Here is a 115102-nt window from a genome sequence, read left to right on the forward strand (position 1 = left end):
AGTATGTTGTCTAACCCCAATGTGTCACTGCATCAGGCGCAAACAAATCAGTCAACTCCATATATGGAGCTCCATAGAAATATACCTACCTGGAGTCTGGGTGGAAGTATGACCAAATATGGTAGAAATATACCTACCATGTATGGAGTCTGACCAAATATGGTAGAAATATACCTACCATGTATGGAGTCTGACCAAATATGGTTGAAATATACCTACCATTTATGGAGTCTGGGGATGTATGACCAAATATGGTAGCAGCCGGCCGGCCCGATATGGAACTCCAGGGTCAAGAAGTGACACACTTAGACCGGACATCATGCACACCATATTTGGGCGTAACTACTGTGGAACCACCATATATGGTCATGCCTGGACATAGTGACATCAGAATGATGACATAGTCATCTTACCAGATGGGAGATATAAGACCATGCAGAGGAACTTTACAGACAGTGGAGTCTAGCAACCAATCAGTTTACAGACAGTGGAGTCTAGCAACCAATCAGGCCACAGACAGTGGAGTCTAGCAACCAATCAGGTCACAGACAGTGGAGTCTACCAGCCAATCAGGTCACAGACAGTGGAGTCTAGCAACCAATCAGGTCACAGACAGTGGAGTCTAGCAACCAATCAGGTCACAGACAGTGGAGTCTAGCAACCAATCAGGTCACAGACAGTGGAGTCTACCAGCCAATCAGGTCACAGACAGTGGAGTCTAGCAACCAATCAGGTCACAGACAGTGGAGTCTACCAGCCAATCAGGTCTCAGACAGTGGAGTCTACCAGCCAATCAGGTTACAGACAGTGGAGTCTACCAGCCAATCAGGTTACAGACAGTGGAGTCTACCAACTGAAGCTCAGAACATCCGTCCATTCTCACTCAGTGTCTCTGAAGATCTCTCGAACCACAGACCTCTAATCCTGCCTCTGATTGACCAGAACCACAGACCTCTCCTGCCTCTGATTGGCCAGAACCACAGACCGATCCTGCCCTCTGATTGGCTCATTCAGAGTCCCTCTGCGAGCGTCAGTGACGTCACCTCTGCCTTCTCAGCGACAAACCTCATCTCGTCACTGATTGGACGTAACCAGTTCTAACAGAGGACACTGATTGGACGAAACCAGTTCTAACAGGACACTGATTGGACGAAACCAGTTCTAACAGAACTGGTGCAGAGGACACTGGTTGGACGTAACCAGATATCTTGAGTTTAGCACCGAAAGATTTTCAGTCGTTGAATTCATTCCCAGAGTTTCAAACTTCCACTTTTTATTCTCAGCGGTGTAGAAATGGCGTCCGCCAGAAGTCTCCTGTCTGATGATCACTTCCTGTGTTCCATCTGTATGGATGTGTTCACTGATCCAATCAGCACTCCGTGTGGACACAACTACTGCAAAGCCTGCATCACACGTTACTGGGACACTAGTGATGTGTGCAAGTGTCCACTGTGTCAAGAAACCTTCTACACGAGACCAAAAGTATCCGTCAATACTTTGTTGTCTGAGATGGTTCAACAGTTCAGGAGCAACAAGTTGAAAGAAGAATATGAAGCAAAGACAGAGGATGAAGTTCAGCAGATGATCCAGGAGAGACAAGTCAAGATTCAGGAGGTCAAACGCTCAGTAGAGCTCAGCAGGAAAGATGCAGATGCAGTCATAGCCGTCAGTGTGCAGGTCTTCACTGCTCTGATCAGCTGTATTGAGAGAAGCCAGGCTGAGCTCATTGATGTGGTTGAAGAGAAGCAGAAAACAACAGAGAAACAGGCTGAAGGCTTCATTGAAGATCTGCAACAGGAAGTCACTCAGTTAGAGAAGAGAATATCTGAATTGAAACAGCTCTCTCACACTGAAGACCACCTCCACCTGTGGAGACCCACCAAGGACTGGAGACCCACCAAGGACTGGACAAAGGTCATTGTCCATCAGTCTTCACATGTGGGGACAGTGAGGACAGCTGTGTCTCAGCTGGAGAAGACACTCAGTCAAGAGATGAAGAAGCAGCTGTGTGATGCTGAGCTGAGGAGGATCCAGAAATATGAGGTGGATGTAACTCTGGACCCTGATACAGCAAATGACTGTCTCACCCTGTCTGAGGATGGAAAACAAGTGTGTGATGTAAACGTAAAGAAGAATCTCCCTGAAAACACAAAGAGATTCTCTAAATACCTTGTTGTCTTAGGAAAACAAAGCTTCTCCTCAGGAAGGTTTTACTATGAGGTTCAGGTTGGAGGGAAGACAGCATGGGGTTTAGGAGTGGCCAGAGAGTCCATCGACAGGAAGAGACTTGTCACACTGAGTCCCAACAATGGTTGCTGGACTATATGGTTGATTAATGGAAATGTGTACAAGGCTGCTGACCATGCTGTCCTCCTCCCTGTAAGAGAGGAGCTCCAGAAAGTGGGAGTGTTTGTGGATTATGAGGAGGGTCTGGTCTCCTTTTATGATGTGGGGACCAGAGTCCACCTCTACTGTTTCACTGGCTGCTCCTTCAATGAGAAACTCTTTCCATTCTTCAGTCCATATGATAATGCTGGTGGAAACTCTGCTCCTCTGATCATCTCTCCTGTCTCCATCAAATAGATCAGCATGGAGTTTAAATTAAGCAGTAAATTGGACACTAAAGCTTTATTTATTTAGCACCTTTCAAGAACAAGGTCACTAAGTGCTGAACAACAAGAGCATATAGAACATATCATACATCCAAAGGCAACAACAAAAACACACAATAATGGCACATTGGTGAAACACATAAAAAGGTGAAAAAATAAATCAGAAAATACAAAGAAATCACAACGATAAAGGATTAAAAGCAGCTTTGTAGAAATGGGTCTTCAGGAGTGATTTAAAACGAGGAACCGAGTCGGAAAGCCTGATCTCCAGTGGCAGGGCGTTCCATAACGATCGCCAATAGTCTGTTTGCAGCCTGTTTTTATGGTGAGAAGGACTTTGTAGGAAGAAGAGTTTAAAAACATGTAGAAAGTAAAAAGTTAAAATACCGTTCCAGCTCACAACGTGTTGCATTTCACCTATTTAGTGTGTAATGTATACATTCATTCATGTTAAGTCATGTATACTTCATGTATAATATATTCATGTTATGGTGAGACATGGTAGGTGAATAGGGAAAAAAAGTTAACTAATAGCTATTACAATGAAACTTCTCCAGTGGATTGCAAATTAGGCATTATATGCGCTAATTTGCATACATTTCGGGACGATAAATCTGAAGATCGGATAAAGTCAGGTTCAAAATGATTGTTTCATTTTGTTGACATATTAGAGACAAAGAAAATTACAGAAGGGATTTTAGATATCTCTAATTATCACTCCACAAATCAGAAAATAGTGTCAACAGGCATAAAAAACCCAATTTTCGGCATGTTTTTAGGTATAAAATGTGATGTAAATCAGGCTGTGAATGATATATCAACAAACCCATCTGTAAATATCTGCAGAATATAGTTATGAATAAGACTGGAAAGTTTGGTGTATGTGAGTGCAACTGTGGAGATTCTTTGTCCCAGGTATGAGGAAAACTCATTTTGAGTAAAGGGCCTTTAAAGAATTGTATTGTAAAATTCCAAAACGTTTTATTTGAAGCCACTATTTTGAGACAAAATATCTCATCCAAATCTTGGCAACAACATATAATGCCATATATCATTGGAAAGGTCTGGACCTCGAGCTGACTGTGGTTTGATCCAAATATGGTCACTTCCTTTGTACCAACAACCAATCATGAAAATTGAGAGGGTGGATTTTCACCCAGCAAAACGAGCTGTCATTGGCTAAAATAAACTACTAAAATAAACATCTAAATCTGTGTCTTGAATGTTTATTTTGCTTTAGTTTGGAAGATTTCACCTACCATGTCTCGCTTAAATAATGATTAGTTAATGTTAAGTAGGGTGCCGATGAGACATTTTGGCCGATATAGATTATGGCCGATATTACCGATGTCGATATGATCTCATTCTGTCTTGAAAAATTATAATAATTGTGTCCATTCTGAAACAATACATTATACATGTAACAGGGTGTCTGCACTGCAGGCTTACTTAGGCGAGTCAGATTTAACTTAAATACCTTTATATTTAATATTGTGAGCTTGTAGATCTGTTCAAGCTGTTACTTTGGGCTTGTTTATCTGTAAAGACAAACAGGGGCGACTGTGGCTCAAGAGGTAGAGCAGGTCGTCCAACGATCCATGGGTCGGCGGTTCGAATCCCGGCTCCTCCTGTCTACATGTCGAAGTGTCCGTGGGCAAGACACTGAACCCCAAATTGCTCCCGATGTGCTGGTTGGTACCTTGCATGGCTTCCGCCGCCATCGGTGTATGAATGTGTGTGTGAATGGGTGAATGTAATGCACAATCTATGTAAAGCGCCTTGGATAAAGGCGCTATATAAATGCACCATTTACCATTTTATTTACCATTTAAAGACAGACCGATTAATCGCACCGATTAATCAATTAATCTACAGTCCAGACTAAAATTGGCTTTGAAAGTTCCCTTGAGTAAGGATCATCTTTGATGTACAGTCAAACACCTGCACATGTTTGGATATGTACTAACTAGCCTATGTTCAGGCCTAGATATTTATTATGTCGGTTCAGATCGTGTAGATTGTGTACATGGTGTATTTTGCCCTGCTACTAAAAGATAGGACTGGGGACTTTTTGTATTTATTCATAGGTATTTTAAGGTGTATTATGGATGTTGTATTTGCTGGTCCAAAATGTAACATTGACGATGTGGTATTGAAGTGTAATTTTATTTCTGCCTCTTTGCCAGTTCCCACTTGTAAAAGAGACGCAGTCTCAATGTGTTTTTACTGGTTAAATAAAGGTAAAAAAAATAAATAATCTAAAAACGACTAGAATCGGCCTCAGGTCTAAATGTGTTAAGTAATGATGAATGAACGTTAAACACATTTTGTGCCCAAGACGTCCACAGACGTCCTGAGAATTACCTCTATGTGGTGCCCAGGACGTCTGTGGACGTCTTTGAAAAACACAAAGCGTTAAGTAATTAACGTTAAGTAATGTGTAATTAACGAGCAGCAGTGTTGTTGTTGATGTGTTCCAGGAGAAGGAGGACAAGGCGGTGCTCCAGGCGGAGGTTCAGTGTCTGCGTCAGAACAACCAGCGCCTCCAGGAGGAGAGCCAGAGTACTGTGGCGCGCCTCATCAAGGTCACAGAGCTGCTCTGTAACGTCAACAAGCCCTGCTAACTGTTAGCCTCAAAGCTAACGCCTCATCAAGGTCACGGAGCTGCTGTTTAACGTCAACAAGCCCTGCTAACTAACTGTTAGCCTCAATGCTAACATCAACAAGCCCTGCTAACTGTTAGCCTCAATGCTAACACCTCATCAAGGTCACGGAGCTGCTGTTTAACGTCAACAAGCCCTGCTAACTAACTGTTAGCCTCAATGCTAACATCAACAAGCCCTGCTAACTGTTAGCCTCAATGCTAACTCCTCATCAAGGTCACGGAGCTGCTCTGTAACGTGAACAAGCCCTGCTAACTGTTAGCCTCAGCTCTAACGTCAACAAGCCCTGCTAACTTCAGGGCTAACATCAACAAGCCCTGCTAGCTTCAGGGCTAACATCAACAAGCCCTGCTAGCTTCAGGGCTAACATCAACAAGCCCTGCTAGCTTCAGGGCTAACATCAACAATCTCTGCTAGCTTCCTGCACGCATCAGGCATGCGAAATGCCATGCTCACACGTGTGTGTGTGTGTGTGTGTGTGTGTGCGTGTGTGTAAACACCATGCTCACATGTGTGTGCGTGTGTTTAAACGCCATGCTCACATGTGTGCGCGTGCGTGTGTGTAAACGCCATGCTCACATGTGTGTGCGTGCGAGTGTTTACACAAACACGCACGCGTGCACGCTGTGAACGAACTCGCAAAAGATTCCCTCAAAGATTCCCTCATTCTATGATGGAATAAATTATTCTATAAGTAAAACATAATAATGATAATCCTCGTGCACGCCATCAGCAACCTTCCAATCACGTGCACATGTCCATATGTTGTTGTTATTGTTAAAGTACCACTTCACCACTTTTCAACCTATCCGCATTAAATTGGTCCTCACTAATGTTCAGGATAAAATAGCACCATTTTTTCTACTCCGTCTGTGTCTCATAGGAGGGCTGTGGGCAGTTCAGAAACCAGTCTGTGTCTCATAGGAGTGTGCAGTTCAGAAACCAGTCTGTGTGTCATAAGAGGGCTGTGGGCAGTTCAGAAACCAGTCTGTGTCTCATAGGAGGGCTGTGGGCGGTTCAGAAACCAGTCTGTGTCTCATAGGAGGGCTGTGGGCAGTTCAGAAACCAGTCTGTGTCTCATAAGAGGGCTGTGGGCAGTTCAGAAACCAGTCTGTGTCTCATAGGAGGGCTGTGGGCAGTTCAGAAACCAGTCTGAGTCTCATAGGAGGGCTGTGGTCAGTTCAGAAACCAGTCTGTCTCATAGGAGGGCTGTGGGCAGTTCAGAAACCAGTCTGTGTCTCATAGTAGGGCTGTGGGCAGTTCAGAAACCAGTCTGTGTCTAATAGGAGGGCTGTGGGCAGTTCAGAAACCAGTCTGTGTCTCATAGGAGGGATGTGGGCAGTTCAGAAACCAGTCTGTGTCTCATAGGAGGCCTGTGGGCAGTTCAGAAACCAGTCTCTGTCTCATAGGAGGGCTGTGGGCAGTTCAGAAACCAGTCTGTGTCTCATGGGCTGTGGGTTACTGAACTGCCCACAGCCCTCCTATGAGACACAGAATGGTTTCTGAACTGCCCACAGCCCTCCTATGAGACACAGACTGAGTAGAAAAAAATTGTGACATTTTATCATGAACCGATAAGGACCAATTATATGAAGTAGTTCGGGAGTGGTTTGTTGTTGGTATCATCGTCTGTCCCTGTTTCAATGCCCCATAGACCCCTGGGAGATGGAGTCTATCCCTGTTTCAATGCCCCATAGACCCCTGGGAGATGGAGTCTATAACTGTTTCAATGCCCCATAGACCCCTGGGAGATGGAGTCTATAACTGTTTCAATGCCCCATAGACCCCTGGGAGATGGAGTCTATAACTGTTTCAATGCCCCATAGACCCCTGGGAGATGGAGTCTGTCCTCGTTACAATGCCCTATAGACCCCTGGGAGATGGAGTCTATCCCTGTTACATTGCCCTATAGACCCCTGGGTGATGGAGTCTATCCCCGTTACAATGCCCTATAGACCCCTGGGAGATGGAGTCTATCCCCCTGGGAGATGGATTGCTGAGCCACCTACCATCAGCTCCCAGAACTTCCGGCACGACTTGCCTTACCAAGCCGTGCTACTCATACGCTGTGTGGGCGGTTCCCGGGATCGAACCCACGACCTCGTGGTCCAAAGGCGAGAGCTCTACCGACTGAGCTATACCCGGACACACATGAAGATTGGTTGAAAAGTGACGAAGTGGTCCTTTAATGTTAGTATTAAGGCCGGTCTGGAGCAGTTATGCAAATCGACTTCACACCACATCCAATCGCGCGGACTCTTTTCAAGAGCGGGCAGTTGACGCCCCGCCCCCCTCCCTTCATGCATAGACTGACCAATGGGCAGCTCCGGTTGCTGCTGCGTTGGCGCCGCTATTACCGCTTTAGAGAGCCTGCTAGCGCGTGTGCGCTAACACGTGTGTGCGCTAACGCGCGCGTGTGCGCTAACACGCGCGTGTGCGCTAACACGCGCGCTAGCACGCATTTTAACCTCGCTTTGAATACTTGACCGGTCGGGCTATAAATAATATATTAATATAATATATTATTATAAATAAAATAGCAACTTGCATCGAAACAAAGGAGAAAATAAAGGAACACAAACAAAAAAAAGAAAGTGGCAATTTAAGATTGAGAGACATTGTATCGCATGTTGGTGACATTACCAAGAGTTGTATATTCTTAGTATTATTATTATTGTTATTATTATTGTTATTATTTCCTGTAATGTATGTGAAGGGTAGATATCTCTGTCGTAGCGCCCTCTAGAGGAGAGAGTTGGGGCATCAAAGGGGGCTTCAGCCCCTGCCCTTTTACCCGTCTGTAAAACAACTGCCCTTTTACGCGTCTGTAAAACAACAGCCCTCTCCAGACCACGAATGCAGTATTTACTACATGGTGAATGAAATGCTAAATGCCCTCCTCTCCTCTCCATGCCATGCCGGAAGGAAGGCAACGTTCAGGAGAATAGCTTTTTTTCCCCCCGAAGTCTCCTGAACTTGAACACAGTAATTTGCGTTGAACAAATTTGTTTATAAATCCAGGTCGTTACGCCTGCATCGCCACTATAGCTAAAGAGTGCTGGCGTTGCGCCGCGGAAATAGCTGATCTACAAGCTTGTAGATCTTCTATTTTCCTTCGTATGAGGGGCGACCAAATGGACCCTGACAGGTCTAAGTGCAACACATGGAACCAAATGGACCCTGCAGACTACACATGTTCTGTGTTCTGTCTGTGTTTTGATTGGCCGCCTCGATGCTTTTCCAATTATTATTTTTTTACATCACATCTGCATCTTCCAAACCTGAACGGTGACACGCCCACTTTAGCTCCTCCCATTTCAGGCCAAAGAGTAGTATTTATTCTGGGGTGACCTGCAGATCCACTCTGGTCATTTTAGGGACAGAGTATTTGTTCTGGGGTGACCTGCAGATCCACTCTGGTCATTTTAGGGACAGAGTATTTGTTCTGGGGTGACCTGCAGATCCACTCTGGTCATTTTAGGGGCAGAACTTGAAGTACGGCTTGTGTAGGACATTGTTAACACCCTGAACGCCCGGGGTTATTTAATCCATTAAATCAGAGGTTATTTAATCCATTAAATCCCAGCGATTTATAGCAGCGGAGCACTTTTACAGACGGACCGGATGTTATCCCGGATGTGGCTGAAGCAGCTAGATGTAGCCAAAACACCCCAGAGGCGATCGACAACAACGGGAGGTATGATTAAATCTACCGCGACTAGCGACGGGACACATAATCTTTGCTTAAAATTGGACGGGATGATTTAGATCAAGAGTTATTAATTTTTTAAGATTTTCGGTCTCGTCGGCTAAACGGGGGAACATTTTCGATGACGTCCCACTGTTGTGCAACTGTTTCCAGGCTGTGGAGCGACGCGATCGGTTTTTAAATCAATAGCCTCCGTCTTTTTGATAAATCTTCGTCCTGGGTGTTAAATGGGGTCCAGGTCAAACTGGGGGTCTTCGCAATTAAACGGGTTGAGAATCACTGCTAGAGCCGTAAACATCTTCTCTTATGGGGGTTCCTGGCATGTCTTTTAAAATGGGGTTCCGCGGGCTAATTAGTGTCAATTTGGGGGTCCTTGACATGAAAGAGTTTGGGAACCTCTGACATAAACAATACGTTGAAAGCGTATAAAATGTATTGCGTGTTCAACTCGTTGTATAATTTATATTATTTCAGACCATTTTCCACAAAACATACTTTTATTTTATTGTATTATTTCCTTATTGTTTTTTTGTACGTTTTGGAATAAATAATGAACCACTCTCCTCTGTAGCAGCCACACTGTGGAAATGCTGCCATCTGCTGGCTGGGAGCAGAACATGCAGCTTTTTGTCTGGAAACTGGAAGGAATAGCTTTGTTTTGATCTCATTATTATTATTATTATTATTATTATTATTATTATTATTATTATTATTATTATTAGGATGCCTTTAAGCAATAACAGAGAAATAACAGATTTTATTTGTTGTTAAACAATGACTGGTGATTAATTCCTACTATGGGCTTAAAGCTGTGGTTCTGGGACCCCCGTGGGGTCCTCGAGGAGGCCCTGGGGGGTCCTCAAGGGAGGCCCCGGGGGGTCCTCGAGGGAGGCCCCGGGGGGTCCTCGAGGGAGGCCCCGGGGGGTCCTCGAGGAGGCCCTGGGGGGGTCCTCGAGGAGGCCCTGGGGGGGGTCCCCGTGCAGCTTAACAGTTATAATAGGAACCAAATGGACCCCTTGTTAGTTCTGTTGAGATCTCTGTAACTCTGAGGCCTCGTTTCCCATCACGTTTATATTTCGCTCCCGATCCGATTCCGATCGTTTGATTTTGAGAATCTGCCATTTTTCCCGATCCGATATTTATAATTTTATAGAACACGTTTATTCCAACATATCACAACAGTACTATATCCAACATCAGACTATATCCAGTCTGATATCATATGGATATAATATTGATACTACGGATGTCACGATCACGATGTTTGGCCCCGATCCTTTTCGATCATTGGAAAATGACGTGATCGCCCCCGATTTCTGATCACGTGATCGTATCTGTACAACCCTGGTTCTATGCAGTGGACAATTATTTCATTTTCTTAATGAATGATTTTATTTTATTTTTTGCATCATCTGAATCTTTGGTTCCTGGTTTATGGTAAGAAAAAAACCTTTTTATTTATTTTTTGTTCTGATTTGGTTCCAATTCATGTTCAGTGTAAACGCTCTGAGCTGGTTCAAAATAAGACGAGAAGAAAGAAGACCCGAACTGGATCAACCCTCTGGTGGAGCCTGAGAGAGAGAGAGAGGGTACAAACGGAACCCTTATGTGAGCGTCCGTGACTCTGAGAGTGTAGCAACAAAGTCCCTAGTAGTCACACACGTCACCACAGTGAAATTTGTTCTCCGCATTTGACCCATCTCTTGGAGTGGTGAGCTGCAGCCAAGGAGCGGTGAGCTGCAGCCGTGTCGGGAATCATTTGATTAGTAGATTTGACCCCCCAATCCTTAACCCTTGATGCTGAGTGCCAAGAAGGGAGGCATCGGGTCCCATTTTTACAGTCTTTGGTCTGACCCGGCCCGGGGATCGAACCCTGACCTCCCAGTTTCATGGCGGACACTCTAACCACAAGGCCACTGTCTGGTGAATAATAAAAACAACACATGGAACTATGATATTAGCTCTGTGACTCTGAGAGTAACACCACATGGAACTATTAGCTCTGTGACGTAACAACAAATGGAACTAATGTTATTATGTTGGCGTCGACAGACAGACAGAGGACAGACAGACAGAGGGACGAAAAACGAATCACCTCAAACTGTTTGTTGGAACGCTTAACGGACTGAAGAGTAGATGACACACACACACACACACACACACACACACACGCACCCCGTGCAGTGCCAACGAAAGCAAAGGCAGCTCTCTTGACCCCCCCCCCCCCCCCCCCCCCACACACACACACACACACACACATGACACACACACACACACACACCTTGGGAAATGGATGCCAAATCCTGTTGAGTGGAACTCCTTCCTGTGGTGATAATGATAATAATAATAATAATAATAATATTAAAAATGTGTTGTTTTTTTCTGTTACACTGTGAATAACCTTAAAGTGGTACCAGCATAATGTTAACATTATTATAATGATTCAGATTAAATTATGTACCAGCATAATGTTAACATTATTACGACTATGATAATATTCTGAATAAATTATGATGACGAGTGAATCTTTTATTGTCATTTGATGTACCTTAACAGGACGTGTTGCGTCACTTTTCACCGGGTTTGTGTTTTAGGATAGATTTGTGTGACTGTAAAGTGGGGAGGAGGCTTAACTTCCGCTTTATACTGTGACTCAAGAGGTAGAGCAGGTCGTCCAATGATCCATGGGTCGGCGGTTCGAATCCCGGCTCCTCCTGTCTACATGTCGAAGTGTCCTTGGGCAAGACACTGAACCCCAAATTGCTCCCGATGTGCTGGTTGGTACCTTGCATGGCTTCCGCCGCAATCGGTGTATGAATGTGTGTGTGAATGGGTGAATGTAATGCACAATCTATGTAAAGCGCCTTGGATAAAGGCGCTATATAAATGCACCATTTACCATTTACCATTTACTCATGATCAGAGCTTCCGTTGCTCCAGACTGTACGACGGAAGCATTTATATTTTACTCGTGATCAGAGCTTCCGTCGCTCCAGACTGTATGATGGAAGCATTTATATTTTACTCGTGATCAGAGCTTCCGTTGCTCCAGACTGTATGACGGAAGCATTTATATTTTACTCGTGATCAGAGCTTCCGTCGCTCCAGACTGTATGACGGAAGCATTTATATTTGACTCAAGAATTGTGGTCCAAACATAAACAAACTGTCTTGCCGATATTGTCAAGGAGGTGTGTCTGTATCGTTTACGACAGTCAGTCACTCCTATTTGATCCAGTCTGTGCATTACATTCACACACACACACACACACACACACACACACACACACACACACACACACACACACACACACACACACACACACACCTTTACATAGATTATGCATTACATTCACCCATTCACACTCCGATGGTGGAGGAAACCATGCAAGGCACCAACCAGCACATCGGGAGCAATAAGGGGTTCAGGGTTTTGCTCAAGGACACTTCCACACTAACTCTGGGGGAGCCCACAGGGATCGAACCGGGAACCTCACGGTTGCCATCCGGCCGCTCTACCGCTGAGCCACCACTGCCCCTGAAGTGAGTAATGATAGAAAATGTCATTGTGTGGGTGAGCACTGTTCCTTTAAATCGGGTCATTTGGGTGAAATGTTCCTTTAAATCGAGTCATTTGGGTGAAATGTTCCTTTAAATCGAGTCATTTGGGTGAAATGTTCCTTTAAATCGGGTCATTTGGGTGAAATGTTCCTTTAAATCGAGTCATTTGGGTGAAATGTTCCTTTAAATCGAGTCATTTGGGTGAAATGTTCCTTTAAATCGAGTCATTTGGGTGAAATGTTCCTTTAAATCGGGTAATTTGGGTGAAATGTTCCTTTAAATCGGGTAATTTGGGTGAAATGTTCCTTTAAATCGAGTCATTTGGGTGAAATGTTCCTTTAAATCTTGTCATTTGGGTGAAATGTTCCTTTAAATCGGGTCATTTGGGTGAAATGTTCCTTTAAATCAGGTCATTTGGGTGAAATGACCCCCAGGCACACACATTGACCCCCAGGCACACACACTCACAGCCAGGCACACACACTCACAGCCAGGCACACACACTCACAGCCAGGCGGGGACCAGGGGCCTTCCCCTGGGTCCTCTGCCCGGCCCAGAGCGCGTCTGCCCGGCCACGGGCCACCGGGAGTCTCCGGGGGGGACCAGTCGGTCCCCGAGTGCCCACCCTTAAACATCCTATATATAAATGTCAACATTTCATTATGCTTTAAGTAGCAACATGTGACTTGTCGTCATTGTGAATCCATTCCAAGCATTAGTTTTGCACAAAAAAACACTCCTTGGGCTGGGACATTTTGGGCACATTGGGGCATGTGGCTATGGCAGAGTGTTCTTTTTTTGTGCTAAACTAATGTTTGGAATGGATTCAGAATTATGAAAACCCCCTAGTTTGACACGTCACATGCTGAAATTATTAAATTTTTGTCATTTTTGCCTTACATATGATGTTAATGGTAATATTGTCACATACCCCTATAAAACGAATTGGTCAATACCGACAGCCGGTCAGCAAGTGGATTCATTAATGTATATAGATATAGGCTACAATATTTTAGGCCAATGAAAAAGACTACAGTCCCCCCCCCCCTACACACACACACACCGGCTGTAAATTGTAGATCTTGTATCTCGGCCGTGTTTGACATGCTTTACACACACACACACACACACACACACACTCACACACACACACACACACACACACACACACACAGTGTTTGACATGCACTCAGAGTGATAAACGGAGAGGTTTAATTTTCCAGACCGTGTATGCATGTGTGAGCAGGACAACATCACCCTGCCGTCCCCAGGCAGGGGGGCGCACGCACGCACGCACGCACGCACGCACGCACGCACGCACACACACACACACAGGGAGTCTCTCTCTCTATTTACAGAACAGAATGAGTCATTAAAGTGTGTGACACAACTTCTACTCAACCCCAAATAAAGACATGGGATCCTCTCTCTCTGTGTGTGTGTGTGTGTGTGTGTGTGTGTGTGTGTGTGTGTGTGTGTGTGTGTGTGTGTGTGTGTGTGTGTGTGTGTGTGTGTGTGTGTGTGTGTGTGTTTGAGCAACTAGCTGTAGTGCTGAAGTGGTTAATGTATGTATGTTTTCTAGTAATCTAAATCTACAAAGTAACTAAAGTTTTCAAATAAATTGTCCTAGTGTAGACATGTTAATATTAATATTAGTAATTAGTAGCCTATATTATTGTCATAGTCTATATAGATATAGTATTGTCATAGTGTAGAACAATGTTCAAAAATGTACTTATGAGTAAAAGTACAAAGGTATTAGCATCAAAATATACCCAAAGTAAATGTACAGATCCTACAGTTGTTCAGATACCGATACTGGTACCGGTTACTCAGGCGATAGTTACCACCCTGGGTACTAACTACCACCCTGGGTACTAACTACCACCCTGGGCCTCCAGTACTCGTACTCAGTTCTCGATACTCCAGTACCAATGCATCGTATTGACACTAGACTGAACGATCAATGCATCGTATTGACACTAGACTGAACGATCAATGCATCGTATTGACACTAGACTGAACGATCAATGCATCGTATTGACACTAGACTGAACGATCAATGCATCGTATTGACACTAGACTGAACAATCAATGCATCGTATTGACACTAGACTGAACGATCAATGCATCGTATTGACACTAGACTGAACGATCAATGCATCGTATTGACACTAGACTGAACAATCAATGCATCGTATTGACACTAGACTGAACGATCAATGCATCGTATTGACACTAGACTGAACAATCAATGCATCGTATTGACACTAGACTGAACGATCAATGCATCGTATTGACACTAGACTGAACGATCAATGCATCGATGCACGATCAATGCATCGTATTGACACTATACCGATCAATGCATCGTATTGACACTATAATGACTAGACTGACCGATCAATGCATCGTATTGACACTATAATGACTAGACTGACCGATCAATGCATCGTATTGACACTATAATGACTAGACTGACCGATCAATGCATCGTATTGACACTATAATGACTAGACTGACCGATCAATGCATCGTATTGACACTATAATGACTAGATTGACCGATCAATGCATCGTATTGACACTATAATGATCAATGCATCGTATTGACACTATAATGATCAATGCATCGTATTGACACTATAATGATCAATGCATCGTATTGACACTATAACGATCAATGCATCGTATTGACACTATAACGATCAATGCATCGTATTGACACCAGACTGAACAAATGCAACAGGAGCAACACTGCAGCACAAAAACAGCCGATCTACAAGAATAAATGACAACTGACAGTGTAGAGAGTGTAGATCAGTAGATCCATCTATAGTAGAGTGTAGATCAGTAGATCAGTAGATCAGTAGATCCACCTGCATCTGTGAGAAAAAGGGGGTAAAATAAGTCGTTAGGCAACAAAAATAAAGTACTCGTATCGGTACTCGATATCGGTGAGTACTAAAGATTAAGTACTTGTACTCGGTCTGAAAACAATTGTTTTGAAACACAACAGATTGATGTATAGCTGATGCATGAGACTTATTGACTGATGCAAGCTCACAATTCATTTCCAATGGGAGTCACATGGTTTGACACAACATTTGTGTTGTATGAGGGGGTGGGGGGCAGTCGAAACACAGCCGGAAGCCGTACAACACAAATGTTGTGTCAAACCATGTGACTCCCATTGGAAATGCATTGCGAGCTTGCATCAGTAAACAAGTCTCATGCATCTAGCATCCAACAATGTTGTATGCTAGATGCGAAGGTGTGAGTCAGGCCTAAGACCTTACTGTAGTTGTAAGACCTTATAGTTTTTTTTTCTTTAATGAAATCTATGTCTGACTACATTCTCTGATTAGTGTAATTTGAGTTATGTTCAAAAAGGGTAGGCGCAATAAGCCTCGGCTTCTGCCTTCACCTTTTCGGAACCACTATAGTTATTAGTGGATATTAATGTATGTACGTCTGTATGTAATCCTTTTTCCTGTACGGACCGAATTAAAATATCTATCTATCTATCTATCTACCTTACTGTAGTTGGCAAAGAATCTGAATTAAGTTTTATGTGCATTTTTTGTATGCCTGTACCTGTCCCTTTCATCTTTAAATGAAATAAAAATGTATTTAAAAAAAATAAGAAAATAGCAGATCTACAAGCTCTCTGCTGAGAGATGTGTAACAGATAGTAATAAAATATAGCCTACAAACAAGACCTATAGAACAGTGGTTCTATGGATCAGTGGTTCCCAAACTTTTTCATGTCAAGGACCCCCAAATTGACACTAATTAGCCCACGGACCCCCATTTGAAAACATATTCCAGGGACCCCCATAAGAGAAGATCTTTACGGCTCTAGCAGTGATTCTCAACCCGTTTCATTTCAAGGACCCCCAGTTTGACATGCATTAGTCTACGGACTCCCATTTAATGGCATTTCTATCTCTGGGACCCCCAATTTATATTGTAAAATCAATGTTAATTTAACTCTGAGAGTGTACAAATGGAACCAAATTGGACCCGTTAGGGTCCATTTGGTTCCATTTGTACACTCTCTGAGTTACAGACACGTAAGGGTCCATTTGGTTCCTAACTATCATTTAGCTGGGGACCCCCTGGAACTCCCTCAGGGACCCCCAGGAGTCTAGACTACAGGGTATGTCCCTCGGTTTGGTTTTGATTGATTGAAGTATTTAACAGTTTGCAGAATGAGTTCATTTCACATGAAAGCACAACTCAACTCAAAGACTGTTACTGTAGACGACACACTGATACAGCATTACACTGGTTTACTACACGGTCCACCATGTTCAATTCATCACAACTCAATACAGAGACTGTTACTGTAGACGACACACTGATACAGCATTACACTGGTTTACTACACGGTCCACCGCATGTTCAATTCATCATGACATTTAGAGACGAACAGATATACACTTCTATAAAACCAAAAACAGAAAATCATCACAAAATGAGCTAAAGAGGATGAGCATGGAAATAATAAAAAAAAACCTTTTTATTCTCTTTTCTGTCCATGAAAGTATCGAAGCTTTCAAAATACACTTGAATAAAACCCAAACAATCATAATAATATGAAACATATACACAGTCTTATAATTACCGGGATGTCTATTTTGTCGCCGCCTGGTGGTCCGTTGTGGAACAGCAGGAGGTGTAGCTACACACATGGCGACACACCACACACGCACACACACAGCTGCGGAGTGATTGTTTCACAGAGAGAGAGAGAGTCATTGGACTGTGGACTCTTCTCCACATGGACTTCAGCACATGATCTACAGATCTACTTTATTCAACAGCTGACCGTGCACAACTGATTAGATCTGCAAGACCTGCTGTTGTTGTTTTAGCAACTACTGGACAAGTCGCTCGGTGTGTGTGTGTGTGTGTGTGTGTGTGTCCCCGCGGGGCTCCGGAGGTGATGGTCGTTCGGCGGTGATGATGGCTCCTCTCGGCCGGCGCAGAGTGCTCTCCAGGCGGCTGCGCTGCTGCGGAGCGTCGCTGCTGGCTCTGAGTCTCTGGACGTCCGTTACACTGCACTACGGTACGTGCACACGCACACGCGCGCACGCACGCACGCACAGGTGAGGTGAGATTAATGATTGACAACCCAACAGGTGAAACACCTGAGAGCTGCCTGTCTGTCTGCCTGTCTGCCTGCCTGTCTGTCTGCTTGTCTGTCTGTCTGTCTGGATGTATAGACCCTTTTGCCCACTGTCTGAGGGTGCTAGCCCCTCCTATATTCACTGTTTGAGGGTGCTAGCCCCTCCTATATTCACTGTTTGAGGGTGCTAGCCCCTCCTATTCACTGTTTGAGGGTGCTAGCCCCTCCTATATTCAGCTGTTTGAGGGTGCTAGCCCCTAGCCTGGTTAATAAACCAGACCGAATCAGCCGTTGGCAAAAAAAAGTTGCCTAACCAGCTGATTACGGTCTGGCGAGGCTCAGTAGCACGCCTCTTTCCTACAGCAGAGAACAGGTCGGACCAATCGGGACACGGTATGCAATATAGGCGGGCTTTGGTACAGTGACGTTCAATGCTTGAGACTTTTGACTGACAGTAGCTCTGACCAATTGCGTCAAAGAGAAAATGTTCCCCGGGAAATGAAATCCAAGTGGAGCCAGCCCAGACTGATATACCGCGACAGTGTTGTGTGATATTAGTCTGGCTTATTAGCCAGGCTAGCTAGCCCCTCCTATATTCAGCTGTTTGAGGGTGCTAGCCCCTCCTATATTCACTGTCTGAGGGCACTAGCCCCTCCTATATTCACTGTTTGAGGGTTCTAGCCCCTCCTATTCACTGTTTGAGGGTGCTATCCCCTCCTATTCACTGTTTGAGGGTGCTAGCCCCTCCTATATTCACTGTCTGAGGGTGCTAGCCCCTCCTATATTCACTGTTTGAGGGGTGCTAGCCCCTCCTATATTCACTGTTTGAGGGTGCTAGTCCTCCTATATTCAGCTATTGCCAATTTGCAGACCGCGGCCATGTTTCCTAGAGTTTGGAAGCGCTCGTTTTTAGTAAAGCAACGTCCTGCTGCCCTGCCCTCCTGCATTATGTGCTAATTCAAAGCAGGTGGTACGCATGGGAAGTTGAGTGATATCTAACGAGCACTTCCAAACTCCAACACTTAGAAAAAGAATCACCTGCAAGGACACAAAGTAACTCATACTAACATGTCTTGTCTACGGTGGATTTTTATGAAACAAACACTTTGAGGATAGAAAGAGGATAATTCAAGCTTTCCGTAACAGCTGCAATGTTGATAAATGATAAATGGTAAATGGTGCATTTATATAGCGCCTTTATCCAAGGCGCTTTAAATAGATTGTGCATTACATTCACCCATTCACACACACATTCATACACCGATGGCGGCGGAAACCATGCAAGGCACCAACTAGCACATCGGGAGCAATTAGGGGTTCAGTGTCTTGCTCAAGGACACTTCGACACTAACTCTGGGGGAGCCCGGGTTTGAACTGGCGACCTTGCGGTTACCATCCAGCCACTCTACCCCTGAGCCACCGCCGCCCCGCCGTTGGTGAGTTTGACGTTGTTTAATACAATCAGAGCTGGGCAGGGCTGCCAATGGAAGTATCACCTAGGTAGCACCTTGCCATTAACTTATAATGGCCGCGGTCTGCATATGGAGAATTGAGACACACGGAGATTAATGATTGACAACCCAACAGGTGACACACCTGAGAGCTGCCTGCCTGCCTGCTTTGTACAAAATGCTGTCCTGCTCATCCAGAATTCCATCCTCAGAGATGCTATGAGTGATCTGGCTCTGCATTTCCTCAACAAAACGAAGAAAATTGTTGCATGAAACAAACAAACAAAAAAACATGTTTATATTACTCCTAAACATTTTGCCAAACATCACACACACTCCTATCCTCCTGGTGGTGACCTGTGCCCAGAAGGGCACTTTTTCTATTTTGGTATTATTTTTAAAAGTAGGCTAAACTCTAACGGACCAGAAGTGGGGGCGCTGTCTCATTTGGAGGCGTGCAATTTGTAGTCCCTGTGTCTCTATGGGCTGTCAATCAGATAGGACTTTTCTGATTGGATGTATGGGCTGTCAATCAGACAGGACTTTTCTGATTGGATGTATGGGCTGTCAATCAGACAGGACTTTTCTGATTGGATGTATGGGCTGTCAATCAGACAGGACTTTTCTGATTGGATGTAGGGGCTGTCAATCAAGGCCAGAAAGTATTTTTGTTGCCACTCAGTACGTGTGTGCGTGCGTGCGTGCGTGCGGTTTACAAATAAAAAGCTGAGACAAATTTCAAAAGGATCTAAAAACAGTTACATATTGTGGGAGTCTGTTTGATCACCAAGGGTTTAAAACCACTCAGGGGTTCCAATGTGGTCATTCAACCAGTTTACAACCAGTGGTCCTTCAGGGAGTTCAGGGAGAACAAAATGGACCCTTACGGGTCTGTAACTCTGAGAGTGTAACACATGTAACCAAATGGACCCTTACGGGTCTGTGACTCTGAGAGTGTAACACATGTAACCAAATGGACCCTTACGGGTCTGTAACTCTGAGAGTGTAACACATGGAACCAAATGGACCCTTACAGGTCTGTGACTCTGAGAGTGTAACACATGGAACCAAATGGACCCTTACGGGTCTGTAACTCTGAGAGTGTAACACATGTAACCAAATGGACCCTTACGGGTCTGTGACTCTGAGAGTGTAACACATGTAACCAAATGGACCCTTACGGGTCTGTAACTCTGAGAGTGTAACACATGGAACCAAATGGACCCTTACAGGTCTGTGACTCTGAGAGTGTAACACATGGAACCAAATGGATCCTTACGGGTCTGTAACTCTGAGAGTGTAACACATGGAACCAAATGGACCCTTACGGGTCTGTAACTCTGAGAGTGTAACACAGGAACCAAATGGACCCTTACGGGTCTGTGACTCTGAGAGTGTAACACATGGAACCAAATGGACCCTTACGGGCCTGTAACTCTGAGAGTGTAACACATTTGTACACTCTCAGAGTTAAATTAACATTGATTTTACAATATAAATTGGGGGTCCCAGAGATAGAAATGCCATTAAATGGGGGTCCGTAGACTAATGCAAACTGGGAGGTCCTTGAAATTAAACGGGTTGAGAATCACTGTTAGAGCCGTAAAAATATTCCTCTTATGGGGGTCCCTGGCGCTATTATCTTTTCAAATGGGGGTCCTTGACATGAAATAGTTTGAGAACCATTGATGTAATTCTCGTCTACACATAATCATTTGTCATTCAGAGCTGCTGTTGATAATCTGACATGAAAGACCCCCCACCCCCCACCCTCTGATGAGACCCCCCCCCCATCCACCCTCTGATAAATAAATTAGCTTTTTATTCGACTGTGAGGGACAAAGACACACGCGCGCACGCACACACGGTGTGTGTGTGTGGCGTCCTCCAACACATGCAGTGGGTCACGGACCAATTTTTATGTGTCACGACTCGAGTAAAAATCTCATTACATTTTCCTACATTTAAAAAATATATAAAACTCAGCAACAACAGTTTGTAAACTTAACTTTGGTCCATTATTACTAGTGTTGTATTTTATATTGTTTTAATCGTTGATTAGTCGTCTTCACAACGAGGTATAGATTGTAAGAATCGGGCGTTCGTGGAATGAGCAACACAGCTAAACGTGTGGGTAGCGCCACCCTGTGGAATGAATGATCAACACAGCTGAACGTGTGGGCAGCGCCACCATGTGGAATGAATGAGCAACACAGCTAAACGTGTGGTAAGCGCCTCCCAAAACAAATTGCCAAAATGTTGGTACAATCCACCCTTTGAGTTGCTTAGTGGATTGGATGATTGCACTCTCACACAGTATTGACCCATTCTGGGCGGGAACCCCTTTTGGTGTTTTAAGCATTACTAGTCCTTACCCGTTCTGAATATATGAACAGCAAATGATGTTCAGTGTGGGTAATGCAATGTAATAGATCACATTACTGATAGGGGGGAATTGTTTACAGATGGTCTAACAACAACAGGGTTTAAGTCCACCCGGACGGGGAATTGCCTTGGCAACAGTTACAATCCTGTTGGCGAATTGTGGCGTGGCCGTGGGGGTCAGCCATACAGCCAAAAGGGGAGGTGCGGTCACAGTGGATGTTGCACGGAGAACTGTGTCCTAGTATTAATCTGTGTCCGGCCCAACATGCATTTCACTGGTGACACTGGTGACACGTGATTTGCGGGGAGATGAGCTGTTTCTGCTGTTTCTGACGCAAATTAATTTAATTAAGATGAATGTTAGAATGTTTGGCGTGTGTAATGCAGGGCAGATTGAGGTTGGAGGACAGGGCTGTGCGGCGCTAGGTTCCGTGAGGCGGTCCGTGCGTCGTGGCGTTGTGAGGAGGCGCAGAAAGCGAGCAGCTGTCTTGCTCTATGCTAAGGAAGTATTCTGACTGACTGAAAGACAGCGGACTGAAAGACAGCGGACTGAAAGACAGCGGACTGAAAGACAGCGACCAAGCGAATTAGACAGCGAGCGAGCGAGCGTCCGCTCAAATTATTAGATCGATGTTATACTTTAGCCATTGAAAAATAGCAGATCTACAAGCTCATAGCGCGGCACTCGGTGGCCTTGAGCTTGTAGGTCTGCTATTTTTTTTTAATCATGAAAATGTGGCGTAAATCTTTGAATAGGCCTATATATATTCTTTCAGCGTGAACGTTTTTTACTAAAATCTTTGCTTCTGAGGGGGTCCCTGGAACTACATATTTTCAGATGGTGGTCGGTGGCCGATTACATATAGTTTCTGGGGTCCTTGACATGAAATATTGAGCACCACTGATATAGAAACATAGTAGGTATTTCAGAATACTGTCCGGATTTGTGAGGTCAAAATGGGTTAACCCATTTAGACCTGAGACCAGATTCTACAAATGTCTTCTAAATCCTGACCCCCCCCCCCCCCCCCCCCTGTCAAGGACCCCCAAAAGTATATATAATTGGCCGCCGACCCCCATCTGAAAATATGTAGTTCCAGGAACCCCTCAGAAGCAGAGATTTGAGTTGAAAACGTTCTGCTCTGCCACATTTTCATGATTTTTCAACAGCTAAAGTATAACATATTGCTTAAATGCTACAGTTCATTGAAGGTACAGGTCATGGAGGTACAGTTCATTGAAGGTACAGGTCATGGAGGTACAGGTCATGGAGGTACAGGTAATGGAGGTACAGGTCATGGAGGTACAGGTCATGGAGGTACAGGTAATGGAGGTACAGGTCATTGAAGGTACAGGTCATTAAAGGTACAGGTCATTGAAGGTACAGGTCATGGAGGTACAGGTCATGGAGGTACAGGTCATGGAGGTACAGATCATGGAGGTACAGGTCATGGAGGTACAGGTCATGGAGGTACAGGTCATTGAAGGTACAGGTCATGGAGGTCATTGAAGGTACAGGTCATGGAGGTACAGGTCATTGGAGGTACAGGTCATTGGAGGTACAGGTCATTGGAGGTATAAATGCTACAGTTCATTGAAGGTACAGGTCATGGAGGTCATTGGAGGTCATGGATATAAAACCAGAAAAAACATTGAGACTTGTTTACATCAGGGTCCTCACGTTCAATTCATCACAACATTTAAAGACTTCTATGAAACAACAATATGTTAATGAGTCATTTATTAACCCTGTAAACACCACATGACAGTAAGTTAACGTCACTGTCATTTAACCCACGCAGGCTCAGATGGCATGCCGACGGAGGAAAACCCGGACCGGAGCGGCGGAGCGCTGCTGCTGCTGGAGGAAAACCCGGACCGGAGCGGCGGAGCGCTGCGCTCCACGCGGAGACTGATGGAGGAAAACACAGACAATCTGACCCTGGATCAGCCCAGAGAAGGTAGGTAGGAGGAGGAGGAGGAGGAGGAGGATGATGATGATGATGATGATAACTAGATAAAGTTCCCCTCGGGGCGCAGGTCTCCACCAGGGCAGCTCCACGCTATAACAGGCCAATGTAAAAAGGGTGGGATATATTCCTCAGCCTAGTAGGAACATCTGTGAAAGATTTCAGGTAAATTGCACGCTGCGTTCATGATTTGAGGCTTTTTGTTCAAAACGGGCCAATCCTGTAAACTTTGAAAGCCAATGACAGATCCGTCTTGAACACATGACTATAGAGATGCTGTGTAACGATTTGCAGGATCTTTGGACAAAATATGGAGGAGTAATATAAAAAGATTTGTGTTTCAAAAGTCGGCTTCCTGGTGGCGCTATAACAGGCCGTTCTGGAAAATGTGGGGCATCTAGGGAGTGTGTGTGCAAAATTTGGCATCGACCGGGTTAACTGTGCCGGACGGAGATTAGCTGTTCACGGACGGACGGACGGACGGACGGACGGACGGACGGACGGACGGACGGACGGAGTGCAAAACTCTCTCCCTGTGCCTTCGGCCTGGTGGAGACAATGATGACTAGAAATGCACTCTATGCACTCGAGGTGCCAACTTGCTCACAAGTAGGCCATGAATGACCTGAACGAATCCGGACTGACAGCCATATATGGTGGTGTGACGTGTCACGAGGCGTGACGGACTGACAGCCATATATGGTGGTGTGACGTGTCACGAGGCGTGAGGGACTGGTCAGTTGGTCAGTCTGGCTCCCTACGAGAGCATTGTAAAAGATATATGGCTCTATCTTCGTCCTCATGCTAAACCCTTTATCCCTAAATGTCTTTTTGTCTTTTTTTACAGTTTTGAAAAACATTTTTGAATAGTTCAACTAGCCGATCTACTGTGAGCTTGTAGATCTACAAGGACACGTTGTGAGCTTGTAGATCTACATGGACACGTTGTGAGCTTGTAGATCAGCTATTTTAACTGTTCAAAATGGAATGTATGGAATATATGCATGTATGGAATATATGGGATGTTTGGAATATATGGGATGCACCTGATAAAAAGTATTTAAAATATTGCTTTGATGCTCATATTAACCTTAGGAAGCATAAAGTTGTTTTTTATTAGCATATGCACTCCATACATTCCATAGGGCTAGACCACATGGACATATGACATCATCAACTCAATAGGAACTGCTATTGAGTGAAAGATTCTTTATTTATTTATGAAAGAAATAAAACATTTACTTTATTTATTTAGTTTATTTATGTAGTTTAGTTATAAAGGGGTGTGTGTGTGTGTGTGTGTGTGTGTGTGTGTGTGTGTGTGTGTGTGTGTGTGTGTGTGTGTGTGTGTGTGTGTGTGTGTGTGTGTGTGTGTGTGTGTGTGTGTGTGTGTGTGTGTGTGTGTGTGTGTGCGCACGTGCAGAGATGAAAGCTGATAGTGGTTGAGACACACTCCAGTCCTCCTTCTCTATGAACACACACACACACACACACACACACACACACACACTCGCACTCGCACACACACACACACACACACACACACACACAGAGGCAGCACTCCAACAGGGATTAACTCTAGTTTATCCGGTGCGTGCGTGCGTGCGTGCGTGCGTGCGTGCGTGCGCTGTCAGTTCTTCCACTCTCCTTTTAGAGTGGAAATATTCCTCCGTCTGTGTCTCTTTATGCACATATGAGACGTTTCTGACCGTTTCTGAGTCTTTGAATGATTTTTTAATTTTAGTTATTATTAGTTATTAATTGTCTGGTGACCACCCGATAGATGGTTGGCAGCCGGAATGTAGACGGCACCCGGGTGAGCAGTGTGGGTTAGCGCCCCAGCCTGTGTCCTCCGTGAGGAGGACGCCCAAAAAACCCACGTGAGGCATTTAGGAGGGCCATTCAAGTCGCAAGTGGAGCCTGCGGCACCACCGTTGCCTTGCCGGTGGAGCCTGCAGAATCCACCACTCCCGAATGAAGTGTCTGGTGCTGGAATCTGGTGCGACGCACAGGTCCTGGTCGTACTCCTGGTGAGAGCAGGAGAGGACCTGGTGAGACGTAGGAAGTGCCCGGTCAGGAGTCAACCCACAGTGCCTAGTCCCTCCACGCGCCGTATGGCCCGCCCAGGACCGGCAGAGTAGTTCTGGAGCAGTGGAATGTGTGTCCCTGGTTTTTCCCTAAGGGACTGATCGAGGGTAGCTACTGGGACGTAAGTCGGGACTTGATCAACCCCGGCTGGGTCACCCGAGTGAGGGGTATGATGTTGGAAGGCCCGAAACCCTGATGACCTTGGGATACATCACTGAGGATACGCCTTTCTCGGCCCCACCCCTATCCCATTTGTTTATATTGTGTTGAGGATCCAAGATGGCCGCATCACCAGGAGGGGGTGGGGCAGAGCGACGCGTTGTGAGCTTGTAGATCTGCTATTTTCAGCATGTAACCAAGTGTAAAATGACTTATACTGGATCTCTTGTCCACTAGTCCCTTTATAACATTTTAGTCTAGTTTTTATTTGTTGACGAAATTATCTGTATATTTAGTCAGTTAGTTAGTTTATTTAGTTTTTATGTTTTTTTTGTCAGTGAAAAAAGGTAGTCGACGGACATTTTTCGTCATAGTATTAGTCGACGAAAACAACACTGCCACCCACTCTCAAAACAAACATGGGTAAATTCTCCTTCTACAGACGGCACTGCCACCCAGGTGTGGAATGCCTCGATCCCCTCCCTCAGAACATGCAAATCCCTGGTGTCCTTTAAAACAGGCCTGAAAATCCACCTTTCAGCATGCCAAAGGGAGAGGAAATGAGTCAAGGGATTCACATGTCTTAATGACTGTTGGTAGGGCGTTCCACATTATTATTATTATCATTATTATTGTTGTTGTTGTTATTTGTTATTATTTATTATTATTATTATTATTATTATTATTATTATTATTATTATTATTATTATTATTATTATTATTATTATTATTATTATTATTATTATTATTATTATTATTATTATTATTATATGTGTCTATGTGTGTAACCTGTATGCCCATATATGGAGATTCCATCTCATAGACTTCCCTAAGAGATCAGTTTGTTGACGTTGGGTTGCTATGGCTACCTATCATTACGTTGACGTTGGGTTGCTATGGCTACCTATCATTACATTGACGTTGGGTTGCTATGGCTACCTATCATTACGTTGACGTTGGGTTGCTATGGCTACCTATCATTACGTTGACGTTGGGTTGCTATGGCTACCTATCATTACGTTGACGTTGGGTTGCTATGGCTACCTATCATTACGTTGACGTTGGGTTGCAGTGATGTCACAGTGATGTCACAGTGCCTGGTATAAAAGCAGAGCCCACAGTGAGAGAAGGACATTCAGCACCTCGGTTGCGTTCTCTCTCTTACGAAGGAACTTATTCAGTTTGTAGCTTTTATTCTCAGCGGTGTAGAAATGGCGTCCGCCAGCGTTCTGTCTGAAGATCACTTGATGTGTTCACTGATCCAATCAGCACTCCGTGTGGACACAACTACTGCAAAGCCTGTATCACACGTTACTGGGACACTAGTGATGTGTGCAAGTGTCCACTTTGTAACAAAACCTTCTACACGAGACCAGAAGTCTCCGTCAATACTTTTGTTTCTGCGATGGTTCAACAGTTCAGGAGCCACAATTTGAAAGAAGAATATGAAGCAAAGACAGAGGATGAAGTTCAGCAGATGATCCAGGAGAGACGAGAGAAGATTCAGGAGGTCAAACGCTCAGTAGAGCTCAGCAGGAAAGATGCAGATGCAGTCATAGCCGTCAGTGTGCAGGTCTTCACTGCTCTGATCAGCTGTATTCAGAGAAGCCAGGCTGAGCTCATTGATGTGTTTGAAGAGAAGCAGAAAACAACAGAGAAACAGGCTGAAGGCTTCATCGAAGATCTGCAACAGGAAGTCACTCAGTTGGAGAAGAGAAGCTCTGAGCTGAAACAGATCTCACACACAGACGACCACCTCCTCCAGAACTTCACCTCCATCAACACAGGGTGGAGACCCACCAAGGACTGGACAAAGGTCAAAGTCCATCAGTCTTCACATGTGGGGACATTGAGGACAGCTGTGTCTCAGCTGGAGAAGACACTCAGTCAGGAGATGAAGAAGCAGCTGTGTGATGCTGAGCTGAGGAGGATCCAGCAATATGAGGTGGATGTAACTCTGGACCCTGATACAGCAAATCACTGGCTCACCCTGTCTCTAAGTGTGGATTGTCAAGCATGTCCTAGACCTAGAGGCCGTACAGGGATTTCATTCGGTGATTATATACCTAATAGGCATACTGGTATCGATCTCACAAAACCTGAGGGAGCAACATTATTCTCAATGCCTGATGACAGCCTGGAAAATGACACACCAACACCAAAATGATGCAACTACTACGCCCACCCGTCCTACACTATAGGTAAAAAGGCTCACTCCGCAACCTCTACCTTATACTCTGTGTATAATTGTGATATCACCATTCACCATGGAGGACTCTACTTTTTCAGTGGGAGAATCCAGCTCAAGTGGAGGAGACAAAGCTTGGTGGATGGACCCTCGGCGGGTTGTGTATGAGACACCATCATGGTGGAATCCCACCAGTACTGGGGATACGGACGAAGACGCTGAATATGATGATACGGTTATTGTTGTGTTACACTGTATGTATTGTTTCACTTGTTTGTTGTGGACCCCAGGGAGAGTAGCTGCTACTTCGGTGGCTGCTAATCCATGATCATCATGACAATGATACATATGAATAATAATAATGGATGCTGTGTTCATTCTTGAATATGTAATCAAAATAAATATGTAATCATAAAAATGTATATTTTGTTATCATTTTTACTACATAGGCCTACATGGTGTGCATACATAGAGTAGATGTCTAGATGTAGATAATATATGCCTGTTTTTCTGTTCGTGTACATGCACAATAGTCATATTAGTCATAGCACAAATTTTGCATTTTGCGTTTTTAGGTCCACTCCCACAGTGACATAGCCTTACCAAGTTAGTACCTGCATTACATTGTCAGAATCTAACTAGAATTTAACATGGGTAACAACACGTAATAAAAAAGAGGAAGAATATGTATTTGATATTTTTTATTTAGCAAGAAACATTTAATAGACATAGATATCCATATTAAATCATGTAGTACACAGTTCAATATTACCTCATTATTTTACAAATCAATGACTTTTAATAGTTTTTACACTAAGTCTATTACATTAATATCTATGTCCCTTCATGTGAATCTCTATTTTTCTGCTCATTTTCGATATCCCATAACTTTAATGCAATCTTTATATCTTTAACATTCATGCGACCCATTCCGTATGTGGGGACCTGAAGAATGTCCTCCATTCTGTTCATCCAGTTAGTTTTGGGTTTCATCCAGCTAGATTTGGGTTTCAACCAGTTATTTTTGACTGTAGGTAAAGCAGACTCCGAGATCCAGGCCTTGGATGCAGCTAGAGTCGATGTTGCATCCTCATCACCAGAGTTTGCAGGGGATGGCAGTGATTTGGAATAGTTCTGTGTTTCAAAGTTCGGTGCTGGGGATGATGGGATTGTGATGGGTAGTTGTACATTTTCGGAAAGTCCAGGAGTTTTCTTGCTTGTAGTCAAATCTAACGGCTCTCTCTGGTCATAGTACTCGTCATCCGTATCGATTATTAAGTCCACCAGATCAGAGTCCACCAGGTCCTCCTCATCATCTCTTGGCCTGTATACAGGTATGTTCATGTAGCATGGGTCCGCTGTCATAACATCGTCCTCCGCTCTCTCTTCATATATTTCGAAATCAGGGGTATAGGCAAAGCTGTCCTCTGGCGGATTATACCCCCATACTTTGAGAGGGTTGTATGATCTGTACCTAGGTACTGTAATTGTCTCCACCAGGCCGAAGGCATGGGGAGAGAGTATGTTTTGCACTCCGTCCGTGTGTGTGTCCGTGTGTCCTTCCGTCCGTCCGTTACCAGCTAATCTCCGGCACCGTTAACCCGGTCGATGCCAAACTTTGCACACACACTCCCTGGATGCCAACGATGAACCTCTGCCCCACATTTTCCAGAACGGCCTGTTATAGCGCCACCATGAGGCAGCTTTTCACCTGTTTTACCTAAAACTGCACCGATCTGCGTGAAACGTTGCATGCACACTCCCTAGAGGCCAAGGACAAACCGTTGACCTGCATTTTCCGCATCTGCCTTTTATAGCGCCACCAGGAGGCCGACTTTTGTAAAACACATTTTTTGATATTACTCCTCCAGATTCTGTCCAAAAATCTCACAAATCGTTACACACTATCTCTATGGTCATGTGCTCAAGTCGGATCTGTCCGATATTTCATATTCCATCCTAATTGGCTATAATTAGCTTTCACAGTTTGCAAGATTGCCCCGTTTTGAACAAAAGCCTCAAATCATGAACGCAGCATGCAATTTACGTGAAATCTTTCACACATTTTCTTACTAGGCTGAGGAATATATCCCACCCTTTTCACATTGGCCTGTTATAGCGCCACCAACAGGTTGATTTTTGCAAAACACATTTTTGGAATGCCTCAAAAACATGTTTATGTTAATCCTAAACATTTTGCCAAACATCTCACACAGTCCTATCCTCCTGGTGGAGACCTGTGCCCAGAAGGGCACTTTTTCTAGTTGTATCTGCATCGGTTGTTTCAGTCTGCAATAACGGTTGGTGTTCCACTGATTCATTAGGGGTACGTGCTTTACCCATAGGCTCCATGACAAAATTGAGAGGAAATAATTGATGAGGAAGTATCTCCTAATTTATCTGGTGCAAATAAGGCTAGCTGTCTTTTCTCTGCAGGCCTACAGCTCTGTGACCACCCTTTTAAATAGGGACCTGACTCCAAACACCACACCCTCTCATTGATTATTCAATTCATTGTTTACATGTACATTTACAATGTCACAATTCAAGATGCAACAGCATTTTCAAACAAATGTATCGCAAAATAGTGCAGGTTTCTATATGTACATGTATCAATATTTGTTCATTATTAGACATATATGATTTTGAACAATATTGTGTACAATTTATAATTTAAGCATGTAGCATACACTGGACATGAAACTACTTTAAGAAGGCCTAACATTTAGAATCATTTATGGGGTCATAGAATAGCGCAGACATAGAGTAGATGTCTAGATGTAGATAATATATGCCTAGGGATTGTACGGTAGTGTACGGATTTGAAATATCTATGTTTTTCAATATTATGGTATAGTACTACATACAGTACTACTTGTACAGTACAGTATATCAGATAAGTAATTTATCATTATACACAGTTTTTGTCATGACAATGATCATAACTTTTTACCGTTACATGGAATTTGACTAAATACCATTCTGAAACTCATGAAACTAAGAATTGATATATTCTGTAACTAACAACCACCATTGGTGGATAATTGTAACATTCAGTCGTTATGCATAGCATATCTGCGTAAACTAAATGATCATGTACATACTTGCTTGTCAAACAACAATATCATACACTCATAGTAGTTTTAAGTGTCTAGAAGAATGTACGAACAACATATAACATATAATCCCTAAACATGAGTGTAAACATGAGTGTAAAAATTAGTCTAGTTTTTACTAAATGGGCCATTACATGGTTTCTTACAGAAAATGTAGAGACAGTAGCCTACCCTACAGGACAGGTTATTTATATAATACATAATAATAATAATAATAATAATAATAATAATTGAAGTGGACAGCTTTTGCCCAAGTAATCCTTTAGCCTAAGTTTATTATCCATATGATTATTTTATTATCCATATGGTTTTAAAGTTACAATTGCAGTTACAGCACCACTCTTCTCTGACACTTTAACGCTATTCTTTAACTAATAAGTCAACATAACTAGTACATGATTATATCTGAACATGCATCAATATTTGTTCATTATTATACATATAGTATTTTGAACAATCTTGAACAATATGGTGTACTCATAGTTAGCAAGTTAGCAAGGAACCCCGAGGTAATGCATCAAATGCATGGAATATCAATAATCTGAACGTTGAAACAATAAACACTATAGGATGTCACTCATACCATATCGTTTTTGTGCAGGTTTAGGTGTACACGTTTTTCTAAACTGTAGTTTCTGAATTCTTGGAAAACCATATTACCATATATAAGCATAGTGTACATAACCTGTTATAATGGTCTTTGTTACATTTACACACTGCACCATCAGACATACTGATGTTAATGTGTTTTGTATGCCCCATACAGTTTTTTTCTAGGAGGTTATAAAAATATATATATATTAGCACGTAGTTGAACCGTTCAAGCATATCTTATTATTCTACACATACACAGTATAGAGTATTTTATTTAAAAAAAAAATATATATATATATGCTTGATACTATTGCATATATACTAGTATGTTGGGTTGTTGTTGTCAATAGTTATTGTCAACACAAAAACAGTGTGTTTTGTGTGCAGACCCTATCTACAGTTTTTTGGATTGAAAATATACTGTAATATACTGCAAATACATCCTTGTATGCCTATAGCAGCATAGCTTATACCCCTGTAGTCTAGACTATAGTCTATCTAACAATCAAATGTCAATCAATCAAATATCATGCAATCAATCTACCCTATAGTCATCGTTACCTATTACTTACTTACTCCTCTTCGTCCCCTATTGGACATAAGGCTTCATCATTACCTATAACCAACAATATCTACTTAACTTCAGCACCACAATGTGTTCACCATAATGTGTTCACCTAAAATTAAATAGTCCGGTCAATTCGTTTCAAATGAGTTTTATATGAGAAATCATATACTTTGTTATTAAGCTGTGTTGAACTAGTATATTGAGCACTTCATTAGTCATAATGATGTGTAGATGTACAGCTATTATTGATTGGTGTTGTACAGTGTTTATGCTGTTGGGTAGTGGTGTGTATTGGTTCTGAATAATATGCAATAGTTGTTTTTGTGTTGTGCATTCGTGTTGATGTTGTGATATGATTATATGATTGTAGTATGGACCTCTATGCTATAATACATATATATATTCATACATATTGCTGCCTTTGCAGCCTATATCATACTATTCAAAATATTACGTTTTGATAACGATGCCTTTTGCTAATGGATGTGTATTGGAGGCATTGGCTTAAGAGTTGTTGTTGAACTATAGAGCAGTCAGTCAGATGGCACTTTTTATTTTTGCATGTTACGTTTGATTTTGCGGTGTTGTGATGTTTTGTATGGTGTTGATGCTAGTGTCTTATTGATTTGATGATACTGTAGGTGTCACTATACATTTGTGATGAATTTATGTTTCGGTGATCTGGTATTGGTCCATTGTATTGATTGCAGGTATAGTTTTGTTTTTTCTTGGATCTGTATAGGATCTGTATCAATTTCTTTTGATATTACACTGGCTGTAACAGAACATTCTGTTCTGTATTTGCATTCTCGTAATGTAGGGTGTATGGTATAGATGTTTTTAATGGTTTTGTAGGTATTGTGAGTACATTTTTTGCAGAGGTTCATGGATGTGGACTAGGATCCATCTAAAAACACTATAGTTAGAGGAAAAAATAGGTTGCATTGAATAACTGGTAGTCATGCTAGACTTGCAGGTATAATACCTCTGTTCAACGATACAGACAACCGGTAATATTCACCATGCCTGCCTACTGTATAACACAATATCATAATAAGATTGTCTCTTGAGCATAAACTGTCTAAATGTAACTTGTTGAGTCATATGCCTTGCCATGGCCATAATGAGGCCTTATTTCAAAATATTGCCTGTTCTTTAGTAAAAGGCTATAGGCTTATTCTTCATGAATTTCTACAAGTGAAATTAGTTAGGTCTACTGTAATGTCCTAGAAAAAAACACTAGTTTAGTAATTAACCATCTTATGCAAGAGCATTCACATGCTGATATTCTACCATAGCATGTGTGCGTATCACAGTTTCTTTACAATGGGTATAACTTTTACCAGGAGGCATAAAACTTGTCTCGCTACCGATCTACCTACAAGGATTGGATCATTAGACCTAATCATAACACTAATTACTAAAAATACAATTAGGCTATACCAATCATTGTGAGAACATTTCTAGCATATGGCTTTTCTAGCAGTAGTTGCCTAATTACTGTAGGCCCTGTTGCACAGCGTTCACATATAATGCTTGGGTTAATCCATCCCTGACCACTGACAGATCATACAATAGCCTAAATATATATATATACTAATGGTTTGTCATAATGGATATAGATTTTTCAAATTAATTTAATTTGAAATGAACATTGTCAGATATTAAGACATGGAATAATGTTACAGCTAAGTTTGTATGGTGTATGGAGTATGAGTATGGACTACGGGGGACATGTAAGAAGAAAATATGTATGATACTGTAGATTTGCATGTATGCATAGGCTTACAACATGTGTTAAAAACACACCTGATGTTATAAAGCTTGTATAAGGATTCTAGTTGTATGATTCAACTTGTTTACGTGAGCATATTTATATCATAAACTTATCATAAACACTACAGTTTTAAAAACTTGACTCAGTGACTTTTGCAAGTCGCTGAGAAACTAGAGTACTAGAGAAAACAAAAACGGTCTCTGCTCAGCTTATTGCTGTAGAATACAGCATAATGCAGAATGACATAGGTGTTGCAATTGTATGGTGTGTATTATAATTTGTCATCGCATTCTATAAAACAATGGCAGTGAATAGTGATGCATTGGTAGATTGTAGATCTGATACTTTCGTATAATTTTTAAAAGTGTGTCTAACACATTTTCTTCATACTTCTACATACTTTAGTAACTTTAAAACATAAGAAAAAAATGGTATCAGTGATTAATGGTTAGACTTATGTACTGGATAAATGTAACAAACATCATGTTGGTGCTTGTTATAGAATATAGTCATGTCCAGTCATATAAAATCATGCAAAAAGCATAATAATAATAGCATACACGTGTATGCATGTATGCATGTATGTATGTACGTATGCACGTATGTATGTACGTACGCATGTACGCATGTATTTGGTTAAAATGTGTAAATGTATGTACGCATGTACGCATGTATTTGGTTAAAATGTGTAAATGTTAGCAGACCATCAGTTACTGTAATTATTTGCAGTCTGTCAAAGCATGAATGTTTGACAGTTCTGTTTAACTAAATCTAGTGATCTAAAAGACATGCCCATAATCATGTCAATTATACTTTTAAACATGCATGCCCTATATGTATTTTACGAAATGTTTTACTTTTAGTACTTTAGTTACAGCTGTTATGTCACAGGATGTCTCAGAGTTATGGGGTGCACACCGTTTTAACACTGTTGCCTAACCATGGAATAAATATATAATATTATATTATATATATTATATTTCTAAAGTTATTGGATAAACCATGCATCCAGAATAACGCACGCACGCAACACATGCTCACACAGAGAGAGAGAGAGAGATCTAATTAAGTAATTAGTCCATTAGTTCTAAGCAGTCACCTATCCATAACAAAAGGCTTTTGTTCATGAATTACAATGAAAGCCCCCTTTTTCTATAGATTGGCCTTTACATCTCTCACACACACACACACACACACACACACACACACACACACACACACACACACACACACACACACACACACACACACACACACACACACACACACACACACACACACACACAGGTTTTATGAGTGAGACACAGGCAGACAGACTGAGCCCCTAAAGTGGGGAACAGTCCTTACAATGCACGCACGCACGCACACTCAGCCAGACAGACCTATCCATTACAATTAAATGGCTTTGCGTCGTCACAAGTCCAAATGAGTGGCTTTTTTGTCAATAGAGACAAAAAGGCACGGGACTGTTAAAGTGTAACAGAAAGTGAACACAAAAACCTGCTAATAACCTGCTAATAACACAAAAGAAAGACCCTACTTCCAAAGGCTTATGGCTCCTTTACATCTCTCACACACAGACAGAAAGACTGAATCCATGGGGAACAGTCCATGCAATTAATGCACGCACGCACGCACACTCACTCACTCACTCACTCAGCCAGACAGACATTACAATTCAATGGCTTTGAGTCGTCACAAGTCCAAATGAGTTGCTTTTGTCAATAGAGACAAAAAAGGCATGCCATGGTTACACTTTAACAGAAAGTGTACACAATAATAACACAAAAGAAAGCCCCTCTTTCCAAAGGATCACTCACTAACGCACACACTCACTCAGCCAGACAGACATTACAATTCAATGACATCCTAATGAGTGGCTTTTGTCAATAGAGACAAAAAGGCATGAGACGGTTCTAGCATCCCACTCTCTGCAGGACACGGTCACACATTAACAGAAAGTGTACACCATAAACACATGCACAGTGAACAGTGCACAAAAACCACACAAATACACACAAAAGAAAGCCCCTGTTCTAAAGAGTCTTGTTTATACATGAGTCTGAATAGAATCTATTGTACATACTATAGACAACAGCACACAAAGCATGTATAGAAATCTATAGAAATTATGTCCATTATGTCTAATAATTACACACAATAGAACAAAAGATATATAGAACAAAAGAATATGTTACTTCTTCCCTCAACTACTACTTGTGTGTGTGTAACCTGTATCCCCATATATGGAGATTCCATCTCATTTCCATCTAATTTCCCTAAGAAATCAGTTTGTTGACGTCGGGTTGCTATGGCTACCTATCATTACCGATCAGTGTACTTATAGGAGGCCAGCGTGACATCACGGAAGGAACTCCTTATTTGTTCATGGCTGACACGGAACTCTGTGTAGGGGGGGGGGGGGGGGGGGGGGGCATGGCTTGTGGTCACAGTGACATCACAGTGATGTCACAGTGCCTGGTATAAAAGCAGAGCCCACAGTGAGAGAAGGACATTCAACACCTCGGTTGCGTTCTCTCTCTTACGAAGGAACTTATTCAGCTAAAAGCTTTTATTCTCAGCGGTGTAGAAATGGCGTCCGCCAGCATTCTGTCTGAAGATCACTTCCTGTGTTCCATCTGTATGGATGTGTTCACTGATCCAATCAGCACTCCGTGTGGACACAACTACTGCAAAGCCTGCATCACACGTTACTGGGACACTAGTGATGTGTGCAAGTGTCCACTGTGTCAAGAAACCTTCTACACAAGACCAAAAGTATCCGTCAATGCTTTGTTGTCTGAGATGGTTCAACAGTTCAGGAGCCACAAGTTGAAAGAAGAAGAAATTATTGGGGATGAAGAAGAATATGAAGCAAAGACAGAGGATGAAGTTCAGCAGATGATCCAGGAGAGACAAGAGAAGATTCAGGAGGTCAAACACTCAGTAGAGATCAGCAGGAAAGATGCAGATGCAGTCATAGCCGTCAGTGTGCAGGTCTTCACTGCTCTGATCAGCTGTATTCAGAGAAGCCAGGCTGAGCTCATTGATGTGGTTGAAGAGAAGCAGAAAACAACAGAGAAACAGGCTGAAGGCTTCATCGAAGATCTGCAACAGGAAATCACTCAGTTAGAGAAGAGAAGCTCTGAGCTGAAACAGCTCTCTCACACTGAAGACCACCTCCACCTCCTCCAGAACTTCACATCCATCAACACAGAGTGGAGACCCACCAAGGACTGGACAAAGGTCAATGTCCATCAGTCTTCACATGTGGGGACATTGAGGACAGCTGTGTCTCATCTGGAGAAGACACTCAGTCAAGAGATGAAGAAGCAGCTGTGTGATGCTGAGATTAGGAGGATCCAGCAATATGAGGTGGTTGTAACTCTGGACCCTGATACAGCAAATGACTGGCTCGCCCTGTCTCACGATGGAAAACAAGTGTGTGATGGAAACGTAAAGAAGAATCTCCCTGAAAACACAAAGAGATTCTCTAAATGTGTCAATGTCTTAGGAAAACAAAGCTTCTCACCAGGAAGGTTTTACTACGAGGTTCAGGTTAGAGGGAAGACAGCATGGAGATTAGGAGTGGCCAGAGAGTCCATCGACAGGAAGAGATTAAACAAATGTAGACCCAACAATGGATGCTGGACTATAGTGTTGAGGAATGGAAATGAGTACTGGGCCAACGCTGACCCATACGATGTCCGCATCCGTGTAGGAGAGAAGGTCCAGAAAGTGGGAGTGTTTGTGGATTATGAGGAGGGTCTGGTCTCCTTTTATGACGTGCAGGCCAGAGTCCACCTCTACTCTTTCACTGGCTGCTACTTCACTGAGAAACTCTTTCCGTTCTTCAGTCCATGTCTTAATGCTGGTGGTAGAAACTCTGCTCCTCTGATCATCTCTCCTGTCACCACTGGCGGATTTAACAATCTGGGGTGCCGGTGGGGGAACGGCGGGTGGGCGAACGGCGGGTGGGCGGTGAGGCGGCGGATGGCGCTCAATACCTGATTCCCGAAAAAACCCGATAACAAGCTTATCGAGTACCCGGTATCGATAAGCTTTGTGCTTATCGATTACCCTGTATCGATAAGCTTTGGGCTTATCGGATACCCGGTATCGATAAGCTTTGTGCTTATTGATTACCCTGTATCGATAAGCTTTGTGCTTATCGATTACCCTGTATCAAATCAAATCAAATCAAAGTGTATTTGTATAGCACATTTACATTGACCGAAGACAAACCAAAGTGCTGAACAAGAGCATGTAAAACAAGAACAGAGCAACAACAAGAGCATGTAAAGAAAAGAAAAGAAAAACAAAACAAAACAAAACAAAACAAAAACAAAGCAACAAGTGAGACCGGAAGTATAAACAGACATGGTATAAGAAGGGTACGCGTTTTCAGGCAACATTAAAAGCCAGGGAGAAAAAGTGGGTCTTTAGGAGAGATTTAAAAACACCCAGGGACTGGGCAGAACGAATGGGAAGGGGCAGGGCATTCCACAGTGTGGGACCGGCCACAGAGAAGGCTCGGTCACCTCTAGTGACACATGAGGTTCCAGGCACAATCAAACGCAGTTGGTCAGCTGACCTCAAAGGTCTGGCTGGGACGTATGGTTTGATGAGCTCGCAGAGGTAAGGGGGGGCATGCCCATTTTGGGCTTTGAAGACAAACAATAATAATTTAAAATCTATTCTAAAGCGAACTGGGAGCCAGTGTAGGGAAGCAAGGACAGGTGTAATATGATCGCGCTTTTTCTTTCCGGTAAGGAGGCGGGCAGCAGCATTTTGGACGAGTTGTAGGCGTCTGATAGCAGATTGATCGATTCCAAAGTACAGGGCATTGCAGTAGTCAATCCGCGAGGAAATGAAGGCATGGACAACTTTCTCTAGGTCTGAGGGAGGTAGATAGGCCTTGATCTTGGCCAGCAGCCTTAGTTGGAAAAAGCTAGCTTTGACAACGGCACTAATCTGCTTATCAAATTTAAATTTGTTGTCAAAGAGCACTCCTAGATTTTTAACAAAGGGGCGAGTGTTGATGCTGAGTGGGCCAAGGTCAGCGTTGGGATAGCTTGGGGCATGATCAAAAACCAGCACCTCAGTCTTTCCCTCGTTGAGTGTTAAAAAATTTGAGGCCATCCAAGCCTTAATATCTGAGAGACAGTCCAACAATGGTTTAGTTGAATCACTGGTTTTTGTGTTTAAGGGTAAATAAAGCTGTACATCGTCGGCATAGCAATGGGAAGTCATATTATGTTTTTTAATGATTGACCCTAATGGCAGAATATACAATAAAAACAGAAGAGGGCCGAGAATGGAGCCCTGGGGGACGCCACAGTTAAGGGGGGCAGGACTAGAGGAAAGTTCACCAAGCTTGACTGTAAAGCTCCTGTCGGTGAGGTAGGACTTGAACCACTGCAGAGCAATGTCAGTGATGCCGATGTAATGTTCTAGTCTGGATAGCAGGGTTGGGTGGTCAACAGTGTCAAATGCCGCTGTCAGGTCCAGGAGCACCAAGGCAGCGGGGGAACCAGTGTCAGCAGTTAAAAGTAAATCATTGAAAACTCTGAGGAGGGCTGTTTCAGTGCTGTGGCCTGTCCTAAAGCCTGACTGAAAGGTTTCATGGATGCCGTGGGTAGTTAGAAATGATTGCAACTGGGTATAAACTAACTTTTCGAGAACCTTGGATAGAAATGGGAGTTGTGAAATGGGTCTAAAATTTGAAAGAACGGAAGGGTCAAGATTCTTTTTTTTTTAAAGAGGCTGAACCTCCGCATGTTTAAAAGCAGCAGGGACATGACCAGAACTGAGACTGGCATTCATACATATTAATACACTGTTACCAACAGAGTGAAAAACATCTTTGAGAAGATGAGACGGGATGACATCAGAGGCACATTTAGTAGGACGCAACTGCATTACAATGTCTGTAAGCAGGGTAAGAGAAACAGGCTCGAAATGACTAAAGGTGGCACTTAAGGTTGATGAGATGGGGACAACAGCAGCGGGTGAGTGAGCTGCCCTGAGGGCAGTTATCTTATCAGTAAAAAATGTTAAGAAATCTTGGCATAGGGTGAGGGAAGGTACGATGGGGGAGACATCTCTAGGATTAATAATTGAATTGAGGATACTGAAAAGAACCTGGGGTTTCTTGCTGTTTTTGGAGACCAGGTCTGATATAAATCTGGTTTTAGCGGCTTTGACCGCTTCCTGGTATTCTGACAGGCACCCGCGAAGGATATCAAGAGAGACATGGAGTCCATCTTTTTTCCATTTCCGCTCAGCGCGTCTGCAGACGCATCTGAGGGCACGTGTAGAGCTGTTTAGCCAGGGCTCTGAGAGTGCCTTGGCGCTTTTAGTTTGCAGTCTAAAGGGGGCCACTGAGTTCAGGATCATGGTGCATGTGGAGTTAAACATATCAAAAAGTTCATCAGCACTGGAGGTGCAGTGATCAATTGGGGAATGTAAAATGGAGTTGTTGAACTGAAGTGAAAACCGGGAGGCAGTCTCAGGCGTGAGTGAGCGCTGGCGACGAGCAGGGGCCTGGTGTTTGACAGATGAGCAGGGAATTGAAACGTTGAACAGAACAGGGAAATGGTCGGAGATGCGGAAAGATGAGCGGATCTCACTAACAGAGACAGAAAGACCATGTGATAAAATTAAATCTAAGGTGTGCCCCTTTTCGTGTGTCGGGCCACTTACCGATTGGACTAAATTAAAAGAATCGAGAAGATTACTAAAGCTCTTGACTAATGGGCGGGACTCACAACAAAGATGGACGTTAAAATCACCCGTAATCAGACAGTGATCATATTTAACCATTATGCCTGATAAAAAAATCACCAAAGTCATGGATGAAGCTAGCATTATATTTGGGCGGACGATAAACTATTGCACAAAACACAGGAGATGACAAATTCAACTGAAATTGCTGAAGCTCAAAGCTAGGATAGCTGACCTCACATTGGGTCAGTTGACACTGTAGGTTGGACCGGAACACAGAGGCTAGGCCACCTCCAGTGCTGGTCGTTCGGGGGGAGCTAAAAAACGAACAGTCAGGGGGGAGGAGGTCGGAGAACGGTGTACAATCACCAACCTGCAACCAGGTCTCGGTCAGGAACATAATGTCCAAATTATTGGATTTAAAAAAGTCATTAAGAATAAAGCCTTTATGCACTAAGGACCTGACATTTAATAAAGCCATAGAAAAATCAATTGGCATAGGTAAAGATGAAAGAGGCATGGGGCATGGGGGGATTGATGTTAGATGTGATGGTACTGCAGGACCCTTGAGATAATTATTGTTCAACCTGGGAGTAATTCTAACAGGGATAGAATGTGCGTGTAAATATAAATGAATTGGGCTCATAACTGGAATATGAAAGGTACGAGGGCCAGTTGAACAGCAGGGGGGGCTAGCGGTACATGATGTGGGGAGTGAGAGGGCTGTAGAAGAAGACAGAGGCTGACCGGAAGTGACGAGTGTTGTTGTTGTGGGCTTACAGCCATGTGGATCGACAGGTGAAGAAGAAGTAGAAGGTCCGTGCCCAGTGGAAGAAGGGCTAGGAAAACGAAACTGAGTGGAACTAATATGCTGGGACTGGGGGCCAGGACCGGGGGGATGTCAATAACTGACGGACGAGGTGTCTGACAGATGCGCAACGTGATGTAGAATGTGATGATCTATGTTGGCCGCTAGTGCTTGGCAGCCCCATCTATTTGGATGGAGCCCGTCACGACTGAAAAAGGAGGAGCGCTGCCAGAACAAATTAAAATTATCGATGAAATTAAAATCGTGAGTGTGACACAGGCGCTTAAGCCATGTGTTAAAGCTGTCGATCCTGCTAAAGCGCTCGTAGCCACCGCGGCTGTGGCGAAAAGTAGGAATTGGTCCGGAAAGAAAGAAAGGTAGACCAGTAGCTTGTAGAAAATCAATGAGGCGCAAATAATCCAGTTTAAGGAGTTCGGATGCACGCCGCGACGTGTCATTAGTCCCAATGTGGACCAGGACCCGTGAAATGGACTGTGGAAGTGAGTTAAAGAGAGTGGGTAATTTTTCCAAAAGGGCTGGAATGGTGGTGCCTGGGAAACTATGCGTAATTGAATCTGGAGGACTGACATGCTTTAAAATGGAATCAGCAACAATCAGCAATTTCGGGGAATTTGGAGGCTGGCGAGGAGAAGGACGACTAGTATGAGCTTTATTATTGGCTGCGGCGGGGCGGACCATATCAGCAATCGGGGCTGACGAACTAGTTGAGGGGGCACCTGGAGAGGCAGGTGGCTGAAGGCAACCCATGGAGGGTTGTAGAGGAGGTACCGTGGTGGCTGTTATAGTGGCACCGTTCGCAGGTGGTTCAAGCTGAGTGGGACCCACAGACTGGCGCCGGACAGCCGCTTTCAGCAGGCGCTGGCGGTCATTATTTGGACCGGAGGACTTCAGCGAGGACGCGGGAGGCAGCGATGAGCCATCAGCTGGCCCTGAGGACGGACGGGGGGTGGTGTGGGCAGATAGTGGGGGGAACTCAATTTCATCTAGGGGGGAGAACTTGTTTTGGGTGACAAGCGGGGGAACCTGCGATAACTGGGTGGCGGGGGGGGAGGGGCCTCCATGTTTGCCCCGAGTGACAGCTTTCCATGGGACCGGAGTGGAGCTAATCAAGGTCGGTTTCGAGACCCTTGGTGGACCGGTGCAGGGGACGGTATCGTCAAGCAGGGACGATGGACTGGGACGTCTGTAGGACCAGCCGACGGGGCATGGGACGGTGTCATCGAGAAGAGCAACACAGGAGCCCATGACCGCAGGAAGACCCGTTGAGACCTCGGAGACTGATAATACAGCATCAGCGGTAGGGAGGGGGTCATCCGGACATCTATTTCCTGGGCAGAGGGAGTCGAGGAGGGTCTCGTCGTCCTTAATTTGGTGGAGCCTGGACACTCTCATCTTTAGATCGGACACCTCCCGGGACAGCAGGAGGCATCCATGGCAGCTGGGCGAGGTAGGTGATACCACCATGTCTTGAGCTGAGGATACAGAGATAGCTTTGGCCAGTAAAAGGTGATACAGAGTAAATAGAGTAGGCTAGGAGAGAGACGTCAGGTGGGCAGACAGCAATGCAGAATGGCACGTACTGGCAAGGGCCACACAAGTGGTGGCCCGATGCGGAGAGTAGTCACAAACTGGTAAAAGCAGATGATGGCATGTAGGCAAAACAGCAGTGCAGAAAGGCACCTACCAGCGAGGGCCACACATGGTGGCCCGGAGCGGAGAGTAGTCGCAAAGAGGAGAAAATGCTGGTTAGATGGCCGGTCCTGTGTAGTTAGCCTCCTGGCTATAGCTGTCAAGTTGGCTAGCAGTATAGGGCGCTGGCTGCTGGAGCCGTGCGGGTGAGATTTCAGAACGCTAAAACAAATGATCAGTGCATCTGATCATAAAAAGCACTAAACCGGATAAGAATAAACTGCTAAAACTACCCGTGGGTAGAAGGCAGGGCAGGAATTTCACGGCGGCCACGGCGGCCATGGCCGTCGTTGCCCCTCTCTTTGGCCTTGTGCCCCTCGAAAAAGTATATGCCCAGACGGCCACAGTGGCCGCGGTGCCCATGTGCCCCGACCGGCGCCCACAGCAGTTCATTTTACCGTTTGTCCTCTGCGCAATTTTCCAGTCATTACGGTAACCTTCCCCAAACGTCTCGCGCAGACTTGTATTGTCTGTATGCTATTGTAGTTGTGTTGCCATTTGCCAAGTGGTTTGATTCTTTCGCGTTACTTTGCCTCCTCCCTCCTCCTCTCCATGCACGCATACACGCACTGACAGCTCTCACTCACACTGACACTCAGCGCTTCAGGATTATTATCACACAGAGCCCGTGTGTTAAGACCAACGTGACTCGTCTTCATGGACATATAAACTCACAAAACAACACCACGCAACAGCATAGACTGCAGGACTCCTCCACCATTTACCACGCTATCGTCTGCTACGTTAGTTGACAGTAACGCTGGCCACTACACGGCTAATATCGCTAGCCAAACGCTAGTAGCCAAGCACCAGAGCGCGCTCACTGTACACCACGCGTCGCTCGCTTAATAATCATTCATTTCTGTATCAATGCGGACATAACGTGGTAAATGTTCATAAGCACACAATTGTACAAAATGCTTTTTACACTTGACTTATCTCCAGAGTCCTCAGTCCTGCAGCCCCACAATGCCATATGCCAGTCTAGCCTTAAAATCTACATTTATATGTTATTCAATATATTACTTTAGCACAAAATATAGGCTTTTCTAAACCAAGCCCTCATTCAAAAGTTATGTAAGTAATTAAGTAAATGTTATTTATAAAGCACCTTTTGAAACAAAGTTAGAAGGTGCTGAACAATTTGCACAGTATAAACAATAGAAGAAAATTAAAAACAAGGAACATATCACACAGTTGTGACTATAGCAGAAGAAAAACAAACAAGGCAGAACAGAAACATAGGGCTATAAAAATGAATGTAGCCTATTTAAGAAGAACTATTCTGAACCAATGTTCGCCTTTAAATAAAAAAAAATGTAATCATCCTTAACCTTTAAGCTAAAATAATGATGACCGGGGACTTAAAATCATTGTTTTAATTGATGGCCTTCATGCCCTGGCACTTGGCCTTGTGCCCTCAAAAAGTTGACCACACTAAAGGCCAAGTGGCCTTGCCCCTAAAAGGATGAAATTCCAGGCCTGGTAGAAGGTGGTATGAAAATATGAATTAGAAATAAGTAAAATAAGCCGAAATTAAAAGACGCGACTGACAGGTAGCACAGAATGCCGACGCATGCGCTATGGATACATATGTGACAGTTTCTGGAAGCTTTGGGCTTATCGGATACCCGGTATCGATAAGCTTTGGGCTTATTGATACCTGCCAACCAGCGCTGCCCGGGGAAACAATATTACACTTTTGAAGTGACGGTACACATTATATTTTTGATGGGCGCTAGCCCCTCCTATATACAGGTTTAATGTTTGTTTTTAGTTCAATGTTTGTTTTAAAAACCCATTGACACCGTTTGTTTTACATCATCATTACATCACTGGCAGATGATAAGCTGATGAGCGCCCCTCACTTCACACGGGTGTGATTTTTATTTCTTATAATTTTTATCCCACGATTTTGCAACCCATTTTTTCACCCAGTGTCACTTATCTTATATAATGTAATCCTCGGTGCTACACTTCCTCTGCCAACCTGGGGAGAGCAGCAGACTGACCTCATGGTTCCTTCTATCCATGAGCAGTCTTAAATTGATTGATTGAAGTATTTATTAACAGTTTGCAGAATTACAGTGAATTACAGTACATTTCAAGCACAACTCAATACAAACATTGTTAACTGTGAGTGGACGATACTTGTGTACAAGAGGGTTCAATTCATCATAACATTAGAGACGTACAAATACACTTCTAGTCAAAAACAGGAAATCATCATAGGAGGTAAAAAGGGGAAAAAAAACATTACAGTGAGGGTGAAAAGGGGTGAGGGGGATTCAGATTTTACGGAGGCCAGTTTTGAATTGCAGCCGTCCGTAGGTGCCCTTTGAGAGCGGTTTTGAAGGAGTCAAGGGATTCGCATGTCTTAATGACTGTTGGTAGGGCGTTCCACATTTTGGTGGCATAGGAGCGAGAAGAATTTAGTCCCTTGTTTGTGCCAAATCTGGGTTGCACATGGTTTGTTGAACTCCCTCTGGTGTTATGGGTGTGGACTTCGTCGACATTAAGGAAGTATTTAGACAGGTACATGGGTATCTTAGTGAAGTATTTGGACAGGTACATGGGTATCTTAGTGAAGTATTTAGACAGGTACATGGGTATCTTAGTGAAGTATTTAGACAGATACATGGGTATCTTAGTGAAGTATTTGGACAGGTACATGGGTATCTTAGTGAAGTATTTAGACAGGTACATGGGTATCTTAGTGAAGTATTTAGACAGGTACATGGGTATCTTAGTGAAGTATTTGGACAGGTACATGGGTATCTTAGTGAAGTATTTAGACAGGTACATGGGTATCTTAGTGAAGTATTTAGACAGGTACATGGGTATCTTAGTGAAGTATTTGGACAGGTACATGGGTATCTTAGTGAAGTATTTAGACAGGTACATGGGTATCTTAGTGAAGTATTTAGACAGGTACATGGGTATCTTAGTGAAGTATTTAGACAGGTACATGGGTATCTTAGTGAAGTATTTGGACAGGTACATGGGTATCTTAGTGAAGTATTTAGACAGGTACATGGGTATCTTAGTGAAGTATTTAGACAGGTACATGGGTATCTTAGTGAAGTATTTAGACAGGTACATGGTGAAGTATTTAGACAGGTACATGGGTATCTTAGTGAAGTATTTAGACAGGTACATGGGTATCTTGGTGGTGTAGTGAATCTTGTGGACCAGACCCATTGCAAGATGCTGTACTCTGTCGTCAAACCTAACCATTCCAGCCTGTCAAAATGGGCAGGGGTGAGGTGGGTTCGGGGAGTGAGGCCAAGTAGGCCACGTTATTCCAAACAGTTCCTTTCCCCTCCATCAGGCTCCCCGGCTGGCCAGGGGGAGGCAGTATAGAGACCAGTTCCTTTCTCCTCCATCAGGCGCCCCGGCTGGCCACACCCATAACACCCTCTGGTGTTATGGGTGTGGACTGCGTCGACATTAAGGAAGTATTTAGACAGGTACATGGGTATCTTAGTGAAGTATTTAGACAGGTACATGGGTATCTTAGTGAAGTATTTGGACAGGTACATGGGTATCTTAGTGAAGTATTTAGACAGGTACATGGGTATCTTAGTGAAGTATTTGGACAGGTACATGGGTATCTTAGTGAAGTATTTAGACAGGTACATGGGTATCTTAGTGAAGCATTTGGACAGGTACATGGGTATCTTAGTGAAGTATTTAGACAGGTACATGGGTATCTTAGTGAAGTATTTAGACAGGTACATGGGTATCTTAGTGAAGTATTTGGACAGGTACATGGGTATCTTAGTGAAGTATTTAGACAGGTACATGGGTATCTTAGTGAAGTATTTAGACAGGTGCATGGGTATCTTAGTGAAGTATTTAGACAGGTACATGGTGAAGTATTTAGACAGGTACATGGGTATCTTAGTGAAGTATTTAGACAGGTACATGGGTATCTTGGTGGTGTAGTGAATCTTGTGGACCAGACCCATTGCAAGATGCTGTACTGTCGTCAAACCTAACCATTCCAGCCTGTCAAAATGGGCAGGGGTGAGGTGGGTTCGGGGAGTGAGGCCAAGTAGGCCACGTTATTCCAAACAGTTCATTTCCCCTCCATCAGGCTCCCCGGCTGGCCAGGGGGAGGCAGTATAGAGACCAGTTCCTTTCTCCTCCATCAGGCGCCTTGGCTGGCCAGGGGGAGGCAGTATAGAGACCAGTTCCTTTCCCCTCCATCAGGTGCCCCTGCTGGCCAGGGAGAGGCAGTATAGAGACCAGTATTACTGCATGCTTTTTGTGAGGGTACCTACCCTAGTGGACACGGGAGAACATGTGAGGGTACCTACCCTAGGGGACACGGGGAGAACATGTGAGGGTACCTACCCTAGAGGACACAGGGAGAACATGTGAGGGTACCTACCCTAGGGGACACGGGGAGAACATGTAAGGGTACCTACCCTAGGGGACATGGGAAGAACACGTGAGGGTACCTACCCTAGGGGACACGGGGAGAAAGTGTGAGGGTACCTACCCTAGGGGACACGGGGAGAACATGTGAGGGTACCTACCCTAGGGGACACGGGGAGAACATGTGAGGGTACCTACCCTAGGGGACACGGGGAGAACATGTGAGGGTACCTACCCTAGGGGACACGGGGAGAACACGTGAGGGTACCTACCCTAGGGTTTACAGTAAGCAAGAACAAAAATCATGGCAATACATCACATACATAACAAGTAGTTATCATGAAATATGCGTAAGCTAAGAACAGTGGAATATATATAATGAAACTATACATGTATACTATACATATATACTATACTATACATATATACTATAAAGTGCTATGACTACATAAAAATGCAATTCTAGTGCTGTCTACATAACATATATATATAAAATGCTATCTAAGTCTACATAAAGTGCTATCTAAGGGGCAAGGGCAAGTGCTACGGGCCATGATGGAGTCTGAAGAGGTGGGTTTTCAGACTACGGCGGAAGATAGGGAGTGAGTCTGTAGTTCTGACTGTAATGGGAAGTTCATTCCATAGTTTAGATTGGGAGTGAGTCTGTAGTTCTGACTGCAATGGGAAGTTCATTCCATAGTTTAGATTGGGAGTGAGTCTGTAGTTCTGACTGCAATGGGAAGTTCATTCCATAGTTTAGATTGGGAGTGAGTCTGTAGTTCTGACTGCAATGGGAAGTTCATTCCATAGTTTAGATTGGGAGTGAGTCTGTAGTTCTGACTAATGGGAAGTTCATTCCATAGTTTAGATTGGGAGTGAGTCTGTAGTTCTGACTGCAATGGGAAGTTCATTCCATAGTTTAGATTGGGAGTGAGTCTGTAGTTCTGACTGCAATGGGAAGTTCATTCCATAGTTTACATTGGGAGTGAGTCTGTAGTTCTGACTGCAATGGGAAGTTCATTCCATAGTTTAGATTGGGAGTGAGTCTGTAGTTCTGACTAATGGGAAGTTCATTCCATAGTTTAGATTGGGAGTGAGTCTGTAGTTCTGACTGCAATGGGAAGTTCATTCTATAGTTTAGATTGGGAGTGAGTCTGTAGTTCTGACTGCAATGGGAAGTTCATTCCATAGTTTACATTGGGAGTGAGTCTGTAGTTCTGACTGCAATGGGAAGTTCATTCCATAGTTTCTATAATGTGATGTATCACCATGTGTTGTTGTTGCTTACTGTAAATCACTCAGTCTGATAAATGCCTACATTTTGTTTACTTCATGGCTGCTACTCGGCTTACAGCTGACAGCCAGGCGCTCTCTCTCTCTCTGTCTCTCTCCCTCTCTCTCTCTCCCTCTCTCTCTCTCTCTCTCTCTCTCTCTCTCTCTCTCTCTCTCTCTCTCTCTCTCTCTCTCTCTCTCTCTCAGTCTCACCAAGACGCTGGTTGCTAGGAAACTGAATGCTACATTCTGAAAAGCCAGACAATTTGCCGTCTCTTTGCGGCGCTAGAAAACTGCAGGGGTTGGGGGAGTTGAGGGGGGGGGGGGGGGGGGGGGGGGGGTAGTGTGTGGTTGGAAGGGGGGGTGGTCTTAAAATAGCCGGGGTGTGTGTGTGTGGGGGGGGGGGGGGGGGGGGAGCAGCGAGACGCTTGTTTATATTGTCCTTGTCTTACTGTGTGTCTGCAGTGATGGAAACTAAGTACATCTACTAAAGTACAATTAAGTACAATTGTGAGGTATTTGGTCATTTTGAGTATTTCCAGTGTCCAATACGTTCACTTATACTGTTTGCATCTCAGAGGCAAACACTACATGAATCCATCCGGCAGTGGATCAGCGGTAGAGTGGCCGGATGGGAACCGTGAGGTTCCGGGTTCGATCCCTGTGGGCTCCCTCAGAGTTAGGGTGGAAGTGTCCTTGAGCAAGACTCTGAACCCCTGATTGCTCCTGATGTGCTGGTTGGTGCCTTGCATGGTTTCCTCCGCCATCGGTGTGTGAATGTGTGTGAATGGGTGAATGTAATGCACAATCTATGTAAAGGTGTGTGAATGTGTGTGTGACTGGGTGAATGTAATGCACAATCTATGTAAAGGTGTGTGAATGTGTGTGTGAATGGGTGAATGTAATGCACAATCTATGTAAAGATGTGTGAATATGTGTGTGAATGGGTGAATGTAATGCACAATCTATGTAAAGGTGTGTGAATATGTGTGTGAATGGGTGAATGTAATGCACAATCTATGTAAAGGTGTGTGAATGTGTGTGTGAATGGGTGAATGTAATGCACAATCTATGTAAAGGTGTGTGTGTGTGTGTGTGTGTGTGTGTGTGTGAATTACATCTCCAGCCACCCGTCGAAGAAAATCATTTCGGCCGTTTGTATTCGCAAACTTATTCTTTGAGTCATGACCCACACTTCATGACCAATAGAGCGTCACAGTCCCGCCCCCTTTCATGACGACGCCAGGCCCAGGAAATAATTCCCAATGCATTTTTCCCATAGACATTTCAAAAAGTATTAATTTAAAGACGGTTACGCCGCGGACATAGCCAACTCGAGTCGTGACAACTCATGACAACAAACACAATATTTTGGACCAAACAAATAATTGTGTGTGTTGTAACCTGCCGTTTTTTTCTTCTTTCTAATTATTTGTTCGGCCCAAAACATTGTGTTTGTTGTCATGATTTGTCACGACAAGAGTCTTTAAATAAATACTTTTTGAAATGTCTATGAGGAAAATGAACGGGGAATCATTTCATCTCTCCCTCTGCCTCTCTCTCTCTCTCTCTGAATCTCTCCCTCTGCCTCTCTCTGCCTCTCTCTCTCTCTGAATCTCTCCCTCTGCCTCTCTCTGCCTCTCTCTCTCTCTGAATCTCTCCCTCTGCCACTCTCTCTCTCTCTCTCTCTCTCTCTCTCTCTCTCTCTCTCTCTCTCTCTCTCTCTCTCTCTCTATGTCTCTCTCTCTCTCTCTCTCTCTCTCTCTCTCTCTCTCTCTCTCTCTCTCTCTCTCTCTCTCTCTATGTCTCTCTCCCCAGGGTGTTGTCAAGGGGAACATGTATATATATAGACTGTGTTGCTCCAGAGTCGATCAGCCTGTCCTTTTATTATTTATTTATTTATTCCATTTCTCATAAAGCCTGGGAACCCCCCAACCCCCCCCCCCCCACCTCACTGTGTTATCCTGCTCTGTCATTGGCTGGCTGCTGGAGGGGGGGGGGGGGGGGGGGGGGGCACCATGGCAACAAGCTGCACCAGAGCAACCCCAGAAGTGCCTTTAGAACATTTAGCTTCACTAACACACTAGCTGAGCTCCATCGGAGCTCTCCCCGGGTCCCAAACTAGTGGAATATGGCCATTCTACAAACCTCCATCAGGTGCCCTGGCTGGCCAGGGGGGGCGGGGCAGTATAGAGACCAGGATTAAAGCTTATCGATACCGGGTACTCGATAATCGATACCGGGTACTCGATAAGCCCAAAGCTTATCGATACCGGGTACTCGATAAGCCCAAAGCTTATTGATAACGGGTGCTCGATAAGCCCAAAGCTTATTGATACCGGGTACTCGATAAGCCCAAATCTTATTTTGGGTTTACAGGGCGACTGTGGCTCAGGAGGTAGAGCAGGTCGTCCAATGATCCATGGGTCGGCGGTTCGAATCCCGGCTCCTCCTGTCTACATGTCGAAGTGTCCTTGGGCAAGACACTGAACCCCAAATTGCTCCCGATGTGCTGGTTGGTACCTTGCATGGCTTCTGCCGCAATCGGTGTATGAATGTGTGTGTGTGAATGGGTGAATGTAATGCACAATCTATGTAAAGCGCCTTGGATAAAGGCGCTATATAAATGCACCATTTACCATTTATTGATACCGGGTACTCGATAAGCCCAAAGCTTATTGATACCGAGTACTCGATAAGCCCAAAGCTTATTGATACCGAGTACTCGATAAGGTTGTTATCGGATTTCTTCTGGTATCGGTTATCGAGCTCGGCTTGGCCCAGTGGATGATGGGACATTTCTCTGTATTCATTGAAAAAAATGCTTCTCAGGTCAAATATTGACATGCAATTCCTTTTTTTTAAATGAATTAATTTAAATCTCTCAAATTAATTTGATTGTTTTGAATCGAGTCCCAGCCATAATATCTGTATCTCTGTGTTGTACTGACCGGTACAACCACAGTCTGATACTGTTGTACTGACCGGTACAACCACAGTCTGATACTGTTGTACTGACCGGTACAACCACAGTCTGATACTGTTGTACTGACCATTACAACCACAGTCTGATACTGTTGTACTGACCATTACAACCACAGTCTGATACTGTTGTACTGACCACTAGTACAACCACAGTCTGATACTGTTGTACTGACCATTACAACCACAGTCTGATACTGTTGTACTGACCACTAGTACAACCACAGTCTGATACTGTTGTACTGACCATTACAACCACAGTCTGATACTGTTGTACTGACCGATACAACCTCAGTCTGATACTGTTGTACTGACCGGTACAACCACAGTCTGATACTGTTGTACTGACCGGTACAACCACAGTCTGATACTGTTGTACTGACCATTACAACCACAGTCTGATACTGTTGTACTGACCACTAGTACAACTACAGTCTGATACTGTTTTACTGACCATTACAACCACAGTCTGATACTGTTGTACTGACCAGGACAACCACAGTCTGATACTGTTGTACTGATCGGTACAACCACAGTCTGATACTGTTGTACTGCCCATTACAACCACAGTCTGATACTGTTGTACTGACCGGTACAACCACAGTCTGATACTGTTGTACTGACCATTACAACCACAGTCTGGTACTGTTGTACTGACCGGTACAACCACAGTCTGATACTGTTGTACTGACCATTACAACCACAGTCTGATACTGTTGTACTGACCGGTACAACCACAGTCTGATACTGTTGTACTGACCATTACAACCACAGTCTGATACTGTTGTACTGACCGGTACAACCACAGTCTGATACTGTTGTACTGACCGGTACAACCACAGTCTGATACTGTTGTACTGACCGGTACAACCACAGTCTGATACTGTTGTACTGACCGGTACAACCACAGTCTGATACTGTTGTACTGACCGGTACAATCACAGTCTGATACTTTTGTACTGACCGGTACAACCACAGTCTGATACTGTTGTACTGACCGGTACAACCACAGTTTGATACTGTTCTACTGACCGGTCCAACCACAGTCTGATACTGTTGTACTGACCGGTACAACCACAGTCTGATACTGTTGTACTGACCGGTACAACCACAGTCTGATACTGTTGTACTGACCGGTACAACCTCAGTCTGATACTGTTGTACTGACCAGTACAACCTCAGTCTGATACTGTTGTACTGACCAATACAACCACAGTCTGATACTGTTGTACTGACCAGTACAACCTCAGTCTGATACTGTTGTACTGACCAATACAACCACAGTCTGATACTGTTGTACTGACCGGTACAACCACAGTCTGATACTGTTGTACTGACCAGTACAACATCAGTCTGATACTGTTGTACTGACCAGTACAACCACAGTCTGATACTGTTGTACTGACCGGTACAACCACAGTCTGATACTGTTGTACTGACCGGTACAAACTTAGTCTGATACTGTTGTACTGACCGGTACAACCACAGTCTGATACTGTTGTACTGACCGGTACAACCACAGTCTGATACTGTTGTACTGACCGGTACAACCTCAGTCTGATACTGTTGTACTGACCAGTACAACCACAGTCTGATACTGTTGTACTGATCGGTACAAACTCAGTCTGATACTGTTGTACTAATACACATACTCTGTGTACTCTGTGTATTCACAGCCATCCACGAGTTTCCTGCAGACATCTTCACCAAGGAGCAGAGAGAGAATGGAGCTGTACTTCTACATGTACTCTGTGTGAGTATAAATACTTTCCCTTCTCTAAAACACCCTGGACAACGCTCTACACGTCCCAGACTCTTCTCCCTTCTCTAAAACACCCTGGACAACGCTCCACACGTCCCAGACTCTTCTCCCTTCTCTAAAACACCCCGGACAACGCTCCACACGTCCCAGACTCTTCTCCCTTCTCTAAAACACCCTGGACAATGCTCCACGCATCTCAGACTCTTCTCTCTTCTCTAAAACACCCTGGACAACGCTCCACGCGTCCCAGACTCAGATCCCTTCTCTAAAACACCCTGGACAACGCTCCACACGTCCCAAACTCTTCTCCCTTCTCTAAAACACCCTGGACAACGCTCCACGCGTCCCAGACTCAGATCCCTTCTCTAAAACACCCTGGACAACGCTCCACGCATCCCAGACTCTTCTCCCTTCTCTAAAACACCCTGGACAACGCTCCACGCGTCCCAGACTCAGATCCCTTCTCTAAAACACCCTGGACAACGCTCCACGCATCCCAGACTCTTCTCCCTTCTCTAAAACACCCTGGACAACGCTCCACGCGTCCCAGACTCTTCTGCCTTCTCTAAAACACCCTGGACAACGCTCCACACGTCCCAGACTCTTCTCCCTTCTCTAAAACACCCTGGACAACGCTCCACGCATCCCAGACTCAGATCCCTTCTCTAAAACACCCTGGACACCGCTCCACGCGTCCCAGACTCTTCTCCCTTCTCTAAAACACCCTGGACAACGGTCCACACGTCCCAAACTCTTCTCCCTTTTCTAAAACACCCTGGACAACGCTCCACGCGTCCCAGACTCTTCTCCCTTCTCTAAAACACCCTGGACAACGCTCCACACGTCCCAGACTCTTCTCCCTTCTCTAAAACACCCTGGACAATGCTCCACACGTCCCAGACTCTTCTCCCTTCTCTAAAACACCCTGGACAACGCTCCACACGTCCCAGACTCTTCTCCCTTCTCTAAAACACCCTGGACAACGCTCCACGCATCCCAGACTCTTCTCCCTTCTCTAAAACACCCTGGACAACGCTCCACGCGTCCCAGACTCAGATCCCTTCTCTAAAACACCCTGGACAACGCTCCACGCGTCCCAGACTCAGATCCCTTCTCTAAAACACCCTGGACAACGCTCCACGCATCCCAGACTCTTCTCCCTTCTCTAAAACACCCTGGACAACGCTCCACGCATCCCAGACTCAGATCCCTTCTCTAAAACACCCTGGACAACGCTCCACGCGTCCCAGACTCTTCTCCCTTCTCTAAAACACCCTGGACAACGCTCCACGCGTCCCAGACTCTTCTGCCTTCTCTAAAACACCCTGGACAACGCTCCACGCGTCCTAGACTCTTCTCCCTTCTCTAAAACACCCTGGACAATGCTCCACACGTACTAGACTCTTCTCCCTTCTCCAAAACACCCTGGACAACGCTCCACGCGTCCCAGTCTTCTCTGCCTTCTCTAAAACACCCTGGACAACGCTCCACGCGTCCTAGACTCTTCTCCCTTCTCTAAAACACCCTGGACAACGCTCCACACGTACTAGACTCTTCTCCCTTCTCTATAACACCCTGGACAACGCTCCACGCATCCCAGACTCTTCTCCCTTCCCTAAAACACCCTGGACACCGCTCCACACGTCCCAAACTCTTCTCCCTTTTCTAAAACACCCTGGACAACACTCCACGCGTCCCAGACTCTTCTCCCTTCTCCAAAACACCCTGGACAACGCTCCACACGTCCCAGACTCTTCTCCCTTCTCCAAAACACCCTGGACAACGCTCCACATGTCCCAAACTCTACTCCCTTATCCAAAACACCCTGGACAACACTCCACACGTCCCAGACTCTTCTCCCTTCTCCAAAACACCCTGGACAACACTCCACACGTCCCAGACTCTTCTCTGATATTAACTCTCTACTGCCCTCTACAGGCTGTCTACATGTTCTACGCTCTGGCCATCGTGTGTGACGTCTACTTCGTTCCTTCCTTGGAGAAGATTTCAGAGGTGAGATTACACACTGTGGCCACTAGGGGTCACTGTGGTCTATTAATATTATAACACACTGTGGCCACTAGGGGTCACTGTGGTCTATTAATATTATAACACACTGTGGCCACTAGGGGTCACTGTGGTCTATTAATATTATAACACACTGTGACCACTAGGGTTCACTGTGGTCTATTAATAATATAACACAGCATGGCACTAGGGGGCACTGTGCTCTATTTATATTATAACACACTGTGGCCACTAGGGGTCACTGTGGTCTATTAATATTACAACTGCATGGCACTAGGGGGCACTGTATTCTCTTTTATAATGATATGCTAATGTATTCCAGAACCTGTCACTCAGCGAGGACATTGTTATAATGATATGCCAATTTATTCCAGAACCTGTCACTCAGCGAGGACGTTGTTATAATGATATTATAATGATATGCTAATGATATGCTAATCTATTCCAGAACCTGTCACTCAGCGAGGACGTTGCCGGGGCAACCTTCATGGCTGCAGGAAGCTCCGCCCCCGAGCTCTTCACCTCTCTGATTGGTCAGTACGGCTCAGCCAATCAGGAGCTTAGTTTAAAAGAATCATCATGTGACCTCACATCTATTTTTACCCTTTCATTGAATGAATGTTTGATTGATTGATTGATTGATTGATTGATTGATTGGCATTGGTCCAGTTCAAACCAGTGTTGATTTCATCGACTAAAACTTGGACGAAAAATGTTCGTCGACTACCTTCTTTAAGTGGTGCAACCACTTCCTTAAGTGACTATGTGTGTGGGTGTGTGGGTGGGTGCGTCTGAGCACGAAAACAGCATGGTTGTTTTTCACCACCTGTGTGCAACCTAACACACACACAAACACACGCACATATTAACTGTATATATGGTGATTTCGGGTGTGCCAGTACAGTACAGTTTACAGTACAGTACAGTAGAGCAGAGGTTCCCAACCACCGGACATGTGCCACTGGTACGCGAGAAGTGAATCACAAGTTTTCCCGTCGTATTTTCAAAATCCATTTGACGACGACGAGAAAAAAAGAAAGGACAAACACAGGCAGCGGATTGGCAGTGGACTGGCCGTTGCGCGTAGTAGAGTGCGACTGCGACCCTCAATCACCCATTGGAATGCAAATGCATGCCTTTCAGGCAGCCTTTGTATCCTACTCGTCTGGCAGGTATATCTCTTTGAAAACCTTTTGTGTTACTGATTGTGCGGCGGGGGTCGACGACGACCCATCTTGCCTGCCCAAAATGTAATTCCTAGAAACTGGGAAACTGTTTGGAAAATCAGCATGAAAAGTTGACTCTTTCTCTTCACCTCCTCCTATGATCTTCACCTGTTCATATGTGTGCACAGCCACGGAACAACAGCTGCAGCCTATTTCATCACGATCGCGCTAATGAAACAAAACGCTACGCGGTGACGGTACAGGATTATCATTTCATGTCAAGTATATGTATCAGAAGTTGATGTTACCCAGGTAAAGTAGGCTAATGCGTCAATCGTGCATGTTTAACGTTTTCCAGATGTTTTCCAGACATGAGCCTAACCTTTTTTTCATTGTTGATATAACGCCATTTAGGTCAATGATATTTGATATAGGCTAACATTATGTTGTGATATAATAATATAGCAGCGGGTATTTAAGGGCCAGTCAACTGTCATCCGTGAGAACGTGTTTTGGTACGATGATGCGCGACCCAAACCGCCACCGCCCAGCGTTGTGAGCTTGTAGATCTGCTATTTTCAGCAAGTGTAAAATCAGCCATTATGACGACATCAAGGCCCGCCAAAACACATTTTAGTCGGGGGCGGGCAAACTTCTTCTCTTAAAGTGAACGCTGGTGGCATTGAGAACTTAATTTATGAAATGAAATGAAATGAAATGAAATGATTACTATATTTACCCAGGGTATCTGGGCTAAACTCAAGAACTTGTTTCCAGCCAGGCCCTGCTCATAGAACATTTCATCGTAGTGGTTCAATGCCTTGTTCAAGGGCACTTCAGCGGTGGTAATTTTAACGTGTCGGACCGCTGATTCGAACTGGCGACCTTCCAGTATCAAGACCGCTCCGCAATCCGTTCGGCTGCCGCTGCCGCTGCCGCTGCTAACAGCTAGCTGACAGAGAAAGAATTAAGGAATTATTTAGACAGGTACATGAGTATCTTAGTGTATTCATAATTAAAACACCTTAGAAGCCCGGAACTATTTAATCCATTTCATCCAGGGTGCCCATCATTTGTAGCGCACGGACCACTTTTACCGGCGCACCGGAAGCTGGTGTGCATGTCTGTGTAGCAGCTAACAATAGCCACACCACTCTAGAGTCGATCGACAACAACGGGAGGTAATAATAAATCTATCGCGACTAGCAACTGGACCGCTGAGCGCCGTCTAACACAGGATCTTTTTTCAGAATTAGACGGGATGATTTAGATCGGGAGTTGATCGTTTTAAGATTTTCGTTTTCGTCAGCTAAACAGACAGGGGAGATTTTCGATGACGTGTCACTTTTTGACACGTCATCGGATCGGGCAACAAGCGCTCCAAGGCTCTAGAGCGATGCGAACGGTTTTGTTTTCATTAATCTCCGTCCTGTTTATCAATCTCCGTGTTGGGCACTTGACCATGACCTTGAACTTGGACGGAGAACTCCGGCTTGGACATCCAAGGTGTTAAAGGGGGCATGGGGGTCTCTCTCTCTCTCTCTCCCCCCTGTATCAACCCTATGTCTCTCGCCCAGGTGTCTTCATAACCAAAGGGGACGTGGGCGTGGGAACCATCGTAGGATCCGCCGTCTTCAACATCCTCGTCATCATCGGCCTGTGTGGAATCTGTGCAGGACAGGTACTCTATTACTTTATTTATTACTTTATTTATTACTCTATTTACTGTATCGGCCTGAGTGGAATCTGTGCAGGACAGGTACTCGATTTACTCTATTACTTGATTTATTACTCTATTTACTGTATTTATTAATGTACTAATTAATGTATTTATTACTTTTTTTATTACTCTATTTACTGTGTTTTTTTAATGCACTAATTAATGTAAGTATTACTTTATTTATTACTCTATTTGCCCTCCACCACCTCCACCTCCACCTTTACTACAGCTGTAGTCAATTAAGACTCTTCAGCTCAGGATTGACCATAAACATTTATTGCAAAGCTATTGCATTTAGTATGGCGGTGTAGCTCTGCTCATGTGATATCTCAGATTATCTGTGCACTGAGACACAGCTTAGAACCGCTGCTCCTTCGCCTGGTTCGGGCATCTAGCTCGGCATGCAGAGTGAATGCAGACCAGTGACTGTAACCAGACCAGTGACTGAAACCAGACCAGTAGCTGTAACCAGACCAGTGACTGTAACCAGACCAGTAACTGTAACCAGACCAGTGACTGCAACCAGACCAGTAGCTGTAACCAGACCAGTGACTGTAACCAGACCAGTAACTGTAACCAGACCAGTGACTGTAACCAGACCAGTGACTGTAACCAGACCAGTAGCTGTAACCAGACCAGTGACTGTAACCAGACCAGTAGCTGTAACCAGACCAGTGACTGTAACCAGACCAGTAACTGCATATTAAGTCGGTGTTCTCCCCTCCTCTCCAGGTGGTGGAGCTAACCTGGTGGTCGTTGTTCAGAGACTCCTCCTACTACATCCTGTCTGTGCTGGCGCTCATCGCGGTGAGATCACCGTTAACTATGTTATCATCTACGTTAGTACAGTTAGATCACCGTTAACTCTGTTATCATCTACGTTAGTACAGTTAGATCACCGTTAACTCTGTTATCATCCTATTAGCACAGTGACATCACTGTTATGTTACGTTGCTTTATCTCTGCTATCTATGTTAGCACAAATACATTTCCGTACTTCATTTAACTCTATTCTAACAATGAAATATCTTAAATGTGTCTGTACTGTACACAGACACAAACTGTACTGTACACAAAGGTATTAAATAATGTGTTAATTCAATCTGTATTAAATAATGTTAAATCTCTGTCTTCAGGTCATCTATGACGACGAGGTTTTTTGGTGAGTCTGAATTAAATGATTTCATTTAAGATTAATTACATTTTTATTTATACAACTAAGACGACATCACGGCCCGTCAAAAGATATTTTATCGACTAAATTAAGGACTGACTAAAACTGTATACAAATTAGCTGTCAAAAGGAAAGTAAGCGGCAGAAAATCGTGACAAATTGAAAAGTTTTCAACATACATATCTTTCATAATAAAAGTACGGTAATGTTTTCAACATACATATCTTTCATAATATAAGTACGGTAATGTTTTCAACATACATATCTTTCATAATAAAAGTGCGGTAATGTTTTCAACATACATATCTTTCATAATAAAAGTATGGTAATGTTTTCTACATAATAAAAGTACGGTAATGTTTTTAACATATATATTTTTCATAATAAAAGTACGGTAATGTTTTTCAGGTGGGAGTCGCTGCTCCTCATGATCATGTATGGAGTTTACATCCTCATCATGAAGTGAGTATGATATTATACATGTTCCAGTAACACTCCATATATGGAGTTTACATCCCGTTACAGTAACACTCCATATATGGAGTTTACATCCTCATTAAGTGACATCTAGTGTCCCTCAAAGTGCCAGCTTTGAGGGACACTAGTTCACATTGTTCTTCTACCGTTTGCTATGACTAGTTGTGAGTGTTTTTGCACATTAGTCCAGTGTGAACACAAACATATTGATGTCAAAAGTGACGCAAACTGTGATTTTTCCAGAATGGGGTTCAACTCCCAGATCCTGGCGAACGTGAATCCACAGCTCGGCTAGCTAACCCTGATGATAAGAGCGCCAACCCTCACTTCACACAGGTGTGATTTTTTTAAAGGAACACTCCACAGACTTCATAGTGTTCTCTGCGTTGTGTGGGTTGCAGGTTCAACTCCCAGATCCGGGCGTACGTGAACCGCCAGCTGGCCAGCGGAGGGCGTCTGGCGTGCTGCCCTGGCTCAGAGGCACGCCGGCTCCACAAAAACCCGCCCAGCAACACCTCCATGATGCTGCTCAGTAACGGTACGTTTGGGTTTTTATACTCCCCCCCCCAATCTTCCACCGTAGTCTGAAAACCCACCTCTTCAGACTCCATCTCAGCCCGTAGCCCCTCCCCTAGCCCGTAGCCCCTCCCCTGGCCTCGACCACCTTACAGGCGAATGCAAAGGCTCAACTTATGTAACTTAGATATCATTTTATGTAGACATAACACTCTATAGTGTAGACTCATAGTTTCATTATATTATGTAGATATAGCACTCTATATTGAATACTGTATAGTAGTTTAATTGTATAGTGTGGCGCCTGATACACAACTCAGGAGCGGAGAGTCAGGTTTGCCCATTCACTACTTCCCCTCCCCTATAAAAAGGAGGGGTCTCTAAACATTATAATTGTCTCCAGGTAAAGAGGAGGGGTCTCTAAACATTATAACTGTCTCTATAAAGAGGAGGGGTCTCTAAGCATTATAACTGTCTCTATAAAGAGGAGGGGTCTCTAAACATTATAACTGTCTCTATAAAGAGGAGGGGTCTCTAAACATTATAACTGTCTCTATAAAGAGGAGGGGTCTCTAAACATTATAACTGTCTCTATAAAGAGGAGGGGTCTCTAAACATTATAATTGTCTCTATCAGGAGGAGGGGTCTCTAAACATTATAACTGTCTCTATAAAGAGGAGGGGTCTCTAAACATCATAACTGTCTCTATAAAGAGGAGGGGTCTCTAAACATCATAACTGTCTCTATAAAGAGGAGGGGTCTCTAAACATTATAACTGTCTCTATAAAGAGGAGGGGTCTCTAAACATTATAACTGTCTCTATAAAGAGGAGGGGTCTCTAAACATTATAATTGTCTCTATCAGGAGGAGGGGTCTCTAAACATTATAACTGTCTCTATAAAGAGGAGGGGTCTCTAAACATCATAACTGTCTCTATAAAGAGGAGGGGTCTCTAAACATCATAACTGTCTCTATAAAGAGGAGGGGTCTCTAAACATCATAACTGTCTCTATAAAGAGGAGGGGTCTCTAAACATTATAACTGTCTCTATAAAGAGGAGGGGTCTCTAAACATCATAACTGTCTCTATAAAGAGGAGGGGTCTCTAAACATCATAACTGTCTCTATAAAGAGGAGGGGTCTCTAAACATTATAATTGTCTCTATCAGGAGGAGGGGTCTCTAAACATTATAACTGTCTCTATAAAGAGGAGGGGTCTCTAAACATCATAACTGTCTCTATAAAGAGGAGGGGTCTCTAAACATCATAACTGTCTCTATAAAGAGGAGGGGTCTCTAAACATCATAACTGTCTCTATAAAGAGGAGGGGTCTCTAAACATCATAACTGTCTCTATAAAGAGGAGGGGTCTCTAAACATCATAACTGTCTCTATAAAGAGGAGGGGTCTCTAAACATTATAATTGTCTCTATCAGGAGGAGGGGTCTCTAAACATTATAACTGTCTCTATAAAGAGGAGGGGTCTCTAAACATCATAACTGTCTCTATAAAGAGGAGGGGTCTCTAAACATTATAATTGTCTCTATAAAGAGGAGGGGTCTCTAAACATTATAATCGTCTCTATAAAGAGGAGGGGTCTCTAAACATTATAATTGTCTCTATAAAGAGGAGGGGTCTCTAAACATTATAACTGTCTCTATAAAGAGGAAGGGTCTCTAAACATTATAATTGTCTCTATAAAGAGGAAGGGTCTCTAAACATTATAATTGTCTCCAGGTAAAGAGGAAGGGTCTCTAAACATTATAATTGTCTCTATCAAGAGGAGGGGTCTCTAAACATTATAATTGTCTCTATAAAGAGGAGGGGTCTCTAAACATTATAATTGTCTCTATCAAGAGGAGGGGTCTCTAAACATCATAACTGTCTCTATAAAGAGGAGGGGTCTCTAAACATCATAACTGTCTCTATAAAGAGGAGGGGTCTCTAAACATCATAACTGTCTCTATAAAGAGGAGGGGTCTCTAAACATCATAACTGTCTCTATAAAGAGGAGGGGTCTCTAAACATTATAACTGTCTCTATAAAGAGGAGGGGTCTCTAAACATTATAATTGTCTCTATAAAGAGGAGGGGTCTCTAAACATTATAATTGTCTCTATAAAGAGGAGGGGTCTCTAAACATCATAACTGTCTCTATAAAGAGGAGGGGTCTCTAAACATCATAACTGTCTCTATAAAGATGAGGGGTCTCTAAACATCATAACTGTCTCTATAAAGTGGAGGGGTCTCTAAACATTATAACTGTCTCTATAAAGAGGAAGGGTCTCTAAACATTATAATTGTCTCTATAAAGAGGAGGGGTCTCTAAACATTATAATTGTCTCTATAAAGAGGAGGGGTCTCTAAACATTATAATTGTCTCCAGGTAAACAGGAAGGGTCTCTAAACATTCTAATTGTCTCTATAAAGAGGAGGGGTCTCTAAACATTATAATTGTCTCCAGGTAAACAGGAAGGGTCTCCTGTGCTGATGGTAGATGAGCTTCTCATCCTGAACCCTCCCAAGCTGTCGTTCAGTGAGGCTGGGCTCCGCATCATGATCTCCCCACACTTCTCTCCTCGCACCAGGCTGACCATGGCTTCCCGCGTCATCATCAGCGAGGTACAGACAGACAGACAGACAGACAGACAGACAGACAGACAGGCAGACAGACAGACAGACAGACAGACAGACAGACAGACAGGCAACGTATGCACTCCTCTTTAATCATTGTTTCTCTACATGGCATTCAGAGACTGAGGTTGATCGGGGACCCCCAGGACCACCTGGAGACCGGAGCTCTCCCCAGGTCCAGGCTGGAGTCCGCCAGCAACGGGCTGAAGGCTGCGGCGGTCTGGAGGGGCTCGGGCAGTCTGGAGAACAGCAACGGAAACATAACGGTAAAGTACACATCTGATCAAAACGTTGAGTGATTATCCAACTAGCGCTTATATATGACACGCCCACACCTGCGGCCCATCCACCATCAGTCCACAGTCAACGTCAGGTGACATTGACACTAGTGATTAGTGAACGTCTCAGTCAAAAGACTAAACAAAGTGACCTTTAACCCATTTTGGGGCAGGAACCCCTTGGTGTTGTGTCATGCTTTAGCTATTGAAAAATAGCAGATCTAGAAGCTCATAGCGCACCACCACTTGTAGGTCTGCTATTTTTGAAAAATCAAAGAACGACTGCCATAGAAACATAGCTTTTTTCAGAAAACTGTCAAGATGTAGAAGACATTTTTAGAATCTGATCTCAGGTCAAAATGGGTTAACCTTGCAGGCTGCGCCAGGAGGCTCCTGGAGTCTGGAGAACGGAGGAGGAGGAGGAGGAGGAGGGGTGGAGAAACCATCTCCTCTGGACGAAGCTTCCTGTGGAGATAGAGACAGTCCTCCTACACAGAAGAAGAAGCCTGGAGGAGATAGAGACAGTCCTCCTACACAGAAGAAGAAGCCTGGAGGAGATAGAGACAGTCCTCCTACACAGAAGAAGAAGCCTGGAGGAGACAGAGAAAGTCCTCCTACACAGAAGAAGAAGCCCGGAGGAGACAGAGAAAGTCCTCCTGCAGAGAAGAAGAAGAGGTTGGAGGAGGATGCGGAGGTGTGTCACACTGAGGAAGAGGAGGACGATGAAGACTCTTCATTCAGTCCTCTACGGCTGCCAGGTGAGCAGCATGTCGTTGTCTGCAGCGTTCATTAATTTCAGGATATTTAGACGTAGTCTTCGGTCACATTCATTCATTCATTCATTCATTCATTCATTCACACCAGAATGCTGTACTGCGATTAAAACTAATCCCGCTGCGTATTGTCGGAGAGTGCGCATCGTTTGGCAGGTGTGAAGCCTCAATCGAAGTCTGATGCGGATAAAACGTGTGTAATTGCTATCAGGTTTCAGATCAGAAAAACATCGGGTAGTGTATTGACCACCCTTTAGTCAACAACATGAACAGTGTTTTAACTGGGTTTTCATAGAAAAAAAACTTTATATTTTTGAAAGATCGTGAAAATGTGCCTCAAATCTTTGAATATATATTCTTTCAGAGTTTCAGTTTTTAACTCAAATCTTTACTCCTGGGGCAGTGGGGGGGTCCCTGGAACAACATATTTTCAGATGGGGGTCGGTGGCCAATTACAGATCATGTTTGGGGTCCTTGACATGAAATATTGAGCACCACTGATATAGAAACAGGTTTTTCAGAAAAAAATACATTTTAAAAAAACATCTTTTTAAAATTTCGACGTCAGGCCTAAATGGGTTAATTCAACCAGACGTTTTAGTGTGTCATACAAAATGGTTCTGTGTTTTAGGAGAGCAGGTTTAATGTGGGATACCTTAATGGTTGTAGAAGGAGAGAGTTTTAACTTTGAATGTCATTATGTTTCTGGGTTTCTGTTGAGAGCGCGAGAACAGTTCCCAGTAAATTACACGCTGGTATGTGATGAAACTGTCCCTTTCGTCGTGTCAATGTGTGTGTGTGCGTGTGCGTGCGTGCATGCGTGCGTGCGTGCCCCCCCCCCCCCCAGACGGAGCCTGTGCGCGGGTCAAGTGGCTGATCTCCTGGCCTCTCCTCCTGCTGCTCTACTGCACCGTTCCAAACTGCGTCCTGCCTCGCTGGCATCGATGGTTCATGGTCACCTTCATCGCCTCCACGCTCTGGATCGCCATCTTCTCCTACCACATGGTCTGGATGGTAGGTCTCTAGACATCTCCTACCACATGGTCTGGATGGTAGGTCTCTAGACGTCTCCTACCACATGGTCTGGATGGTAGGTCTCTAGACATCTTCTCCTACCACATGGTCTGGATGGTAGGTCTCTAGACATCTTCTCCTACCACATGGTCTGGATGGTAGGTCTCTAGACATCTCCTACCACATGGTCTGGATGGTAGGTCTCTAGACGTCTCCTACCACATGGTCTGGATGGTAGGTCTCTAGACGTCTTCTCCTACCACATGGTCTGGATGGTAGGTCTCTAGACATCTTCTGCTACCACATGGTCTGGATGGTAGGTCTCTAGACGTCTCCTACCACATGGTCTGGATGGTAGGTCTCTAGACGTCTCCTACCACATGGTCTGGATGGTAGGTCTCTAGACGTCTCCTACCACATGGTCTGGATGGTAGGTCTCTAGACGTCTCCTACCACATGGTCTGGATGGTAGGTCTCTATCTACCACATGGTCTGGATGGTAGGTCTCTAGACGTCTCCTACCACATGGTCTGGATGGTAGGTCTCAGTGGTTCCCAAACTCTTCTCCCTTCTGGCTCCAAAACTATGGAATGAACTTCCCATTGCAGTCAGAACTACAGACTCACTCCCAATCTAAACTATGGAATTAACTTCACATTGCAGTCAGAACTACAGACTCACTCCCAATCTAAACTATGGAATGAACTTCCCATTGCAGTCAGAACTACAGACTCACTCCCAATCTAAACTATGGAATTAACTTCACATTGCAGTCAGAACTACAGACTCACTCCCAATCTAAACTATGGAATGAACTTCCCATTGCAGTCAGAACTACAGACTCACTCCCAATCTTCCACGTAGTCTGAAAACCCACCTCTTCAGACTCCATCTTAGCCCGTAGCACTTGCCCTAGCCTCGACGACCTTACAGGCGAATGCAAAGGCTCAAGTTATCATTTTATGTAGACTTATAGCGTTCTATGTAGACATATCACTATAATAGCATTTTATGTAGACATAGCACTAAATAATAAAGTATGCATAGTTTCATTATATTGATATTCCACTGTTACGTATGATTCATGATAACTACTTTTTTTGTATGTCATGTATTGCCATGCTTTTTGTTCTTGCTTAATGTAAGTCGCACTTGATTAAGGGCGTCTGATAAATGCCTAAATTGTTTTAACCCGTGACCCAAAGCAGAAATTTGACGTATGCCGGAGACCCAAACTAGTGAAATGAGCAAGATCGACAGGCTCACATCGCATCAGGCGTCTATATCTCCACAGACACAGAAAGGTAGACTCCTCCTTCGGCTCTGGGTCGTCTGTATCTCCACAGACACAGAAAGGTAGACTCCTCCTTCAGCTCTGGGCCGTCTGTATCTCCACAGACACAGAAAGGTAGACTCCTCTTTCGGCTCTGGGGCGTCTGTATCTCCACAGACACAGAAAGGTAGACTCCTCTTTCGGCTCTGGGGCGTCTGTATCTCCACAGACACAGAAAGGTAGACTCCTCCTTCGGCTCTGGGGTGTCTGTATCTCCATAGACATAGAATGCAGCGGCCAATGATTGTCTAGAATCAAATGGTATCTCTATCTTTTATTTGGTCCATCTCTAAATTTGAACGTGCCAGTCTCTGAGAGACAGTCTCTGAAAGACAGTCTCTGAGAGACAGTCTCGCCGGTGTTACAGCCAGCAATTCTGCAGGTCTCATATCCAATCTAGAAAATAAATAAATAAGGGTGCTATAGTGTAGCAGAGTGGCTCACAGCCTGATGGTGGCACTATAGTGTAGCAGAGTGGCTCACAGCCTGATGGTGGCACTATAGTGTAGCAGAGTGGCTCACAGCCTGATGGTGGCACTATAGTGTAGCAGAGTGGCTCACAGCCTGATGGTGGCTCTATAGTGTAGCAGAGTGGCTCACAGCCTGATGGTGGCGCTATAGTGTAGCAGAGTGGCTCTCAGCCTGATGGTGGCGCTATAGTGTAGCAGAGTGGCTCAGAGCCTGATGGTGGCGCTATAGTGTAGCAGAGTGGCTCTCAGCCTGATGGTGGTGCTATAGTGTAGCAGAGTGGCTCAGAGCCTCGAGTTCGAATCCCGGGTTACACTAGTCATGGCTGCCAGTTCCCACCACACTCCTGTGGGAGTTCAGACTCATCCAGACCATACTGAATAACTGCCAGCTTACATAATGTCTTCAGGCTTGGACTGAAGTCTAAGACATACACGTCATCAGAGGGTAAGTGATGATATCCTCCAGATCCATTTGCTGGAACCAATTTGTATCCTCCAAAGAGGATCATACGATCTCCCAGCATGCAACAGCATTTGGGAAACATCCCTGAAGTCGGGCCGTTTCCCCTGGGCTCAACCTTCTTCCAGGAGAGCTGTTTTGAAGGAGTCAAGGGATTCGCATGTCTTAATGACTGTTGGTAGGGCGTTCCACATTTTGGTGGCAGATGGCCAACTCAGTGTCATGTAGCCACGCCCCCGTCTCTGGTCCTAAGTCAGTGTCATGTAGCCACGCCCCCGACTCTGGAACTAAGTCAGTGTCATGTAGCCACGCCCCCGACTCTGGAACTAAGTCAGTGTCATGTAGCCACGCCCCCGACTCTGGTCCTAAGTCAGTGTCATGTAGCCACGCCCCCGACTCTGGTCCTAAGTCAGTGTCATGTAGCCACGCCCCCGACTCTGGTCCTAAGTCAGTGTCATGTAGCCACGCCCCCGACTCTGGTCCTAAGTCAGTGTCATGTTGCCACGCCCCCGACTCTGGAACTAAGTCGAAAAGGCCAGCTTCTGAGGGGAGGCTGTAGAGGGAGGGGGGGGGGGGGGGGGGGGTGGTGGTGGGCAGCATGTGGTTATGTTCTCCTGATGGGGGGCTGTAGAGGGAGGAGGGGGGGCAGCATGTCGTTATGTTCTCCTGAGGGGGGGCTGTAGAGGGGCAGCCTGTGATGATGCGCTCGACAGTCTGTTCAGGCTTGCCACACTCGCATGCGGCGCTGTCCGACAGGCCACACTTCTTCATGGATGACTTGAAGCGTCCGACGCCACAGCGCAGGCAGTTCAGCGAGGCAGGTCTTCTCCTTTTACACCACCTGCTGGTCCCGGATGTATCTTTCAGGATCCGGGAGGGCCCGGCCGTCTCCCACCACTGTTTCCAGGATGCTGCCGGCCAGACGACAAGTCCTCAGGAATGGACTGTAGCATCTCCTGTTGCTGCCTCGTTGTAGGGATGGCGAGACTTGAGCCTTTGCATACTCCTATAAGTTCACGGGGCAAGATGGAGTCTGAAGAGGTGGGTTTTCAGACTACGGCGGAAGATTGGGAGTGAGTCTGTAGTTCGGACTGCAATGGGAAGTTCATTCCATAGTTTAGATTGGGAGTGAGTCTGTAGTTCTGACTGCAATGGGAAGTTCATTCCATAGTTTAGATTGGGAGTGAGTCTGTAGTTCTGATTTTAATGGGAAGTTCATTCCATAGTTTAGATTGGGAGTGAGTCTGTAGTTCTGACTGCAATGGGAAGTTCATTCCATAGTTTAGATTGGGAGTGAGTCTGTAGTTCTGACGGCAATGGGAAGTTCATGCTGGGTGATCATTATGTTATTGTTTCCAGGTTAGCATCATTAGTTTCACGCTGGGCATCCCAGACTACATCATGGGCATCACCTTCCTGGCAGCGGGCACCAGCGTTCCAGACTGCATGGCCAGCCTCATCGTAGCCAGACAAGGTAACAATACACCAGACTGCTTATCCTTCACTGCAGACTCCGAGCTAGAAACATAATGGTTGAATTCCACGTCAACTGCCACCAGTCAGCGTCCTTATGGATGCTGGAGTTATGAAAGTGTCTGACACACATACCACTAATTACACAAGTTGGGCTTCACAGAATGAAACTCTGAATATAACAGGAAATGCTATCATTCGACAGATAAGGGACACAATTTAGAGTATATATGAATAGAGACGACACCCGGAGGAAACCCTGAGGAGAAATGGACATAGTGGTCGAATTTGGTATTGCAGCGTGGGCCCAAACACATGAACACGCTGGTCCGTTGACTATCATTGTGCACGTTCACGATGACACGTGAACGCTGTTTCATACGTGAACGCACGTGAACGCGTGCAATGATAGTAAACGGCAGCGCGTTCATGTGTTTTGGGCAAATCCATCCCAGAATGCACTCTGTTCCTGCCCGGAAGGAGGAGTGAAATCGCCTCATGCGCTTTTGAGCAACTTAATGCAAGTGGATGGGAGGAGAACTCGGGCGCCGTCTCTATTCATATATACTCTAAGGGACACAATCAAGGGTCTTCCTGTTCTGCAGTTTTCTGTGATAGTTCAAGGTTCAAGGTTATTTATTAGTGACCCCGGGGGGCAAATGGTTTTCAGCAGATCATAAAGGTTTGAAACACATATGGACATAACATTATGGACATAACAGAACAGACATCAAACCAAAACGTTTTGCTGTTGGTCACAAGCGTGCGCTGCGCCCTGACTACTTGCATCTCCAGTAGAAAGCGACCACCTTCGTGAAGAGCAAGCAGAGAAGATCTGATAGATCTTAGATAGATGGTACACAATATGTTTCTGGTGCAGAGCAGGAGTCTATCCACCTGTGTTATGTAGACAAACACTCGGTTCATCATGATTCATGAAGCATTCCTTGGACTTCACACGGTGTCTGACACACTAACATGATTACTGATGTCCTGCTAAGGCTCAATCTACACATGACTGGTTTATTCTTTTAATTTTTATCCCATGATTTTGTAACCCATTTTTCACCCCTGTGTCAATTATCTAATGTGATCCTGGGCTCTACACACCCTCCGCCAACCTAGTCCCCATATATGGGGGACATGGGGAGAGCAACGGACTTGAACTCATGCTTCCTTCATGCCTGAGTGTCCAAGTTGCTCCTTTACACCTGACAGGGGGGAGTTTCCCTGGTTGGGCGTAGCGCGTGGAAGGAACACGTTATTCCAACCAGTTCCTTTCCCCTCCATCAGGCGCCCCGGCTGGCCAGGGGGAGGCAGTTTAGAGACCGGGATTACTGCATGTTTTTTTGTGAGGGGACCTACCCTAGGGGACACGGGGAGAACATGTGAGGGTACCTACCCTAGGGGACACGGGGAAAACATGTGAGGGTACCTACCCTAGGGGACACGGGGAGAACATGTGAGGGTACCTACCCTAGGGGACACGGGGAGAACATGTGAGGGTACCTACCCTAGGGGACACGGGGAGAACATGTGAGGGTACCTACCCTAGGGGACATGGGGAGAACATGCAAACTCCACACAGAAAGGCCCTTTCTGTGGCGAAAGGGCACATGATTGGTTTACGTGGCCAGAGTAATGATGGGGCTTCCAACATGGATGGGAAATACAATGGTACACGACGCACCCCGTGGGGTCAAGTTCAAGCTACGCCCATGGGTACACAGGTCATGTTGAAGACTCAGAGGCAGCAGCTTTGAAGATGGAGTGCCACAACTTTTGTATTTTTCCAGTTTTTCATGTGTCTATGAGGTGAAAGTACTTTGTATTTAGGGTTTCTTCCTGGAGGCTGAACCCTTGACAGTCAAACGGGCCAATGAAATAAACAGTAATATAGTGACATCACACTATCAGCCCCTCCCCAAACGTTATCATACAACTACAGCTGTGGGTGCGGCTTCAGTTCAGGTGGATCACCACCCACCAGGCAAACCAGGGGCGGCGGTGGCCTTGGATAAAGGCGCTATATAAATGCACCATTTACCATTTACCAAACCAACATTTTAACAAATACTGTACACTTTTTTGAAAAGATTATACCTCCTTATATAACAATAAGACCTGATGATCATGTTTTAGGGTGGAAAAAAATCACAGCACTCCATCTTTAAGCTCTCTGTGTTCGTTGTGGTTAAATAAAATACACTACCTCTTTTGGGCTTGGTTTACCATGCCATGGTTTACAGCCCTTCACGCCGTCACTACTGTATGTGTCTTAAATGTCAGTAAAAGCAGCTGACGACAGCCTGGAGATCAGAGACGCAAAGTTTACTGACTTCATTAAAGTCCATTCATTGTTTTGCCAGTGATTAAATTATCACTGACAGTATGACCACGCTTTACAACAACACAGCACGGGACCTTTTATTGTGTGTGTGTGTGTGTGTGTGTGTGTGTGTGTGTGTGTGTGTGTGTGTGTGTGTGTGTGTGTGTGTGTGTGTGTGTGTGTGTGTGTGTGTGTGTGTGTGTGTGTGTGTGTGTGTGTGTGTGTGTGTGTGTGTGTGTGTTCCAGGCCTCGGCGACATGGCCGTTTCCAACTCCATCGGCAGCAACATCTTCGACATCCTCCTGGGTCTGGGATTCCCCTGGGCACTACGCACCCTGGTGGTGGACCCCGGTACTACGGTAGGTTCTAATACACTACGCACCCTGGTGGTGGACCCTGATACTACGGTAGGTTCTAAGGCACTACGCACCCTGGTGGTGGACCCTGGTACTACGGTAGGTTCTAATACACTACGCACCCTGGTGGTGGACCCTGGTACTACGGTAGGTTCTAATACACTACGCACCCTGGTGGTGGACCCTGGTACTATGGTAGGTTCTAATACACTACGCACCCTGGTGGTGGACCCCGGTACTACGGTAGGTTCTAAGGCACTACGCACCCTGGTGGTGGACCCTGGTACTACGGTAGGTTCTACAGGCAGACAGCTTGTCTGCCTGTCATATTGACAATATGACTATATGAAATATGACAATATGAAACCTACTACGGCTGTCTGCCTGTCATATTGACAATATGACAATATGAAACATGACAATGTGACAATATGAAACATGACAATATGACAATATGAAACAGACAGACAGACAGAGAGACAGAATGTGGTCATAATGTTATTATTTTTCATCTCCAGATCTCCATCAACAACAAAGGACTGGTGTATTCTGTCATCCTCCTGCTGGCCTCGGTCTTCCTCACGGTACGTCTTCCTCACGGTGTGTCTTCCTCACTGTCACTAATTCACTGTGTCATCACGGTGTGTCTTCCTCACGGTACGTCTTCCTCACGGTGTGTCTTCCTCATGGCCACTACTTCACTGTGTCCTCACGGTGTGTCTTCCTCACTGTCACTACTTCACTGTGGCCTCACGGTATGTCTTCCTCACTGTCACTACTTAACTGTGTCCTCACAGTGTGTCTTCCTCACTGTCACTACTTCACTGTGTCCTCATCATGTGTGTTCCTCACCATCACTACTTCACTGTCTTCCTCACGGTGTGTCTTCCTCACTGTCACTACTTCACTGTCTTCCTCACGGTATGTCTTCCTCATGGTGTGTCTTCCTCACTGTCACTAATTCACTGTCTTCCTCACGGTATATCTTCCTCACGGTGTGTCTTCCTTGCCATCACTACTTCACTGTGTCCTCACGGTGTGTCTTCCTCACGGTGTGTCTTCCTCACGGTATGTCTTCCTCACGGTGTGTCTTCCTCACGGTGTGTCTTCCTCACGGCCACTACTTCACTGTGTCCTCACGGTGTGTCTTCCTCACTGTCACTACTTCACTGTGTCCTCACGGTATGTCTTCCTCACCATCACTACTTCACTGTGTCCTCACCGTGTCTTCCTCACGGTGCGTCTTCCTCACTGTCACTACTTCACTGTGTCCTCATCGTGTGTCTTCCTCACTGTCACTACTTCACTGTGTCCTCATCGTGTGTCTTCCTCACTGTCACTACTTCACTGTGTCCTCACGGTGTGTCTTCCTCACTGTCACTACGTCACTGTCCTCACGGTGTGTCTTCCTCACCATCACTACTTCACTGTCATCCTCACGGTACGTCTTCCTCATGGTGTGTCTTCCTCACAGTATGTCTTCCTCACGGTGTGTCTTCCTCACTGTCACTACTTCACTGTCTTCCTCACGGTATGTCTTCCTCACGGTGTGTCTTCCTCACTGTCACTAATGAACTGTCTTCCTCACGGTATGTCTTCCTCACGGTGTCTTCCTCACTGTCACTACTTCACTGTCTTCCTCACGGTATGTCTTCCTCACGGTGTGTCTTCCTCACTGTCACTACTTCACTGTCTTCCTCACGGTATGTCTTCCTCACTGTCACTACTTCACTGTCTTCCTCACGGTATGTCTTCCTCACTGTCACAACTTCACTGTCTTTATCACGGTATGTCTTCCTCACGGTGTGGCTTCATCACTGTCACTACTTCACTGTCTTCATCACGGTATGTCTTCCTCACTGTCACTACTTCACTGTCTTCCTCACGGTATGTCTTCCTCACTGTCACAACTTCACTGTCTTCCTCATGGTATGTCTTCCTCACTGTCACAACTTCACTGTCTTCCTCACGGTATGTCTTCCTCACGGTGTGTCTTCCTCACTGTCACTACTTCACTGTCTTCCTCACGGTGTGTCTTCCTCACTGTCACTACTTCACTGTCTTCCTCACGGTATGTCTTCCTCACTGTCACAACTTCACTGTCTTCCTCACGGTATGTCTTCCTCACTGTTACTACTTCACTGTCTTCCTCACGGTATGTCTTCCTCACGGTATTACAATTTAGGCATTTAGCAGACGCTCTTGATCCAGAGCGACTTACAATAAGCAACAAAACATGGCAATACATCACATACATAAAAAGTAGTTCTCATGAAACATGCGTAAGCTAAGGGCGTAATCGTGGAATATCTATGTAATGAAACTATACATATAAACTATACATACTATCTATATATACAAGTGAGAAGTTGTACCCAACCCAGGAAAAGGGACCCAAAGTCACACACTGCATACATCACTGACACGTCACTGACACACTGCAACACACTACACTCACACGGCAGTCACGTCACACACTTACCCTCCGCGTCGTTCGGCCGCTATCTCCTCATATCGCGCCGAACGCCGCCCCTCAACACCAACCGCGGAACATCACTCATTGCACTGACACCAACGTTGCCTCCCTTCCACACCCACGCCGGCATTGTATCTCTTCACAACAAACAATATCTCCCCAAGCACCCACACCCCCGCACGCACACACTCACATGTTGCCAGGTCTATGAAAACAAGCCCAGAAAAAATGCCATTCAACACGCTACTTACAACTCGCTTACAATTCGCGGACCTGGCAACACTGCATCCCGTGAATCCCCTCTTTTCATTGGCTGCACCGCCAACATTCATGCCACTATGTAAACAACACCGCAAACCCTGACTTCCTACAGCCTACAGCCTATACTTACACACACTACCACTCGCTTACAATACGTGGACCTGGCAACACTACATCACCCCTTCCCAATGGCTCACAACCCCACCACGTGACCCAGTGGCGGCCGGTCCATAGGGGGCGCTGGTGCGCCGCACCACCATGCACAACCCCTGAATACAACGTGAATAAGAATGACGGAGAAACGACATCTGCAGCCTGTAATTTATTTACAATTAGCAATCCAGAAACGTCAATATTATATAATATAAGGAACCACTAACCAAAGGCAGTGATTACAAGTTGTATTATGCTGCCACGTTGTATTCTGCTGCCATGAAATGTCACATGTTGTTTACGTTGTGTGACGTTTCTGATTGGTTACTGAGTGTCACATGTTGCTGCGCGTTCATCTGGAGCATAGATATATACAAACACTAGATGGCTCAAGGCGGAGTTTCTGACGTCGTTCACCCGGCAGCCATCTTACTTCGGGCCTACAGTACAGTATGTTCAATGGCAGCTCAAACATAAACAGTCATAACTCGCTCAAATCTTGACGGATTTACAAACGGGTTGGTTTATTACAAACGTTGTCAACGTGGCTATGATTCAGACTTCAATACAAACGATAGAAAGCCACTGGGTCGAAAAATGTGTGCGATCAATGTTATTCACACCACAAACCACTTGGGGGCAGCATAAACATCACAACACAGTTTGACATATAGTTTAACACACAGTCAACACAGACGCTAGAAAAACATGAATGATGAGCCACATGGAGCCAGGTAAAGATAATAATTCATTTTCATAATGGAACAACAAGACAATGACCAAAAAAAAACTGTAGCCTCAATCTACATGGAAAATGCAGTGAAATTAGCCATGTTTGGCAATGCCATGTTTATTTTGTATTTTTAAAAGCCTTCCATTGAATGTGATGATACCTATAGTGCATGTTTTCTTGATATTTTCATAGCGCCCTCTCTACGACAACAGTCACCAGCCGCCACTGACGTGACCCACGTGTTTTTCGTGATACCTTTCACACTTCCGGAAACACTACCGGAAGTTACACAGTACACACACACACACACGCGTGCACACACACACAGTGTACAGCCTGCCGGAAACCAAACGTAGAAGAAGAACAACAACAACACAGGTTCTACACTGATTCTAACTTGGACGGAGAGCACCGCGATTACATACACAGTTACAATAATGCAAACACGACCGTGTCGACACCTGACGTCGTACAATCACGACGAACCGAGGCGCATATATGGATAAGAACAACAACACTACACGCGCGCGCGCGCAAGCGCTGCAGCACAAAACAGCTACATACAACGCGTGTCACTGTGGACTTCTGTATCTGGGGACTTCTGTATCGCAACGCGGGGCAACGCAACTCTGGGATGAGCGGGCCGAAGGCCCGCGAAATTCTAGTACTATACATACTATAAAGTGCTATGACTACATAAAAAGCAAGTCTGTATAAGTCTCACTCTGTATAAAATGCTATCTAAGTCTACATAAAGTTCCATCTAAGGGGGTAGGGTAAGTGCTACAGGCCATGATGGAGTCTGAAGAGGTGGGTTTTCAGACTACGGCGGAAGATTGGGAGTGATGCTACAGTTCTGGACAGTGCATTCCATAGTTTTGGAGCCAGAAAGGAAAAGAGTTTGGGACGTTTTTAGTGAGGGTACTTCCAGCTTCCCCGTGTTGGCTGATCTGAGTGAGCGGGAGGGTTTGTAGGGTTCGATCATACTTGCAAGATATGGGGGAGACATACCTTTGGTTGCTTTGAATGCCAGCATCAGAGTTTTGTATTCTGTGCGGGCAGCGACCGGGAGCCAATGGAGGGAGCGGAGAAGGGGGGAGACGTGTGAGAATTGTGGCTGGTTGAAGACCAAGCGAGCTGCGGCATTTTGGATTAGTTGGAGGGGCTTAAGTGCACAAGGAGGGAGTTACAATAGTCAAGTTTTTTTTTGTGACCAACTTTTTATTTTTGTTTTTTTAAAAGAACCCCGGGTTAGCACAGACATTACAGGAGAGGGAAACAACAACGATGCATACGTACAACATAACACATGCCTCTTTTTCTAACAAAACAAATAAGATGGAAACCAAAACAAAACGTGGCAATGATGTTGAAACAGACAAACATGGATGGATCAGACTTTGTTTACAGGAGTACAAGTATTCAACCTAACGGAGTCCTGATTTAACCTTCTGTGCTGCTGTAAGTAGGGCTTGGATGGAATCTGTCCTTGCTCTCTTTGCTCGAGCACTGGAAGCCTCTAAACTCAAGACGTCATAGAAGGATAACTTTCAACAGTGGATACTGAGGTTATGGGGCGGTTTCCATCTAATTTCCAGCATCTTTTTTGCAGCTGTTAAACCGGCAAATAGCACTCTCTTCTTGTGAAGTTATAGGCTTAGAGATGAATCGTCATTTAGTAACAGAATGTGTGGTAAACACGGTATGTTTGTCTTGAGTATATCAGACAGGAATAGTGCTACCTTTGCCCAAAAGGCTAAAACTCCTGGGCATTCCCACATCATGTGTAAGAATGTTCCGATGGGTTTTTGCGGACATAGTGAGCATAGATGGCTTTGTAGTATTTTAATTTGGCAGAGTTTCCTGGGTGTAGAATAAAATCTTAAAATCAATTTGTAATGAGTTAGTTGATTGTTATAATTACGAGATGTTAGTGGAATATTATTCCATACGTTTTGCCAATTTATTCTGATATTGTAATCCTTTAGATCTATGTTCCATACAGTGATATTACCTGTAGTAACATTTTATTTTTCTTGTAATTTATTATATAACCCGGAAACAAAGCCACTTTTAACATTTATACCACTCAAGACATTAATTAAAGGATGAACTGGTAATGGTTGTTTCCAGGGGACCCCATAAGTGCGCATCGCAGTACGCAACTGTAAATAAAAAAAGAAAGATGTACCAGGGAGATTATACATTTGTTTGAGCTCTTGAAAAGATCTGAGACCATATTCATTATATATATATCTGATAATTTGTGGATACCTTGTCTTTGCCAATTCGGGAATATGATTGGTCTCTCACCCAACAGTAAGGAATTGTTCTCAAAAATAGGGGTATCTAGGTGCCATTTTGTATCCCACTGTCCAATTTTGGTGATATGTTTCCAGGCATAGATTGAGTGGGCTATAATTGGGCCAAATTTAGTGTGACAAAAGGTGTGTGAGAGACCAGAGAAGAGAATATCTTTAAAAGTATATGAAGATATTATATGTTTCTCCATGTTCACCCATGGTACATCAACATCATTGTGAAACCATCTTAACAGCGGTCCTTAGCATAAAAGAGAAATAATACCTTTCGAAATTAGGGACCGATAATCCTCCTGCCTTCCTACTATTTTGAAGTGTAGAGTTGCTGATTCGCGGATTTTGCTCATGCCATATGAATTTAAATACCAAGTCCTGCAGCTTCTCCCAGAATCCTGGGGGAGGTGGTAAATGCTTATAAATTCATTAATTTTGGGAAGTATATGGGTTTTTATCACAGAGAGCCTAGCTGAGAAGGAAATTAATAATAGAGACCAACGATGTAATTCATCTGTTATCACCTTCTTAAGACTCTTATTGTTTTTTGACACAATTTTATCAATGGATGAGTATATATCTATTCCCAGATATCTGAAACAAGAACCCACTGGTATTTCTATATCCAACTGGGGATTACTTATTGCTTTAATGGAAGTAAGGTTGATTTATTCAAATTTATCTTATAACCGAAATAAAACGAAATGTTTTAAAGATACTTAAAACTGCAGGTAGAGACTGTGGTAGGTTATCAAGAAATAGTAACAAATCATCTGCATACAAAATGTATGATGTGTCTTATTTACTGTTATTGGTTTTATTTGCTGACAATTTCTATTTTTTTGTGCTAAGGGTTCGAGAGATATTGCGAATAATAGTGTGGAGGCAGGACAGCCCTGCCTAACGCCACGTCTGATAGGGAAGGATGTGGAACTCTGATTAGATGTAATGACCATGGCCGTTGGATTATGGTACAATATTTTCAACATATTTATAAATGTGTCTCCAAATCCCATAGTTTTCATGGTATGCCATAGATAACGCAAGTTACGAATGTAACTATGGTTATGTGAATTCCTGGATGACTGCCAGTAGGCAGTAAACAATAGTAGTGAATATACCTCTCGCGCTCCGCGTAGGTCGAGTCTTAATATAAACAAAGTCATGTGACGTGTAGGCTGACCGTGCGTCCCGGTAGGCTATATAAGCACGTGACAGCCCACACCCGGCCTCTTAAGAATCTTCTCGCCCTGAAAGATTCCGAGTGACCGTTATTACTGGCAGTCATCCAGGAATTCACATAACCATAGTTACATTCGTAACTTGCGTTATGTTTCATTCCTTACTGACTGCCAGTAGGCAGTAAACAATAGTGGATGACTCATACCAGAAGTGTCACGAGGAATCGAACCAACCTACTAAACTGCCGTAGCAGCCAGTGGCAGGATCGCTGACGTCAGTGAAGGTCCAGAGGCCACATCAAGGCGATAGAACCTCGAGAACGTGCAAGGGGCTGTCCAAGACGCCGCCGCACAGACGTCCGCCAGTGACACCCCTCTCATCGCCGCCCAGGACGTGGCAACGCCCCTGGTAGAATGGCAGATGACCTCGGAGGGGGCAGGTTTACCAGATGCTTCATAAGCCTTCTTAATCGCATCCACTGCCCAGTGGGATAGCCGCTGTTTAGACAGCGCGCCTCCTCTATTCTTTCCGCCGTAGCACACAAACAGTTGCTCTGAGCGTCTAATATCCCGTGTTGCCTGAATGTACAGTTGCAACGCACGGACTGGACACAGTAAGTGGGCCCTTTCCTCCACCTCGGATGTAAACGGGGGAGGATGGAATGCCGCCAACTCTATGGCCTGGTTAACATAATCAGGGGGCAGAACCTTAGGCATGAATGACACATTCGGCCAAAGTGTGACCCCAGTGCCACTAGCCTTCCACCGAAGGCATGTGGGGCTAATAGAAAGTGCGTGGAGCTCACTCACACGCTTAGCTGTCGCAACTGCCAACAGAAAGGCAGTCTTAATCGATAACGAGCTCAAGGACGACCCAGCCATAGGCTCAAAGGGCGCCCTGCTCAATGCCTGCAGGACCAGAGGCAGGTCCCAAGCTGCAGTACGCCTCACCCTAGGGGGGCGTAACCTCTTGGCACCGCGCAGAAACTGTGTCACCCAGTAATGCGCACCAACTGACCTGCCATCAATATGGCTATGATTGAAGGATATAGCGGACGTGTGCACCTTCAAGGTGGAGGCTGCACGGCCGGCATCCAGTAGACACTGTCATAAAGGAGCGCTCTCGGCCAAGCGTTGGCGAGAGCGTCCATCCCGAGTGGGGCACTGGTCTCTGCCAGGCTGAACCACAGAGGACAATGAGTCGTGCCTTTTGAGGCGAATGGATCTACGTAGGCTACCCCGTGCCGATCCGATATCAACTGTGCCACCTGGGGGTGCAATCTCCACTCCCCAGGGGGCAGTCTCTGACGAGACAGATAATCTGCCACAGAGTTTAATCTGCCTGGCAGGTGCATAGCCCTCATCGAGGAAAGTAGAGGATAAGCCCACGTCCACAGGCGATGGGCTTCCCTCAGGGACTCCAGAGACCTGGTCCCTCCCTGATGGTTGACATGAAACACCACTGAGGTGCTGTCTGTCCGAATGAGCACGTGCTTCCCCCTGAGAAAGGGCAAGAAGTGCTTCAGCGCCAGGGAAACAGTCCGGAGTTCTAGCACGTTGATATGGCGTCCTCTCCATCGAGAGCGCCATACCCCCTGGACTGACCTCCTCTGCCATACCGCGCCCCAACCTTGAGGCGAGGCATCTGTTGTCACCACCTCTCGTCTCGCCGGGACCAAGCCGAGAGGGACTCCACTCAGCAGGAATGCATTGTCCCGCCAGCGGCGGAGATAACCAAGGCACCTGCGAGTGACTCTGACCTTGACCCCCCTGTGTAGACAGGGGTCCATGTGAAGGCCATTGAACCACCTCTGTAATGGGCGTAGATGTAGCAGCCCCAGAGGAGTGATTGCTGAGACTGCAGTCAGCATGCCGAGCAGTCTGAGCCATGTTAGGACGGTCAACCTCGCCCCCAGGCGGAAAGACCGCAGGAGGTTCTGAATTCTCCCCACCCTCTGTGCAGTCGGTCGTGCCTGCATCGATACCGAAGCTAGGGACATGCCGAGGAAGGTGGTCTGTTGCGTTGGGAGCAACGAGCTCTTTTCGAGGTTTACGGTCATGCCCAGTGCCTCGATGTGAGCGAGGACTCTGGACGTCACCTGTTCCGCCTCCCTGAACGAGGGGGCGCAAATGAGCCAATCGTCTAGGTAGGGAAGTATCTTCACTCCCGACAGGCATAGCGACGTTAAGGCTGCCCTCATACACCTTGTGAAGATGCGGGGAGCCGGGGATCCGGCTATGTCCTCGCCCACGCTGGGGCTGGCGAAGCCGCTGCCCACCTCTGGGCTGATATTGCCCTCCGCCTGCTGCCGCCTGGTCACGTTGCCAGGTCTGCGGCTGAGGATTCAAGTAGCCCAGGCGTTGCGGATCCCGTGCGCCACGTGGCTTAGAGGGTCGACCGGGCGGTGCCCTCGAGCCTCTGGCCCGTTGACCCCAGTCCGCTGAGGCTGCCTTGACTGCTGCCTACGCTGCAGTGCCTCGTTTGCCTCCGGGCCAAACAACTGGCCCGGCACCACCGGCAGCTTCCGTAGCGCCTGTCTGCAACTGTCAGACATAGGCGCCTGAGCAAGCCACACCCGTTCGGGGGAGGGGCCCCCCTGGGGATATCATCCTCGTCATGGAACATAGAGTCTGAAGCTCTAGTTGACATGGCGTCATCATCATCATAACCGTAATCTAATTCTAGATCATCATCGCCCTCCGGCTCCTGGACCGCCTGTGGCGGAGGAGCCGGTGGCTGCTGGACCGCCTGTGGCGGGGGAGGAGGTGGCCGTACTATTGCCTTAAGGCGCTCTATTTCAGCCCTCAAATCGTCCATTTCATGGCGATATGGAGCAGTCGTGACAGCCGCCGTTGAACTCTTCCGGGCCAGGTGACCGCGCTCTGCGCGAGACCCGCGTTTTGAGCTTCACCCTCCCGCCAGAAGGGACCCCAGCGGGGACCCCAGAAGGTGGGAGGTTTCCTTTGAACAGGAGGTTCTCCACCTCACGCAGCCTAGCCTCTCTCACAGAGAGTGGTAGAGTGCCACAGTTCATACATGGGTCAATCAGGGCTTCCCTGAGATGACCGACACCCAAGCATGTCGGACACAAGTCATGTCCATCGTCGACTTGGAGCTGAGTGCTACAGGACGTACGCGCCATAGCTCAGTAGTCTCAAGCCAGTTGTATAGCCAGGCAATACCAGCGAGAACTGTACGATCACAGAACGCGTCAGTAACCTCCAGCAAACAGAGTAGCTAACCGGTCAGGCTAAGATAGCCTGCTGTTAGCTTAATGTCAATTTGACACTTAACTGGGCAATCCCCGCGAGAGCTGTGCAGCCACAGAATGCGTGGGAACCTCCAGTAACGTTTTTTCTCTTTCTTTTTTTTAAGTTATTTTGATTGATTAATTAATTAATTAGATTAATCAAACAAAAATGTCAGATATTTAACTAGGCAATCCCAGCGAGGACTGTGCAGGCACAGACCATGTGGGAACCTCTAGTAATCTGAATTGTCTTTAAACAATTTAAGTTATTTAGATTAACTAATTAATTAGATTAATCATCAAACAAAAATGTCAATCAGATATTCAACTAGGCAACCCCAGCGAGGACTGTGCAGGCACAGACCGCGTGGGAACCTCCAGTAATCTGAATTTTTTAAACAATTCAGTTATTTAGATGAATTAATTGATTAGATTAATCATCAAACAACAAATGTCCATCAGATATTTAACTAGGCAATCTCAGCGAGGACTGTGCAGGCACAGACCGCGTGGGAACCTCCAGTAACCAAGGTTTTTTTTTTTTTTTTTAAGTTATTTAGATTGATTAATTAATTAAATTAATCAAACAAAAATGTCAATCAGATATTTAACTAGGCAATCCCAGCGAGGACTGTGCAGGCACAGACCATGTGGGAACCTCTAGTAATCTGAATTGTCTTTAAACAATTTAAGTTATTTAGATTAACTAATTAATTAGATTAATCATCAAACAAAAATGTCAATCAGATATTCAACTAGGCAACCCCAGCGAGGACTGTGCAGGCACAGACCGCGTGGGAACCTCCAGTAATCAGATTTTTTTAAACAATTCAGTTATTTAGATGAATTAATTGATTAGATTAATCATCAAACAACAAATGTCCATCAGATATTTAACTAGGCAATCTCAGCGAGGACTGTGCAGGCACAGACCACGTGGGAACCTCCAGTAATCTGAATTTTTTTAACAATTCAGTTATTTAGATGAATTAATTGATTAGATTAATCATCAAACAACAAATGTCCATCAGATATTTAACTAGGCAATCCCAGCGAGGACTGTGCAGGCACAGACCATGTGGGAACCTCTAGTAATCTGAATTGTCTTTAAACAATTTAAGTTATTTAGATTAACTAATTAATTAGATTAATCATCAAACAAAAATGTCAATCAGATATTCAACTAGGCAACCCCAGCGAGGACTGTGCAGGCACAGACCGCGTGGGAACCTCCAGTAATCTGAATTTTTTAAACAATTCAGTTATTTAGATGAATTAATTGATTAGATTAATCATCAAACAACAAATGTCCATCAGATATTTAACTAGGCAATCTCAGCGAGGACTGTGCAGGCACAGACCGCGTGGGAACCTCCAGTAATCTGATTTTTTTTTAAACAATTCAGTTATTTAGATGAATTAATTGATTAGATTAATCATCAAACAACAAATGTCCATCAGATATTTAACTAGGCAATCCCAGCGAGGACTGTGCAGGCACAGACCATGTGGGAACCTCCAGTAATCTGAATTTAAACACATTAAGTTATTTAGATGAATTAATGGATTAGATTAATCATCAAACAAAATGTCAATCAGATATTTAACTAGGCAATCCCAGCGAGGACTGTGCAGGCACAGACCATGTGGGAACCTCCAGTAATCTGAATTCTTAAAACAAATTAAGTTATTTAGATGAATTAATTGATTAGATTAATCATCAAACAAAAATGTCAATCAGATATTTAACTAGGCAATCCCAGCAAGGACTGTGCAGGCACAGACCATGTGGGAACCTCCAGTAATCTGAATCTATTTATATATTCTTAATCAAATTAAGAATTAAATAATATAGTTGAATTGTCAAACGAACAATTATAACTAGGTAAATTAGGCGAGTGCTGTGGGAAACCGGCAGCACGCGGCCAACACCCAGTGTGGAGGAAGCCCTTTAACAACAATACATGAGAGTGTTTGTAGCTAGGGATCCTCAAGACAAACAAAGAGAAATGGTGATAATTTGACAACCACAGCCTTGAGAGGACAACAATTTGCGCTCTCGGCAAAGCCACAGGCAGGATGTCAACACCACGACACATATAGTGTCTTAACAACTCTTTGGACCTGCAATACAGAACTGATGTACAGATTCTAGGAGCTACACTTACCTACGATACTCACGTCAGGTAGCGAGAAGAAAAAAGAGGCCGGGTGTGGGCTGTCACGTGCTTATATAGCCTACCGGGACGCACGGTCAGCCTACACGTCACATGACTTTGTTTATATTAAGACTCGACCTACGCGGAGCGCGAGAGGTATATTCACTACTATTGTTTACTGCCTACTGGCAGTCAGTAAGGAATGAAACATAACCCCATTCCAGACGATCAAAAGCCTTTTCGGCATCCAGGGATATCAGTGATTGCAGTACTGATATCTCTATTAAAACTCCCCTTCGTAATGGCAAATTGAAACATCTCAAGTAGGATCAAGTAGGACATCTCAAGTAGGCCCAGTTCGTTCCAAAAGGTCAAATACATCTCCGGTGGAATACCATTGAACCCTGGTGATTTCCCCTGTTTAATTTCCTTAAGTGCATCGTATAGTTCATCCAAGGTAAAAGGGGAATCCAATGAGGTTATTTGCTGTTCTGTTAATTTGGGTAGGTTCAAGTTTTCGAAAAATGAGTCTAAATCAGCTTTTGAGAATTGTGCTTCAGAAGAATAGAGTTGTTGATAAAAATATTTAAATTCCTGATTTATTTCAATCGGGTCATTTACAATCACTCCATCTTTATTTTTGATTGATGTAATATCTGCTTTTCGTTCATTATTTTGGATTGACCTAGTCTGTAGGAAACTTGGATTATTTCCATTCAAGTACTCCGTTTGTCTCGTTCTGTGAGCTAAAAACTATTTCTTGGAGATGAGCTTTGTTACGTGCAGAAGCAACTTATATTGAATTATTGCGGATAAACCCTTTAGTTGCATCCCATAAGAATCTCACATCTGTGACACTGTTTTTATTAATATTAATGAAAAAAGTTAAGTCCGATCTAAATTGCTCACAGAACGAGGAATCCTGCAATAACGTTAAATTAAATTTCCATCTTGTAGCACGTTTTGGACAATTTTCGAATATGAGTAGACACCGATTTGACATGTTGGAAATGTCTGCCTTTTTAACACAACGAAGAATATTAGGGGATATGAATATGTAGTCAATTATTGTGTGTGTTTTATGTCTATTTGAAAAAAAGGTATATTGCTTTAAAGGAGCATTCAGTGATTTGGGTGATTTGGAAAAATACCCGGTCCACCCGGTAACAAGATGTGCACATGCACACGCTCTACAGTGGGGGAAGTACAACAATCCAACAGCATGTGCACCAAGGCCCGCCCCACTCGATCATGATTGGAGGAAGGCCCCTCTCATCCTGATTGGATGAAGGCTTTGCCACCCAAAGCCCAAACTGAAACTAGGGTTTTTTGACCCGAGGGGCTCACTGGGGACAGGGAGGAACTCCTTATATGGTCAGCACACTTTATAGTAGGGAGGATTATCCAAAAAATAAGAAAAATAAGTGATATTTGACTTAAGTGAAATCACTGAATATACCTTTAAACTTGGATTATAATGTCTCCAAATGTCAATCAGTGAATGATTAGATACCATATTTTTAAATGCAGTTGTGGATGGATTGCTTGTATTTGCACCTGATTTATCCAAGTCTGGTGATAACACTGCATTCATATCAGCACCAAAAATGATCCCACAGTCTGAATACTCTTGTAAAATCTTTGTTAGTTGAGCATAGAAAGCAGAGTCATGGGTATTAGGGGCATATACTGATAACAGCAGAACCTCTTTGTCACAGAGAATACCTTTGACATACTGTAGGAAAGTAATTTCCTTTCTCAATAATATCAAGAATATTAGAATTAATACTCTTTTTGTTTTATTGGCGGCAGATGAGGAAGCTATGACCAGATATTTTCAGATATATTTTCTAATTTATCCAAATCTTGTGCCATTATGTGAGTTTCTTGGAGTAAACCTATATCAATCCTTTTCCTATCCAAATATTCGAGACAGCTGCTATACTTGATATTATTATTTATTCTCTGTACATTCCATGAGAGTATGTTTATTTTTGCCATAATAGGCTGATGTTCTCTAAATATATTTTTGTTTTGGCCCTTGTTATTGTATATGGCTTAAATGTATTCATGATAGAGTAACAAGGGGTTTCCATTTATATTGAATTGTCGAGACAAAGATTTAAGAACAAAAAAATAAATGGTATAATACGTAAACATCGGGGAATCTTTCCCCAATTGTAGTCTGGCATCAACCCATATCCCTCCCCCTACCCCTCCCCTCCCCACCCGAAGACGGTCACATGGGCAGAACATCTTAGTGCTCATAGTCCACATAGCCACCTTCCAACCTCCCATTCTCTGCCTAATGCAGAGTTGTGACATGTTAGCTTGTCAGACAGCTTTTGCAATTGGCTTGAACAAAATAATACAAAATTAGGGGAAAGCCAATGGAGAATTAATTTTTCTTTCTTTCTCCTCTTCTTAAAATACAAGTATGAACATAATGTAGTGTGTGGTATTGCTATCATCACACAATGAATCATATAATGACAGCAACCAATACAGCATCAATGATAATAATACCAGCAAAAAAATGTAACATGAATGGAAATACAGCGAACATGTCTATCATTGGTGCTGTCACTAATAAATAATACTAGTAATAATAAGGGAAATAATATGATAACAAAATTATATAATCTAATGTACCGGCACAGATCATGTGACAACATAGGCACACACACACACACACACACACACACACACACACACACACACACACGCACACACACACAAAAATAATAAAACATTGGTGATATAAAATAAAAAGAATACTCAAGAAAAGAAAAGAAAAGGAAAAACAAAAAAAGAGAAAAATAATGACATTTTTAAACCCTTGGACCAGAAGCAAAACAAAAACGCAAAACTAGAGGTCCGACCGTGTAGCCACATTAGTCTTAAAAAATAAGATTTCGCAGTCCTCAGTTAATATGCGTGGGATACTAGTCTCTAGTCGTCATACCTATATTCAGCCTGTAGTGTATAATACATACTGTACAGTAGTGACAGTCAGACTGTGGCTGCTGCTGCCTCGAGAGCCTCCACTGTGTCGTCGGCAGGTGGTGGTGTTTCAGCCTCCGTTTCCAGCGTTGGTTTGATCTCAGTTGTGTAGAAGTTCATTGCCTCCGATGCGTCAGTAAAGGAGTGGGTCTTATCCTTGAAGGTGATGACCATTTTTGCAGGAAAGGCCACACCGTAGCGTAGATCCGTTTGGCGTAGGAGTGATCTGAGCTCATCAAAGGAAGATTGCTGCTTGCATTGTTCTGCTGTAGCATCGCGGACAATACTGAGCTTTTGTCCTTTATACTGCAGCCCACCTGAGCCAGCTTTTGCACCGGCGAGACGCACAATCTTCTGTCTTGCATCAGAGTTGTTCAGTTTGGCGATTAGGCATCGCGGCGTCTTGCCGTTCTTTGCTCCGATACGATGAGCAATATTTACAAAAGGTGGTGGACCTATTTCTTCACCAAAAAGATCACTCAGCATTCCATTTACAAACGATGTCGGGTTGCCCATTTCAACATTTTCTGAGAGTCCATATATTCTCACGTTCAGCTTTCTGCTGTATTTTCGAGTGATTCCGTCTTCTGTTTCAATTAATTAACTTCCTCAGATAGCTTTTTGTTCTCCTTCTCCAGTTGTATCAGTCTCGTTGGCTGCCGTCTCAAGAGAGTCAATCTTGTCCACGCACAATGTTACTTTTTGTTGAATCTTATTTAGATTATCCTTAATAGGCTGTAGATTGTAATTTACAATTTAGGCATTTATCAGACGCTCTTAATCCAGAGCGATTTACATTAAGCAATAACAATAAGCATGGCATACATCACATATATAACTAGAAAAAGTGCCCCTCGGGGCACAGGTCTCCACCAGGGCAGGTCAGGTTGTGGCCTCCTGGTGGCGCTATAATAGGCCAATGTGAAAAGGGTGCCATTTCTTCATATGCCTTGATGGCAATTGGATGATTTGAGGCATTTTGTTCCAAAAATGTGTTTTGCAAAAATCAACCTGTTGGTGGCGCTATAACAGGCCAATGTGAAAAGGGTGGGATATATTCCACAGCCTAGTAAGAAAATGTGTGAAAGATTTCACGTAAATTGCACACTGCGTTCATGATTTGAGGCTTTTGTTCAAAACGGGGCAATCTAGCAAACTGTGAAAGCCAATTATAGCCAATTAGGATGGAATATGAAATATCGGACAGATCCGACATGAGCACTATGACTATGACTATAGAGATACTGTGTAAAGATTTGTGAGATTTTTGGACAGAATCTGAAGGAGTAATATCAAAAAATGTGTTTTACAAAAGTCGGCCTCCTGGTGGCGCTATAAAAGGCAGATGCGGAAAATGCAGGTCAAAGGTTTGTCCTTGGCCTCTAGGGAGTGTGCATGCAACGTTTCACACAGATCGGTGCAGTTTTAGGTAAAGAATGTGCAAAGCTGCCTCATGGTGGCGCTATAACAGGCCGTTCTGGAAAATGTGGGGCAGAGGTTCATCGTTGGCATCCAGGGAGTGTGTGTGCAAAGTTTGGCATCGACCGGGTTAACGTTGCCGGAGATTAGCTGGTAACGGACGGACGGAAGGAAGGAAGGACGGACACACACACGGACGGACGGAGTGCAAAACATACTCTCTCCCCATGCCTTCGGCCTGGTGGAGACAAAAAGTAGTTATCATGAAACATGCGTAAGCTAAGAACGTAACAGTGGAGTATCTATGTAAACTATACATATACTATACTATATTATATATTATACATGTGTACTATAAGGTGCTATGTCTTCCTCACGGTATGTCTTCCTCACCATCACTACTTCACTGTGTCCTCACAGTATGTCTTCCTCACCGTGAGTTTGACCCTAACCCTGAATCTAACAATAATTGTATTGGGTCAGTTAAATCGCCATACAAAGGACTGACTTCTTAGACAAAATCTATTTATACTTGCTGTTTGTTTTGTTTTGTCAACTAGAGCTGTGCCAGTATTTTCTTGGCGATCATCCAATGGATTAGTTGGGTGTTTTTTTCCCCGACTAATCTAATAAACGAGAATCACAGCTAAGTTAAACAGGTTATAACTCATGTTACTGCCTCCTATGTTCTGCCCACCTGTCCAGGTGAAGTTAAACCGGTTATAACTCATGTTACTGCCTCCTATGTTCTGCCCACCCGTCCAGGTGAAGTTAAACAGGTTATAACTCATGTTACTGCCTACTATGTTCTGCCCACCCGTCCAGATGAAGTTAAACAGGTTATAACTCATGTTACTGCCTACTATGTTCTGCCCACCCGTCCAGATGAAGTTAAACAGGTTATAACTCATGTTACTGCCTCCTATGTTCTGCCCACCTGTCCAGGTGACGAGCGTCCATCTGAACCAGTGGAAGCTGGACCGTCGGCTGGGCGTCGGCCTCCTGTGTCTCTACGCTGTCTTCCTGCTCTGCTCCGTGCTGATTGGACAGATGTGACCATGTGACCTTCTACCTAGTCTCGCGCAGAGTAATCTAGTAAGAGAGTGGCAACACTAGCGTTTACTCCCGTTGAGGAAGTGCTCATTCTGTCTCAATGGGATAGTTCCAGCCATAGTTCCAACTATAGCCCATAGGCACCCCGCTTTGTCTCAATGGGATAGTTCCAATGTGTGGAACTATAGCCCATAGGCACCCCGCTTTGTCTCAATGGGATAGTTCCAATGTGTGGAACTATAGCCCATAGCACCCCGCTTTGTCTCAATGGGATAGTTCTAATGTGTGGAACTATAGCCCATAGGCACCCCGCTTTGTGGCGAGATCAAAGTGTATCGCCACTCTCTTACTAGATTACTCTGGTCTCGAGTAGCTAGACAACTATTCCACAATCTCCGAATGCTACGTATAGAGTCTGGAACTACACCTCCCCAAATCTGAGTAATCGGTTTTGTCATTTCCAAAAATATATTTTAAGATATCTTTAGAGCTTTTTTTTTTTTTTTAAGCAACAAGCTATATATGCTTAGATGATTTATATTTATATTAGGATACAGTTGTGCGACTGTAAAGACGAAAAGGAAGTGGGGAGGAGGCTTCACTTCCGCTTTATATTTTACTCATGATCAGAGCTCCTGTTGCTCCAGACTGCATGACGGAAGCATTTATATTTTACTCATGATCAGAGCTTCCGTTGCTCCAGACTGTATGGCGGAAGCATTTATATTTTACTCATGATCAGAGCTTCCGTTGCTCCAGACTGTATGACGGAAGCATTTATATTGTACTCATGATCAGAGCTTCCGTTGCTCCAGACTGTATGACGGAAGCATTTATATTTTACTCATGATCAGAGCTTCCATTGCTCCAGACTGTATGACGGAAGCATTTATATTTGACTCATGATCAGAGCTTCCGTTGCTCCAGACTGTATGACGGAAGCATTTATATTGTACTCATGATCAGAGCTTCCATTGCTCCAGACTGTATGACGGAAGCATTTATATTGTACTCATGATCAGAGCTTCCGTTGCTCCAGACTGTATGACGGAAGCATTTATATTGTACTCATGATCAGAGCTTCCATTGCTCCAGACTGTATGGCGAGAGGCAACAGTCTGGCAACGCGAGACTAACTTCTAATACCACGTGAACAGTTAAACCTAAATTATGTAGAGTTGGTAACCAAATGGACCCCTATTAGATCTTTAACTCTTGAGAGCGTAAAAGGAAACCAAATGGACCCGTTCATTTTTTGCTCTCAAGAGTTAAATTATTCTTAAAATCTACTTAATTTACAAGAAGTCTACAATTAGATAATGTAGAAGAATTGTTATTTTGATCAGTGTTTGCCTATTATCTCTCCTAATGGTACCAACATCAATACAGCATGGAATTGTGGACAAAATCTGATCCAACGACAACAACAATATTCTTTAGTTTTGGGTCTGAGAGGCTAAATGTCATCAAATGGTGGTCCGTGGATCAAATGGGTCTGAGAGGCTAAATGTCATCAAATGGTGGTCCGTGGCTCAGATGGGCCTGAGAGGCTAAATGTCATCAAATGGTGGTCCGTGACTCAAATTCGTCTGAGAGGCTAAATGTCATCAAATGGTGGTCCGTGCCTCAGATGGGTCTGAGAGGCTAAATGTCATCAAATGGTGGTCCGTGGCTCAGATGGGCCTGAGAGGCTAAATGTCATCAGATGGTGGTCCATGGCTCAAATGGGTCTGAGAGGCTAAATGTCATCCGTGGCTCAAATGGGTCTGAGAGGCTAAATGTCATCAAATGGTGGTCAGTGGCTCAAACAGAACAAATATCACGGGCCTTGATGTGAAAAGGGTTGAAATTGATGGTTGTAGTTCTAAAGGCTGGTTGTAGTTCTAAAGGTTGACAGATTAAATCCATGGTTGTAGTTCTAAAGGCTGGTTGTAGTTCTAAAGGTTGACAGATTAAATCCATCGTTGTAGTTCTAAAGGCTGGTTGTAGTTCTAAAGGTTGACAGATTAAATCCATCGTTGTAGTTCTAAAGGCTGACAGATTAAATCCATGGTTGTAGTTCTAAAGGCTGACAGGTTAAATCCATGGTTGTAGTTCTAAAGGCTGGTTCTTGACAGATGCAGTAGAATGATATGAACTCACCCTGAAGTTAGCGTTCGGGTTAGAGAAGTATAGATTGTTATTTTAGAGTTCGGGTTAGAGAAGTATAGATTGCTATTTTGCTCGTGTTTCGGTGACTCTACGTTTTCGATGTACTGTAACACTCTTAGCAGAAATGAACCTTCTGTGTGTGAAATATATTCACAACGAATGTAGCACAAACGTTAGGCTGTAACTGTAGATGTGTTAAACTATATATAATTATGATGCCACGTCGCTGTCGGACTAGAATAAGAGCTAATATATTTACAGCAAATGCACATTATTGTGAGTCTTTTTGCACTGATTATGATAAAGTATGACTGATGTACGTCAAGGAGACTGTTAGCATATTGTTCTATTGACAGTGTCTTATTAAGGAGACTGTTAGCATATTGTTCTAATGACATAGTGTCTTATTAAGGAGACTGTTAGCATATTGTTCTATTGACAGTGTCTTATTAAGGAGACTGTTAGCATATTGTTCTAATGACATAGTGTCTTATTAAGGAGACTGTTAGCATATTGTTCTATTGACATAGTGTCTTATTAAGAGTTTCTAGATGATCTTATAAAATATATTAATAAAATACTATTTCTATGTTTGTATGAGTGGTTCAGACCACCAGGGGGCAGTATTGTACCTGTATGATCGGCTCAGACCACGGTAGCAGCTAGCCTGCAGACTGTCACTGTAAGGGTCGGCTAGCATTAGCATTAGCGCATGCTGTTTAGTATTTACCTGTCGCCAGAATCGTTTACATGTCGGGAGCGATGCGAGACAACGTCACAAATTACCTCCGAACTTTGCATCCTAGACTCGTAGCTTCAGAGTTATGGAGCTTTGAACCGAGAGGTAAATGGAGAGGGGTTGTAACGCCCCATAGCTGGTGGTTGACGGAGGCGTTGCATGGCAACCGGATCAATGTTAAAAGCTGCTCTGGGGCTCAAACACTTCAAACACTTTCCTGGGGTTGTTTTTATGTGTGTAAATCATGGTTTTAGATATTTTAGTATTTCAAAGAGCCAGTGATGTCATGGACACTGGGCTCACTTCCTTCCTGGACTATTGATTTATTGAAGTATTTATTAACAGTTTGCAGAATTACAGTACATTTCAAGCACAACTCAATATAAAGACTGTTAACTGTGAGTGGACGACCCAATAAAGCCATCATCATCATCGGCGGTCACTCGTATCCGAGTATGACTGTCCTCCTTCTTGGTCCTTGTGGGTCGTCAGGTGGCGATGGAGGCCGATTCTGGACCCGATTATTCTGGTGCAGTGTGGACAGGGGAATGTAGTGGTGGGTTTGGGTTGGACCGGTTTACTGGATGTTCTCTCCTTTCTGAGTCTGCGCTTGTCCTGTGCAGCATGGCGGAGGTCATTATCATACTTTACAGCACCCTCACGGACAAGGTTTCTCCAGGTCGTCCTGTCTGTTGCCTTGTCTTCCCAAGCTTTGAGGTCAATGTGGCACTTCTTTAGGATTGTTTTAATATTGTCCTTATACCTCTTCTTTTGACCTCCCGGGGCCCGTTTCCCTTTAACAAGCTGGGAGTACAGGACTTGTTTTGGGAGGCGAGAGTCAGGCATGCGGACAACATGGCCAGTCCATCTGAGCTGGTTTTGGGCAATGGTGGCAGTGATGGTGAGAACGTTTGCCTCCTCCAGGACGCTGGTGTTAGTGCGTCGGTCCTCCCAGCTAATCCTGAGGATTTTCCGGAGACACCTCTGATGGTACGTCTCAAGTGCCTTTATGTGCCTGCTGTATGTGGTCCAGGCCTCTGACCCATACAAAAGGGTGGGGAGCACCACAGCTTTGTATACCAAGATTTTGGTCTTTGGTTGGAGGTCGCGGTTCTCAAAGACTCTCTTCCTTAGCCTTGAGAAAGAGCCACTGGCACAGCTGAGGCGATGGTGTATTTCATCATCGATGACAGCATTTGAGGATAGGAGGCTGCCGAGGTATGGGAAGTGGTCCACATTTTCCAGTGTGACGTTGTCGATGGAGATGTTGGGGGGTAGGACAGGTGTACTGCTGTTTGGTGGTGGTTGGTGGAGGATTTGGGTCTTTTTTATGTTAATGGCCAGACCAAGCTGTTTGTATGCTTTCGCAAATGCGGATAAGATGGACTGTAGGTCCTCTTCCGAAAGGGCTACAAGGGCGTTGTCATCCGCATACTGCAGCTCCATGATTGATACGGTGGTGGTTTGACCTTTAGCCCTGAAACGGTTGATGTTGAGGAGTTGACCGTCAGTCCTGTACATGATGTCGACTCCCTGGGGCAGATGCATGCTTGTGAGATGGAGGATAGCAGCAATAAAGATGGAGAATAGTGTTGGAGCGATGACACATCCCTGTTTGACTCCTGTGTCGACCCGGAAGGGTTCAGTTTCGTCTCCACTGCCGCTAAGTACTGTGGCTGACATATTGTCATGTAGCAGTCTCAGTACCCGGACATACTTTTCTGGGCAGCCAATCTTTGCCAGAACCAGCCAGAGGGCATGGCGGTTCACTGAGTCAAAGGCTTTGGTGAGGTCTATGAAGGCCATGTATAGTGCTTGATTTTGTTCCCGGCATTTTTCCTGCAGTTGACGAATAGTGAAAACCATGTCAGTAGTGCCTCTGTTTGGGCGAAATCCACTCTGAGACTCAGGAAGGATGTTTTCTGACAGGGGAGTGAGTCTGTTGGCCAGCACGCGAGCTAGAGCCTTCCCTATGGTGGACAGGAGAGAAATGCCACGGTAGTTTCCGCAGTCTGCCTTGTCTCCCTTCTTAAATATGGAGACAATTAAGGCATCCCTAAGCTGTGCAGGGATTTCCTCTTCTTCCCAGATTTTATGAAGCAGGGCATGGATGTGCGTAAGAAGGTCGGGTCCTCCTTTCTTTAGGACTTCTGCTGGGATGCCGTCGGGCCCAGCAGCCTTGTTGTTTTTCATGTTCTTAATCGCATCCATCACCTCATCCAGGCTGGGTGGTTCTCCCATGCTTTCAACAATGGGCTTTTGGGGGAGTTGCTCAAGAGCCTCCATCTCAGGAATAGTATCCCTGTTTAAGAGGTCCTTATAGTGCTCTTTCCACCTGTTTGCTATTGCCTCATTGTCCTTCAGAAGCAAGAGCCCATCTTTAGAGCGAAGGGGGGTTAAGCAGCGGTGTCTGGGACCATATACTGCTCTTGTGGCATCAAAGAAACCTCTTGTATCCCCAGAGTCGGCAAGCTGCTGGATTTCCAGAGCCTTCTTTGTCCACCACTGGTTCTTCAGTTTCCTAACTTGCGTTTGAACGGCTGCCTTCGCTTTGGCATGGGCTTCTCTTTTCACCTTGCAGTGGATGTTATTTTGCCAGGTGATGAAAGTTTGGCGCTTGAAGTCAATGAGTTTCTGAATCTCTGTGTCATTCTCATCATACCAGTCTTGATGTCTCCGCTTTTTGTGACCAAGGATGTTTTTGCAGGAGTTCATGATGGCAGTGGACAGTATGCCCCAGTGTGTCTCAGTATCCTCCGGGTACTGTTTGGGCAAAGCTGTGCTAAGAGCATCCTGCAGCTGTTGTTGGTAGGTGGTGTCACCCAACAAGTCGATGTTAAGCTTTGGCCGGCTCTGTCCTTTCTGCACCCTTCTTTTCCGCATTAAGCGAATAGACATGATGGAGCGAATGAGACGATGGTCAGTCCAGCAGTCGTCTGCACTGGTCATTGCTCTGGTGTTAAGGACATCGCGGTGGTCTTTGGAGCGGACAATGACATAATCAATGAGATGCCATAGCTTGGAGCGAGGATGCATCCATGATGTTTTGAACTTGGTTTTCTGACGGAAAAGTGTGTTGGTGATGACCAGGTTGTGCTCTGAGCACTTGGTTAGCAGTAGTATGCCATTGGAGTTTGTGCTTCCAACTCCTTCTCTCCCCAACGTGCCCCTCCATAGGTGGTGGTTTCGTCCCACTCTGGCATTGAAATCTCCCAGAAGGATTAGCTTGTCCTCCTTGGGAACTTCAGATAGAATTTTGTCCAGGTCAGCATAGAAGGCCTCCTTTACTTCATCCTGTGCATCAAGTGTTGGTGCGTAGGCACTAATAACGGTGGCCATCTGACTACTGGCAAGCATCAGACGTATGGTCATTAGGCGCTCGTTGATGCCCACAGGGAGTTCATGGAGGTGATTAATGAGGCAGTTCTTAATAGCAAAACCCACACCATGGATTCGTGGCTCATTTGCAGGCTTTCCTTTCCAAAAGAAAGTATATCCGCCCTTTTCCTCCTTCAGCTGCCCTTCATCAGCCAGTCGGGTCTCGGAGAGTGCTGCAATGTCAATCTGGAACTTCCTTAGCTCTCTGGAGACGATAGCAGTTCTTCTTTCAGGTCGATCACTGGCTTGGTTGTCCGTGAGGGTCCGCACATTCCAGGCTCCAATACGTAATTTTTTACGTATTGGAGTATTGGACTCTCCAATACGTAATTTTTTTAGTTTTTGTTTCTGACCGCGTGTTGGTGATCCCTCTGGATGCGGTATTCCAGACAGGATTTTGTGAGGCAGGCTATTTTTAGGGTACCTTTTCTAACCCCTTCCCCTACTGGGGTGAGCAGAGTGGACCCTGAATAGGGCTGCTCAGTCGTGGGTGTCACTGCCGAAAAGCTCTATCTGCCTCAGTCCAAGAGCTTAGCGACTGAACTAAACACCCACCGCCTGTGTGCCAGGTTGTGGCTAGGAACTGCCAGACTTCACTGTCCTGCCCCCGTTACCTCTTCCTGGACGCCACAGGTCTTCTTAATGTCCAGTATGTAGAATGAATGGGTTCCTTTCAGGAGGACGCCTGCGCGTGACGTCTTTTTACGTGGGGAGACTGATGCGCCTGCAGCCACCACACGGTCCTTGGCAGAGAGGGGCCTGAATCCAATGGCATGGAGTCCATGACGACTGGAGACCACCCTCTGTTGCAGCCTTCATCCGCCTTCAGTGCCGTTGTGACTTACTGTGTCATCCTCCGCCACTTCCGCCGTTGGGGTCTTTTGGATCGCACTTTGTCTGGAACCTCCCCCTCGACCTTACCGCCATGGGTGACCCTACCAGGAGCTAAACTAAGCTCCCGACGGCATCGCTCTCAGGTTCATTGGAACACGCAAGGTTCTCCACCACGGCAAGGTGGCGATCCATGGAGAACAGAACTACACACTACACACTACACGTTTACAAGAGGGTCCACCATGTTCAATTCATCATAACATTTAGAACATGTCTCAGTAAAGGTAAGCAGATAAACGCAACCAGGAGTTCATGGTTTTTACACAGCTGGGGTGGGCGGGGTGAGTGCAACAAAACATGATGGTCATTGTAGTAATTCAGCAGTGAGACCAGTGTCCATGACACAGCGCCCCCTGGCGGGAATCGAACGTTATTTTTAATTCATGTTTTTTTTAAGGGTTTGATGTTTGATCACAAATCACTGAGTGACAGTTTGACGTGAACCAGAAGCGTATTGTGTTTTGTGTGATTAAGGCCTCAGTCACACTATTGAGACAGCTGTCTTGTCCATGTCTTGTGTCCTGTCCGTGTTTAATGGCCGCCCCAATGCATTTCCAATGGAAGTCACATGAGACAGAAGTCTCAATAGTGTGACTGAGGTTTAAGACGACCTACATTGTTTACTTTAAGGCACCGAGAGCCGTTGTTTTGTTTGGTGAGATTACGTTGTGTTCATTTGAACCGTGGGTTTTTAGGCTATATAAAAGCAACGGTATTTATAATTCATGTTTTTTTTTTATGAGGAAAAAAATGGTTTATGTTTGATCACAAATCACTGAGTGAAACATCCACACACGTATTTTCTGATCATTCAGTTGTTTTACTGTGTGCGTGTGCGTGCGTGCATGTGAGCGTGCGTGTGCATGAGCGTGCGCGTGCGTGCGTTGTTTTCGACGTGTGTGTCAGCTTGTGCGTGCGTGCGTGTGAGCACATTGTGTCTTAATTAGATTGTATAAGTATATTTTATTGTATAATAATTAGGTTATTGACGTGAAAATAATTTTTACCGTTTGTAAATGTTCATTGCATAATATATTATCTTATAATATGATGTGTTTGTAATTTTTGTTTTTTGAATATTTGACAATAGTTTTATGAAAATGACCTAGTTTTGTTTTGTGGTGTTTTTGGATATTTATAAAATAAAATGAAGTAGAACACCAACCTCTGAGTATCCAATGATTAATATTTATTATTTACCGTCTGTCTGTCTGTCTGTCTGCCTGCCTGCCTGCCTGCCTGCCTGCCTGCCTGCCTGTCTGTCTGTCTGTCTGTCTGTCTGGATGGACAGCCATTATTTCAGTTAATTTGTGTTGCAGCTAATGCTTTTATTTTGAAGGTTTGGAGCATTTTGGGGAGCATAGCTGAGGTTATTTAACTCGTATTGAAAAATACGAGCTTGTAGATCTGCTATTTTTGATAAGTCATGAAAATGTGGCACCGTAAAACATGATCATCCGGTCTTATTGTTATATAAGGAGGAAGACATTTTTCAAAAAAGTGTACAGTATTTGTTAAAATGTCGTTTTTATGTGGACACGCCCACCAGTTCATTAAGTATGCCTGGTTTGCCTGGTGGGTGGTGATGGGTGGTGATCCACCTGAACTGAAGCCACACCCACAGCTGTAGTTGTATGATAAAGGGGGAGGGGTTAGTGATAGTGTGATGTCACTATATTACTGTTTTTTTCATTGGCACGTTTGACTGTCAAGGTTTCCGCCTCCAGGAAGAAACCCTAAATACAAAGGGAATACATCATTGCACATAACAACCACACCAAGGGCTCTAATGAAGTACTGTCACCTCTTAAACACATGACATAACAACCACACCAAGGGCTCTAATGAAGTACTGTCACCTCTTAAACACATGACATAACAACCACACCAAGGGCTCTAATGAAGTACTGTCACCTCTTAAACACATGACATAACAACCACACCAAGGGCTCTAATGAAGTACTGTCACCTCATAAACACATGACATAACAACCACACCAAGGGCTCTAATGAAGTACTGTCACCTCATAAACACATGACATAACAACCACACCAAGGGCTCTAATGAAGTACTGTCACCTCATAAACACATGACATAACAACCACACCAAGGGCTCTAATGAAGTACTGTCACCTCATAAACACATGACATAACAACCACACGAAGGGCTCTAATGAAGTACTGTCACCTCATAAACACATGACATAACAACCACACCAAGGGCTCTAATGAAGTACTGTCACCTCATAAACACATGACATAACAACCACACCAAGGGCTCTAATGAAGTACTGTCACCTCATAAACAAATTGGAAAAAGTACCAAAATCACGGCACTCCAGCTTTAACATCTTCTGCTGCTTGTCTGTAAATCTGCCAAATAAACACCATCAAAGCGTTGCTGCCTGATTGAATATGGTCTCATTCTCTACTCTGGACTTTATAGACCATGTGGTTCACAAAGTGGGGTCCGGGGACCCCCAGGGGTCCTTGAGGGAGTTCCAGGGGGTTCCCAGCTAAATGATAGTTTGGCACCAAATGGACCCTTATGGGTCTGTATAACGCTGACCCTAACGGGTCCATTTGGTTCCATTTGTACACTGTCGGAGTGAAATTGACATTGATTTTACAATGTATCAATTGGGGTTCCCAGAGATAGAAATGCCATTATTGTCAGACAATATGACTTAATGAGGCACATTAACTTTTCCCTTCATTTTCAATGGCGTTTATTAATCAAACATTGAACTAAAGACAAACATTAAAAATGCTGCTATTTGTCCCAAAGTGACTGTAAAAAGTCAAAAACAGTGGGTCTGACACCAGGTCTGCATCCAGGGGTGACTGTTTTTGACATGGACAGTGGGTCTGACACCAGGTCTGCATCCAGGGGTGACTGTTTTTGACATGGACAGTGGGTCTGACACCAGGTCTGCATCCAGGGGTGACTGTGAAAACAGTGGGTCTGACACCAGGTCTGCATCCAGGGGTGACTGTGAAAACAGTGGGTCTGACACCAGGTCTGCATCCAGGGGTGACTGTGAAAACAGTGGGTCTGACACCAGGTCTGCATCCAGGGGTGGCTGTGAAAACAGTGGGTCTGACACCAGGTCTGCATCCAGGGGACTGGGAGGTCCATGGCAGAAAGTCTACATTCAGTCAAAATGTACTGTCCATAAAAGGTTGTCAATACTGGAATGAGATCCCTCTCACTCTGAGGGAGATCTAGTGGAATGAGATCCCTCTCACCAGACAATTGCACGAGTCCCTCCGATCCGAGTCCGAGTCGAGTAGCAAGTCATTTGGTCCAAGTCTCAAGCAAGTCTCAAGTTTTTCTGTTGTGGGCAAGTCAAGTCAAGTCGAGTCACAAGGTTGTGTCAAGTCGGGTCGAGTCACAAGGTTGTCGAGTCAAGTCGGGTCGAGACACAAGGTTATGTCAAGTCAAGTCGGGTCGAGTCACAAGGTTGTCGAGTCAAGTTGGGTCGAGTCACAAGGTTATGTCAAGTCAAGTCGGGTCGAGTCAAAAGATTGTCGAGTACTGTACTGTACTGTAGGGCTGTCCCCGACTAAGGATTTGTATAGTCGAAATTAATATGAATAAATTTGCTGTTAGTCGACTGATAGTCGACTGAACACCCCCCTGCACCCCCCCCCCAAAAAAAACAACACATTTGCATTAAGGTTGGGCGATAAGCTCTCAAGGCGCCGCGTCCTGCCTGTTTTTGCAGCGCCGTTCGCTACGCGTTGAGAGCTTGTAGATCCGTCTATTTTTGCAGCGCAGCTGCGCAGCTGCGCAGCCAGGGTAACAAAATAAAAAATAAGTTACAGGTGGAGATGAAGTGAAGTTGGAACGGACAAGCAGCTGCACAAGCTAACATCACAACCACTGGCTGGTGACAGTGTTGTTAGCCGCAGCAACATGTAGCCTGCCCTGGTAACTTCTCCTCCTCCCCGGAGAACTCTTGCCTCCCCGCACCGTCGGGGAGGCTGATCCACAAGCTCTCAAGGCATCGCGTCCTGCCTGTTTTTGCAGCGCCGTTCGCTACGCGTTGAGAGCTTGTAGATCTGTCTATTTTTGCAGCGCTGGTGTCGGGGTTCGTTCACGTTGTCAATAAAAAAATAACCTAGATTACAGGCGGAGATGAAGTTCAATCAGTGGGTTGAATCAGTAGCTACGCGCAAAGCTAACGATCCCCGACCCTACACTAACACTAGCAGCCTGTTTTTTATTTCCCCCCCGACTTCACGGGTGGCGCATTGGGATTGTGATGAGACACGAGACAGCAGTGTGCATTCTGTTGTGACTGTATATTATTAAACTGCATGGGTCTGGACTCCGGAGCATAAACAACATGTAGGCTACAGTACATTAGCCTCCCTCGGCTCGGTCCCTCCCAGCCTTTACTCTGGCTGCCAGAGTGTTCCCCGATGCTGCGGTGCGGGGACTGGGAGCATACCATTATAACGGAGGGGTTTTCCACCCGGCCCAAAAGAAAAAATTCGTCCCGACTGTTTTTTTTGGTGAACATCGACTGAGAGGTTGTCAGTCGACTGAGACCCGTTCCGATCGATTAGTCGACTATTCGACTAATCGAGGTCAGCCCTACTGTACTGTACTGTACTGTACTGTACTGTACTGTACTGTACTGTACTGTACTGTACTGTACTGTACTGTACTGTACTGTACTGTACTGTACAGTACAAGCTCTCCTCCCTGGCCTCTGTCCAGGGCTCCAGCGTGCGACCTATTAGGTCGCATATGCGACTTAATTTATTAAGGGTGATACTTAAAATTGAATGAGGTCGCACAGGTGCGACTTGCTGGAAGGATGAGTGGAGGAAAAAATAACATCCCGCAGTGCTTGCCCGTTCCATTGATTGAAAACATTGGACGTTCGCCTGACGCCCAGTGTTCAAAGAACGATCGTTCACGAAAACCCACAAATAAGCCCTTCAGACTTGGATGGTCAGAGCGGCGCGATTACATACAAAGTCAATTCAAAGACGAGAATTGCGCAAACGGGTGCGGCGCGACCTGCCGCGGTACAAACTGGACGAACCGAGGCGAATATATATTCAGGTCTGAACGCAGCTTATCCGACACAAATTAACTAATCTTTCTCAGCTGTACAATTTCACTGGAGCGCGCAGCGCGCATATCTAACTGCATGATGATCAGTCATGATCTACACAGACAGCCGACTCCCGACCCAAACACTGAGTGAAACTTAGTAAACGTGTTGTTTGATTAAACATGTGCCACGAAAAATAGCTTCCAAAGCTTGTTATGTTTGCATCGAGGAGGTAGCCTATGTGTCCATACCATACGTCCATACATGCTGATCGGCCAACAAAATACATTAATCTCCCTCCCAGTGAGTGAAGAGCACTGATGCCTGATTTATTCTTCGTGTTCCGTGCTGAAAATAGCTGATCTACAAGCTCACAACGCGTCGCGGACGCGACGCGTTGTGAGCTTGTAGATCAGCTATTTTCAGCACGCGGAGATATGCAGGCTCTGAGAGCATTCAGAAACTTTTGCCTTCACAATAAAAGCATGAAGCTTTCACAAGTTGGCCCATAAAGACAAGGAAAAGGATTAAGAATTTGGTGGCATTTCACATTGCAAAAGATTTTTTTTTTTTTTTTTTTTTTTTTGGACTGCATTTAATTTTCAACACAAAACCTTAAACTGACTTTCTGTGTGTGGAATATAAATATTGCCTTTATTGACTGAGTGACTTTGTGGTGGGTTGAAACCATCTACAGTGTTTTGAAGTATAACCAGGTAGGTTGCTGTTTTTTACACAGTGACCTTTGTAGGGGGTTTTATGATTCAAACCTTTAATGGTGGAAACCACTACATAAATAAATGGCGCCCGATGTGGGGGCATGATAAGATCATGTATTAATACCACGCTATACAAAGAAAAAAATGGTGCTACCTAATTTGTGGTGGCGCTACCAAATGAAAAGGTAGGTGGCACCAGTGCTACCTGTGAAAAAGTTAGTCTGGAGCCCTGCCTCTGTCTGTGTGTTAGGCTGCACAACAGTGACACTTGATGGTGGTGACAATAATTATGCTATTTCCGTGCTCAGGTACAGGGAGACAGGGACATGATTGCCCGAGTCCCATGGTGGGAGTTCTGCTCTGGTTTTGGTGAAATATCAAGTAGTTCCAGTCATTTTGTGGGGGGCACTGGGGGCCACGCAGTAAAAGTAAATTAATCCACAAAACTAACGTAATTTGTATTGTTGACCTATTTCTAAAATATTAGTGCAACTTTCGTTATTTTTTTACCCCTCTATCACACAGAACTATGTTTTTTGTGTCCATATCACTACGCCCAAAAAATAGTTCCATGTGATAGAGGGGTCAAAGTTGAACGAAAGTCGCGCTAATATTTTAGAAATAGGTCAACAATACAAATTACGTTCGTTTTGTGGATTAATTTACTTTTACTCTCGTTTGTGGATAAAGTTTGCGCTTCAAAGGCAGAGTCTCACGGCTGTACAAAGTTGCTAATTAGACTGCACTCCCAACGCACGCATACTTATACTGAATTACATCTGAATAGCAAAGCAATATTGACCCCCTCCCCCCAACAACGATGATGATATGGCTACTGCTAGTTATACATTAGCATGTGAGAAATTACAAGTGACCTTATATAACCATTCAGCCATCTGGAGTAACCAAATTAGGAGGGGTTGAGTTCACATTTCTTCAGATGTTTAAAACACACACACACACGCACGCACGCACGCACACACACACACACACACACACACACACAGATGTATTTCTAAAAAACGTTTGATGTTTACCTTTTTTCTATATCTTTTGTACAAACTGCTGTTTTTCGAAAACAAACTTTGTTTACAATGTTTCTATATTTAAATAAACAACATTACATTTGACCGTACATTTGACTCTTGTGTTATATTCTTGTGAAATATTCAGTAAAGTATTATTGTGCAATATTCAGTATATAAAAGAGCTCAAAGGCTACATATTCAGTCAGACAACTCACCCCGAAAGTGAAGACAACTCACCCCGAAAGTGGCCGAAAGTGAAGACATCTCACCCCCGAAAGTGAAGACATCTCACCCCTGGTGAGTTGTCCGGACGTTCGGGGTGAGTTGTCCGGACAACTCACCAAAAGAGGCAAAAGGGGTGAGTTGTCTTGTTACCGATTGATTGATTTATTAACAGTTTGCAGAATTACAGTATATTTCAAGTACAACTATGATGCTTAGTCCAAAATAGAGTAAACCTACCCTAATTGTAGATCATTTGACTAAATGAATTCCCCCAGTCAAACGGACTTGCGGAAAGAGCGGTCCGGAGCGCCAAACTGCTACTGGAGAAGTCCTACAGAGACGGGACGGACACCTTCCTCAACCTCCTAAACCTCAGAAACATCCACCGTGATCAGACGCTCGGCTCCCCGGCTGAACGACTGATGTCACGACAGACTCGTGCAGCTATCCCGGTGTGCAACAAACTGCTGGAACCGGCCCCAAGGGACACCCGACGTGTGAGCACCCGTCTCCTCGACAAAAGGCTCATATCAAAGCGCCACTACGACAAGTCCAGCAGCCTGCTGCACCCGCTAACAGAAAGACAGGTGGTCCGCATGCAGACCACCAAGGGATAAGACCAGCTTGGGACAGTAAAGGAGATCGCCAGTGAGCCACGCTCCTACGTCATCCAATCCAACGGACGGACATACAGGAGGAACCGCTGCCACGTCCTTCCAGTTGCAGAGCCACCGCCGCCACAACTCCACGCGGACGACCCGGACACCCACCTTGCCAGCCCCCCCATAACGGTCAGTTTTCCCCCTACACCACCACAAACACCAGAGCCATTCGACGTGCAGTCACAACGCGCATCCCCTCCCCGCCCAATACCTGTGGCACTCCCACCCACTGGGGACTGTGGTGCATACACTACACGCTCTGGCCGCACCTGCAAACCAAACCCGAAGTACATGCAATGACACTCATGCTGCTTAGTGGACTTTTTACAAAACAAAAAGAATGCAATGGTTGTTTGATATTTTTGGATGCCAAGATGTATGTTCAAATTGTTTGTACCGGCATTGAGTTATTTTCTTAGACTATGACATGTCATATGCATCTGAAGTGGTTGGATTCTCACTAAGGTCCTAACACCATTTGTGCATGCTATTATTGTTTGTTCTTTGAGCAGATCAATCTAAAGGAAAGGGATGTAGATCATTTGACTAAATTATTATGTTTGTCCGTGTAGAGCCGCAGTACTTCGGTGGGCGTTACTTACAGGTACCGGTGTTTTGAGTGACAGGTTCATGCATGTCATGGGCCAGTTGTAATCATAGATATTATAAGAAATAGATGCCTCACTGGCCGTTGCAGTTCATTGGAGCGACGTGTATCCCAATGAAGGCGGAAGTGCAGTGCTGAAGGCTTTTTTTTAAAAACAAATCAGTCATGACAATATACATTACAATACAAAACAAGACAAACAAACACAAACAACAACGTTATTAACATCAGAGCCAGGGGGGATTAGATTACTAACAGAAAACATTAAAGAGTGAACACAAAGCAACAGTTCTCCGCAGCTTTCTTATTTAGAAGTGCTGAAGGCATTTGCTGAAGGCGACTGCGTCGCTGCCCAAGTGACGTCACTCATGCGACTCCTCCATGTCTCTCGCTGTCACTCAAGTGACTACTGGCCAATCACAGCGCGTCTTTTCCGGGACTTATGTTACGCACGCGGAAGCTTGACCGGCTTGACAAGCTTCCGCTAATGCTTTGCAAGGAATGTCGGGAAAATTGTGCCTTCAATGGTGACACACGCCTCAGAGCCGGAAAGGGCGTCTACGTATATATGTCTATGGTTGTAATGATACCTCCGATGTGTGAAGAACGCAATAAACCAACAGTCTTATAAACCTGTCTGATTCCTATCCTCCTACCCTACAACAGGACTAGTTTTACACTAATAATAGTTTAAATCTTTTCTTATTTTGTATTCTTACTAGTCTTATTACATTTGAAATGTACTAGGTATTTGTATGCTACGTCCTGTATGTCAGTCCTGTTTGTATTGTTTGATGTTTGATGTCTGGGGACTGCAGATGGAAATTAGCATGTTTTGCTAAATCTGGTATATTTACACTGCATTTCTAATGTAATGTTCAGCAATATACACTGTCCCGAATAAATAAACGAATGAAGTAAAGTAAAAAAGATTTGCTATTTGTTTCAGAAAAGAAATCTTTATACTCTGTATAAACATCCGCTGCGAGCAGGGTTCGAACCTGCGCGGGGAAACCCCATTGGATTTCAAGTCCAACGCCTTAACCACTCGGCCATCGCAGCTCGGGATCTCCGAGGACGTGACGTGTGTTCAAATACCATCGAGGGAACCGTTAGCAACTCAGCAGCACATCCGGTCTAGACCGGACACAGCGCGGGACCATGCGTGTGTGCGTGAAACGGAGCGGAGCGGATGTAGTACGCGGGCTCTATACAGGATGTCTGGATCTGGTGACTCGAAGGTTACTGTTTTATTGATTGATTGATATTTATTAACAGTTTGCAGAATTACAGTACATTTCAAGCACAAACTCAATACAAAGACTGTTAACTGTGAGTGGACGACCCAATTAAGCATTACACTTGTTTACAAGAGGGTCCACCATGTTCAATTCATCAAAACATTTAGAGACGTACAAATAGACACTTCTATATAGTCAAAGAACAGAACAGGAATTCATCATAGAGGTAAAAAGGGAAAAGAGACATATACAGTGAGGGGGGAAAAGGGGGGGGCGGTGGGGGATTCAGATTTTTACGGGGGCCAGTTTCGAATTGCAGCCGTCCGTAGGTGCCCTTTGAGAGCGGTTTTGAAGGAGTCAATGACTGTTGGTAGGGCGTTCCACATTTTGGTGGCATAGGAGCGAAAATAATTTAGTCCCTTGTTTGTGCCGAATCTGGGTTGTACATGGTTCGTTGCACTCCCTCTGGTGTTGTGGGTGTGGACTTCGTTAACATTAAGGAAGTATCTAGACAGGTACATGGTTATCTTGGTGGAGTATCGAATCTTGTGGACCAGACCCATTGCAAGATGCTGTACTCTGTCGTCGACCCTAAGCCATTCCAGTCAAAAGATCAAAACTCCAACATTAAAACGTTTTATAAAACGATGGAATGTGTAAATTATACAGTAAATTAGTTTACAGTAGAAACATATGGTTTATTATTATTGTTATAAACAGAGCAGCAGGTTTTAAAACCAACGCGGCTGTGAACGCGTGGTCCCCGCCCTGTGGAGCAGATAATAAGCACACCGGAGTGCTGTAGGTGTCACGTGGGGATGTAGCTCAGTGGTAGAGCGCATGCTTCGCATGTATGAGGCCCCGGGTTCAATCCCCGGCATCTCCACTTCTTTATATTTATATAAACTATAATTAAATCTAATAATATGACGCCCAGTTTCAATCCCCGGCATCTCCACTCTTTATATTTATATAAACTATAATTACATCTAATAATATGAGGCCCAGGTTCAATCCTCGGCATCGCCACTCTTTATATTTATATAAACTATAATTAAAATAGTAACTTTATATTAAAATACACTTTAACATCTTAATAATATTATAATATGAGGTTCATCTACACTCTGTTTTAGACTTTATATTAAAATACATTTTAATTAAATCTAATAATCTGAAGCCCCGGTTTCAATTTGATTGATTGAAGTATTTATTCAGTTTGCAGAATTACAGTACATTTCAAGCACAACTCAATACAAAGATTGTTAACTGAGAGTGGACGACCAAATAAAGCATTACACTTGTTTACAAGAGGGTCCACCTTGTTCAATTCATCATTACATTTAGAGACGTACAAATATACACTTCAGGTTCAGGTTCTCCACCTCATTATAATAATAATAATAATATAAAAACTTTAAATCAATGAACTATTTATTCATGTAAACATCCTTCACATTTAGTCTATCGAGCCTTCTATTCCATCGTTGCTGAAAACAGACAGCTCGTGTGCATGTCCTCCCCTCACGCCATCAGAGGGCAGTATGACTGCATTAAATACAGAGGCGTTCGCCCACCGTTGTGGAAAGTGCTTTAATACCACAGCCTTGCCCTTTTATAATATAATAATATTATAATATAATATCACAGGCTAGTGAAGGACAGATTAGGACTAGACTAAGGTTTGGAATCTCGTAGATGTTGTTATGGATTCAGACAAAATGTCAGAATGGATCAAATAAATCTACAAGAGTCTAAATCTTAGGTTTCTTTATGGAGTTTATGGAGTTTTAGAAGAAGACATTATGTGACGAGACGTCGCCCCGGGGACATTAATGTTATTGGCAGGTTTATAAAGTAAACATTTCAGTTAATTGGCTCCGACATGAAAACAAGGGCTGGTTCCACTGGGGCTCGAACCCAGGACCTTCTGCGTGTAAAGCAGACGTGATAACCGCTACACTATGGAACCGCTTGGCCCTGAAGATGGAGGATTAGATTTATAAACATTAATAATGACATTTATACACTGGAACCGCTTGGCCCTGAAGGTGGAGGATTAGATTTATAAACATTAATAATGACATTTATACACTGGAACCGCTTGGCCTGAAGGTGGGGGATTGGGATTACATTTATAAAGATTAGAATTACATTTATAAAGATTAACTAGAAGAGGATCGCTGCAAGCAACGATAAGGCCGGACCAAGCAGGAAAGACAATAAGAATAATATGCACAAGAAACATGGAAGTCTAAACTTGAGAAAAAGACCATGGAATTGTGACAGGGTCGGTTTTTTATAGTGGGGGGCAGGTACAGGTTCTTGAAGACTCATACACAGAGTTGGCGGTGCCCAGATTTGAACCCATGACCTTGTGTTGCAAAGGCAAGAGCTCTACCTACCGAGCTAACAAGCAAAATCATTCAGTGTTTTTGTAGCAAGTTGCACAAGGATAACTAATGATAAGGTGGGTATAAAGATTTATGAATTGACTGCGTATAAACCAGAAAATATACCAGATTCGGATGAGGAGCTCAATGAGTGAAAACTGTTAGAAAAGATTATCATAAATTGCCTGTATATCATTGTGGGTATGTTTATATATATATACACTTCTGTATTGAGAGCACGTGACCTGATACCGGTCACGTGATCATGCCTGATCTGTATATAAGGAAGTGAAAATAAACACACTGCTCTCAGCCATGGACTAAAGAGCAAAGGCAAATCTGTTCTCTGTGTCAATTTGTTCATCCTCTGTAAAATGTATTCCGGCTAGCTCAGAACTACTGTTGATTTGACGCTATACGCGCTAGCTTGATTTAACAAAAAACAATTAAATGAGTCTGAAACAGGGATTAAAAGTTAACTGAAAAAATATTATTAAACTTCAGAGAAAATAAACAGCTTTGAACATTCATGAAAAACAAACAAATGGGGCCCACTTTAAGTTGTCCCAGTTCAGTTCCTATTCAGTTCAGGGAAAGCAGTCTCTTTCTCCAATTTGGAGAACCAGATTACCACATTTGTGGGTGAAGGGGGGTTCAGAGTTCCGGGTCGGCTCGCCAGGTCTGGGTACCATCCGGTACCAGAACCATCCATGCAAGGGAATCCTTTCAGGACACAAAAAACCTGAACTGAAAGGCCAGGTGTCCAAATCAGTCTTTGTTTCAAAATCACTGTTGTACAACATCAAATAATCTATCAATTCATGAGTAAAGAACCTGATTTGATCAGGATCAAGTTCTTTATACATGTTTCTCACTAAACAAATCAGTTTCTAGCATTGTTACGGCCCTTTAAACTTGGCTCAACCAAGGGCTAACATAAAAGGACACAAAGTCAGATCAAAAGTTTACAAAGATATTACACATTTATTTAAAATCCTGCATTGCAAAACAGGGACTGATTGACAAGAATACTTACGACCAGCCCATCTGAAACTTAACTAATAACAGCAACAAAAAGGGAACACAACTGTTCAGTTTGGGTGTTTGGAAGACAATGAGCTGCTGGCCACAGGTCCACTTATATACTTAAAAAAACGTACTATACTTTCCCATGTCCGTATAGGTCCAAAGTTCACGTGTAGAAGTTTTCGTGCATTTTGATCAAAGATCCTGGGAAGAGATGCATTTTAATTGATTATCATATAATTCAAAATGGTGGGTGATCTAGAGGTCAGAGGTCAAAAGTAACAGTAACAGCGCGGAACTTGTTCGGCATGACGAGACGCATATGTGTGTTTCATTGCCGACGGTCAAACGGTTCATGAGCTATGCGTGGTCAAAGTTTGCATTTTCAATATAGCGCCACCCTTTGGCCAATGGTTGTGGGCTTCGCATCCTCACCGTTTGGCATGGCCCTCTACCATATCTCCAAATTTCGCGAAAACCGACTGCACGGTTCAGCTAGAACTGCTATTTTTGGCGGAAGAAAATAAATTACAATTCCGGCAATTTTCATTGGCTCATAAAAGCTTCATTTTTTCACTTAAAAAAACGTACTATACTTTCCCATGTCCGTATAGGTCCAAAGTTCACGTGTAGAGGTTTCCGTGCATTTTGATCAAAGATCATGGAAGGAGATGCATTTTAATAGATTTTCATATAATTCTAAATGGCGGGTGATCTAGAGGTCAAAGGTCAAAAGTAACAGCACGGAACATGTTCGGCATGAGGAGACGCATATGTCTGTCGAGGTTTCATTGCCGACGGTCAAACGGTTCATGAGCTATGCCTGGTCAAAGTTTGCATTTTCAATATAGCGCCACCCTTTGGCCAATGGTTGTGGGCTTCGCATCCTCACCGTTTGGCATGGCCCTCTACCATATCTCCAAACTTCGCGAAAACCGACTGCACGGTTCAGCCAGAACTGCTATTTTTGGCGGAAGAAAATAAATAGCAATTTCAAAAAAGGACCAAGGACTTTCAGGACTGCTTGGTCCTTTAATAATACTTACGGTGGAGAATTACTCTTGTAAACATTAATGATGACATTTATACACTATGGACCCTGACGGTCACTTATAGAGATGAAAAACAATATTTATTATACACCAGCTAGCACCGCTTGGTCCTGAAGGTGGTTAGTGTGTGTGTGTGTGTGTGTGTGTGTGTGTGTGTGTGTGTGTGTGTGTGTGTGTGTGTGTGTGTGTGTGTGTGTGTGTGTGTGTGTGTGTGTGTGTGTGTGTGAAAGTTAGCATATACCATAACATGGTTCGGCGCATGGCCACAGAAATACAGAAATAAGAGTGTTCCCTAAATCTCATTTTCTCCTTGTGTGTGATGTCCTGATGCAGATGTGAACATGAGAGCGGTCACCTTGTGAGGGCTGTGGTTCAGACTGAAAGAGCAGCTGAGTGTTTACTGCTATCGTCTAACTCGGTCTTGGAGTGAGACAGCATAGCATGAGTTTTAGGTCTATTTGTGAGTGAGTGTGTGAGTGTGTGTGCATGCGTGGGTGCGTGCGTGCATGCATGCATGCATGCATGCGTGGATGTGTGCATGCGTGTGTGTGTGTGTGTGTGTGTGTGTGTGTGTGTGTGTGTGTACACAGTATGCTTGTGTTTAGCTGTGTACGTGCCAGCGTGTGGCTCTGGATGTAAGTATAATGTACCTGTGCATGTTGCATGCAAAGTGCTACAGCAGTAGTGTGGCGGTTGCATTGAGTAACAGCATAAATGGTTTGTGTGAAAAGCCCTGCAGCATTGTCTCAGCGCTGGCTGTGCTAGCAGAGCTTTACCCACTTTAACCCTGACAACCCTATTCAGGGCATATAATATCATAGGTGAAGATTTTGGAAAGTAGAGCGGCTACTTTCGGAATCTTGTTACAGTGGCTGCAAGGACCCTGACAATAAGAGCTGTCTGAGGGTCCATTTATTAACAAATTAACTGCTCGTGGCGGAATGTTCCGCCAATTAGAATCCAACCGGCAACCACTATTGGCGGAGCGTTACGTCAGATAAGCTTTATTATTAATATCAAACTTTTTGCTTGGCCTTTCCTTCTTCAGTGATCCTAGGGTTCGCGCATCCGCAGTGCCGTTCACTTCTTGTATACAGCCGGACTAAAAAGCTGAATAACTCTAAATCTACGGAGCTCTCCATGGTTTTGATAAAACACGCAATGTTCAGAGGTCTTTGCTGATTATCTGGTGATCCCGATTGGAACATTGGCGCTTTCTAGAGCAAGGATGGCTTACATTTTAGCTCCCTAGCATTGATGCTAATAGAGCTCCGAAGTCTGTCGTCACTTTCAGTAGAGGGCGTCAATCTCCAGGTTCATGTATTTGTTTATTTGCATTGAGATCCCCAAACTTAGGTCGCTTCATATAATTTTAGGTCGCTTCATATAAGAACTGTGTTTGAAAAATAAACCGACCACCTCGGCGTTTCTGTCAGGGGAGTGGCTGTGCGTCGTTAATGATGTCCATTCATATTTGATACAGCCAGTTTCTAGAGAAAATGGAATTAATGTGACCGCAAAAGCCTTGAAACTACATATGAATGCAATGTCGCTGAGCATATACGTCACGCCCAGCTGTCAACATATTGCGTTCCTGAGATTCCTCGTTGACGTAAGCTCAGCTGGTGGTGACTCGACTCGTACTAACCACGATACATTATATATCAATAAAATAAAAATAAAAATAAACGTAATTAACGTTCAGTTTCTGTTGTGCGACGGGCTGCGGGCAGAAGCAGCCTACCCGGAAATGTAGTCTCTGGGTTGTTTGGCTCGTTTCTAACGCTTATTTTGTTACTCTTTGGGTATATTTGTACATTTCCACCTTCAGTCGATGCTTCATATCCATATGAGTGAAAAGGCCGGGGTGATCGGTTTATTTTTCAAACACAGTTCTTATATGAGGCGATCTAAAATCCCCCTATGGAGAGTACAATGCTTATAAAAACATACATGAACCATGGCGCTCACTGCCCTCTACTGGTAGTAGAGGGCAGTGACGTCAGGACTTCGGTGCTCTATTATTTTGCATCTAAGATGGCCGCCCAAGCCGGACGTGTATCCAGCGTGCAACACACTAAAACGAAGTAGTTCCGGGTCGGCAGTCTAGCGTTGGCTCTTGCGTCCACCAGGTGACAGTGAAATTGTTAAATAAGCACTCAGGATTTTTCTCTGTAGATACAGACAAACACAACAAGCTCTGTATCCATATTCTTCTGACTATTTGATACAATATAATTGGCTGTATAGAATTCTTTGAAAGTGGGCTGCCTGGAATGTAAAGTCCAACCACCATTTAAAACTGGTCCAAACATGACTGGTGATGTTGACTGCTTCTAGAAACCACTAGTGTGTGGGGGGCATGCAGTCCATGGAGACCAGACCAAATGGGGTGTGTGGTCATTACGTACAGTATGTGTTCACTCCACAGAAATGGGTTTAGATCACTCTATAGCAGTGGTTTTCACCACCTGTATAGCAAAGTAGCTGCTATTTTAGTGTCAGAGGTTTTTGAAATAAATATAAAAAATGTGACATACTCAAAATAGGGAAATACAATGCACAAAGTAATAATAATATTATTAACAACGTTTTGTATAGTATGGTGTTTATTGCAATAATAATGTGTGGTAGTAACAAAAGCACATAGACCTTTCTGACGACACACCAGTTTGCCTTGGCACATCATTTGGGAACCACTAGCTGCTCTATAGAAAGGTGACATCAAAGACTTTCATAGCCAGACAGTCTCTCAACAATCCACGGCCATATATGGAGGCAGAGGTAGCAGTGAAGAATGGCTTCACACTGTACTGTCCAGTATATCCTGCATGTTTAAAATGGACTGACATAAATGACCGATTGGTAAATTATGACTCGAGGTTGTGAGCTCGAAACTGTTGTTTTCCTTGTAGTTTAATAACACTGTACGATTGTCTATTATTTAACACAACAAGTCCTGGAGGCCTATCTCACAGAATTTCCCCGCCCCCTTAATACGCCCCCTTTCCGCGTTAGTGGTGATAGCGTGACGTCACTCCATAGACACTACATGTTAACAGAGGTAATTTAAGAAGTCTACAACTTTTGTTTTCTCAAGGTAAGGTTTGTTCTATCTGTTCGAGCTGATTTACCATCTTGTTTGCTTCATAATAATATTGGTCTGTCACATTTTTACATTAGGAAATGTACTTAGATTCTCCAGAGAAAAAAACGTGTAAATGCTAATGTTAAATGACACCACTATCTACCGGAAGGGGGCGTGGAAAGGGGGCTGTGAGATAGGCAAGCAGCCTGCAATGGTGTAGTTCTCTTTAAAGTCTAAACATTATAAAGACTAGACAAACTACAGAAACTGAATTTAAATGATTATTTAAACCCTTTAATCCTTCATAAACAATGAGGTAAATTCTTAGCATAGATAAATAAATACATTTTATTATTATTTTTATTAACGCACACTGCGCATGCTCAGTTCTCGTACGACAACAGCCGAGCGGCGTAGTTCGGCTGTTTCCGGCGGGTAGGTTGTATTTTGAAAGGAAAGCGGAAACACGTCGACTTTTGACAAATTAACTTATTTTGTAAACCCTTCACCGGAAGTGGGTGGAAGAGCGCGCGCCTTTGAAAACATTGTTGTGAAACACTGATGGACGGAGAAGTATAAGTAGTATACTAAGTAGTATCTCCTGCTGTGCTACGAAACCTGATGTATAGATTTAAGTGCAGGTTAACAGACTCTGAGAACAGCATCATTGCATCAATTTCTAACCCTGCTAAGAGCTCTGTCAGGCTGTCATCTAAGCTGTGGAGCCACTGGCGTTCTAGCCTGTATGTACAGAGATAAGTCCCCCCTGTTTGTTTGTTTATGCTTTGTTTATTTATAGTTTGTTACTTTTGTGTTTTTATGTTTTATGTGTTCCGCCCTATGGACCCCCCTGTCTTGAATAAAGTTTGAATTGAAAATATAACTGTAGCTCTGTCAGTATAATTCAACCACCAGATGGCGTTAATACCCACTTTTCAATGCATTCTGCATCACAGTGCAGATCAAAGCTCAGAGTGTGAAGGTCATGATGAACCAAGGGGCGGCGA

The 115102-nt window shown here is 44.3% G+C and overlaps 4 protein-coding genes across 4 annotated transcripts in view; all 4 read left to right on the plus strand.

The window, feature by feature from the left end:
• Positions 1 to 5236, plus strand: part of sipa1 (signal-induced proliferation-associated 1) — a gene marked incomplete at both ends in the record, with an annotated part of 48022 nt that extends 42786 nt beyond the window's left edge. The window contains one exon of the mRNA XM_079510842.1: positions 5093 to 5236. Within this exon, the coding sequence (XP_079366968.1) occupies positions 5093 to 5236 (144 nt within the window). The remainder of the gene's footprint in view (positions 1 to 5092) is intronic.
• LOC306929263 (E3 ubiquitin-protein ligase TRIM21-like) lies at positions 1294 to 2583 on the plus strand (the record flags this gene model as incomplete). The annotated part of the gene is made up of 2 exons (XM_079509705.1): positions 1294 to 1410; positions 2017 to 2583. The coding sequence occupies 2 exons, from the start codon at positions 1294 to 1296 to the stop codon at positions 2581 to 2583; spliced, it is 684 nt and encodes a 227-aa protein (XP_079365831.1).
• A 12137-nt stretch (positions 5237 to 17373) lies between the features above and the next one.
• LOC306930100 (sodium/potassium/calcium exchanger 4-like) lies at positions 17374 to 89962 on the plus strand. Its single transcript, XM_079510843.1, has 18 exons — positions 17374 to 17618; positions 23317 to 23475; positions 53532 to 53608; positions 55556 to 55630; positions 56094 to 56178; positions 58389 to 58492; positions 59264 to 59338; positions 59668 to 59693; positions 60114 to 60167; positions 60584 to 60720; positions 63160 to 63317; positions 63449 to 63595; positions 63984 to 64365; positions 65228 to 65394; positions 69017 to 69131; positions 71706 to 71818; positions 72334 to 72399; positions 89712 to 89962. Exons 1-18 carry the CDS (start codon positions 17513 to 17515, stop codon positions 89820 to 89822), a joined length of 2157 nt encoding a protein of 718 aa, XP_079366969.1. The 5' UTR covers positions 17374 to 17512; the 3' UTR covers positions 89823 to 89962.
• LOC306929264 (erythroid membrane-associated protein-like) lies at positions 36567 to 37985 on the plus strand (the record flags this gene model as incomplete). The annotated part of the gene is made up of 2 exons (XM_079509706.1): positions 36567 to 36665; positions 37020 to 37985. 2 exons carry the CDS (start codon positions 36567 to 36569, stop codon positions 37983 to 37985), a joined length of 1065 nt encoding a protein of 354 aa, XP_079365832.1.
• Positions 89963 to 115102: the final 25140 nt, after the last annotated feature.

Source organism: Electrona antarctica (assembly GCF_951216825.1).
Source record: "Electrona antarctica genome assembly, chromosome: 9".
Taxonomy (NCBI): Eukaryota; Metazoa; Chordata; class Actinopteri; order Myctophiformes; family Myctophidae; genus Electrona; species Electrona antarctica.

Bases quoted from the DNA above. Each gene is read 5' to 3' on its own strand.
- LOC306930100 (XM_079510843.1), top strand. From the start codon at position 17,513: ATGATGGCTCCTCTCGGCCGGCGCAGAGTGCTCTCCAGGCGGCTGCGC. The intron at 55,631-56,093 runs GTGAGATTACAC...AATCTATTCCAG, and splicing joins CCTTGGAGAAGATTTCAGAG to AACCTGTCACTCAGCGAGGA. The intron at 72,400-89,711 runs GTACGTCTTCCT...CCACCTGTCCAG, and splicing joins TGGCCTCGGTCTTCCTCACG to GTGACGAGCGTCCATCTGAA.